General features: G+C 39.2%; 3 protein-coding genes across 7 annotated transcripts; 2 read left to right on the forward strand and 1 right to left on the reverse strand.

Annotated features, from left to right (window-relative positions):
* Positions 1-15359: 15359 nt before the first annotated feature.
* GALK2 (galactokinase 2) lies at positions 15360-62086 on the reverse strand. Of its 3 annotated transcripts, XM_041469265.1 has the most exons (11): positions 61966-62086; positions 59912-60000; positions 58664-58787; positions 53641-53731; positions 50617-50763; positions 37987-38085; positions 35136-35288; positions 30083-30293; positions 22633-22834; positions 16738-16809; positions 15360-15837 (listed from the first exon to the last, which is right to left on the reverse strand). In XM_041469265.1, the coding sequence occupies exons 1-11, from the start codon at positions 62016-62018 to the stop codon at positions 15630-15632; spliced, it is 1449 nt and encodes a 482-aa protein (XP_041325199.1). In that variant the 5' UTR covers positions 62019-62086; the 3' UTR covers positions 15360-15629. The 3 variants fall into 3 exon arrangements, with proteins under 3 accessions (XP_041325199.1, XP_041325201.1, XP_041325200.1); XM_041469267.1 differs by lacking the exon at positions 35136-35288; XM_041469266.1 differs by lacking the exon at positions 16738-16809.
* Positions 62087-63859: 1773 nt separating this feature from the next.
* Positions 63860-85556, forward strand: COPS2 (COP9 signalosome subunit 2). Of its 2 annotated transcripts, none has more exons than XM_041469047.1 (13): positions 63860-64080; positions 73200-73313; positions 74364-74441; positions 75036-75161; positions 76565-76675; positions 76792-76869; positions 77703-77877; positions 78880-79058; positions 79198-79250; positions 81267-81364; positions 82787-82869; positions 83964-84022; positions 84801-85556. In XM_041469047.1, exons 1-13 carry the CDS (start codon positions 64027-64029, stop codon positions 84943-84945), a joined length of 1353 nt encoding a protein of 450 aa, XP_041324981.1. In that variant the 5' UTR covers positions 63860-64026; the 3' UTR covers positions 84946-85556. The 2 variants fall into 2 exon arrangements, with proteins under 2 accessions (XP_041324981.1, XP_041324982.1); XM_041469048.1 differs by having other exon boundaries at positions 63862-64080; positions 76586-76675.
* A 7018-nt stretch (positions 85557-92574) lies between these two features.
* On the forward strand, positions 92575-120724 carry SECISBP2L (SECIS binding protein 2 like). 2 transcript variants are annotated; one of them, XM_041468854.1, is made up of 18 exons: positions 92575-92780; positions 101934-102112; positions 102681-103005; positions 103122-103257; positions 103651-103880; positions 103967-103991; positions 104746-104861; positions 106626-106757; positions 107277-107360; positions 108168-108335; positions 108487-108628; positions 110224-110393; positions 111467-111599; positions 112572-112734; positions 113434-113654; positions 114300-114454; positions 114944-115163; positions 116147-120724. In XM_041468854.1, exons 1-18 carry the CDS (start codon positions 92763-92765, stop codon positions 116818-116820), a joined length of 3291 nt encoding a protein of 1096 aa, XP_041324788.1. In that variant the 5' UTR covers positions 92575-92762; the 3' UTR covers positions 116821-120724. The 2 variants fall into 2 exon arrangements, with proteins under 2 accessions (XP_041324788.1, XP_041324789.1); XM_041468855.1 differs by having other exon boundaries at positions 103125-103257.
* Positions 120725-128115: the final 7391 nt, after the last annotated feature.

Here is a 128115-nt window from a genome sequence, read left to right on the forward strand (position 1 = left end):
ATATACAAAAGTCTTCAGCTGTCTATGGCAAGATTTTATTTGTTACAAGAAGTCCTCTATTAATTCCCTAATTTTCAAACAAGCAAGACTACCAGAATATCAGATTAAACTAAAATAAAAGAAAAATGGGTCTTTATGCAATGTTATTAAGCACCAAAGGACACTGTAGATATTAAATTTTTAAAAGTTCCACGGATTACTGAAGTAGTTTGAAGAAACTTGTACAGAGCTGTCAAATAGAGTCACTACCTCTGGTTCCTGAGCCACAAAATGCTTGTGGCCATGAGAGATTTGTGTGGAAATATCACTGTGTGCTTGCCATGTTCTTAGTCTTCCTTAGGCATCCGATGTTGGTCAGAGCTGGAAACTGGATCTTGCGCTCTGTGTACCTTTGGTTTGACCGAGTACAGCTATTCTTGTATTCTGTTGTAACAGGAAACAACCCAGATATGTTTTATTTTTTGTTCTTCTAAGAGAAGTCAGATTTTCAAGTAGAGTAAAGCAGATGCAGCATTAAGATATCTGGTGACAGTCATACAAACTCTCAATTGGTTAATTTTGATTTTTAATGTCTTCTCATCTGCTGATAAGCAGACTTACTAATCAATAGACTCTGCATTTTAATATGAAGGAACTGATAGCAAATTTTATTGATTTTTAAATTATCTAGTTCTACTCTTACTCAGAACCTGCATGATTTGGCTCTGTAGGCTTGTTTAGAAAGCCATCTTTCTCTCTCTCTCTCTTTTTTTTTCCTTAAGGGTTTGAGAAGATTCAGAGTGGTATCCAATGGTTGACCAAGTTCTTCTTTTGCATTAGAACTGTGTTAGAATGGTGTGTTAGTTATGTTGCAAAATATCCCTCTATCACTGATCTCTTCTTGAACATCAAGTTTTGAATGTTCAGCCCATTTGATGCTTTGTAGTTTGCCTGTCTTGCACTTATCCTTCAGTACTGAACATCTTTCCTTTTAATATTCCTGGGCTCACTAGTTCTTACTTCTTTTAACAAATCATTGTTTCTCTAAGACTCATAAAGGCTGCAGTGCAAATAATTTCAAGTAGGAGAAGCAGGTGATACAATACAGTGTGTTACAGCATATATCACAGTTGAGATGGTCAGGATACACAGAGTATCACCATACAATTTCAGAAGACTTCAACCCATACAGAGTAACACCTTACCAATCCAGAAGGCTTCAAGCCTCAGCCCTTCTTGTTCTTTAGCCTGGCACAGCCCCACTGCCAATCACCAAAACTGCGTGTCTACAGCAATGTTTGCGTTATATAGAATTTTGTGTCCCTTACACAGTGAGAAAAGGTAAGTTACCCTTACATAGTGAGGATAAGCTCTTCAGCGTTTTTTGATGACAAAATAAAAGATTGTGGATCTTAATGTAGTAAAGCAGGCTCTCATCTATAGAACCTTTAACACTTGTTTAATTCTATTTATGTAAATTATTTAATTAGCCCATCAATAATGAGCCCATCAATACTACTGTTTTCAAATTAATTATTTTTCTGTGGGAAAGTAAGGAGTTAAAAAAGCCTAGTCTGACAGTAGACTATGGTGAGTTGTGATGCAGAAAACCAGATTACAATTTCATTTACAAGACTGTCATGCAAAAGAAGCCATTTGGTTTGGGATGCCAAAAGGGTGTTGATACTTCCTGTGAAAGAGTGGTTTAAAACTTCCAAAGCTGTTTTTACAGACTTTTTTTTTTTTTTAATTTGTAAGAAAAGATCTTGTGAGAAGTTGTGGCTGCCTTTGGTTCTTTTGAGTCTGTTCCATAATGGGCTGCATGAATGAGGTGTCTGTATGAGCAGTTGTTGCAGCTCACTTTAAAGCTGACCTTTAAAGTAAAGCTTTTTACTTTCTTTTCAGAATGAATTTTGTCATCCTAAAGAGGACTTTGTAACCTTTTCACCAAGCAAACCAAATTTTTCTTCTCCTTTCATTCCACTTCTTTTCCCTTGTTAGGAACTGAGTTCCGTTGAAAAGAAGGCAGTAATTCCTTACCAGTAAGGGAAAATTGGATAAAATGAAAGCCTGTGAGGCTTTTCTCTGTAGGATGACAAGTTGTAAAAATACAACTGTATGCTGAAAAGTGACTGTAGAGATGGCATCTTGGGAGTGAGTGGGGGAAGGTTATGTTTATTATCTGTTAATGACTTCCAGATCAAGTTTGCTCAGTTTGTGAGTATTAAAAAAACTCACCCTTTTTTAGCAGCCTTTTCTGCAGCCTCAATTTGGGATTTAAAAATCATGCTGTGCTAATTTTAATCCAAGTATTACTGTCAGTAATAAAAAGGTTCTTCAGGGTATATTGTGCCTTTAGTTAAACTGTCCATCACTGTACTGTAAGTGAATGTTAATGCTGTTGATGAGAAGCTTATCAAAATCAGGATTTATCTTGTCCTGATTAAGTCTTCCTTAATTAAGTCTTATTAACCTTTTTAAACACATGTCTGTTCTATTGGTTTCTGAGCTTGTCTACTGTGGAGGAATGTAAAAAGAAGAGGAATGTAAAAAGAAGAGGAATAAACCTCAGAGCTATTTTGCATTGCACGTAAAGATTGTTGGGTGAGGTCATAGGAGTTATAAAATAAGTCCCATTGACATGCTGGCCATCTTGTTAAGTTTAAATTTCTCAAGGATTTGAGTATCTAGTGCTCATATATAGCACAAATGAGAAATTCGTGGGAAGAGTCAGTATTTAAATAAATCAAATTATGTAATTTGAAAAATGTCAGCTTTCAGACATGTAGGTCCTTCTTTAAATCCAATTGGAATCATAATAATCATAATTGGAATAATGTTATCAGGTAAAGAGCCAGCAATCTGGAAAATGTTGGGGTGCATTTAAGTGTGGCTTTGAGGGTGCTTTGATGGCAGCACCACTGAGCTTGGTGGTTACAGTAAAGGAAAAAAAGGATACCAGTGGTGATCTTGAACTCCTTCCTCTCTCTGACAGATATTCAGGGATCCAAATTGTACCCAAATCTTGTCAACAAAGACCTTGTAACTGACTTGTGAGGCTGCAGGGCTCAGCCATGCTCTGAGATGTGACTTTTCCAGTGCTCTGCTTGCTATAGTGGCAAACTGGGCTGGATTCTGCCTCTGTTTGTCTCTCTTAGCCTGGTACACTGGGATTCTCTCAGGATCAAGGGAGGAGGAGAAAGTGTTCATCTTCTTTGTCATGCTTTTCTCGGTTTGCTTCTGTCAGATCATCTTGCACTCTTTGATGGCAGTGGCTTTTCTTTAGCCTCCTGTTGGTACTGATCCTGTTCTAGTCTGTCCACTTTTTTCTTTCCAGGGAAAACACTGCTGCACAGCAGGAGAGCACTGCAAGGATTTGAGATCACTCCTGGCTTTAAGAGGCAGTAAAACTTCTGTCCTCAGCACTCTGTCAAAGGGTTCTGGTAGGAGGGTGTTTGTCCTGAGCTGAACCCTGCACCTATAACTTCTCCATTTGTTCCTCCTGTTGATCAGCCTTTCAGGCCCTTGTCTGCATGCTTGCTGCTGCACCTTTCCATGCAATTGTGTATTTTGTGCATGTCACTTCTGCACGCAGTGGGAGATTTTCATGGAGCACACAGATTCCAGATAGTGTGTCTCCAAACCCCAAATTGTAAGGTTAGATTGTAATTCAGTTTAAATCAGGACATTACTTTATCCCTTTTCTTTCCTAAGCTCTCATTTTGGAGCTAAAGAGTTTCTATGCTTATGGGTTTCAAAAAGTCCTGGGCTAGATCTGGAAACTCAGGCCTTTTCTAAGATATTTTTAAGAATTCAAATTAACTGATTTGGAAGTGCTTGGTACCTCCTTCCCCCTCTTGCTAATTTTCAGCAATCTGGAACATTGTTCTCACACGTATTCTTCTTGTGAATATATAAATTGTTTTGAAGCCCTATGGGATAATTGTCATTGCTGGAAAACTTTTATTGAATGGTGTTTGTCTGCCAGCATCAGAACTTGAGGAGGTTATTTCATCTTGGCTTTCATTTCAGTTCTATTTTAGCAGTTCTTTGTCTTCAACTCCATCATCTTCTCTGTGCACTGAGCTGCTGTGTTCAAAGACATTTTTTGAAATAAAATTCTTCATTTTGTGGTTCTTTTTCAATGATGTTATTTCTCATTTTAGGAGCTTTTGTATTTCTTTAAGGCAAATGAGACATGTTAGTGGTTATTTGTAATTCTTTTTTGTTCAGTGGATTTCCTGTTATGCAAAAATGTAAAGCTTTTCTCACTGTTCTTCCAAACTTTTGTTTTCTTGTCTTGATAGTTTTGTACATCTGTATCTGCTTTATAACCTGTGGCTAAGATGTATTTGCCCATTTAAGATCTGGCTTTGTCCTCATGGATGTCTGACAACTTACTGTAAAACTGCAAGTTAGAACTCCTGCTTGCTTGTTTCAAGATCTTCAAGAAGTGAACAACTCTGCTTTTCTTTAACAGCTTTTCTGAATGGACATGAGGGCACGGAAGATCTACATAAAATTATCAGCATGTTGTGTTTGCATACCATAGTTCCAGTAATAATTTTATTCCTTTGTTACTGTAAAAAGAATCCCAGGGGAAGCTTTAAAGCATAAGGCTTGCACCGCACAAAGTGCCACGTTTGTTTGTGGAGCACAGGACAAATCACAGTCACTGAATGGTTTGGGTGGGAAGCAACCTGAAAGGTCATCCAGTCCCAGCGCCCTGCCATGGGCAGGAACACCTCCCACCTGCTCAAAGCCCCATCCAGCCTGGCCTTGAACACTTCTGGGATGGGGCATCCACAACCTCTCTGGGCAGCCTGTTCCAGTGCCTCACCACCCTCACAGGAAAGAATTTATGCCTGTCATCTAATCTAAACCTGCCCTCTCTCAGTTTTAAGCCATTGCCCCTTGTCCTGTCACTTTGTTTCTTTCTAAAAGGTTCATCCCCCGCTCTCCTGGAACCCCTTTGGGTACTGAAAGGCTTTGCACACACCTCTGCTTTACAGTTATTTTTCCCTTCATGGACAGATGGGGTGGGGACAGACAGACAGAAAGACATGCACCTTGTGAGACTGGATAAATACTCCCCTTTACCACCACAGAAATCCAGGATTATTAATGCCAGTCTGTCCAGACACAGTCTTTAAAAAACATCTGAGACAGATCTAAGTATTTGTATTTTATTGCTAGTGTTTTAGTGGATCAAATAACCTTCTTAGCACCATTTTTCATTAACCAATTCATTATCTGTAGAGAAATCTCTTTGCATAGCATTTTGTCTGGGAAGAAAAAAAGTGTGGAAAATGTACTAAGGAGAAATTTAGTCTATTAACAGTTCACTGGAAGGTTGATGTGCATCCTAAAGTACCAAGAAAATGCTATGTATGATTTTTATATTTTTGTTAGAAGAGGATTCAATTTGGAAAAATCTGCCTAAAGATAGGAAATATATGGCAGATGAAGAAATAAGTGAATATTGTGAACATATAAATATTGTGCCAAAGGAATCCAAAGCCATAACAGAGGTTTGCTTTACATACTTCTGATTTTAAAAGGATCGTGCCATGGGTAACATGCTAACAAAAGCCATGATTCTGTCAATATTTATAAACTATAAGTTATATAATTATATTCTGTCAAGTTATAAAATGCTTGACAGAATACAGAGGATTATGGGGGGAAAACAACAATGCATGTATCTGAAGAAAAACTCAGTGATGAAGTGTTTCTTTTCTCTACTGATCTGGCAGTTGCAGTAATATTAGGTGTGATATATTAAAAAAACTAGGCAGAAACGCCAGAGGTGAACATCATCGTAAAGTTTGTTGTGTAGGTTAAACCATCAGAGGCTTTGAACAGTGCTGCATGTATGTTGGACTTATCCTTTTATAACTGGTATTTGTACTGTTTTGGTTTTTTTTAACGTGTTTTTTCCCCCAGTCCTCCTTTCTAACATATTTTAATGCTTTCAATGTTCACAAAAGGAAAATGCTTTTGCCAGAGATAAGAATCAATTGGATTAAGGTAAGGGCATGATTGTAGTAAACGGCAGCTTAAAATGTGATACACTAGTTTAATTCTTGATAAAACTTTATCACACACCTTGATTCTTCTTAAATAGAACACAAGTCAGCATTAATTTTTAAAATAACTCAGGCTTGCAGGTGTTTATGTTCCATGCCTATTGTCATCTGCAGTTTTTCTGCTTGAAATGGAGAATGGTCTCCTGTAGCATACTAGATCAGTGCCATCAATCTTTACCAGAAATTCTGACCCCTTCATATACTGGTACCACCATTAAGTAGTACAGTACTTCATTTTGGTGAAAAACAAAAATCTTAGTTTAAAAAAAAAAATCTCAGTAGAAATATTTTGTAATATGAGTGTAAAATTTCTTAGTCCCTTCTGCTAGTCTTCTCAGTTTGATAATATCCTTTATTGAGATTTCTCCCATTTTTACAGCCCTCTTGTATCGGCTCAGAGTTGAATGCACCTCTGTGCTCCTCAGAATTCAGTGGCCAAAGTCCTTTATTTCCTCCTTTCTTCATGCCCACAGTACTGATAATGCTGTGTCATACCCCTGGACTTGAAGAGTCATTGTCCTCTAGTTTACAAACAGCGATATCCTTTTGGACTCCCCAACCAACCTGTATTGTGTTTAAAAACCTTTCTTCAGAAGTTCTTGCCAAGGTGGTTTAAACCAGCTGGGGCAGGGAGGAGAAGAATGCATTACTCAAGTCTCACCCATTTATTTTGTTTCCTTTTTCTGCTATGATCCACAATAGCTGGGACAGTTTTCTCTTTTCTAGACTGAGACAGACCACAGTAATGCAGACAATCTCAGCAAGTGGTTTGCCTAAAAGACAGAAACTTAAAAATACAGAAAAAAGGTTTGGTTCCTCATCTTGTTTTCCTTTAACCTAACATATGATTTTAAATGTCTGAAGTGAGACTGCACTTCAGCTTGGTTACTTTATTTCTGTTAGATTTTGGGGAATAAGGCTGAATGAGAAACATAAATCAAACCTCCCAGATTGTAATGAAGCTCTTCTCATATCTGGATTCTAGCTTTATATATGGACTTGGTTCTATTATGGCCCTGAATTGTACCCTTTGGATCCAAATCTCTATAAATTTTGAGGAGGCTTAGAGTAATTTCTGAATTTGGACATATTTCTATCTGGCACGTATCCTTCTGAATAAAGAAAGGACATATCTGTTGTGTTGTATAGATATTCAGAGCCCTTTGTTCTTTTTATCTTAAAACAAAGAGGTTTCACAAGCAAAGATTTACTAATTAATTAAATTCTTTCCCTGACACACATAGAACTTCTTTAATTACAATGTTTTTGGAGGATTTAATGAAGACTTACTTGAGTTTCTATGAAACCTTTTCTCAGGGGATTCTTAGCATTTCAGTTTTCTGTATATTGAAGAATTTGCACTCAACACATTAAAGGAAAACCAGTTTGCCATGGCTTTTCAGCATATTCAGCATAGGGACGCCTCAGCTTGCTTGTAAAACCTCAGCAGCTTCTGTTACAGCAGGCCAGCCCTTATTCAGTGAATTCAGAGGTCAGTTTGTGTTATGGTACTTTAACTGCACTGACTTCAACAAATTTCGCAACATCATATAGAAGAGTGGAAAACTTTTTTTTTCTCAACTTTCAGTGTGGCATTTTTATATTTGTCATTGTTTTTATGAACTTCACAAGGACAAATTGTAAAACTTGTTATTAGGCTGACTAATGGGATGAAAAGAAAATTTTAGACTTCTTGTGAAACTGATTATGTTTTTCTCAGCAGATTTTAGGTGACTATTCACATTATAAGCACAATTCTGTCTAAAAATAAGTTCTATCCACTTTTTTATGGGTTTATTGAGAACAGAAATTTCCACACCATTCTCCCTTTAATGTGACCACAATGGGCAGTCATAATTTGTCCATTTATAAAAAAGAATAAAGTAGCAAATTGGCCACCATAAACTGTTAGTATATCCACTTTTGCTGACATGTTTATTGTAGTTTGCAATATGCATGATGTTGATTTTCAAAAATGTTCCATTTTCTTTTTTGAGAGTATTAATTATAAATTCATGAATCACAAAAATCAAGACTGTAATACAGCTCAGGAGTTGGAAACACTACATAGCACTCATCTAGGTCATCCTCAAAAAATGGGAATGTTGAAATTTTTTATAGTTTGAATAAAAGCCTAAAACCTTCTATTCATCATACAGCTGAAGCTGAGCAGGTCAGATAGTTTTTTATGCATTTATGTAATGAGCAAAAGGCAGCTAATGAACACATCAGAAAATGTTAGAGAAAACCTAGAAAGGGACAAATATGTGAATTTCAGTGCCCCGCCTGAAACTTATATAGCATAGAATCTCATAAAATAAACATAAAACTTTGCCTAAAGTCTGAAAATATTTTTAACGGTTTTTGTCATGGTATGTTTCAAAGGAAATGAACTTGATTCCAAAAAACACATCTAGGAATTAAAGATGGCCCCTAATGAACAGACAAAGAAATGAAAAAAGCAGAAGACTTTGCAGCCTTAAAAGTAGAGTTCAAAATATCATCCCTCTTACAAAATATTTCCTGAAAATAGGCTTGTGGAGCACAAAAGTCAATTCTGGAAACGCGAGAACTATGAAAGCAAGTCCAGTAGTCGGCACTTTCAAAAATAAATAAAACCATCAGGCAACAACTGTATGTTAATTGCATTTAAGAAATAAAAGACCACCTACATAGAAATAGAATAAATCTCATTAGTGGAGCTAAAACAGATAGTTGAGATTCAAACTCTGAAAACCAAAACCTTTAGGCTCACCAGAAGGAGCTTGTGAAGTCCCTACCATTTTTCTTGGGATGGGGAGAGCCCTGCAAGCCCCTGTGTGCCCCTCTGTCAGCTCTGGAGGCTGGTGTGCATTTCACGGCTGTGTCCTCGCTTCCAGAGCAGCCAGGCTGCTTGTTCTTGCTGGATGAGCACAGCTGAGGCAGGGAGAAAGGGCATCCAGGGCAGTCATGGGCCAGGGGCTGATAGCTGAGGGTGGTACTAAGAAATCCCACAAGTCTTGACAGTGTTGTTCTGCCCAAAAATTTTTATTTATTTAACCATTTAATTTGTTTTAGGAAAAATCAGCTTAGGAAGGCATACCACTGCAATCATATAATCAAGAAAGTTAAACATTTTATGACTTTTAGGCAGCACAATAAATTTTGAAGGTTTTCAGTAACAATAGCAAGAGGCCTGTAGGTCCAGCTCCTGAAGCAGCTCCCAGAAACCATCCTATTCCCTCTAGAGGAAGTATTGAAAATCATTTGCAGCCAGTGACCCCTCTCTCCCCGCTGGCCATCATCGGGTTATAGATCTTCAGAAACAAAAGCTACCCAGGCCTTCACTCACTCTCTCAAATGGTCTTCTGAAAATAAATGAAAAAAAACAAAATAATTTTTAAAATCAAGGCTATTCAGAGCTCCTCATCTATTTTGCTGCTGACATAGTTAGATTGGCTGTGGAAAGATTGCAGAGGAATTTGACAGGATATATTTGTAGAGCCAAGGCTTGACCATAACCAACTTGGAAAAAAGCCCAATAGGTACTTTTTCCTTGACCTTTAACCCTTTGTTCCCAAATTTTTTCATTCACAGATACTATTTGGCTCTGACTAAGTTTATGATTCAGCTGTGGAGCTTTAACTTAATCTGACAGAAGTTCTGTAAATCCTTGCTAGATGTTTTTGGTTCTGGTTTTAGCTTCTGGTTTCAGTTAGACTTTTTAATTCAGCTATGAAAGTTAGAGCTTTATGTTCCTAAATAAAATTAGGTTCAGCCCTTCATAAAAAGCTTCTTACTCTTGGAGCTGCTATAGATGTTTAAAAGTGGTGCTCTGATTTTTAAATTTTTTCCCCTCATATACAGGATCTTGTCTGAATTCTTTTCTAGATAGAAGGCTGAAAAGGAAAAAGAGAGGAAAAAATGTCCCCAGGGAGAAAGTCAGTAGAAAGTGCCTCACCATTTAATCAGAACAATTTAATTCTGTTGATAATTGATCAGTAGAACACAATTTAAAAATCCTGCTCAATGTCAAAACAGCTCAGCCAAAAAAAACCCAAAAAGCATGTATTTGTCACATGAGGGACAGATAAGAAACCAGAAAACGTAGAACAGCATGAATAAAACCTTCCACCACATGGAATTTGGCAAAAAAATAAGGTATTTAATAATATTCCTGAGGAATTGCTGTAAGAGCTTCATACAAACCTGCTTCAGTATCCCTTGAAAAATTAATTTGTGTTTTAAAAAAAGAACCCCACACATCTGGCTTGATCATTGACTGATATTTTTATTCCCACCTCAAATCACACACAGCTTGGCTGGAAAGAAGACAGCTGCTTGGGCACTAGTTGTGTTTCAATCTGAAGTACATCTAATCTTTACTGATTTATTTGATTCTCATGTGCCAAGAGCAGAAAGTTGTGCTTCAGTGGGAAGAGAATTTTTTCTTTTAATATTAATGTGTAATTTTGGCCAACAAAAAAAAAATGTTTAGAAGATGATAGCAGTTCTCAAAATGTATTAGACTTAAAATCCAATAAGTATAGCCAGTGCTTTTGTATGAATCTTCCTCAGTTTGTTGCTTGTAGAGGAAGCATTGCTATTGGAAATCAATCTCAAGCATTTTAGTGATCAATTAATTCTGAAAGCTCCTTAATGTCTTCTCATCTGAAGCTTAAACATTTTTTACTTGTCTACAGTTTTTCCATTGTTAGGTCTGACACCTATGATGAATTTGGTCTGAGTGCCTTAAATTACTCGTGAGATTTGGGCACATTAGCTCTATGTGCAAACTCTCACTGTTATTGTATTGCTTGAGCTGTTTGCAGGGAGTATGGGATGGGTAAATCCTCCTTATGCTGAAATCAGTGACCAAACCTGCAGAGGCCTCAGGAGCTCCAGAAAACATTCACACACAGGTTTGACTGGTCAAACAGTCGTAGGTGACCAGAGGAAAAACACGTGCTGAAGGAGCAGTGGCTGCAGTGTAGCAGCTCCAGCCGTGCAAGGCAGGGCAGCACTGCAGTCCGGGGCACTGGCTGGGCACTGCCCGCCCTGGGCACAGTGACAGCTGTCTCTGTGAACCCAGAGCTGTCACGGGAGGCTGTGGTCTGTCGTGTCTAAGAGAATCTCAATTACTTGTGACACAAGTCCAAAAACACAGGGCAGAGTATGAGAGATAAGATCAGTACCAGAATTAATCTCTTGTCTCTATTTTATGAGATATTGAATCTCAGAAGAGCATTTGATGAAAGAACTGGCTGAACTGCAGAGCTGAGAGAGGACAGATGTGTCGGCAGCATTGCTTGGCAGTGCTTCCTCTGCCAGTTCTCTGTGCACTGGGAAAATCTGTCAAACAGGGCTGTATCACAGCGAGCAATTTGCAGTTAGTTTTACATTCCCCACTGTAGTCCTTTCTGCATTGTAAACTAGTCTCTTATCAATACCTAGTCCTCAATCTCAATTCAATGTGCTGCATGATTCACAGCACAGGTTTCATGACATTGTCTTACCAGTCCAGTTTTCATGCTACTGGTACTTTTTAGTATAAGTTCTTTTAGAGAGGTCATTTTATGTTGATGAACCTTATAATGACAAGAATCGGGGAGCACTATGTCAGTCCTGCCCAGAACAGCTATAATTTGCAAGGCATCTTTTTTTAGAACAGGATACTCTTGTGAATGTTGTGTATCTTTAACTAGATCTAGTTGGGATTTAGCACACAAATAAGCTTCGTAGTTAGCTGAAAATACAAATCTTTCACTTGACTGAAGCTGTAGTGAAACAGTTGCTCCAACATATCAAGATGTTATTAAAGAGACACATGGACTCGGAGAGGAATTTCAGAAGGATTATACTAAATAAGTACTCAGCAGTTGCTAAAATAAAAGTTGGCATTCAGATCATATTAACTAGAAACCAATATTCCCGAAAATGTTATGTAAGTAATTATTATATATTAGGTTGCCATATGTCTGTGTGTGTGCTGTGTCCAAGACAGCAAACATCAAATGCACTGTTGTGATCCCCTCCCATTGAGTGAATGGTAAAATTGCTCTCGTGCTATTTCAGAGGATGAGCGTGTTCCTGTGTAAGAGACACAGTCAGCAAATGCAGTGATGAAGACATACATGTCAGTGGGATTACCCTAATACAGGGTATTAATATGGCACCAGGCAATGATGCTGCACCCGGATGTCTAACAGTGTCTCCATTCCAGATCCTTTTTGGAAATGTTTAGAGCCCATTTACTGCACGCTAAGATTAAACTCCTGATTGAATGAATTACAGTCAGGCCTTAAGATAAAATTACACTCCCTGGATAATCATAGCTTGTGCTAACCTTTATTGGGTACAGGGACATAGAGACAAAGGATGAGGAAATGCCAGAGGCACTTAAAGACTGAGGCAGAGAAGGCATTAATAGTAAGAGCAGTTGTTCTCTGGGTACCAAACCCCCTGAGCTGGAGGAGAGGGCCAGGGATCAGAATGAAACACCTGTAATCCAAGGGGAGATTGTCAGTGATTTCACTGCCACTTGACTTCAACACTCACAAGTGTCTGGGGCCGGATGGATCCACTCAAGAGAACCAAGAGACCTGGCGGAAGTGCTCACTGAGCCATTCCATCATTGATCAGCAGTTTCACCAGAGGGGGTTTAGACTGGATATTCAGAAAAAGTTCCTCATGGCAAGGATTGTAAAGCACTGGAACAGCCTGCCCAGGGCAGTGGTGGTGATCCCTGGAGGGATTTAAAAGATGTGTAGATGTGGCACTTGGGTTTGTGGTGCACTTCTCAGTGCTGGCTCAGTGGTTGGACTTGATGGTCTTAGAGGTCTTTTCCAGCCTAAACAATTCTGTGATCTGATTTACCAATCAGCGTTACTCTAGCTATAGAAGAGATTTTTAAAAGGTAGTCAGGAAAAGCTACTAAAAATACAGACCTGGAAAGTCTTGCTTAGGCAATATGCTCGTGGGCTTCTGCTCTAGACTTAGACATTTTCATCAAAATTTTCTTCCTTTATTGTTAGAGATACTTCTAATATCTTTGCCCCTTATCATTCTCATGATCTGATCATTGGGGAGTTTTACTATTATGTAGAAACATGTCTTTAAAGGTTTAAAAAACAAGCAAAAAAACCCCCCAAAACATATTTTTTGTCTGTTTAAAAAGAAATATTTACTTCCTATATATAGTCAGAAAATAAAAATGCCTGAGTGCCCTTTTTATGTAAATAGTTTGAATTCTGTAGGTTTTTCCATGGAAGTTAGGTCTAAATTTTACTGGGAAAGAGATTAATCAGAAGTTTAGAACTTTTGGTTTTATTCTTTTGTGCTGTTTTCTTTTATATTTGGTTTCCTTTTCTTTGTTTATGAGAATATAATTTATAAGATTCATTGTCAGAAGATTTTTTAAATTTACTGCAGCCTGTGTGTTGTGGGGAAGATTCTATGACCATGTGTGTCATGCTCGACTTAAAAAAGAAGGAAAAAACCCCATAATATATTTTTATTCTGCTCATATGCTGATTACTGTTTCCATTAATCCAGCTGAACTAAAGTTCTATGCAAATATCTTAATGAAAGGCCTAGTATTTACTGTATTCTACTCCATTTTTATGACAGGCTAATAAATTGGAATTCACTGGAGTAAGCTCCGGATTGTATTTCATTAGGAAGTTGGTAACAAAGCAATAGAAATATTTTCTTAAAAATATCTGTGGTTATCTTACATATTATTGAAGATACTTACCTGATTTTTTTACTTTTTGGGGTCCTATAATTACAGGTTTATTTGAATGCACAGTATATCTACTACATTAGAAATGGGTTACAAGATATTAAGTTTCAAAGATGGCAATAGGGAATGTTGTAAGATTAGCCCATTCTGTAATTCTGCAAATTGTTCAGAACTCTTTTCCCTCGCCCTTGCTTTCCTCTTCTCACATGCATCCTTGTAACTGTCCTCCCTCCAAACTGTCTTTTCATCTCCCCCTTGTGCCTAGAGCCCATCCTTTTCCTCTTGAGTGTTTGATTTACTTGACCCAAGCACTCTGTTCCACTTTTCCTGGTTGTCAGAAGTAAGAGATCTTCTCTACTGATATTACTGCTATGACATTCCCCTCTGAGGTTCCTGAAAAGATCTGGTAGTTTGCATTGGCTGTTGTTCATCTGCTGTGCTCAGGTTTGGCAGAGTCTTCTCACAGAATTAGGAGCTTCTGAGAATTTGGGTTTGGCCTGGTTTAGCAGGAGTAATGTACAGAAAATCTGAGAGATCTCTAATTTGATGCAGACTTCTGGACATTAACTTGTGCTTAGCATCACAAAAACGTGCCCAGGGCCAACTCTTGCTGTGTCTTTTATGGCTGCAAGGGCTGTGACACAACCAAATCTTCTCTTTGGTTTTCTTTGGAGAGAGCAGAGAAGTGGAAGTTTGTGCAAGAGAGAGGCCACAGGAGCCTGACTTTCCCTTTGGGAGCAGGGTTAGGACATCTTTGGGGGATCCTGATGTACAGTCCCCTTTCTGCAATCACAACTATTTCTCCTGCTGAGGAGGCAGGTTATGAACTGTAGGTCTGTACTGCCAGAGCAGTTAAAGGAGATGGCAGGAGCAGACATGGTAGCAAGGTCAGAATTTGTCAGTAATGTCAATGACATTTTCCCTTGGTCCTACTTAGAACTTACTTTTGCTTAGTACAGCTCAGTAAAGTCATTAATTATTTCTTCTACATTTTAATTGTTCTTTTACATGGTCAGCAGATCATATTTAGTCCTTTATAATAGTTTTGCATAAAATGCAAATGTTCTGTGATGTACATGCACAGCTGGGACTCAAGTATGAGAGTATGGTGTTTGGATAACTCAAAATCCATTTACTTCATTATTTGCTCATTCACTTAAGTTGTCACATCATACAGCTCATGAACAGCATTCATTTTTGTTGAAACTTTCATACCTCCACAAAGATACCTAAGAAATATCACTCGGAGAAAAGTTGTCCTACTTAACATAATGTATTCCTAATGCTTTACTTGGCCTGCAGGTGCTCCTCCGATATTATAATTAATTACAACAGTAATTAACCTACTTGTGGAGAATAGAAAACTTCAAATGTCTAGCAAGTTTTTGAATGCTTCAGTTTAATCTTCCTTTTTCACAGAACACTCCAAACAAAACAATGTCCAGGACCCGAAGAGGAAAAGCACTGAACAGCCCTGCAAACACTGCAAGGTGCCCTCCCTCTGCTGAGGCAGCTCATTGCACACCTCATCTTTCTTTTAATACAGTAAAGGGAAGAGAGAGACACTGTAACAAATCATCACCTTTATTTCAATTGCAGTTTTCCCTGTCAGTAGGTTTTAGTAAATCAGTATTTATACTGAAAGGTGTATTTAATATGGGGAAAAAAAGACTTTTATAATCAAAGTGCTTTCTTTTAATTGCTTCTTCAGAAATACATTTTGATAATAGCAACTGCTCATTACAATACAAACCAAAAAAAGCATTCATGTACTGTGGCACGGGAAGTACTGCCAGTTCTACATGCCCTGCATAGTTTCTTTAAAATTTTTATGTTCTTTAGGCCTCAACAAAAACCAAAGCTCCTCTTCCAGGTTTGGTAGCAAACAGACTGTTATTATCCACTGCTAACCTTTGGCCATCCGTTTGGTAATAAGCTTTTTTTACATTTTTTAGGAAAGCGTTCAGCTTGTCAGTAGGCACCATTGACACAGTGCAGCCACCCCATCCAGCTCCAGTCAGACGTGACCCAATGGCCCCAAATTGCCTAAAAGAAAATAACAGGGGAAAAAATAATGTAAAATAAACCAAAAAGAGATACTCTGTCATATATAAAATTTTTATAGAAAACTCAGATGTGTTTTGAGTATTCCCACGTCATCAAGCTTTTCTGATGTTCACTTGCTTGTATGTAACACTACAGGAATTTGCAGTTACCCTTTTGGACCAAAGAAAAGTGCTGATGCCTTAAACTGCAATATAGTAATTTTTGTCAATTCCAAAAGTCCCCCTGTTTTCTAAAGCTTCAGTATCAGCTGTTTTTAGGATCACAGCACAGCTGAGATGAAGAAAGCAGGAGAAGAAAGGAATTGTGTTAGCAAGATTCATAAGACATCAGAAGTGAAAACAGAAATACATGACAAAAATAACAAAAGAGGGTTCATAAACTAATTGCACAGGATGTAGGCATGCAAGCCATTTTCTAATGTGGCAAAGACAAATAGCTCTATTCTTCCAGGACAGATCTAAACCATGCTGAAGATTCACAGGCTTCTGCAGGACTGCTGAGCGTGCCAGTCAAGAAAAGGAGAGTTCAGAGACTCTCAAAAAGTCATAGAGTCACTGCACTCTGTATAAATAAACTCACATAACTTCTGTTTATACTGAATGGACATAGTTGGGTATCTCTCTTTAGAGGAACCTCATGAACTTAAGACTGACAGTAGAGGTAAAGTATGAATGTAGTCCCAAAAGAAAAAAATGCTTTTAATAAGGAGCGTGAACAGAAAGAACAATGACAAATAAATGACATGCAAAATATAAACCATTCCCAGCCTCAAGATACTGGCCTGCTAGAAATGTCCTAGAGCAAATCCCATGCTGTTACACAGCAAGACTCAGATGCCATCTCATTAGAATTTAGAATTGTTTTCAATAGTTTGCTTACCTGTGTTCCTGATCTCTACTTGGAAAAAGTAGGAAAAGACCATGTAATAAGTTACTCTGGGACTTTTCTAACCTAGTGAGAACAGAACGAGTCGGATTTAGAAAACTCATCTGAAATATTATTCTTGTGGGAGATCTAATCTGACTTACAAACAAATACTTTTGATGTGTTTCCACTAGCCATGCACAGAGAGATTCACCAGCCCTAGAATATGTTAGAGGGAGAGACAACATCATGTGAATAGCATTGGAAAATGACAGCTCATTTGGAGTGGGCTGTTGTAATTCTTCATGTGTGCATTTTATGTTAAATGAATCTGGTGTAGTGCTGGGTTAGTAGAGGTTTAGGTCATATTTCAAGCAAGTACTTGCATATGTGTTTGATTCTAAACACACATCTCTTCTTGAACAGAAACACTTTCTTCAGTGTGTCTTGTGTGGTGCCACCCTTCATATTGACTCGATTTTATGTTCATTCTGCATTTCCTGTTGATGTTTTATTTTACTTATTGTTATTCCTGTAAGCCACTCACTCTCTGATGCAATTTTGGTAGTTTCTAGTCCATGGAGCAACCTCCTAAAATGAGCAGGATCCAATCCAGTATCAGTTGCAATCAATAAGGATATTCCCATTGACTTTATAAGGCCCAATCCACTTTTCAGACTCTGTTAAATGAACTGTCTGTACTCATTTTGTCTGTTACCTCAGACAGAACTTCGTATTTCAGATGGTGTCTGGCTTTTATTTTGGTAGGCAACCGAAATCCCTTCAGAATTGTTCTGAACCTTTTATTGATTTCATAATTCTCTGTGGTCATGCTCATGCCTCATTTTTACTGAGTCATTTTCGAATACTTAGTTGAAATAAAGCATAAAGTAGACAGAAAATATGCCTGTTGCAGAGCTGAAGTCACTGTGTTTCAAAATACTGTGGCTTAACAGTGTCAAATGTGGTGGCAGCAGCCACCTGGGGCTGCTGAGGAACTGATGGGCACTGATGCACCATCTGAAAACCAGGTACCTGGTACTACATGGATCCAGGAAGGAGCACCTAATTCTGTGTCTGCAGGAGATGTGGTGCCTGGGAGGTTCCTAGGTCAAACACAAGGAAGTTGTTTTTGGAACAGGTCTGAAACGGCCTCATTAAAGTTTTAATCAGTTCAGTACTAAGCTGGACCCCTCTGGTAAAGTGGGATTCCTGGCCAGACACTCCTCTTGTGCACTGGGATCTTTTTGGAGAGGAGTCTGAGCAGACAATCTTGTGGATGGGGAGCTGACCCACGCCGTGGGAGGTGTGGATTTCATGTGTGGGAAGGCCCCGCGTGCTGCTGGGCTGTGCTGCAGCGCGGGGCCAGGGAAGGCAGGGAGCAGGATCATGTGTCTGGAGTCCAGGGCTGGGGCACTCAGCTCCCAGCCCCAGGTTCTGGCCTTTGCTTCTGCACATGTTTATGGATCTTGTTCCAGCCTTCACTGGACACTAAGAGAATTAGCTTATGGGGGTGTAAATGAGTAAAAATATGAACAGTGCAGCAAAGGAAAGAAGAATAAAAGAATAAAAGGAGGGAGTAAAAATGGAAATCTCATAGTTTGGTATATGAAAACAGTAGGCAAGACATGGTAGTAGTCCATTTTAAAAATAACTGTGCTTTTAAGACGTAAAAAAACCCCAGAGCAATATTGTTAATTTGAAATACTTAAAATTATGAAGTTGCTTTTCAGAAAGCATGGAGTTAACATGGTAATATTTAAATATATAAATGGGGAGGATTGTGCTTATTCAGCTTTGTAATTTAGCTTGCATTGAATAGCATCTTTAACTGTTTCTGGCTTTGCTGAAATTTCAAATTATGCCATGATTGCAGGCTCTGCAGCTTTAAGAAAATCATCAGTGGAAATGGTAAGAGTCTTGATAAAATGCAGAATTGTGCTGGCTACTGTAATGAGCTGGATGCAAGGTACAATCTGTATCTTTTTAAAGTGGTCAGAGAGGATTCATCTGTCTGTCATGTAAGAGGCATGGCTGGGAACACAAAAATTACCAGGATTTATAGCACCAAAAGATGGAGAATAAGAAAATGAAAGTAAGTTATGTGCAACACTAAGGACTGAGAGATTTTCAACAGTACCTAACTTACTCAGGCGCTCACATCCTATTTTCTTCCTCTTAATTGTTTAGTAAATCTGCTGTGTTACCTGCTTTAGAAGACTAACAGGTAAACCAGCTACTAAGAGCATGAGGAGGGTTAGAGAAAGCACAAGTCTTCAATCTTTGCAAAATGAAAAAAACAACTGACCAACTCGTGGTTACTGTTTTCAGCACTACAAACCACAGCAAGTATGGATCCCTTTCTTTCTTGGCAGTGGTTATACAGTAAAGCATAAAGATCTAGGCAAAAGAGAAAACATCTGGATATGCAGATTATTCTTCACAGTTTAAACCTTGTAAGGAGAGAGCAGCAGTAGACTCAGGCAATTCTGTGGAATGTATTTTTGGAAAAGCTTTTGAAAGTTACAGGGCGGCTGTATATCATCGTGAGTAAAGAATGTAATTTATGTAGTTCCTGACCATTTCTATAATCACATCAGCCAAGTCTTCCTGGAGTGACTAGTGATTTTATGTTCTTTAGGTTTTTTAATGTACAACTTAAGAAAAGTTAACACTTTTTTTCCAAAAATTAGATGCTGGCTTAAGCTGCATTCATCTAGAGGAGCTATACACTTTTAGAAATCTAATTACTGAATTAGAAAAAGATTTAATATTAAACTTCTAGAGAAGAAAGATGCATTTCTTAGGAAATATTCTTCATGGGACAAGACTGTAAAGAATAATGAAAAAACAATTTACTTTTTTCTGTGCAAACAATATGATTTAAAAAAAAACAGATGAAATAATTTTAATACATAAATTTGAAATCATTCCATGTGAATGACACTCCACTGTGGTACTTAGCTCTGCCCATCATATACTGTGGGCTCTTCTGCTGGTAGATCAGAAATCTGATGTAACATGGGCACACACATCACTTTTTTCCTTTATATTTTATATTTTGCTCCCTGGAACTGAAATGCTCCGATGAATTTTAATTTAATTTAGAAAAAATCCTAACTGCTGCTTTCCTTTTGGTGCTGTGGCTGTGCTCCTGCCTGCCAGCCAGTGTCCCCCTGCCTGAGCTGGCTGGAGCTGTGTCACCATGGAAGCACAGAGCTCAGCACAAATGGGGAACACAATTTCCATTCCCCTGCTGAGCTTCCTGCTGCCAGAGGCTGTCACTGCCATGCTTGCTGCTTTACTGGAATGTGGCACAGGTAACTCTGTGTTCACTGGAACGTGGCACAGATAACTCCACACTGCAGAGCACATCTGGCTAGGCTTGTATTCCTAAGCATACACCTGCTTGTATTCCCCTGCCCAGGGCAGGACAGTTTCCTCCCAGCTTTTCTGAGAACAGGCCCTGTCAGAATGAGTTCCTCAGGTCTGCCAAGTGCATTCATTGGATGGCACTGACCAGCTCTGGGCAGTACAAAGCAATGCAGATGTCAATATAAAGCTCCTGCCCTGCCAGTGGTGCCTCAGAAGAGGCAGTGCCAATGCCTTGCACGGGATCAAGACTTCATTGCCCAAGATCTTTGATAAATCAGTAGAGCTCAGTCTCTGTCTTCAGCTGACCCTGGAGATGGTTCTCCCCTCTCACACTCAGATCAGCAGTTCCCTTTGAGCAGCTGGGATAACTCTGGTGGAACTGCCCTGCTGAGTGACTGTCACAGCTTATTGTATGATGTGGTCACTATGTGATACAATAAACTGAACACAACCTCAGAGTTACACCCTGGACTGGGTCCCAAGAGAAGAATCAAAACTTGTTCTGCTCAGTTGCTGTCAGTCTGTCCAGTGGCTATCAGGCTGCTTTGTGTTTTAGCAAAAAAGTGCACGTGTATGCCACATGCAAAAGAATCTGTCAATGTCCAGAAATCTTCTGTTCAGTTTTGAGCTTTGTAGCTTTTTGCCTCAGAGGCCATTCCATCTTGTCTGCAAAAGAAATCAGACCCACCTAAATAATCACGTTTTGTACTCTACTGATTTACAAACCTGATAAATGGGTACTGCAACTTAAAAAATCCATGAGTGCAGAAGAAAGTGCGCATGGTAAATTGCATGCTTGGAAAATTCGTATTTTCATTCTAAGACAGACTAATTTCTCAGTTAATTAAAAAAAAAAAAAGCTGCTAAAGGTGGTAAGGTATTAATTATTAAATTTTTTAAACTTCAAATTGAAACTTCAAGACTGAAAAGACGTAGGGAGAGTATGGAATATCTGCTTCTAAAAGACAGTGAAACAACATTTCTTGACCCAGGCCTGCACACCTTTGTGTCACCCCACATTTCCCTTCTAGCAGGCCAGTAATGTTCTGGCTTAGGGCAGTTTCCCAAACTAAGCACACCCTTCTCCAAGGAGAAGAAGGAACAATTAGGGGCACAAGTTAGGAGGGTGGCATCACCACGGAGCCGTTGTGGGACTGTGGGGAGCAGGAGGGACAGGGTGGCTGAGGCAGAGACAGGGATGGAGTAGAGGTAGGACAGCCCAGCTGGGCAACTGTTTATTTCCCCCAGCCATTGTTAAAATGGTCACCAACCACTAAATTCCTTCTATAGGCACTGGATTTAGATGAAAAGTAGCATCAGGTGTCTGTTCTGTGATTAAATATACCAGAAAAAGAGAAATAAGGAAGGACTGAAATATGTCCATTGTTTGATGGTGACACTGTGGGAGGGATGAAATGCTGTGTAGGATGTGAGTACTGAGTGCTTGTTTTCACTTTGTGGATTAACACTCGATTGTACCAGGTCCCATTGTCCCCTGTAGCTGAGCCATGGAAACAACAGCCTGATACCACAACAACCTATATGTGAGACAAGAGAAGGGACAAAATGGCACTCAGAGAATGTGCTTTGAATTGAAACTTCCTCATGACCAAACTGAGTTGGGAAGGGATCACAGCTGAAAGATTAATGCTGGGGCAGAGATGGGGACTTAATTATATGTGGAAAGCTCAGACAGCACAGAGAGAAGCAGAGTGTCAACCCCTGTAACAGCACACTTATTTCTTAAACAGTGAAATGCTGTCCAACCTATCTAATACTCTGGACAACTTATTTCTTAATTGAAAAAATGCAAATGGCATTTCAATATATTTCATTATACTTTCAAGACAACCTAAGATTGTAGAACAGCTTGTTTATGCCCTGGAACTCCTGTGGCAGCAGTACTGAAATGGTCAAGAAACATGAAAAAGGTAGATTTAGATTAGATATTGGAAAGTAATTCTTTCATATGAGAGTTGTGAGGCACTGGAATAGGTTGCCCAGAGAAACTGTGGATGCCCCATCCCTGGAAGTGTTCAAGGCCAGTTTGGATGGCTCTGAGCAGCCTGGTCTGGTGCAAGGTGTCCCTGCCCATGGCAGGGGAGCTGGAACACAATGATCTTTAATGTCCCTGCCAACCCAAATCATTCTATGGCACTATAATTCTAAGAAACAAAGAAAAAGTAACAGTTCAGATAGAACAAGTAAGATGATGTTTTAAGAAAACCACTTATGACTTCTTCTGCAACTTAAAAAAAAGTAGCAAACAGTCTAACATAACACTTGTGACGATGAGTCAGTCCAAAAGCAAAATCTGTAATAAAGCCATAAACCGTAGCTTTCATCTGAAAGTATTACACAGATGTCAGCAGGGAAACAATTGACCGTGTAATGTCCCTGCAGGAGATTAATTTTGTAAGAAGAGACAAGAATACTTTCATTTTAAGATTGCAATAGCCAAGGATGTCATGTTTTCTCCTCAATTCGAACCGTATTCTCCACAGACGATTACTCTTCCTTGTGGTCAGAACTTACAGGCAGATGTCGACCAGGCGGTCCAGTTCAGGACAGCTGCACTCATACATCTCCCTGCAGCTGATATGGCTCTGCTTCATTAATTCTCCCAGCAGCTGGAGTGCGTTGGCAGGTGCTTCACAGCAAATCTTCTGAAATTCCAGCACTCTGGCAGCTTCACTGTACACATGCTTTGCACGCTGGTATAACTTAAAGGTGGAAACTACACAAAAAGAAAACTGCATTATTATTTACTACAAAAGCAAAATACAAAAATACAACAGAATTGTGGTTTTTTAGCAATTTATCCTTTATATGAGAACTCTCTAGGCTGAAAGTCTTCTGCAAAAGTTCACCTACATCTTCTTTAAAAGCCCTAATAAAACATAATGTTTAGAGGTTATCAAAATGCAATGTACACATCCTTTTTCATTTTGACAGCTTCACACACATGCTCTGGTTATTTCCTGTACCACTGAACAGGCTCAGTCTGTCTTAGTTTGCAGAGGCAAGGCAGAAGCTTAAGGGTTGGCAGTGACAGCATTAGGGCATTAATCTAAAGCTTTCAGGTTTTCAAATAGCAGCAGAACAGAGGCAGAACAGCAGCAGAACACCTGGAGGGTCCCCAGTGCCCTGCAGGCAGCTGTCAGCCAGCACCTGCTGGCCCAGGGCCTTGTGTGTGGCTGCTCCAGGCCAAATCTGCAGCAATTATGGAACTGTGCAGATGGACCTTTCCTTGAAAAAAAACAACCACCAAACCACAAAAAACACCACCCAATTTTTTTTTTCTTTTCTTAACAATGCAGGCTCACTGTGACTATAGTTAATACTGGATTAAAGGTACAGTGAAGAGAACAGGTGCTTTCACTTTGGTTTTCAGGATTTCTTTTTGGTACAGGTTACTTGTCAAAGTGTTAGTGCTGCCTGTGTGAATGTGCAGAGATGCCAAGCCCAGACAGGTTAGTACTGACCTACTAAGATCAAAGACTAGTGCAAGGATTTTGGCTAAACTTTTTTATTGTGCCATAAAAAAGCAGTTCTGCTGGGAATGGTCAGGGGCGTGTCCAAACCTGTGTGGCCATTAGTGTAGAGACCTCCATCAAGCCTGAATAATGGGGCATAAAAAGGAAGGAGATGGCTGTGGTTAAAGACACCACAAGCCACCCATATTCACAGGAAGGTTTGGTTTGCAACTAATATCTGAGAATTGATCTGCTGTTCCCAAGCTTGTGCTGCAGTTCATTGTTTTCCTCTCCCAATATAGTTCTGTTTGCTTTAATACCATGGCTACTATTTAGGAAGTATTGTTCACCAGAAGCATGCATGACATAATTTAATTTATGACTAAATTGGTTTGTGTGAGCTGTTTGGGTGGTAAATATTAATGGACTTTAACTTCCATATGGAGCACCTACTGCACTGTTTCCTTATTTTAGCACAGCAAAGCCTTGCTAGACCACTTCAGAATATCCTTCATCTTCTTTTTTTTCTACATGTAAATTCTTCTTTAGAAGAAGTTTCTCTCTCAATTCAACTCCCGGTCTCTCTTGCTTTCTAAAATGGCTGATAAAACACTCAAATAGAGGTAAAAGGAGAAGCAAGACCAGCTCTGTATTTAAAATAGAACTTGCTGTCTGACCCAGTCCCACAGAGTTTCTACTTGGCTGTTCTGTGGAGACTGCCAACTTCTGGAACCACTTCTGACACTTTCAGTAATCTCGATTTGCAAATACATGTAGAAATCTTCCTTGAAAGACTGGAAATAAAATTAGGTCCAGTATGAAGTCTCTCGTGTTGTACACTCCAGGCAGCAACCCTCACAGACTAAAACTCATCAGCACCTCTATAATGCCTTTTTTTTTTCCTCCAGAGTATTTCACAACTGTAAATGCTGAAAATAGTGCTGAGACACAACTAGTCTAAAATGAGACAGAAACATTAAACATAGCAGTGTTCTGCTACTGCTGATATTGCTTCTGCTCCTATTTATTTTGTAATTCAATACAGCCTGCTACTGAGAAACCCTGTGCTGTTTGTCTTGTGAACAGGCCTTCTGAAAGCGTTTCAAACTAGGACAGAAATGAGAAAATTGAGTGCCCCCCAGAACCATGAACTTGAGAGTATCACACAGGAAGAGCATATTTTAGTTTCTGATTTTGTTGCTGCTGGAGTTAGTTGCACTGTGTTTTGCAAAGTGGTGCCTCTATTTTTGAATGCTGAAGAAAGGCAGCTTGGCCTATTTTTAAGGATGGTTTCTCTTTAAATATTCTTTTCTTATGAGGCATTGTTTTAGAGCAAGGAGATTTCTAAATGTGCATTCGTTTAGGGAATATCTAAAGTTGCGTGAGAGATTGCCATAGCTCACACTCTCTTGTAAATCACCATCGAACAGTAGTAACCCAAAGAATGAACTGAAAACATGTCTGGTTTCAATTGTCAGGCCACAGACTTGCCAAAGGCTGTGATTGATTCGGAGACCACCCTTTGGTAGAGCAATGCTCTACTGGCCAGATTACCTTAAAATCTCTGGGGCTGTGTTGTGCTCGTCATGTCAGGAATTGGCAACCACGATGGGCGCTGGGCTCTGGCTGCCAGCCAGGGGACCTGAGCTGTGTCCTGGGCAGTGCTGGCTCTGGGAGAGCCTCTCAGTGGAGGGGGAATTTGCTACCTTGACACAGCTTCCTCTGGCTGGGAACACGCTCCTTCCAGGCAGCAGAGAGTGGCTGTGTGTTATTTGCAGAGTCCTTTGCAGACGTTTACCACATGAGTACCGGTTAAAGGCTGGGATCCTGGCATTAGCTGTTGCTCTGTTACACGCAGCATTTTATTTCAGAAAAGATATGTTTGTGTTTAAAAATTTTTGTTATAGCTTGCTTTTCTTCTCAGGCAGTTTTCTTTTCAAGCAAAATTATCTTCAGGACAGCAAACAGCTCGATACTCTCTAAGCCTTATTCCAAAATAATGAAATGATTCACGTATTTTCAGCTTTCAACACCAAATGCCTCTGATAATACAGAAACCTTCTTCTATCTCTTCTGTTTGGATGGGTAGTCCAAACAAACCCTCTCTACCTAACAGAGGATAGAGTACAGATGATATTTCTAAAAGTCACATTTATACTGGAATCTGTCTGCTACATCACAGCTTGTATATTGGCTTCACTGATTTCCTGAGCCATACTCACTCATTTCCTAAGCCAGTCACAGTTAAAAGAAACAAAACCAGAGGGCCCACACCTGATTGGTTTATATCTGAGCCAAGGCTGGAGTGATTTGAAAGAGGAAAAACTGAAGCCCTCAAAGAAACCCTTGCAGGATTGCAAAGAACTGGGTTATATGGTCTCACTTTCTGTGGTGCTCAAAGGAGAGCATAAAAAGCAGGGTTAGGGAACTAATGCCAGATTCTTAAAAGCATATGGATCCTTAAGGCTACTATGATGTATGGAATAAGGTACTTAATTAGACCAAAAATGTAAATATACTTTTGTAATCCACTCAACTAATAATAAAGGCCTGGTTTCTCCCACTTCAGGTTCTGAGTTCTCTGAGATTTGCTCCTGCACAGGATTTCTGTCAGGTCACTCATGAGCAGGTAAATTCAGTTCACTTACAAACCACCAAATGCCCTTGAAAGAATGGTGCCATTTTCCAGGGCACTAACAGATAACACTGCAGCAAGAACCTTCCAAGTTGCTGTGACCCAGCAGACTAATGTTAATGAAAGCTTGTCCAAAATCCATATAAAATCCCTTAACAGACAAAAATCTGGGCTATTAGACCCAAATAATTGTGGGTTAACTAAATATAACAGAAATGTTTACTGTGGATTTTCAACTGTATGGTCATATTTATAATTTTAGCTTTACAAAAATTGTGCAAACCTGTCCAGTTCATTTAAAGGAATTTTTTTTTTATTGTATAAGTAAATGTTGTGGCTTCTCAGCAACTCATATTATTTGTTACAACTTCAACTTCAGCAGATTCCTTTCTTTAGAGGCTTCCTGTACAATTCTATCTGACCTTTAGCTAAAGACCAACCTCTCCAGGCTATATGTTTTTTTCTAGTTGCTTTGGCAGCTTCTAAAGATACATTTCACTGGAGATTAATGAGCTACACATGGCTGATGGGACTGTCAGAGATTTACAACCGGAAAAACTCACGGACACGCAGTTGTGTAGGGGACAGTTTCTAGCACCATTACTCACGTGGAATTGTACCCTTCTCTGTTAGGCATCCTGCTGATTGAACATGATGAGGGTGAAGGTTTCTGGCTCATAATGTATATAAGAAAATGCTGCCAGATGGCTTTAATTTGAGCCAGATTGTGAACCCCCTACTTGAAGTGGGGAACAGTTACTCTCCTGGGACTGCTCAAGTAACTGTTTGCAATCCAGCTTTCTGAAAATAAACCAGGGGCAAGTCATTGCTGGATTCGGTGACACATTTAGCAGACACCTGTTTTGAGATTATGATAACTACTGGTTTAAAGTGATTTTTCCTCCAGAGGAATGATGGCTTTACAAGGCTTTTGCAACTAACCTGGACTATTCAGTTCCTGTGCCTAACCTGTGGCACACCCCAAAAGCTCCATCCTCTAGGTAGGGGATCTGCCTGAAGCAGCCACATCTCTGTTTCTGTAGTATGTCCAAAATTTCTCCATGACATGGATCAGGGTGAGGCTGAACTAGGCACCTGGACCCTTAAACTGGAAAGTGCTCTGAAGTCCGTCAGTTTGGAGGTGTAACTTCTGGTGATGCAGGACATCTGATGCACAGAGAGAGCTTTTTGTGCCCCGAGCTGCCTGAGAGAACACTCGAGACCCCCTCACCTACACCCATCAGTGCAGGGAGTGTGAAACTGTTCCTGCACTCAGGTCACCATCAATGCCCAGGAATGGCTGTTCAAGCACCAGTGGAATTTACAGCACAGATTTAGAATTGTCTTTCCAGGGGACAAATAAGAGTTAAACAATCAAATCCACACAGCAAATGGATGCCTACTCCTCCCATGGTGTTTTCATTCTCTGGTTTAAATGTCAGAATTAGATTAATTTTTTTTTTAATATGAAAAGGAAAAATGGGTTTAAAAAATACCTCATTTAAGAAGAAAAAACATTTCATGGTTAAAGGAATACAGTGTTTTACAGGAGAATATCCTTTTGTGGCGAAGCTTATAAATACTTAATGTCCCACAATCACCACACACTATGTGTTCTGTAAACCAGTCGAGTCCAAGCCAAAATTATGGCACAGTGCACCTTAGAAAGTAATAAATATTATTTTTCTAGAGATGTTCAGAAGCCACAAGTGCAATCCATGTGTAAACATTTGCAAGGGAGCTTTAAACTCAGGATTTTGAGTTGACCAAAGAACAACTGCAAGAAGTTTAGAGAGGCTTTATACACCATCTGTACTTCTCCAAACGTGGGGAACGAATGGGCTGTACAGTGGGGAACTGTAGAAATCCTTGAATACTTGCTGTAAAAGAGATGCAGAGTTGCTGTGGGCTTCCAGACCTGGCCTGGGACTTGACCAAAGCCAGTCCATAGAATGTTCCTTTGAGATGTGGAGTTTTTATCTGGTCACCCTTACATAGTGATAAAACTGTATGTAAGTATACAGTACTGTCACTGGAGGAGTAGAGGAAGGGAAGCGGGACTTAAGGCTAAGTTAGTATGTACAGAGCACTTTTATATCCTTAAACATGAGACATAATGCCAATACAAAACAGTACTTGTAACAATCCCTGGGCATGAAAAGATCCCCTAAATGTTATGGTTTGTTCTTCATGTTGAAAAAAGAAATTCAATGACACTCTGAAATCCTCTGAAGAGGTTACTTATTTGACAATATGCTTTCTCTCTCACATGAAGAAGCCAGGCATTGTCATTAAAATAGAGTGGGAAAGTGGACAGGAAGTAAGAAAAATGTTTTCTTCAAACAGCCTCTGGTGTTCCAAAGCCAACATAATGTGTAATCTGTACAGTGTGTAACAAACACAGCAGATTTAGATTCTTTCTAGGTCTGTCTTGTTTCTTCTGCATGTTTTACAGAAATCTGTTATTTAATTTTATATTGTGCATGCAAAAACACTTTCAGCATAATCCTTTTTAACTGGTCTTATCAAATGAAATCATGGTCATGCAAGTTTAAGAGATTCTGTTCAGCAAACATCTGCAAATGGTATTCAGAGCTACAGTATAAAATTTCCTTTGAGTTTCTTCTATGGCTTTTATGTCTAAATTTTTCATCTAGACTCTGTTTTTTGAAAAAAAATCAAGAAAATTTGTATAAGCAACTCAATTTTGTAGAACTGTAGAATTTTGTTTTATAAACCAGGTATAAGGAGTATAAACATCTGTAAGTGAATAGTCTTGCATTGCTTCATAAAGGGGAGAGTGCAAGGACAGTGTAAGATTTACAACCTTGCAGTTTCCCAGGCAAATGCTGCAGAGTGCAGGTACATGGTTCATATATTCCTCATGAACAGACAGCACAAAGTTATCCAAACTCTTTCTATGGAGATAAAGAGCTGGCTTAAGATATCTTATTCCATCCTGGTGTCTTCTGGCAGTGTAATTAGACAATAAGATAGTCTCATGCTGTCTGATACCACTGGGGTGCCAAAGAGGTTGAAGATTCAGGACCTGGTCCTCGGTTAATATATAAAATTTACAATCACTCCAGATGAACGGATTATTTAAGCAAGTGTCAGTATAGATAGGTATTTTACAGATCTATATACATCCAATGTACATATTCCTGAAAGCAGTCTTGGGAAGGACTGATAAGGATGTAATTTGACTCCAAAAGAATACAGGTATTAATGCTACAGAATGGAAACAAGGAAGAAGGATTCTGTATAGTTCTTACAGAAAGATTATGATCTCAATTGGAAACCTGTTATGAAAATCAACAAATATTTCATAAATTCTCTATTATTGGTATTATTAGCAACCCTACTGTATGAATCCAGGATACATTTAATGTATGACACTGCTCATGACTGCGTGGTATAATCCTAAACAATAACACATGGGAAACACTTTAGATAGTAAATTGTTCATCTCCACCAAATCTTCCTGGAAGAAAAAGAAATAGTAATAGTGACAGAAACTTTCTCAGGAAAGATTGAGACTTGCTGCCCAGTGACTGTTTTAGGAAGTGATCATGTATTTATCAGTTAAGAACAGAAGCACAAGCCTACCCATGCTGGCCTTGAACACCAGTTAAATGATCTGCTTTTTTCATCACTTTGTGAACAGTTCAATCAAAATCAAAGTTTGCTCTATTTTAAGTTAGAAGTTAGAATGAAAATATCAGTAAAAAATGGTATCAATTCTTTCACTTCCCAACCAAGATTCCAGCCAAGTATTCTGGCAAGACTTCCACTCGAACTACTTATTAATGCATAAAACTTTTATATAATACAAACATTGTGCAGTAAACCCCACCATTTCATATATGCTTACCATCTTGCATGTTTTGACTAAGGATCTGAGAGTGGAGTTCCTCCAGGCTAATTCCCAGGCATTTACAAATTTCCTCTGCGCTGTAAGGCTCAGGATGTAATACCTCCTCCACAATGGTCAGCATTTCCTCTAGGCTAACTCCTAGCTTGGTTTGCACATCATGGAGTCTCAACATTTTTCTCCACTCCAAGCCTTTTGACTTTGAGAGAAGCTAAAATTAAAAAAAAAAAAAAAAACAAAGAAAAGAGAAAAACATCGTGCTTTCCTGTTTAAAACTTTTAGTTGTCCATAAATATCTTTAAGGCCCATTTTCTGTTTTCACTTCTTAATTGAGAACCATCAGAACCTACTTACTATCAGTACAGAGTAGTCAATACATATATTTAATATTAAAGGTCTGTGAATGACAGGTATTCTTCCCACAAATCAGATACTGTCTGTAAAGCCCTACTGGCATTATTTGTGTGACATCACATCAGTGATTTATCCTCTTCCATGGACTTTGTTACTTCAAGCACTTACTAACCTTTTAAAATCCCATCTGGACAACTGTTTATACAAATGCTATGATGTTATATCACTAGAAGTCCTTAAAAAGTTTATTTCCATACTATTAGTATTTGCTCTAACATTTTAGTTTGACATTTCCAATACGCTCCTGGAATTTTCTGATGAACTTTTGAGATTGTCATTACAACCTTTTCTCATAATAGCCTTAAAAATATGAAAGTGGTCATAAGATTTGTGGGGAGAATAACCATAACCTTTCTCAATCTCTGGAGTTTTAAGTTAAATTTAAGTACCTTCTTAAACATCCAATTTAAAGGAATTTTTGAGCCATTACAGGAATGGTACAATGTAGGACTGAATATGTTCCATTCCTACATGGTTGCTGTGATATTCATTAATTATAGATGGATCTGCTTTCCCCACTCCTGGCAATGATGCCATGCTTTGTGTATCTTTGTGATGTTTTGGAAGTTGACAGTCGTTACTACAACACACCAGAATCCTGAAAGACAGAATGTCCAACAGGCTTTTCTCTGGAAGGCTGAAATATGTGTCGATGCTTCCATGTGTCTAATGAAAATGGTAAAGCAGCTTTCCTCATAAGGTGAAATATTTTGATGATATGAATTATAGAAGAATAGTCAGTGGTCATTGACATAGCACCTGCAATTTCAACAGATTACAAAGTAAAACCAAGATTAGCAGGTACACAGCATTGTTATTTTACTGTGTTCATAGGCACATGGTGTATGTCCAGTGCTGCACCATTTAAATTGAGTTTAAAACTTCTAGATCAGATCAAGCTGTATGTCAGGAAAGAGTTTAAACCAGTACAGAAAAGGCAGGGAATGAAATCCTTTTTCTATACAAATCAGCATTCAAACCTTTTATCAACAAGGCCAGGATTTCACCCAGCGTGTTTTATTCTTTTCAATAAGCACGGGTTTGGACTGAGATTGGTTTGAAATCATTTGTCTTGATTCAGCTAAGCCATTTAATTTTCTGGGTTAAAAAAGTCGTAGGATTTACATACATATCTGAAAAATATTTGATTTACTTTCTGCAAAGTTACAGCATGACATTGAAGCAGATCTGCTGCCCAGCTATCTGGTGTAGATTCTTACTGTCCCCCAACAGTGCTTTTTTTGCAGGGGCTCTTCCAGTTTTGCTTTATTACAGTATCTAAAAATTAACTACTTTTGGTGCCATCTAGTGACTTGCTGAGATTTATGTGAGGCTCAGCAGAGCAAAACAAACAAAATCCTAATCATATAACTTTGTTTCCATTAAAACACAATTTTACAAGTTCAGTGGTAGAGAAAGAAACAGAACTGTTTAGTGCCTAATGCAGAAATCAGCGTGAGACAATTTTTTCTGTAAAAGACTGGTTAAGTCACTTCTGGCCTCCTTTTTAAAGGCTCTGAATACCTAGAACTCTACAGTCTTTATGTAATTTGTATTTTAGCTTACTTACTGTTAAGTTAGAATAAAAATTACTGCTTCATTTTACTTAAATATATGTTAGTGCATATGCATCTTCTTCAAAGTGCTAAATGAATGGAAATTATTTTCCTGATGCTTTAATCCCAATATTCAGAATCCCGTGGACTTTATTACAAGGAGTTAAACAGAATTTACAAACAATAGTATTCTATAAGGCTATAAAATTTTTTGTACTTCCTTTTCTAATAAATAATCCCCTGCAGAAATATGCCACATGCATTGTCACATCTGTTCCCATTTCTTCAAGGGAGATGCTGTATTTCAGGCAAGCCAGCTACAGTGGGGTTTTACAGGTCAAATGTTCCAAAAGGAAACTGACCCCGTTGGGCCAGCGGGCACAGCTTTGCTGGAAAAGTCTGTCCTGCTTATAGCAAAGTTTTGATTCTAACAGCACTGGGAAAAGTATTATGGGCAAACAGAAATGGTTTTTGAAAACAGTCTAGCTGCAGCAGCATGAATTGTAATGGACATGGAACAGAAATGGGAAAAAAATGCCATCTCTTTAATGTACAAAAACTAATCCAAATATTTCTCCCACAGCTGGATATTTTCTTGATGTTCTCTGACTGGACTGATTAAAGATACGGACATCAAGCAGCTCTTAACTGCCTGGATGTAGAATATTTGGGCTTTGTTGTTCTTTATTGTTCAACATAGGCACACTGGAGAACTCTAAGTAACTGAGAGGAAAACATACTTGGTAAATGATGGGACAAATATAAATACAAGAAAGTCTGACTAGGAGTAATTCCAGGAATACTTTTATAGCAGCATCACTTCCTTAGACATAAGATTTCTATAACAGCACCTGAGCACTGTGCCCAGGAGCTGAAGGTGGCTGTGCAGACACTGCTGGCCCCACACCACGCTGAGGGCGAAGCAGGGGGAGCGCGGCGTCCCAGCCCTGCTCTCGCCAGCCGGGGAGGGACAGGAAACGTCTTTAAACTGGAAACTCACTGTGACAGAGTGCAGGAGAGCACTCAGGGCCTGCTACAAGAACTGAGAAAGGGGAAGAGAAAGGCAAAAGAACGATCCTCTAGAGGGAAGGGAAAGAAACAGCATCTAAGAAAGATAATTTGCCAGAATGATCAAGAACTTGCTGTAGAACAGACTGATAGCAAAGTGTTCTACACTAATGCTAGGAGGGATATGTCCTGTTGGCATCTTTACCTATGCAGTAAAGCAGGATGAAATTCTAGAATGACCTAAAGCAGAAAAGGGGGAAAGAACCTATCCTAAGGCACTTAGAATGAGAATTTCTTTTAAAGCATGATTGCAAGGCCCAGCACGTTAGTTCATAGTTCCATTAGCTTAATGGTGCTTAAAAGACTTCGCTGTTTCCACTTACATACCTGTCCTCCTTCACCCCACTGTGACCTCTTCCCTAAAGACAGACTTTTCCTGGCTCAATGTATTTTTATAGTGTGTGCAGCTTTCCATCTGGGTAGCATATGTTTAAAAACAGACAGGTGTATGTTGTTAGTCTCCTTACAATTGAGCATCTGCTAAAAGTACATTTTTAGAGATTGCATCATAGCTAACAGGAATGTAAAAGAAAAGATGTTTCCTTACTACCTCTTCAGTATACTGTACAGGACTAATAATTTAAAGCCATTTAGAAAACTGTGATTCAATTCACAAAGTCTGGTATATGGAACAATAACTTCAAAAGCTCACACAGCTTAATGCACTCATTGTACAGTGCCTTTTAGAATAGATTATCTGTGAAGGCTCTCTATTGCTTATGCAAAAAAAAAAAGAATTTACAAAAGAAATAAGCTCCTCTTAAAAACGTATATTTTGTCCATTAGCAATCCCAAATTAGAGATTTATCTGTTATAACAGAACTTAAAAATAGACAGGTCCTTATCTTCATTTTCTTAATGGCTTAAAAACCTTATTAACTTCAGTGACAACATCTTTAACCATGGTCATTGGTGCTATTTCTTTTACCATGTCTTAGATACAACTGAAATGCAACTATTCCTTTGATACTTGAGTTTAAAGCCCATTTAAAAAGTCATCTGAAGTCTAGCTTCCCTCCTCAGAAAATATCTCAGCACATTATTTTATAATACATTTTGTCAATGTCTGATCAGATCTTCAACTGTTTTTTTAGCACTAACTAAAACTTGTAAAAAAAAAATTTTTAATGGAATCATGATGCCAACAGATGTTCAAAGTACTTTTGAATAATGGTCAGATATTGGTCTAATGTTCTGTGGCAAGGAGTTCCACACTGCATTTTTCAAAGCTTTCTTCTAGACTTTGTGACCCACATTCTGTTCTTTCCCACCCTGTATTGGGTACAACTGCAGTGAATCTTTATGCTTACTCCTCATTTACTCTTATCAAAGAAAAATGTACCGTCTTCCCATGAAGAACTCAAATCAAACCCTATATCTACATACTCCTAAACATACAAAATCCAGAATTAAAGCAGATTTCCCCTGTTCAATTTCCACACATTTTAGAGATCATTTCAAGCTGTAAACTGGCAGTACATCCTAAATGTTGGGGTTTCATTCAAGCCTGTTTTTAAACTTTACACTGAGATACATGCTGCTATTCAGCATTTCTAATATTACTTCCAGGCCTTCAACTATTAGCTTGGATGCTCTCTAAATCCTAGAAAATACACATCTATTGCCATATATACATATAAACATATAAACACATGACCATACTGGTTGCTTTCCATTATTTGTCATTAATTACCTTTAATTAGAACCAGTCTATCTTATTAACTGGGAATATTTTTTTTTCTGAAAAAGAGCCTTATTTCCTCCACTGAAATATAATAAAAATGAATTTAATACAACTAAATCACATAATTTTCTATATAAGGACACAATCCTTGCACTTCCATTAAGCTCAGCAGGAGTTCTGCTCCTGCATATGGAAGTGTCTGGTTCTGGAAAGAAAAATTATACTAAGAGTAGCACCTAGCCAGGTGTGAAAGACACAACTGGTCAGAATTGGAAAAAAGCACATATTTAGATGAAGGTTTCATTAGAGTTTGACATAAGCCATGTGTTACCTTTGTAGCCAGCCGACACTCCATTACCCTAATATTGTAATGAGAAGTTGCTGCTTTATTCATTTCAACACAACTGTTAGCAATAACAAACGTTGCTCCACTTGGAAGTCTAACATCAGTTGCCCTCAGTGGACTGAACTCTATCAACTTGGCCTATTGAAAGAAAAATGAATGGTTAGTTTTAATTTACTACTGGCTAACAGTGCACTTAGTTCTATAAATCAAATGCAAATTTGCATGTTTTTTCTCTTGAAAATCCAGGCACAGTTGAGGAAAGAAAACTGACATGAAACAGCCAGAAAAGAGATTTAACCTCATTGGTCAAGTTACACATACATTTCAAACCCTTCCCTGTAGCTGGATTTTAAAATGTTTCCATTAAGTCTTTGGGTTTTTTCAGCATTTTACAGAACCCCACCCAACCTATTTTTCTTGCCTGTTTAAGACAACAGTTTCACTTTGATCTGCAGAGAAGTACCAGGCCTGGCTGAAGCTAATGTGCATGCCACTAGAAATAAGGGTCTTTGCATTCCCTGCCCCTTCATCAATGTCCATCTCCCCCTCAGTCTTCTCATTTTGCACCACAGTGACATTAGTACAGAGGTACAATGTGGTACCAGCATTTTAGGATCATGGTACATACAGACAATCAAACCAAGCAACTAAATAAAACTATATGTAAGAATGTAGTTACTGTTTCTTCCTTTCTGACATAAGAGACTGCCTTGCCTCACACATGCTTACACAAGCTGTGTAAGATGTTCCCAACATTTGTGACCTTTTCATGGAATAAGTTAGGCATCCATTAATTAAATAATTCAGGATGTAATGTAATCAAGAGATTAAATTCACATCTGGTTTTTCACTGGGTTAAGTTGTAAATCATGTGCCCTGTTTTGGCTTAGAATAGACTGTAACTGTGCAAGCAGGGACATCTTACTGGTTTTGGCATTGTTCACTCCCAGAGAGTCCCTTGAGCAGCTAGAGTGCTAAATAAACAATGACAAATCTGCTTGTACATTATGTACAGCATATGTGTTACTCCCTGCCATTGAGATTCTGGACCCCATCACAGAATTACTATCAAGACAGACAGACTTGCTTACATTTAAATATACCCTTTAAGATCTGCTACATTAGAGCAGAATGTGCCACTAAGCTGGTCTAGTGTCCTGATTCTGACAGTAGCCATAAATGGCTACTTAGGGGGAATATAAAAATAGAACATATACAAAGCAATCTTTTCTAGGGACATGTTTTTCCAGATTCCCATAAGCAAAGATTACAATGGTTATACTTACACTGGAAGAAATATCTGAGTATTATGTTAAATAGCTGCATATAGTTTAATACTCTCTTAGTGTATCCACAAAGGTCTTTACTGAATCCTTTTAAAACTTTTGCCTTCCACAATGTATGGTATTTCTCAATTTAACATGAATGTTTTGGAAAAAAACCCTAACTTCCTTGTTTGTTTCTTACAAGCTGCTTGCTAATGTCACTGTGTTTCTATTAGTTCTTCAGTGATGAAAAACATTGAATCCTCCATTTACCTTCTCTTTACTTGTTTAAGGAATTTACAAAGTATCACCCTCAAAGCTTCTTCTTTTCCAAGCTGAAAAGTTTTTAATTGCTCAGTCAATGCTCATGTTTAAAAAAACAACTTTGATAATCCTCAGTGTCCTTTACTGTACTTTTCTTGGTTTTTTAAGATGGGAGGCTAAAGCTGCATTCAGCTGCAAGTACACTGAAGCAAGAATATTTTTCTGGTTTGTTCACAATTCTTTTCTCATCCGTTCTAACGTTTTCTTTGTCTTTTTGGTCGCCACTGCTATATATCAGAAAAGCTTCCACTTACATAATCATCTCTGTGTATGGCAGGATAATATGCTGCTTCCTTCTTTCATTATTCATGTCCTGTGTTTTTAGCACTAACAGTAAAAACATGAAGGAAAGGTGTAGAGTAGGTACAGGTGATGTGAAATTGAAAATACATGTGTCTCATGATGGCATTAAATGTTTGGTGTAATTCTAGGAAATAGGTTTTTTTCTGTGTAAGCCCATCCAAGACATGTCATTAAGGAACAAAAGCTGTAGAGATATAATGCCACAATCATAAGGAAAGTAAAGAATGTAATGAAACACTACATTAATTCCAATAAAAGTATTCTGACAGGTCTGAGGTTTGAACAGTTGCAGTCATGTGCACCTTCTGGGACAGCAGATGAACCTCACTGTAAATTCCACTGCAAGCACTCATGCATAACTTGGCAGGTCCTGTTTATCACAGCTAGTTCACCTTCTGTCACCACATTTAAGACTGCTGAATGCCTTCTGCTTCAAAATCCAGCCACAGAATTGTCTGGAATTAGCAAAACTGGTGAAAAAAAAGTCTCCATTGTCTTTGTAACTGAACCTGGCAAAACTTCCTAGAACTGTTTGGTTATAAGAAGTTTCAAGAAAGCATTTTTGTAATAATTATCCCATTTGCACTGAATACAAGGCATGCCGACCATTCAGATTTCATTATATGGGAAACATTCTAAGTTCAGCATGAATTAGCCAAATAGTGGAACCTGGTGCCCTTCTAGAGTAGATCTTTCCCCACATCTTTTCCTTCCTCCTTGCCATTTCTGATTTTCCTCATCATATTAATTCAAACTTGTCGTACTCGATTGTACCCAAGTTTTTGAGTTTAATTCCTGATTCATTGTATACCAATGGTGCTTATACTGCTTATTAGGGTATTCCAGTTTCTAGTCTTGTCTTTCTTCATGACACTAATGAAGGTTTATTTTGCTTACATAAATTAATATTACATTGTTAGTTTAGATTACAAAGGTAGACATACAGTTCCTTCTTCTGCCAGAAAAGAGATTGACTGGTCCATCCCTCCACCTTCTGTGCCGATGTAACGTTCACTCTTCGTGCAAATTTCTGCGAGTTCCACCTGAAAAAATATTAACAAATGAACCTTCAGCCACAGTTAAGGATGACACTTTTATTCTGCTTACATATTAATTAGTGAGAAAACAAAGGAAACAATGTCAGAGTTCTGAAACTATTATCTCTTACAAGTCAAATAACATAAGCTGCTATCAACCAGGATGCCACATGGCCCCTTTTCCCTTTTTATTCTGAAGCAAAAAAGAAGCAACTACTCAGCCTCCAGAAGACCACCATAGCCAAATGCTTTTCAGAGTATCCTTGTTTAGACACTTAGCTCTTGTAGGTGTCCTCCTCCCACCTTCCTTGTGCACTTCAAATCCTTCCATCCCAACAGCCAATGTTTTGTTGATTTAATTAGATTAATCCATCTACATGTGAATCTCAGCTTAGCAAAAAATTGCAAGTTATTACTTCATATTGTTTTAATGTACTGACTCCATAATCAGAAATTACTCCAAAACTGTTTCTCATGCAGATATTCAAGTCAGTGATGCTTGTTGTGTCTCCTTGAGATACTGTACTCTACTTATCTGAACTAATTCGTAACTATATGTGATGTGCATTCCTTTCCTTTGTGACATTTTAGGCATATCTTTGTGCATTCTAATACCTGCTGGTCAGAGGATACTATGGGAGGGTGGAATATCAATGTCGTAACTGTCAAAAATAATAATTAACAGTAAAGCTTTCAGACATCAGGCTAAGTCACATCGAAACACAAGAGAAACCTTGGGAAATGGTCAAAGAACACAGAGTAGTCAAAAATAAGTGGGTTAAAAGGAAAGGATTTGTGTCCACCTATTATGACCCCTACCAGTTTGTTTTCTAAGCACAAGGAAGATGGAAAAAGAACTTTAGAAAAGCCACAGGCCGTTTTCCAGTGGCAAAGTCAGATTCAGATTCCACAGTAAGGATGTAGCATTACAGGACTGAAAAAAGCTAAGCAGCAAGACAGGGACACTAGCCAGCACACAGCTGTAAAAGGCAGCAGATAGAGGCAGTAAATCACGATGCTGAGAGAGGTATGTGCAGGGTGCCTGCCTGCTTGCTTGCTCAAGTCCTCTAATGGCCCCACTGACACAGCTGTAAAATTGGTGCTTAGATGAATGTAATCAGGCTGAACTGTTTGCAAATGCACTAACAACCAATTTACTCAGCTCACAATGCAGTTATGGCCAATAAGCCTTAGGCTGATAAGCAGAAGTTATCAAAAAAACATTAATGAAGTTATTCTAAAACTATGCAGAGTGGATCTCTTTGAATCCAACACGGTAAACGACCTCTTATGAGAAAAAGACCATTAACAAGAGAACACTGAAAGTACAATCAGTAAAAATACTCTCCTTTTTGGCACTGCCTTTCCTTTGTGTATTTTAAAGATGAGCTGAAACAATGTTTCTTTTACTTTTCTTGAGAAACTATAGAAACTTTGTGCGTTGTGGTGCTCTTTCTTTTTAACGAAAACCATTTCCCAGGTTCATGAAAATTCATTTTTCCTCCCTGTCCCATGTTCACTCAAGTCCCATTTCCAGTTTGAACCTCAGATCTCTTCATCCCATCAATGAAAGTTTAACATCTAGTTACCATATCTCCCTGCTCCACTATGAGCTGAAAATAATTCTGAATGAAATGCTAATGAAGGCAATAATGCTTTTCCCCATTTTTTAATGCTAAAATACTCAGCAACAGCTGCACAGAAAATAACAAACCTACACACACAGCATCTCTACATGCTCCCTCCTTTCTACATATGACAGCGTACTTATTTACAAACAACTGTTGCTGTGACTTAGGAATACCTGCATGTTTCAGTCAGTTCTGCTGAATCTGCCTTTTTGTCTCCCTGAGACCACAGCAATACCACATCCCTAATTTTTGTTGCCACTGGCAGGAGCTTTCAGGCTGGAGCTTATCAGTATTACTCACTGTGTGAGAAGAACCACGCTGGCAGACGGGCCGTGCGCACTCAAGTAGGAGCTGTGGCTTGCAAACCTGGCCTGAAGTACAGCTCCTGAGGTACTCCCAGCATAAATTCTGTTCTTGGGCACAGCTGCCTGAGCTATTACTTCATCTGCAACTGCCAGATAAAGCTTGGCAAAGTCAGAAATTAGGCATTTCACTCTTCGCTTAGTCTGGCTGCATCTCTATCTCCACATACACATCAGCTACCACTTGATTGCCTAAATTGTTTAGACTTCATGAGCCTAGGCTTATTAAATGAGTATCGGGAGAAGTCTTGCAGAGGAGGAATGTTAACAATTAGGACAGTGCCACTCCCCTGTCCCTTTACAAGGTCTGGTGAACTGTGCCTGGTTGAGCACCAGGCCTCACTGGGTCCCGGCTCTCCAGCTGTCCAGCTGCGTATGCCGGGCAAGCAGCGCTGCTCCAGCTTGAGCAACTTCTGTTTTGAAACTTAGCAAGGATTGGCAGGACCACCAAGTAGTAACTGGCAAGGGTTGCAAAGAACCCTCTCCACAAGACAGCCCAAGGCATCCCTGCAATATTATTTGGTTTCTAATTTAAACAGGCCGTTGCTGACACAGGCTGGCTTTAATATGAGGATGAGAAGCATGTGAATGGAGAGGAAATTGTCATCTCTATAGAGAGCAGTTTCTACTTACTATTGAGAAAAATGGGCAAATGTTTGCCTTTTTGGTGAAATGAGTGAAAGGGCAAAGTTTCATTGGAAACTAATGTGAAGACTAAACTGGAGAGCCTTGTGTACATATTTGATACTTGGAAAAGGATGGTCATATGACTGAAACAGTGAACTGAATTTCAGGAGGTCTGGGCTCAATTTCTAGCTCCACATTAAGTTTCTTGTGAGTCAGGGAAAGTCCCTTTAATTCATCACGGCTCCATTTCCTCAATAAAATGAGGAGTATCTTCCCCCTCTTTCTAATTAGTAATGGTTACTTGGGATTCTTACATGATAATGCTATAAATATGTGTGACTTCATTACTAGAAAGTGAAAAAATCCCCATTTTACTACACAAGTTCTTAGAGTTTAGGCTTCCACGGAAAATATCTCTAAGGAAAAAAGTCTGTGAGAGCCATGTAATAAAAGGAAATAGCTTTTGCCTATCTTACAGCAATGCCTTATTTCCATTCAACTTGCAACACCCAGAAGCTCTTTAGGGCAGGAACTGTTTGGATCATCTGCTATTTATATCTTTTCAGTGTACGTCTGATCTGTAAAAATACAGAGCTTCTCAGATCCCAGATTTCACTGAACTTGGCAACATCTCAAATGAATACCTGGGCACAGAACTTCCCTCTTGGATGTGCTGCAGTTTCTGCAGAGAAGTAACTCAGAGCATTCTCACAGTCACATTTAGGGGAAGTACAACCCAGGCTGCACCACAGCATCACCTGTCAGGCTGGTAGGTTAGAGGGGGCCTGGCACACCTTGGTAGACTTCCAGATACAATTGTTATGTGTATAAAATAAACAATGTTAGCATATGGAGTTCTGCAGAAGTCCTAGAACAGGCTTTCTCACTGAACTAGATGAAGGCAGATATTTGTTCCTCATGAGCACCATGAGAAATACAGAGAACGAATAAACCCCATCTGCACATAGACTCCACTTGCATCCCACACATTCTGATTCATATGACAGACCACTTTGAGCCAGCCATAAAACATAACTTGTTCTATGCACTCAAGGTTCATTAGCATGCTTTTCCATCCCTAAAACAGTATTTCAAAAATACTAGTAAATCACAATTAAATCTTCATAGAATTTTACATAGTTTACTTTAAAAGCATTCCTATAAGGCTGCTGTTATCTTCAACTTAGAGACAGCACAGATACTTACATGATTTGTTCAAAGTCATGTGAATCAGTCTCAAAGCTGAAATGAGAATTCAAAAACCTCCCTATTTCCAGCACTGTGGCTTATTCTGTAAAGAATATAGTCTCATGGAAACAGTTTCAGGGTAGATTTAAAATCTTATTCATATGATGGTAATGAGAAGTGGAACAGAGAGATACTAAAATCGTAGTTAAAATGGGTCTGAATAGTAACATTATGACTCTGCAAAAAAACTACTTAGATAAATTAAAAATTTCCTTAGCTCACCTATTGTGAGGTCTACATATGTTACTGCCCTCTGAATTTCTGTAGTATTGTTTCAGGAAGTTGTTCCTGCAGGACTAACTAGACCATGTAAACTACATCATGCAGACACTAAGTCCTAAGCTGTCATCTAACAAGCAACGTGATATATTTAATATAGTAATTCAAAAAGCTCAAACATCAGGAGATGTTTCCTTTGATCTCACCCCTCTGCAAAAGCCCCCAAAGAACCCAACAACCTAGCCAAGAAGGGAAGTGCATATAAGCACAGAATATCCTGATGTGGAAGGAACTTCCCAAGGATCTTCAAGTCCCTCTCCTGGCCCTGCCCAGGACAAGCCCAGAATCCCATCTTGTGCCTGAGCATGTGCCTGTAAGTAAGTAAGGGCTTGTCAGCTGGATAAAATCCATTAAAAGACTTGAGCCAGAATAAAAATAGAGAATATATGAAGACAAAAGCAGCCTCTGCAGATCAAACCAATACCACTTCTAGTCCTGTATCTTGTATCTGAAAGTGGGTTCTTAGTATGAACCAAAGGCCAAGTAAAGATCTTATTTCCCCAGGACTTGATATTTTGATCAGGAGTTCCCTAGGCTGAATGTCAGTTCTGCACCCTTAGTTACCAACAGATTTTTATATGTGAACTTATCCAGACTCCCTTTTAACTCATACATAACTTTAACATGTAGATCATCCAGGAACAAGGACTTCTACACCTTGTCAGGTGAAGAACTGTCTCCTTTTGTTAATTATTAATGTGTACCTGATTAGCTTTATTTCACACCTGCTGGCTCTAAACCCTTGAGGGAGCAACAAACAATGACTCCCATCCATTCCATGAATTATATTCATCACTTGATGAATCTCTGACCTTTCCTCCTTTAAGTGATTTTTTCCAGAGTCCTAACATGCTTTTAATGGTGGTCATTCTGTACCTTTAATTGTTCCATGTGACTTTTTCCTAAATCTTTTTCAGTTTAAGTATCTTGGTTGGTAAGAAAGGAGAAAGGCAGACTTACAGCTCTTCCTAGACACCGTAGGGAAAATGTCACTGTATCATTTGCAATTTTAATGTGACAAATGAGCCACATAAAATGTGTGTTAATTGTGTTAACATAAGCACATTGTAATGCAACCTCAAGCAGTTCAGCATTACTATTCCACCCCTTTCCCTGAGGTTGGAGTACCAGAGTCATCAGGAGGATTGTGTGACCACATCTCCCCCTCCCGTGCAAAGTCCCTTTGTTTAAACCTGGCAGTGAATTGCTGAAGCAAACTGTTCCCTTCTGCTGACTGTAGGGAGGTCGGTGAGTGGGGTAGCTGGGATGGAAACTGAAAATACCTGCAGTTATTCTAGCAGTACCCCGAGCTGTGTCACACACTGGCTCGGTTCAGCCTCTGGACACCGGGGAGGGATGCGCGTAATGTGGCAGCAGCAGTAGCTGGCAGGTGAGTAAAACCTTGAAGTCTCCCTGGTGATCTGTCAAGAAGCACTAAATATTGCAGCTTTTGAATGCCAGACCAAATATCGTCCACGCAAACACTACTTTTATAGCTGTTGGCAAGTACACGTGCCAGGTTGGCTGTGCTTCCATGGGAGATGTTTAGAATCAATGGGTTTCATGATACATTAACATCGGGGGTTTTGCTGTTTATCCAACAAAAAAAAAGATACAGCACAATAAATTTGAATATCCATAATTAAAACAATATAAAGCCACATCACTAGGAGAAGAATCTCAGTACATACAATTCACTAACAAACACTTAAGCATTAAGAAATTGATGAAAATTAATTACTTAAGGAAGTTGCTGTCAGGTTTTAGACAATGTTAGTTGGAGCACTAGGAAATATCTAAAACTAACAGTCTTCAAAATGTATTTCTTAGTCTGTTTGTTTGAGAAGCTTAATTCTAAAGTCTGTCCAGAATGTATTCTACTGCAGAAAGTAACACCCATTTGTCTAGCAGGCAACTGCCCCCACTGTGCAGACCTAGGCTAGCTTTTGATCTAAGACTCTACTAACTACCCCTGCTTTTTGTTTGAAACAATTTAAGGTTCTCCCTGATAAGGAGCAAGTCAGTCTTGGGTTACGAAGGAAGAAATTACTACCACTTAAATCCGTTTTATCTTTGAGTCACGAGATTTCCTATCCAGCATGCAGAAAGTTTCATCTGGGAAATCATATCAGTGGAGACTTAATTTAGTCTGACTAAGAAAGGTTGTGATTTTTTATTATTATTTGCCTTATGTGTAGTTACTCTAGATGGAGAGATTTCTTCTAATAAGAATTCATCAGTAGCTCTGCATCATGTTACCTTGTTTTGGATTTTTAATGGAAAAAGTGAGTTTTCAGTAAAATGACACTTTTCACTAATATGTGCTTTTCTCTACTTATATTTCAATATGAAACACCTCAAATTCAGGTTTAGATTTGCAGCTGAGTCTTTTTGGTCTTTCAAATCAAAGAACTGATAAATTATAACCCACCCCATACAGCTCACTTGATTCTCTGTTGCCCTATCATTTATTTCACTTTCTATCAGTTTGATGTTAGTGATAATGAGCATGAAGACCTAAATGGAATAATGAAAGTGAACAGATTATCACTTCATTATAAAAAAAAATTCCTAAAAATAGAAACCTAAAGAATTATCAGAATGAGGACAGATAAGGGAGTTTCGCCTTTAGTAGTCCTCTTGCTCACAAAGAGGCCAAAGGCCAACTGCTCTGATTTTGACTCATGCAATAATGGGTCTGGACAGTGTGTAAACTGTGACAGAATTTGTCCCTATATAACTGTCACTGTTAATATGTTCCAAATCAGTGATCAATCCCTTTCAATCTCCCACAGCCCTTCAAAGAAGTAAACTTGTGTAAGAGTAAACCCCTTAAAAGAGTAAGACAATTAGTGAGTAGGAGACAGGCAAATATTTGTTAGTAAAACAGAATTAGTGTTGCTTAGTATTTTTTTGGAACAGCTCACCCTACATTACACAGAAACTTGATATACACAAATCCAGAATGACAGCAGCCAAAATAAAGCAATCTTCTCCATAAAATGATAGTATTAAATTACATCTGCCTCAGTGGTTTAATGTAGTTCATTTTGGCCCAAGTTAAGTGTGCTAGATGTTGTATGTTCTACAGTGCAATAGTAATGGTAACTAATCTTTAAAATTAAAAAAAAAAAATCCATTTTTCTTCTTGTTTTAAATTTTATTGTTTGTGAATGGAAACTCCATGAAGAAAATGAATTTGTTAATATAAGTCATTTTTAGCACTGTCATTTTCAGTGCTCCAGAATTCTCTTCATCATGCAAATTTAAGTAACTGGAGTATTTAAATATCAATTCAGTCAAAAGTGCTGTGCGTATATTTACTCCTTCTATGGAAATAGAGTAATGGTCCCCCAAAGAACATTCTTTAACATTTCAGCAAGTTAATCTGGAAAGTCAGACTCAGTCCGCTGCTTTCCTTTACAACAAATAATTTTGGTAATTTAGTGGCAAATGTAGTGTAGATTTTCTATTAAATTCTACAGAGTTTGGTTCACAATACTGAAAATGAAGAAGAGACATTTATAGGTAAAGATAAGTGTTTTACAGTAAGAAGAATACATTCTCCATTATATAATATATTTCAGCTCTAGTTAGACTGTCATTTTTTTCCAATCTGTGCACATTTTATATATATGCATACAGGTATAAAAATAATTTCTGAAATATAAAATACTATGTTTCATTTAGTAAGGTATAAAATGATACTCAAATTTTTGAGGTTATTTTTACCACCAGGAATGCCTTTATTTTTAACAGCTCATTTTGACTAGGAATAGGTTGCTGAAAGTTACCATCTGCTTCCAGTTTGCACATAAAATTCCAATTAGCTGAACTTCATATATGTTTTGCAAGGTAATTATGCTTACTTTTTTTCCAGAATGGGAATATATTTGTCAGATAGTATCTGGATGTCCTCATAAGCACAGCAATCTTAGCTTGACTTTGTCTGCCCCCTAACATGCTCAAATAGAAGGTTATCAATTAGGTTGATGAGAGATTATGGCCTTTGATTACCACTGCTCTAAAGTACTCTGTTTCCCCTTGATTACATACAGTCCAGCTTAACAAGAACCCTGTTTTTCAGTTCCATGGAGAGAAAGGAACTTTAGCATTTCTCTGTATTAACAGTACTTTAAAATGCAGTATCTATGTGACATTTTTTGTGTAAACAATTTGGTTCCTCATATTATTAACCTGAACATGCATCTATCAAAGATTTTTGATAGATCAATAAAATAAATTATAAAAAGAAATCTTCTAAAAATAAAATCAATTATAATCCAATCCTAAAGAGTATTATCAGCACAAGTTATTTATCTCGAAGTCACACACTATCAGTGTGGATACTCACAGGTTTTCTTGCCAGACAGCTATGGATTAGGAATGGTAAAGGGCTCAACTGAAGCACTTTCATTATTATACAGAGGCTTCAGAAACCAAGTAGAAAGGATTCCAGATGGCCTATCTATTCTCCCACTGAAACCAGTGACAGCAGCAAGTATAGTAACTGTTGAAATACTGTTTAAAAATGGTTAACACCCACACTTAAAATTCATCTGAGCCATAGTTTGGGAAAAGTGAAACCAATGGATACTGTGCCATTACAGGTTAGGTTTAGGTCCTTTATTTACTCTGTCTGACTTAGCTTTTTCTCAGTCTAGATAAAGCCAAATATGATTCCCCTTCCTATGCTCAGCATTTCAAATTAGATAAACCCTATTCAGTTTTCATCTCTTCTGCCCAAAAAGTATGTGCACAGATACCCAGCCTTGATGTAACAGAATAAATGTTGAGGTGGCTGAACAGACCTTACTTTCACAAGACCTAACATTTGGACAACAACATTATCATCACATCTTTGAAGTAAATCTAGTTACTCAGTTCTAAGTCATTTTCTGTACTCATTAATTCCTACCACAGAACACAAAGCTGGGACAGTTTAGAGCATTATTACATTTCCTTTACAAAAAGTATCATCTCCTGATGAAAAATTATACAAAAGATTGATTTTGTAACAGTGAAATAAAAATCACTTTAAAATCAAGAACTACTACTACTGAGCATTGCTGCTGTTTGAGTGATGCCAACACAGCCTTCAACTGGTATCCTGTTTGGAGGAGAAAAATGGATTCTTTTCAAAGATCGCATTCTACATTTTCCATCTTGTTATTTGAATGCTATTGCACTGCTGCAACTGGTTAGCACTGCACATCTGGCTGAATTGTCTGAACTGGTATTTTCCTAACTATTGTGTATGTGTATGATGGTTTTTTAAAAAAATATTGTATGCACGCTGAAACAATGCCCTGTTTCAGACTGCTACACTCAATTAGTGAGAGCACGTTTTTTTCTGATTTTGTTTTCAATGTCAAAAAACTGCTATTTTTAAAGTTAGCCACCATGAAATTCTAGCCATGCTTTTACAATGTTTTTTAATTTGTGGGGTTTTGGCTCTTAATCTCCCAGGCCTGAACCTTACACTGGAAGTGTTATCTCATAAAAGCTCTGGATTTCAACGACTTCTACTCTACATCAACTATTTTAAACTTACATTTATCAGGAAAAAGAGCATATAACTAAAATATTCTCATAAAAATAGTTTCACAGAAACAAAACAGATAAATGTTCCATTCAGTAAAAGGTCATTTTTTCATAACTTTGGCTACAGAAGCCCTACGATTAAGCCAAATTTGATTCCAAAGCCAAAATTTTCCTGTCTTCCTGCTATAAACCATCATACTAAAAATTTGCAAAGTCCATCAGACTAGTATGGGGCAAAAAGTCAATCTTTTCTCATAAAATTACCATAATAACCAAATATTTTACTTATAAATACTACAATTTACGTGTTTCACAACTATAAAGCATTTGGGAAAAAAAGATGGATGGGAGGGGTAAAGTGATATTTCTTATTTAAAATAAACACATAAATATCCAGAGCCTTAAAAATGCACAGTCCTGGTTAGCTTTCTAGTAGAAAGGATCTGGAAAGCCCCTACTCGTGCTCAGCTAAGAATTTCTCTGCCACGGGGGAGCTCCCTGCTGACACAGAGCCAGCAGGACTGGATCCTGCACAGATCCCATTTGACACCAGCACAGGATGCATTAGGAGCTGGCAAGAAGTGGCCAGAGCACGTTTTATACTGCTGAGGACTCCCATGCCTAAATTGCTCTAATTTATACTCAGACTAGCCCTGCCTTTTACAAGGCAGTTCTGCAAGGCTAAGCATAAATCAGTGCAACAGAGGCTCTGGATTTAGCTACATATAAGAAGTCTATAATGGTAAATCATAAATTAACAAAAAACACTGAATGAGTTTTTACTGTCCTGTAAGATTTGGGGAAACTTAAAGCCTGGACAAAAGCAATCAGGCTTCAGAGCTGTCACCCTCTCTCCTAACCATGACAACCAGGTGCCTTGGTTTATGCAAGCATACAAAACCTTGGATATGTTCTTAACTGCTCCTATGGTGGCTATTGAGAAGCCTCATCTGTACATTAATTGCTCATTTTTCATCATAAGTGCAAAATATCTGGCTGCAAACAGCAGGGTTTCCTGACAAAAATGTGCAATTGTGTCTCTTGTGTTTGTCCAACTGTATTTCAGACACAAGCTTAACTTTCAGCACATTTTTCTACTATCAAGAAGAGGATTGAACAGGACACATGAGGAGAAGAAAAGACACTCAGTGGAGTCTCTGTCTTCCTTCTGTTCTTCCATAATTTTCTATGAAAATGACAGGAGTTTTGCGCCTTTCTTTACAACAAGTCTGGCAGAATGCCGGCTGGTACTCCCAAGCCACGTGTAAATTCAGCTCAAGACACACACTGTATCATTTATTCTCTGAAGAACACTGTGCAGAATTGGAATAATGAAAACCTGGCTCCTGGTTTTCCAGATACAGGTTTTTACTGCCTAGTAAAATGTGGGCTTTCTGACCTCTGTCCGTTTTATGCTTGTGAAGATACCCAATTTCTGAACACATGCCCTCCAGTGATTTTGATCAGCTGTTCCCAAACTTTGCTCTTGAGGTGACCACCATCAGAGACAGTCCTGACCTGAGGTAGGACCATCTCTGCAAAACCAGAAGCTTCTTGTCAGGCCAGGTACACATTCAGTCACCTCCAACCCTTTAGTTGCAGTCTCACTCATCCAAGAAGGATCCCCAATTCCATGTTTCCATCTACCGCTGCTCTACATGTCTCACCTCCCAAACCAGAGCCTCTCTTATGGTGTCCAATCCCTTACTGACCTTTGATCAGACACCAACACCAGTCAGGGTGACATTAGCCACATCCTCCTACATAAAAAGCTTCCCTGCCTCTGCAACCCTGCTCCCTTCTGCCTGAGCCCTGCCTGACGCCCCTGAAGCCAGCTGGGCAATGGAGCTGGGCAATGTGGGATTGTGGCCTCACTGCTGAGAGCATTCCTGCAACTGCAGCCTCATAGAGAAGAAAATCTCAACAGATCAGCAAAGACCTTCTGTGTGGATCTGTTCACCTCATGGCTCAGAGAAGTGCTTGTTACAAGCAGAGTTAACAGCTGCCATCATCATGTGCCACTTTCAGTTGGCTTTGTACCACAATTTGGGAATGTCTGTCTTAGACAATAGGCACAAATATGTGTAACAGTCACATTTAGATCTGTTCTTTTCTCTTCCTGACAATGTTCTAATTTAAGATCCTAGTTTCACTTAACCAGACATTTTTAATGGAGAGGATTTCATTCCCATATGGCACCTTCAAGGACCATGACTCCTCCAGAAATCTGTATTACACAAGCCAAACAGTGCTAACAGTTGTACTGCTAACAGGTCACATACTTGGGGTTTGTTTTTAGACTAATGTTTGTTTAAAAGTGAGGAATACATTTTGGATTGTAAATATGTGCTCCAAAAAAACTGTGAAGAGAATAAGGAGAGTCAGATGGAAGAATTTTACCTCTACTTTGTGCTGATTACATAATTTATCAAGAAATTGTTCCACAGGCCTCCAACAGATGCTCTGTTGTTAAAGCCATGAAAAGTCATTCAGGGAGAGAGTAAAGGCCTCGGGGGTGTGGTCCACATGCTTCAGCACATATATCCTCAGCCCTGGCCTGCAGATAGCACATCTGGTCCAGGCATGGACCTGATGGTTGGCCAAAATACAGGCTTACAATAATGCTCCTTTCTTCAGCTTTAATGTAAGCCTGTTTTCTTGCCAAATTCAAACCCTGCCAAAATTTGGCCGAAGATGTTTGCTCGATTGTGCAATATCTTAAGTTTATATCCAACAACTCTTTGCAAAAACAATTGTATCGTGTTTTTAATGTTTACAGGCATTAACAATATTTAATTTTAAGTAGAATTTTACTGCTGACACTCTCGTGTTTTACAGTAAATTACCTTAGAGAGGGTTTTTCCATTAGCTCTGAGTGTCACGAGTCCTGCACAGCACACCAAAGCACTGGAGCTAGAGAGACCAGAACTTGGAGGGATGGTTCCATCTAGCAGACAATTCATTCCAGTTGGGTTATTGAGACCAAAATGTTCCTAACAATGAAAAAATAAACAATCTCAGTTTCAAGTACAGACAGGCTCAGGCTTGCAATTATCTGATACTTAGAAAGAGAATCCTTCTGCTGAGTTGCTGGAAGCAAGGACCTGCTTCTGGTATCTCCAAAATAAAGCAAAAGCAAAATTTTCATTCTATTCCTTAAGAACAAAGCCAATGGTCGGGCTTCAGCCAAAGGTATGTCTGCAATGGCTGTACACAAACACATAACTACCCCAAGCAGAACTCAGGATGGGCTGCACGCCCAAGAATTTACCAAGCTTCGTGGGTGGGTTTTGCAGCAACTGGCTCTGCTTTGAGCTGCTGTGGGGACAGTGCGAAGTTACCAATCCTTTTGTATCCTACTTTTGTCCTTTTCTTGACAGCTCTTCATTTAGGCACCACAAAGAGCTCAAGGTCCACTTTATGCTTCACTTCCAAGGCTGGCACGTGGTATTAGGGAGCCACATGACACTGAGGGGGAACCAGTAGCCATGCAGATGTTTTCAAAGCAGATCCTCGTGTCCTGAAGCACCCACAGGACTGACACTGGGAAAACCACAATGGTACTTAAGGGTCACAAAGACACACCTACCAGTGGGGACGGTCTCTGGCATGCTATTTTTTGAATGAAGTTTAAAATATTCTAACACACATGACAGATACCACAGATAATACATTTAATCAAGAAGTCATAAATCCTCATGTGCATACTCTTTTAAATATTCTTTAGTTGTTTTGTCTTTTTATTTATAATCACTTTTATCAAATTTCTCTCTGCTATTAGTTTGAAACAAACATGCAGTACTTATTAAAAAATCATTGACTATATATGAGGGGTATATGAATAGCTAACTTCTGATGCAATTTATACGTCAATAAACTGTTACAGTGCCAATAATCAGAAAAAATAACAGTATCCTCATCAAGAAATGTCCACCTTGAAAAGATTTCTACTACTTCTCCTGAAACAGCTTCAAACATAAATACCAATGGTAGAGATCAGCAAACACAAAGAGCCTCCTTTAAAGTCTTCTACCATCACTTCAAATTATATTTTGAATTTCCTGTTTCACAAATAAAGGAAATTCATATCTAGAATACTGTCGCTGCCCATGCCCCTTCCTGAAGAACACTAGACAGGCTTGTTCATAAACAGAAAATGCCTGAGTAACCAGAAACTGATCCACAGTTTCTGGATCGTCTTGAATGTGAATCAGGCTTGCAGACTTATCACGCAATGTTTAAATAGAAAACGTACTTCAGTTTCAAAAATGAAAATGGACTTTGCCAAGTTCTGCAACAGTTCTGTCCCAAAAGGATAGCATGTTCAACCTAATATAAACAGATTATCCCGCTGGACCCCCTGAGTACTTGTATTTCAGAGTTTCTTAAGTCTGTAGCATTTATGCTTATTTTTTGCCAGTACTAGAGTCTGCAAACCTGCTTTGCAAATCAACCTTCAAATATGAAAGCTTATCCTTAGGAAACAGATCTCAGTAGCAGACTGCAAAATAAATAAAGGCAATTGGTCATGCAAGCTTTAATATAAGAAAGGATATATTGTAAAGAAACCTAATCTATATCTCTACAGTCAGTGCAATTTAAATGCCTGTATTGCTAAGCAATGCAAAATTGAAAATACTCATGTTACTGCACACATAAGTAATTTATTTGGGTCTATGCATAGGAGCAGGGGGCGGTTTAGGACCTGTGAATTGTAATAAAGTGATTTGTGGCACTGATTGTTCTGAATATTGTTATTTTGAAGCCTCCAGTGGCAGGTCTGAGGTAGGCTTTTCAGCAGTCTGCAGTCCTCATCTATTGGATCATCCTGTGGGGTGACCTAGATGGCCTATCCTGAGGCAAACTTCATGTGCTTTAAAAAGCACATTTACCCATAATTCGGGCTGGCTGTGGTGACCTGTTCCTGACTTGCCATCACTGTTTATCCCATCTGCCGTTCCAGAAATATCATCAGATTAACATCGAGCAGAGAAGACACCTTTACTTCTCCCCTCAAAGGGCCATGAATTCTGTGAATTCTGTGCCTCACCTGCAAACAGCAGGTGAGATTTGCAGGATCCTCGATGGTGAGTTGAGGCTGCCTCCCTCGCAGCACTGATGACCAGCACTTGTTTTCACAAGAGCTGGGTCTTCAGGCCAGGCTGGAGAGGGGAGCTCCCAGGGAGCTAAACCTCGAGTGGGCAGACAGGAAAAGGTCTGGGAGGTTGAGCTCCTGCCTTTTCCGTAAGTGTGCCCCCTCCTGCACAGCTGCACTTTGAACTCACGACATTCTGAAAATCCCATTCAAATTCCAAACCCTGAAAACCGGGATGAGTAATGGTTCTTAATGGATTGTTTCTTCTGTATGCTGTTTACTTGGCTTTTGCATTTTCTTTTGCCTACTGCATGAGTCAGCTTCACTCAGCTGCTGTGCACAAATTACAGGTTTTCAACTTTAATGAAGGTCCATGTTTTTTAAATGCTTCCATAGAAAGAAAAGGGTTAAGATATGATCTTCACGTCCTGAAAAAAACAAACCTCCAAACCTTTTTCAAAGCAGATTTTAATTAAATAATTCCATTGGAAAACATTCCTTTTGACTTCAAAATACAGAAATGTCATCCTGATGATGTTTGATCACGACTTTCCGAAGCAATTATTTGCTATTGTATTTTGTTTTACAGAGATGAAAATAGTGCTCTGCCAATATTTTAAAGAAAACCCACTCATATCTCCTCTTCAAGTTTTAACATAAAAATATTTCTGTTAAAAAAAAAGCTATAGAATGCAGGGCAACATTTAGAGAGTAAATAGGTGTTCTTGTATTTTCCTTCTACATTAATTTCATAAATTAAATGGATTTGACTTACCTGAATACCCTTCAGTCCACACAGGAAGTAGTTATGCCACTGAGGTTTGGTTTTGTTAATCTGAATGTTATTAACACTAGTACTGAAATCCCTGCAAAAACAGAAAAACCTTAAGGCTTTGATTTGTATTAAATTTAGTTTGAAAAAACATGGCTTGTTACTGCCACCTGCTGATGGACAAAACTGGTTTGATGGTTTTCAGTGCAATGTTCTCTGGCTTGGTTTCTTGTTTGATCTTTTTACATATCTTCTTTATTAATCATTTCTATATGGTTATTTTAGATGAAAGCATAAGAATTCTTGAGTAAGTATAAAGAATATATTAAATAAATCCAGAAATTAAGCTGCCTTTGACATCCTTAATTAAGGCAGGATGCCTTCTATCATGTATGTGTATGCTATCATGGTTTCTTAGAAGTGGAAATTCAAATAATCATATCTGTCAAACCATGACTAGAGGCAGACAAACTTCAGGCACTCTGGTAATTCCTGCTCAGGATTTCATCTTTATTACCTTTGCTTTGAATGGCACTTCACTACAACAAGCCTAATGCTCCAGAATTATATTATGTATGTTACAAGACAAAAATATTTAGTTTAAATATTTTATCTGTTCCCTCCTGGATAATTCCTACTCCATCTTTCTTTCAAGTTAATAAAAATACTAAGCTTGGATGTTCCTAAAGAACAGCCAGGTGCTGTCAAAATGGGCATGGGTGACACACAGAGGCCTCAGAGAGGTGCAAGTTGTTTGGCAGTCTGTACCCTTGAACACCCAGGAACTTCATCTGCTTGATGTTGTGACAGCAGGTGCCCAACACAGAAACAGCAAAGGCATTGAGAACAGCAAGAAATCAAATTAAAAATATTCAAAAGTTCCAAACTAAGGTGTGCTCTACAAGGCAAGGTCTGATAAAAAATATGAACAGAGGCAGCTGAATTCCTGGAAATATTTAACAGGAATAAAACCAGTTTCAAGAAATAATACTTCAGGGGACAGTCTGCAACTCCTAAAAGGATGGAATTTTTCCTTCTTACACTGGTGCTAGTAAACTACATAGATTATTGATTTCCTGGGTTTATTTTTGTCCAAAAGGACATCACTAATTAATACTTGTAATGGATATGAGTGAAAAGATGTTTTTATCAGTAAATTATCCTGTTACCTATGGAGAAAAAGTTATACAACTATAAAGCATCCATGATATAACTGTATTCAAGCAATGTCTGAAAAGCTCACTTTATTCTGGTGCACTTAGAGGCAATTTTTGTGTCATGCAACCCCCAAAGCAACAAGCAGTGTTGCAGTGGCACCAGAATTCATCTGGTCTGTTGCTTGCCCCTCTGTAGAGAGATCTCCACTTGCACTCCCAGCCTGCAGCCCATTCCCAGCTCCGTGGCACATGACACATCTGGCACTTGGACTATCAACTTAGAATTCTCATTTTGCCAGTTATACATTCAAGTTCAACCTTAACTACAGAGCAAACCCATCAGGTTGGTGTACAGTTTAATGTGTAAGCTGCTATTTTAGTGCCACAAACAGGATTTTATCAGCAGTGCAGCAGCAAAGAATTGCACAAAGCTACAGTAAGAAATTACTAGGTTTTGCTGAGGAACACAAAAGATATGAAAGGGAGTAGAGAGTACTAGGAAAGTTTGAGAATGGCTGTAAATTCTACTAATTTGAGATTCATGTGTATTTAGAATGATCTCCAAGAAAATAAAACATCAACTTGCTTATGGTTTTTGAATAAAATAAACCCCCATGAGGTATTTGTAAAATAGAAAATACTTGTCATAAGTAATGAAGATTTTTAAATTCTGTGTTTATTTATGCTTGCTTCCTAAAATAATCCTAAATTATTGTTGTAAAAAACAAGGCTGGTGGAAAGCAATGTGTGAAAGTGATTAAGAGAAAAGGAATCTTAAGTCTTCTTTGCCTCAAAGAATTCTAAAATATTTTATCTTCATAATTCATTTTACCCTCTCAGAGAAAAATTTCAATGAACAAGAAGACACATATTATGACTATATATTTGCTGGTTCTCAAGATAAATTAAAATAATGACTTCTTAAAATGCATTTTGTTATTTTTTGCAATCTTCTTACATAGAAAATGGAAGAAAAAAAATGGCTTTGATTTTGGCAGGTTTTATAAGGACATAATTCACACAAACACAGAATGTGGGACTGTCAAAATTCCCAGAATACTTAAGTCTTTTTTTGTTATCACGTTCAGTTTTTTATTAAAAACAGTTCCTAAATATCCAAGCTTTATCTTAAATCAGTAAATCATCAGGCTTGCCTTTGAACCTCCTACTGAAAATTAGGCATTTTAATATGAGAACTTTATAACAAAATAAAATAAAATATTGGGAAAAACATACCCATGAAATAAAAATACTCTGATGTCTGTTCCAGCCTTTCTGTTTGGGGAAAAAATGCCAGTTCTCCATAACCAGACATAAAAATTTCAATTTCTCTGTATAATTAGAAGAGATAGGATTTTTAAGTAGTGTGACTGAGGTGGTTTTTACTGCTTGAAAAGTAAATAATCCTCATTTTTGGGAGATCAATTTGGCTCTTTCTTACAGAACCTTATTGTCTTTGTCAGTCTGTTAGTTTATCCGTTTGAGTCTTCTGTACAAATACCCTGATTTAAAAATAAACAAACAAAACTTTCAGGTTTTGTTGTGAGATGGAAACTGATTGGTAATTACCATCCTCTGGTACTTCTGAAGGCACTTTGAGAAGTATAATGTCAGTTATTCTCGCTACACATACTTCTCAATTACAAAGATGCTTTGTGAAGGGGAGGTATTAAGAACTTCAAAAGAATGTAAGTTTTGAATACCTTTTTAGTCCCAATAACATAAAAGGCATCAGATCAGTTGAGATAATTTATGATAAAAAACAAACAGGTGTTTTTTCTATCAACCTGTTCTCTGTTCTATTTCTACTGAAAGTTAACGTGAACTATCAGGGTGGAAGAGTGCTACAGAACTGTTCCACAGTTTACCAGTTCACAAAATAAGAATGAAATAGGAAATAGTAATTCTACAGAGGATTCTGGTTAGTCCTTGTTCACCAAAGGCCTATAGATACACATTCACCACAGGCATAAATCTACCAGTGCAACAGGCAGGGAAAAAAAGACATACTGTCATCAGTTTTGTTATGTGGTGTAACATTCAAAGTGTTGAAAAAGATTTCTTTGTTATGAAATTATGGACATGTTTTAGCTTTGTTTTTAAGCAACAGTGTCTCAACAAAACCAAGATGCTTAATGCTGTGTTCTGAGATCTTTTCTTGGTTTATGGTTTAAAGCATAAGATTTTAAACTGAAACCAGGGCAGATGTAAAAATATAGTGACAGTGTGTGTGTGTGCAATTTAAATTCAAAGGTTGTATTTCTACATTTTGTGGAACTGTCCTGAGAAGGCCATTTCAATTGCAAGATAATGCAGCAAAGCTTGAAGACCAAGTGAAAATGTTTACCTTTTTATTACTGCTTTATTTAGTGTTCATTATAACAGCTTTTCCTAATCAAAACTATTGTAATTCTGAAGCTATTGTCTCTTGCAGAATGGTTCTGCAACACAGCTTAAGCCCTGGTGGGAGGTTGCTGTTGAAGAAAGGGAAAGGTCCCACACACCTTCCATTTCCCTTCCCTGTTCACCACCACTGCTTGTTCCCACTGTTAACCCCAACTCAGCTTTAGTGCTGAGTGCAACACAGTTCACTAAAATGACAGAAAATTATCCAAGCAAAAAATGGGGGAATAGTGCACTTCAGCTTAAGATCAAACAAGTACTCTACACCTGCTAAAAGGCAGAGGCTGAGCTGATCTTAGAAGCAGGTACAGGGAGATTAGGGGTAAAAGAAGCCAAGCCATTGCCTTTTGGCAATGGCAAACATCTTAATTCAGCCCAGCTGTAATGTGAAAACATACTCCACAAAGTGAAAAATCTCTGGGTATTTATACTTAGCATGGAAGTACAAATTCTTTTCAACTGTCTTAGTCACAGGCAGCAGTTCAGAATGTGTTTATAACAAACTGAGCTTTAAGCAGGAATATGTGCTCAAGTATTTCCCACTTTTGTCAGTATGTTCCTGTCCCTGTGCTGCCGCACACTGTGCTTTCAGGAACTAATTTACCAATTAAACCAATGGCTCAATAAAAATGGCTTAAACTAAGCTTTTGCTGATTCTGATTTTTGCAAAATGTCCGCAAAAGCTCATGTGGGTGAGTGACCTGATCTGAACTGCCATGCAACTACACAAATATCAGTCTTTTACAAAGAGGCAGAAAAACGTGCCTGAACTTGAAAAGAGTGGCAGGATTATTTCCCTATGTTCAGCACTTGTGAGACCATAGTGGAATATTGCATCCAGTTTTGGGGTTTCCCAATACATGAAAGACATTGGCAGGGAGTTCAGCAAAAGGCCAACAAGATTATTTACAAGGGATCTTCAAAGGTCCTTTCCAACCTAAATTGCCCTTTAATTCTGTGAACAACAGCTGTGGAAGAAGTGGAAGCAAGGGAATACAGATTTTTTTGAGCCAGGATTGTTGCTAAAGCTGTTGTGCTGTGAAAACACAGGCCCAGGTTCTCCAGAGCAGGGGAGTGTTACCTTACTTTGGCAGTAATTGATTACAAAACATTCCACTCCCTTCTCCAGGGGACATGGAGCTGCTGCCAATTATGGGGATCATATCGAGAAAGATGAGATAAAAGAAGGAAGGACAGAATTGCAGAATTTTAGGATTGAAAAATCAGAGGCCTTACAGAGTAATATGAACAAAGAGGTGGGGGACAGCAGCTGCAAAGCAATTGCTCTGAACTAACAGACATGGCATGGAGTCAGCCTGTGGGATTCCATCTGCTGATATAAATTGTTTTACACAATCAGACTCTCTATTGCAGTGGAAGTCTGTCAGATCTCTGAAAAGGTAAACTGTATTGCAATGCATGAAGAGGTTCATAAAAAATAATGAATTTAAAAAGTCATTACGTACAAGTACGAAGAATTGGTATTTGCCAGTTGCACAACTTGAGTTTGTACAGGTTCTACTGCAATCAGGATATCTTGTTCTACAGCCATTGGGAGCACAGCATAACCACAGTAATCTATGTGTTCTCCTAGCAAAGAAACAAAGAAAATACTTTGCAATAATTCTTTCTAGAATAGCAATAACATGATTTCTACAGGGCTTCAGTGTTGTTTACTGGATGAGACAATCTCTTATTGTAGTTTCAACTCTTATTACCTGAAGTTTGGGGTACGTTTCCTCCATTTCTTATTACTTCACAAAAAGTTTTTCTTTCTTTAGTGATTTTTATCTATTGCCGGTTTATAAATGGTCATATTTTAACACTGACTTACAAAAATTCTAAAAAACCTCCACCATGCTGATTACTGCCCAAGGATGAGAACTGTCATGTGCATACAATTTCTGGACCTTTTTCCAAGAAGATAACTACTATATTTAAATAATCATTAATACAGTTGCATACAACACATAAAGTAAAAATCAAATAGAAAATGTATGTAGTAAACATCCTCTCCCTTGGGAAGAATTCCCAGTTACCATATGCTATTTAGTCTATATGAGATGTTCACATAACACTGATATAAAAATTAACATGAACTGCATAATAAACTAATTGACTTTTACAGCTCTGTTTCTCAAGATCCTTTTACTACGTCTTCAAATGTGTAGGATTATTTTATGAACGTATGCAAGAAAATCAGCTCCAGGGAGAACACAATCCTAACACAGACAGAGAAGTCTAAAAAATAAGGCTGCTACAGAAATAAAAGTAAGTCCTAAACACAAAATAATTGTGACTCTCCAGTCTGCCAGTGAATCACACCCACTATTTTAAGTTCTGTGGACACATCTCTATGGAAGAGTAAACAAAAGATGGTAGAATAATTTCATGCTTTATCATGTATATTGTTGTGGGGCTAGTTATATTTGAAAACTTTAATTAATTAAAAAAAAAAGTTGGCAAGTTACTCCAATTTTCAAAACCATCACTATTGTCTATAAATGTTTTTCTCCAAAACTGATATCTATGTAGAGTTGTTTATAATAAGATACTGTAAAATCTACCAAATTATATATGATTTTCCATTTATCACAAGAAACGTCTTTGAAAATATAAAATTAAGACCAGCATTTTCATTCTTTTTTTAAACTACTAGATTTCCATTATGACAGATGAAGTACAACAACATAAGGTTAACTTTTCTCTTTTACCTATTAAGTTGACTCGTCCTGGTGCACGAGCATAAAACTTGGGAGCTGATCCAAACTTGGATATAAACATCTCCTTCAGTTTCTGCAATCTGAAAGGTAGGTTAGAAACATTTAGAAGGACTATATTTGCATAAAAGACAGGAAGCTTCAATGCTTGTTGAAGAAAATTCAATTCAGCTTCCTGAAGTATGTGGCATTTTCTCTACTACATCAGGAGTAACATTAAACTGGTTATTTCTGCTCTTCATATAACATTGAAGACTCTACTTAGATTTTTATTTTTATCAATTTTCATATTTGGCACTACCCCATCTTTGTATAAATACATACACAGAGAACTAAAATTCCAAAAGTCAGATTATCCCCATGACTTAGGACAGTATTTACTCCCCAGGATTCCAGCAAAAGTACTTCAGGTTTTCCATTTAGAGGTGCCTGATGTGCTACTGAAAGTTCAAAGCAAATAAACTTTGTCATATTGCTTTACTTCCTGCAACTGTAAAGGTACCAACCTTCTGCGTGATGTTTGCAAAGGTGGAATACTTTAGTGTGTCATGCAGAACAGCAGGAAAACAAGGGCTGAGAACAGATGAAGCCATTTATTTTAGTGAAGCATAGGAAACTTGATAGTGATTCATTTTGAAACTACCTTAAAGCAAAATTTTAGTCTACTGACAAAAATCTAGTAACAGGAACCCTGATAAGGTTTCTACATTTAATCTAAATCTAGAACTGGAAGCCTACTTAATGCAAAGTGGAAGTAAGAAGACTGCAACGAGAAACAGATGTTAGAAAATTCCACAATTACTTAGTTTTTACATCTTTGTAAAGGCTGTGTTACTGTTCAGCTACATGCATGCAAATGTTTCCTAAGGTTTTTATAAATGCAAAGCTACAAAATGCAATTTGTTGTGATATTTTTTAACAGATCTTTTAGTACCTTTCTATCTTTGTGCCCAGTTACAAAGCTGTATTAGGTCTATGATTTCTCCTTCTTATAATCACCCCTAGTATTGACTGGTATGTCGCTCATCCACCAATTAGCAAAAGCAATTTCTGCCATTTCATTGTTCAATCCCTTCTCTAGATTGCATTAATAATATTATAGTCCACGGGGGATTCTGTTGGCAGAATTCTAGGTGTTAACTTTATTCCATTTTGTGTCAGTATTTAGAATGCTGCTTTGTTTCACAGATATTTTTATAGTAGTGTTGGTACCAAGAGACAACAAACAAAGCAGTAGTGAGGGCATGTTTATCTAAGTGCTGATTGATCTCTTTTTTTAATGTGGGTTTTACAAGCAGGCGTGATGAAAGGCTATTTACAAGCTTTGGCCTTGATGTTGCAAGACACACACTGCATTTCAAGCACCTACATCAAGAAGAAAATTGTCAGGAGCCTTAAAGCAAAGGCACTCCTCACAACTTCACACTTCCAAGTCTGGAAATGTCGGACTTGTCGTTTCCGTGGGATTTGCGGTGCAATCGTACGCAGTAACCGGCGTTTTAAGAAGTGCCCCTTGTTCAGCGCTAACGCAAGCAGGAAGGTTGGTCTGTGTGCGTGTTAATTGCACACACCGAGCGCAACTCCATGGGCGAGGAGCAGGCGCTGGCACAGGACGGGCCAGGCCAGCGCTGCTCCAGGGCCTTTTACAGTAAAAAATACGAGAGAATAATCAGCATTCCCCAAAAATCTCTAGGGGAAAATGATGTAGGCGAAATGATGAATGAATAAATGAATGAATGAATGAACGATTCCTCCTGCTGCCCCAGCGCCACCCTGCGAGGGGCGCCAGGGCGGGCCGGGACGCTGTGAGCGGGAGACGCGGCCGGAGCTCGGCGCGCCCCGGGCAGCGGCCGCTTCCCCAGCAGTCTTCGCTCGTGTCAGGGAAAAACCTACGGAGTGTAGACGCTACGTGTCCACACCTCCTCGCACCTCAGCCCGGAGCATGAGGACGGGCTTTCCCACCCATCCTCCCACCTCCCCCGGCCGCCCACAGACCGCCCACCCGCCCCGGGATAAGCGGCGGCGGGGTCGGGGAACGACCCACCCACCTGGGCTGCTCCACCAGCTGCACCGGGAGGGCGCTAGGGCTGTCCCCCGCCATGGCGGCTCCACCGCGGGCCCGGGTGAGGCGGCTCCGGCGGGGCCGCGGTCACGGGGCAGGCGAACGCCGCGTCCTTCCGGGCGGCAGCGCCGGCGGCCCGGCCCCGTCCCGCCCCGCCGGCGGTGCTCGGCCCTGGGCAGCCGCGGCCCGCTCGGCCGGGGAGCCGCTCTGCCCTCGGCCCCGTGCCCGCCGCAGCCCAGGTGGGACGGGGAAGCTGCTGCGACGTGGGAAAGAAATGTTTGGGGTTTTCCGGTATTCCTGCCGATGCTCCTGCAAAATGCACGTGCAATGAAAATAATAAATTGACAGTCGCATCCCTCATGGCGTGGAGGGGTGGGTGTCTCTGTCCCCGTGTTTTTTGTGGTGTATAGTTCCTCCAGCTCCCCTCCCAACAGGCAGCCTCGTGGCTCCTGTTACCCTCGGATTAATGGGTACAGACACTTGCAAGGAGCTGAGCATTTCAAAAGTCCTCAGCCGAGGAGCTGAGCATTTCAAAAGTGATCGTAGGCTGTTCACTCAGTGTTTTGGTGTATATCTTTGTCCATTTCGGTATCTGTCTTACTGTTCTTCATCCCATTCAGGGAGCTTTAAGTGCTCAGTCTGAAGGAAGCACAGTAACAAATCTCATTGTGGATTTTCTGAGATAAAATATTTATTTCCCCCTTAGTACAGTTGCAGAATACAAACACGGCTTTTAAAAGACTTGTCAGTAGCTATAGGGGAAAAAAAAACCAAACCAAAACCCCACTGTCAGAAACCATAACAGTATAAAATGACCAATAACAGGAAAATCTGGAGACCTAGTAAATATTGCAGATGCATCTGGGCATCTGTGAGAGGCCCAGGCCTTGTGGAGATGGGAAGGCAGAGCTGGACTGTTGGGGGGTTTGCCTCACTCAGTTGAGGGCAGAAGCAGAAATTAGCATGTAAAAATCGTTATAAAATCATTGCTAACACTATACAAGGCCTGTGGATTTAAAGAGTTCAGGCCTTTAAAACTGCTTCTCTGGTAGTATTTATTTATGGGGAATGCAGCCCAGGTTCAGCGGCACTGAGTAAAGCAGCATGGAACTGAACACTGATGCTGGTCACAGAAACAGGCCGAGCTTTCACAGAATGTGTCAGGGTGGAAGGGACCACCGTGAGTCCTCCTCAGGCAGGGTCATCCCAGAGCACATGCACCAGGATTGTGTTCAGATGGTTCTGGAACATCTGCAGTCAGGGAGCCTCCACAACCTCTCTGGGCAATCTGTTCCAGTACATGGTCACTTGCACAGTAAAGTTCTTCCTCATGCTCAGGTTGGCCTTTCTGGGCATCAGTTTCCACCCATTGTTCCTTGTTCTACTGGATGGCACCACAAAGAACAGCCCAGTTCCCTCCTCTTGACACCCACATTTTACACAGGAGCCCCTCTCAGTTGCCTCTTCTTGAGGCTGAACAGGCCCAGCTCCCTTAGCCTTTCCTCATGACAGGTATGTCCAGACTCTTGGCCAACTTACTAGCTCTCTGCTGGACCTACTCTAGGAGTTCCACATCTCTTTTCTACTGTAAAAGTCATAACTAGACACAGTACTCCAAATGCGGCCTCATCGGGGCTGAGCAGAGGGGCAGGATCACTTCCCGCGACCTTCCCAGAGAAGTGCCAGTCACCAGACTCGCAGCCTCCGTGGGGGATCCGGGCTGGCAGCGCCCACGCCGGACCCACGGCAGCGGCCCCGGCGCCAGCACGGCGCACTCCGGGCGGCGGCAGCGCCCGGCCCCGGAGGTTCCGGCGCGCAGTGCCCAGGCCCCGCCCGGCCGCCGTTGCCAAGGGCCGGTCGCTACCAGAGGGAGGGAGCCGGCGACGAGGCGACGCGGATTGGGCTCCGAGCGCCCCGGGCCGGGGGCGGGAGAGGCGCGGGCGGCAGCGGGTTCCGGGCGGAGCGGAGCCACATTGGGCAGCGCCGCGCGGGCTTGTGGGAGAAGGGGCCGTCCCCGCCGCCGCCCCCCGCCCGTCCTCCGGCCAAGATGTCTGACATGGAGGATGATTTCATGTGCGATGATGAGGAGGACTACGATCTGGTAGGGCGCGGGGCGGCGCGGGGGCTCAGCGGTACAGCCGGGGGTGCCGCCGGCGCTGCGGGCCGCTGCTGGTGTGGCGCACCCGCCGCAGCGGCCGCCCCACCGGGTGCTGCCCCGGCAGGGAGCACGGACGTCCAGGATGAGTTTCCCTCCCGGGGAGGAGGATGCGGGCAGGGGCTGCGAGGGGCGGGTGCTGCTGTCGGAGCAGCCGCTCGGCCGCCTCTCCGCGGAGGAGCAGGCCAGCTCCGGGCGGGCAGGTGGATAGGCCCGGGCTGGTGCCCCGGCGCCGGGCTGGCCCCTGTGTGCCCCGCAGGGCTCACGCTGAGGGAGGGCTCCGCCGCGCTGCCTCCCCCCCGCTCCTGCCCCGGCACAAGTGTCGGGCACGAAGCGAAGCGATAAAGTTGCCCGCCTTTCTCCGCACCCGCGACTGCGAGAGGCCCTTGGGGGCAGATACCGTTCGTGTGCTTGTGTGAGCAACAAACTGAGGCAAAAGTAGGGGGAAGAGAAAGGGGAGTGAGGAGAAATGGCCTCACGGCCGGTTTCTGATCCAACGCGCCGAAGGGTGCACTTGTTTCTAACTTTTTGTCTTTATAGTCTTTGTAACCTTTCTACCGCTTCCTTTTTGTTTTTAATTGTAAGGTTTGGGGGTTTTCATGTTACATTTAGTTAAAAGTTAACATCAAGTTTTGTTCTAAGCTTTTAAAGTTAAAAAATTGCTGCTTGTCTGATTAATTATAATTATATTGCCCATACATTATTGGAGCTTGAGGTTTGCTTGTTTAGTTTTTGTTTTGGTTTTTTTTGGTGGGGGTTTTTTTTGTTGTTGTTGTTTGTTTGTTTTTGTTTTCTGAACTTTGATTGGGTTTTTAGAACTAGACACTTTTTTTTTTTTTTTTTAAAGCTATGTATGGTAGACGCTTGAGAGTCTATTTAATTCATTTCAGCTAAACCTGTGTTAGCAGTATTGCAGTTTCACTGAAAAACTCCAGACACTTGCTTCTGGAAGACTTGCTTTCTGTCACATTATTTGATAGTCAGTGCCACTTAGGAATTAACTTAAAATGTTTACCTAATTTTATTTGGAATAGTTTCTGGGCAGTTTTTGTTTGGAACTGCTTAGAATGGTTGGATGACATTAGATACAGAATAAAAGCATCTGCTTTTGGTTTTGAGGGTTTTTTCCATTCATTAAGGAGTGCTTGTTTGACAGGCATCGTCATCAAAACCTTATGAGTTGCTTGTGTCACTATTCCAAAAACTGTTTGTGTTCCCCTTTCAGTCTGTGAATGAATTCCCATACTGTAGAGACAGGGGGTTACTGAAGGAAATACACAGAAACCATTAAAAACATTTTGTTCCAAAATTGATTTCCATTCATTTTTATTAACACTGAAATTTGTGTCCTGGTTTAAAATTCTTTGTTGTTTTTTTTTTCCATGTGATACAATCAGGAATATTAAAGACAGCAGAATTCATGTTCCATATCATTCCATAACATGAGAACTGGGCATGTAGAGAAACCACTGGAATTGCATTTTTCAAGCTATACAGATAAGAATAAAAGTGCAGTTCAAACTTGCACTGCTTTATGTCAGTTTTCTCCAAGAATAATTGGTCTAGTGCTTTTTCCTGTGTTTGTTTCTTCTGAAGTACTTTATTTCTCATTGGAAAAACCTTCCTGAAACACCTTGCTTGTGGCACATTTCCACTTCTGACTGGAGTTACTTTTACTGGAACATTTTCATTCTCATTAATTACCCCTAGCTCAGACCTTTCAAAAATTTTAAAATACTGATTGTAATAATTAGGAGCACATTAGTTTTTTTCTTTTCAGTGTGTAACACCCACGTAAAGCATCAATGAGTACCCAAGCTTCAGATTTTTAAAATTTAATTTCAGCTCATAATTGATGGGGAAAAAACCCAAAAATTGAAGTGTAAAAATGTTTCAGCACTCTGGGACTAACAAACCATGATTGGCTGTTGTTTTCAAAAATGCTTGAGACTGTAATGGTAGTGTTCCACAGAACTGTTTCAGAAAAAAAAATTTAAGGGCCCTGAAGACAGGGCCTGATTTCTTCCTTTCATGTTGATAGCTCGTGAAATTAAGAGAAGACTGTGAGGGGATGCGTGATTCTCAAGTTGAACGTCACGGCTGCTGCAAGAGGCTTTGCAACAAAAGAATGAGTGCAAGACATAATACTCATATCAGTGCAGAATTGAAAGTAAAAGAGCACATGTGAGTGCTGTGAATACTCTTTTCAAGAACCAGAGGAAAGGCAGTGATTATAGAAACAGTCAATGAAAGAAGCAGCTATTTTGTCAAAATATGGTGAAACTAGGTTCAGGTCTCCCAGGATAGCTGCAATCATAACAACAGCAGTAAAGACTCCCCAAAAAATTAATTTTGTCAGCTTTTATTAGACATGATAATGGCTGTTCCTCTTTAATGTGCACTTGACCTGCTGATTATGTAGAGCCAGTCAGTTAAATTTCCTTAACTATGCAAATGTTTCACACTTGAACTGAAATGTGAACAGATATTCCAAAGTCTCAGCTCTTTCCCAGCTTCATCACGGAATTTTATATAATTAGAGTAATTACTACATGTTAAACAATTGAAGACTACCCAGGTTGTAGTGGATTGTTTCTGTTTAGTTTTTCAGTAGGTAAAAAGTCAAAGTTTTACATCTAAATGACCTCAACCACTCCTACAGAAATGGAGTTTATTCACTGGCGTCTTGGTATAAGGAAGAAATTCCATTTATATTTGTGGGTGGATGAATCTAGATTCACAATTTGCTAGTAATGTGCTGTGACAGCTTTGATTATAACGTGAATTATTCCACTTTATGCTTCAATGAACAGAATAATGTTTACTGGTCATTATGAAAGCCACTCAATTTTAATTTCTAGTTTGGTGCTGCTAGGTGCCTCACATGATATCAGTACAAGTTATTTTTACTAGATCCAGCTTGAGGGTGGAGAAGGACGAAGAGGGAAGGACCATTGTAAATTCCATTTTTGTTTTCAGTCTGGGACAAAGGACTATATTTAGAATTGACTTGGAGGCTCAACTCAGTCTTCCTCCAGAAATTGATTCTTCCAGGCACAATGACAACACATTGACAGTTGTTGTAGTACATCTACTGGTTTACTTGTTTTGTTTTAAATAAATAAGGGATCTACGGTGTTCTTAGTGAGTCATCTTACTGTGTTCTGAAATTCAACTTGAAAATTAATCTGAGGAAAGGTGGGACAAATATATTTGCCAAGCACCTTGTCTTTCTACCTTCCGAAGTTGTATTGTTCCAGTGACTTGTGGAAGATCTGTAACAATTCCAGTGAACAGCCATCAGTTTGCACCCTGGTGAGATGGCTGCAGGTTCATGAGGACTGGCATGACTCAAATACGGGGAGCATCCCTTCAGATTTCTGAGGATTTCCCGTTTCAGAATGTGATGATATCAGGACATGGCCAGCCTTACTGCTCATTTCAAACTACATGAGTTGGCTCTGTCTTTCTTTCCAACCGAGTGAAATACAGTCCATTGCAAAAGGAATTTTTGTTTGCTACCAAACTTGATAAGCAATCTCATCAGTAGACAGAGACATTATTCTGTCTTTTATTGCTGGATTTTAGTAGATACAGTTGAAATTTCATGTGGATGTTGTCCCCTCTTCCCAATTGCTCATATTTCATATTATCATCATTCTATGGAATGATGATAATATGAAATATATTATGTTATGTTGCAAACATATTATACATGTTGTTTGCAACATATTATATATGTTGCAAACAAGAACGTGGTAATGCTGCAAAAACAAGTACTTAGATCAAGGGAAGTACCAAATCAAGCATATCCACTTGGCCCTCTTCTGTTTCTTAGTGAAGTTTAATTACAGTATTACATGATTTTAAAAAAAAGTGTACTTCACAGAGGACACAGAATGTACAGTTCTCTAGTTATTGTTTCATATTTTATATGGATTCAGCATGTGTTGTGATATTTTTTATGCATTCTCTTCAGACTCGTCTTCAAACACAGAATTAATATATTTGAGGCTTATTTTGCTCATTGCCATAATGTCTCAGAAGGAAGTATTTAGGCAAAAAGCCTGAGAATAATTAGTCAGTAAATTCTTTCTATCTAAACATTGACAAGTGTTGCTAAGTTCTGGTTTTTATTGGCTTCTTTTGACAGTTATTTAGGGCTGTGTTTAGAACGGTGCTCTCCAGGATCTGATATGCAGTTGGGTGTTAAACAGACATAAATTAGATCTAAGTTATGCTGAAAACTGGACTTTCAGAAAAGGATGCACATAACTACAGGAGGGCTGCACAACAGAGGTAGAAAGAAAAGGCACTTTTTTGCTGTACTCTTTACGTGTCGTAATACCAGGTTTTCCTTTCTGCAGTCTCCTGTCTCATTTCTGTGCATCTTCCAACTGAAAAAAAAAAAATAAAACAAAGGCAGAGCGCTGTCTTTCATGGAACTCTTGTGACGCCATTGCAAATCGCTGGTTTCACAGATTTCTATTCCTGGTGTCAGCCCTGGTGTGAGCCAGCAGGCACTGGATGACTTGCAGAGTTAGGGAGTAGCAGCAGAAGAGAGACCTGGAATGTGAAGTAAAAGAAACCAGGACTCCCAGTGCATGGCTGAGCGGCTGCAGGCTTCTTACAAAAGTCGCACTCTGGTTTTTACTCTCAGGATTTGCCTCTGTTTTTTTCCTCTTTGCTCTTTTGCATTCCAGTCTGATTGCTTTCTTTATATTCATGTGCCTGGATAGCAACTGGCAAATGCCCATAGAACCTGGTAGTTGCTGCTTTTCCTGGTGCCTGCAGGTGAGGAAGAGCAAATGCAAAGAAAGTTGTGCTCAGTAGACCTCCTAATGCCATGGTTATGAAACAGAGTTAGCTGAAGCAAAATCAAATTTGTACCAGACTTCTTCTCAGAAACAATTGCACTTCATAAAAAGATTAATTGTTTGAGTCAGCCAAATGGAAGAAATTTGGTAAAATCACCAGCAATTGACAATTGACAGTAATAAGTATTTCAGCAGTGTCCTTGAAAGATAATTTTTTACAGAAATAGAACTCTTTATATTGTCTTTTTTTCTGGAAAGTTGCCCCTATATAGCTGCTTTCCCCGTACTCCTTTTTTTAAAAAAAGGTTTGCGAAGTAGGAATTCAGTTCCTGTTGTGGTGGTGAATGATAAACAGAGGAGCACAAGTTTAGGTAATCACTCCAGTTTTGGTGTAGAAATTAGGGAAGTGCTTTAGGCAAGAGAGGAGACCAGAAAATTGGTAATAACAGTAGTTTTCACAAAGTACTTGTATCTTTGTTTTTGTTCATGTAGAACTTTAGCAGGTCTGTGTACTGCTCTAATAGATAGAACGCCACACATCTACATTTAAATGTCACTGATACACTGCTAAGGTCTCCGTCCCCGTCCCTTATTCTGGCCCTGAGCACAGGGGCCGTGCTTCAGGACATGTAATCTCTGGAGGCCACATTGACAAGGCTCCTGCCACAGCTCTCAGAAACCAGCAAGGAGCCGGACAGCCCAAGCCCTGGCCTGCTGCAGGGGTGGGAAAGGGCAGGCTAGGAGCAGCCGTGGGTGGGGAGGAGCTGGGGGTGCTGGGTGCTCTTAACGTGCCTTTGCTGCTGGACAGACTGCAGATGGATCCGTGCACTAAAAAGGATGACTAAAGCTGACTCGGGTGAACTGACTTCTCTGTGTGCTCATTTTAGAAACTGAGGCTCAATGTTTTAAAGCTGTTTACTAGATAAAATTCTATGAAAACTTAATATGTAGCATAATAAAGACTTCTTAAATAAATTGGTTTCTTGATACTAATTTAACTTTTATTAAAACTATTTGAAAGAACAATGTTCCAGGAAGAGTAAACGCCATCAGAGGTTTTATCTCTGTTGCAATTGAGCCAGTGTAGTAATTTCTCTTCCTCCAAAAAGCAGTGGGATGGCTTAGGATTGAATATAACTGATTACATTTAGAACATTCAGATTTTCAACATAGCAGTGCTTAAATAATATCCTAACTTATTTAACTGCATTTCTTCAAGCTTTTACCAGGGCTTTCTAATTTCTTGAGTGATGATAAAATCCCCAATTGTTTGTTTTGATGATCCTCAGAGGAAGGAAGAATTCAGTGGGTTTCAAAGAGCAGTTCTGTGTACTCAGACTGCTCTTTTTTTTCATTTGTACTTATAATGTTGATGTCCATTTGAAAAATATTAACAGAACCTTAGTTTTAAAAATTCCTAGGCCTTTACTTTTTTACATCAGCTAGAGATAAATTATATCATCCAGCTGCTTTTATATCTCAAAGTTCTAATTAAGGATGTTCATCACTATGTAAATTGTTAGGTCTGGATGCTGTAGTGGAAATTATTTTAGAGTTATGTAGAAATCCCATTTGTAAACCATATATTTCTACCTAATTTGCAGCAAACTTCTTACCTAGAAGGTTTGAGCTGGGGAAGTTGTTCAGGCAGGAACCAGGGGTGCTGAAAATGAGGGTGAGGAAAGGCTAGGCTCTTGCAATGTGATTTTATTGTTAAAAGACTTTTCTGTTTTCAGAACTGAGAAGGAAATTCATCTTTTTCTTAATTGGAACTTTGAGGACACAGCTTTATACTTTCCTCCTTTTTTGCTTTTGGCAGAAGCTTAATGTTCTTGCATTTGTATCCTGCTGCACTAAGCCATCTCTGCATCAAAAGAAGACAGAGTGCTTGTCCTTCTGAATATCAGCACTGGCATAATTAGCATCAGTGCTTGAAATAAGATTCAGTATCTACATGGCTGATTTTAGGGTTTTTTTAACATTGTCTAAAGATTAATGGCATCAGCCGTACTTAGTTTGAGGTTTTAAAGTTTTCACAGCCATTAAGTCTAAATATGTCTTTTTTAAAATAAACCACCTTACATTTTATGGAAGTAGGAAAGCCTTATCTCCATTACAGCTTTGAGTCCATCCTAAGTCTGATGTGAGACAAATAGGCATCAATTGAAGAAAAAATATAGCCATAAAAGCATAAACCAGTACCTTTGGTGCATTTCAATGCATTTCCATTGGGGGAAGAAATATCAATAGACTTAACACTTCTTTATTATGTATTAATATTATGAAATGATCTTTATGGGATATTTAAGTAGCATTGAGAAAAATTATCTGAAAAAGAGCTTCCTACATGAATCCACATCCAGAATCATTGCCAGAGCTAAGATGAAAGTTCAGATGTTTCTGGCTTGAGGCTACTGGAGCACGTTGTCTCCTAAAAGGAATTAATTTAGTTTGCTTTCCTTTTATCTTTGCAAATAGGCACTTCTGCCAAAAATATTCCCCATTGTCCAAGTTAAGCATAAACAAGACATCAGCTGATTACACGTATCTTAAATGCTGTGTTGTGTATTTTTTGGCAGTCTGTATATATAAGGTGCCTGATACAGCTGTTGACATCGGGTGTGTGTACCCATAGCTGCTCATTGGAGTTGGATCAATAGGATAAGGAGTTTACAAAAACAAGCCAACCAAAATGAGAGCCTGCCCAATGAAATAAGACACTTGCTTCCTGTTTTCTTTGCTGTTTTCAGTATCACATTTTTATAGTTCTGTGGGAATTCAGAAAACAGGTTTGTGGAATTCACAAGACTTTTCAGTCCATTCATTCTCACTAATGATAGTACTTTGTTGGGTGAAAATAAATACATACTTGGGCAGCTTGCCTACATGTTACAAATAGAAACATTAAAAGGTAGAAGGACAAATGTCTCAAGTACCATGTTTATTGAAACTTGGTTTGACTGTGGGCTCCCATAATTAATTTTTGCTTTAGAACTTCAGCAAACTTAAACTTTGAGAGACTGCTTGCAGTGCAGGGAGGAGAGGCTAACTTAAAACCTTTCTTTTGTCTCATCTTTTTTTTTTGCTCCTTCCTATGGTTTTGGAGGAGTCCATTAATAGTAGGAATATACAAATGAACAAAAGAATAAATGTGCCTGATGAAATACGGCAAGAGTAAAATCCACCCTAAAGGAGGGGACCCGATTATGCATTCCTCATGTTGGTGCAAGGGAAAGTTACTCTGACAGCAGTAACTTTGAGATTTAAACAGATTCTGTTAGAACAGTTCATCTCCTTATAATAGCCAAAATCCTGTTCAGAGAAGTTAGCTTGAAAATGCAGAGGTGTGAAGTCGTTTTGAATCATGTAAACATCAAATGAAATTATTATTTGAGCTTTATTAGTGTTTTGTAATTTGGACATGCAGCATTGTCCTTTAGCAAAAGAAGATAAAATATACAGGGATTTTTCATCAGAAGTAGTCTCACAGTACTTCTTTAAAAAAATTAAGTAGCAATTGTTAGAAGTAAATACTTCAGTTTCTTTAGCTCTAGTGTACATGATGGATAATTATTTGATTAAATTATTGTGCCTATGCTGCACCCAACATCTTTGGCAGCGTTTTTAGCATTTTCATAATCATCTCCTGCTTCCCAGGGCAGAAGCAGCTGGTGTTATTGTCATTATTCTTTTTTTAAATTTCCTTAGACAAGGATGAATCGCTATGGCATAGAAAGGCAGATTATAGAGGGATTCATGGAAGCATTTGATACCCTCAGTAGCTGAATCATTACTTGTGTGGCAGCTCAGCCAGAGCCTTTTCTGCGGCTAGCAAAGGCCGGATCATCGAGTGCCTTCAGGAGGACCAGTGGGCAGCATGTTCTCTCCCTCCCAGAAATGACATGTGCTCTTGGGCCTCTGTGCTTAAACTCCAGCTTTGGCAGAATTTCAGTAATACAATCTGTACTTGTCATAAAGGTGAAGTTGGTGGAGCTATGAGTTCATTAATCCAGAAAGAAACCTGCTGACAGGCAAATGTTGGTGGATGGTGAGTCTGGCCTAGGAATGGGAGAGGGGGAAGATCGTTACGTGGGCCTATACTGTTATGTGCTCTAAAACCAAACACTGCCTGTTGATACACAAGCAGTCCCTGCCAGTTGGACTGATACGTTTTACTATTTTTCAGCAGATTATTAGATGTTCTGAACTTTTTTTTTCTCTTATTATTATTTTTTTCTTAAAATGTAGGAATATTCTGAGGACAGCAATTCTGAACCAAATGTGGATCTGGAAAATCAATACTACAATTCCAAAGCTTTGAAGGAAGATGACCCCAAAGCAGCATTAAGCAGTTTTCAGAAGGTTGTCTGTCTTTATATTCTATCTCTTCTTTTTTATATTAATTCACATTTTAGAATATTTGGTACCATTTGAGTTATTTTCTGAAATCTTAAGAGTAGGATTTATCTTTTAAATTACTAATGTGCTGAGTTTATTATTGAGTATCTTAAACTCCTGGCTAACTGCCTTTCAGGATCATTCTTAGGGATAATAAATAGGACATGGTATAGTCTTATCACAGATCTGACTTTTTAATCTTCAGGATTTACTAAGTTAATTAAACAGTTCTAAATGTGTTTTCATGCATCAACAATAGAAACCAGATCCATCTGGGTTTTTTAAATGAAATGGTGTTTCCCCCAGTGTCTTATATAACATTATATTTGCTTTGCTATCTGACTCCAAAGCTTTAAATGTATAACTACTAACTAACAGTTTATATTCTTCATCTCAGTTTTAAATATTCAATGTTTGCACACTGTTTCGAGGAAACAGTATGTTAGATGCAACTTTTTAAAGAAAAAATAATTTTTGCATCTCTTTGCTCATTTATAGTGTATAACAAAAGTATATACATGACTTTAAAAAAAAAACTTTCTAAAGTTTTTACTTACAAAACATTTCCTTAACTATGTTGCATTAAAACCTAGAAGCGTTTCTCCTTTGTGGAGGAACTGTAGTAGTTCAGGAGAGCTTTTTAACTTAATTTGTTCAAAATTTAGTTGGCTCAGTTTTGCAGGAGGTGTTACAACTATTTTTGTGTACGTGTTTATGGAGTGGTGTTAAAATTTAGTGTTTGGCATTAAAGTGCTTGCTGTTAGACAACAACAACAACAGCAACAATCATGTAAGGGCTCCCTATGTCAGCTAAGTTGTGAAAACTGAGGAGATACGCTCTCACTTTTTCAATAATACCAGGAAAGAATAAAATTGAAGAACAGGGCAGAGTCAAACATTACTTTGTAAGGAGCAGAGACGGGGGAAGGGCATGTGTGGGATATGTGTATTTTAAACAATTCCAGTTTGAATAAAGCTTTTATAAATATTGTTTTAAAAATTCTTCTTTTTCAGGTTTTGGAGCTCGAAGGCGAAAAGGGAGAATGGGGATTCAAAGCTCTGAAACAGATGATTAAAATAAACTTTAAATTGGTAGGAATTACAGCTATCACTTGGGAGTAAATAGCATAAATATGTATTTGATCCAGAGACCTTAAGTTAGTATTCTAATTTATGGCTATGACAACTAAGTCTACCAGAACTTGCCTTTTGCAGCCTTTAATGGCTACTACAGATATGGCAGGGAAATTATGTGGTGTTTGCAAGTCAAAGGCAAAATGGATGCAAAAATAACTACTATAGTTAGGTAGTATTCCATGGAAGTGTGAGGCTCAGTCCTTGCTGTGCTGAGGTGTCACACCACTGAAAGTGGTCATGTTTCTCTGGGTGTACTGCACCAGGACAAAACAGTGAAAAATTTATATGCCATGTATGCAGCCATTCCAAAGAATTGTCTGGCCAGCTCTGTTTTCTTTATTGAGATGAATATTTTAAATGTATGTTCTGTGCAGTCCTGAAGCTATTTCTGATTCTGCAGGTTATGAATAAAGTGGTGATATGAAAGTTTTAATAGTAACCACTACTGCATTGTCTTCATGCTTTTTTTTTTCTGTATGTAAACTTGCAAGGTATCTCAGTTTCAACAATTAAAACAAAAATGATAATGTGATTTTGTTTTTCTTTTAGACTAACTTCCCTGAAATGATGAATAGGTATAAACAGCTATTGACCTACATACGGAGTGCAGTTACAAGGAATTACTCTGAAAAATCCATCAATTCTATTCTTGATTATATCTCTACTTCCAAGCAGGTTGGATCATCAATTCTTTCATCTTCATAGTTTTCAGTTTTGCATTTTTAACTGTGGACATTTTTTATGTTTGGTTTGGGCTTTTTTGATCTTAATAGAGGAATTTTAAGTATTCATTAGCTGCCATATGTAAAAATATATTTCCCACATGTAGTTGATTCTATTAACACAGATAAATCTTCATGAACTTGTCCTTTATTGGCAACATTTACTACCTGGAATTTCTATGTTAATAAATAGGAACTTTTTTTCAGCATAGCTACGCAATATAAGTGCCCTCTCAAATATAATTTTTAATTAAATAATGTGGAAACTTGTCCTTTATTGGCAACATTTACCTGGAATTTCTATGTTAATAAATATGAACTTTTTTTCAGCATAGCTACACAATATAAGTGCCCTCTCAAATATAATTTTTAATTAAATAATGTGGAGGTTTTTTTTATTTTGGGGGGAGAGGGGAATCTTTGCAGTGAAGTGTTGGTGTGCAAAGCTGCCTGTCCAGTGCACTGTGCTAGTGAGGTGCATGTCCATAGATACACAGCCCAGCTCCTTTTGTGTTGTTGTAGAAGCTTTACAAAGAGTAGGAAGCTCCCCTCACTGACTGCCTGAAAGTAGCACCTTCATATGGGGGATCATTGGTCTTTAGTGCTGAGTCCTTGGTCATTAGCACATCCTGCCACTCTTAGAAGTGGAAGTTGAATGCTGGGTTACTCCTAAGCTCTAAAGGATTGTCTTAGACTGTCCCTTCTTGGCACAGGTCATTGTCTCTGGTTTGTAGTTGAGCCAGACCTGGAGGGACAGTCTGGAAATCTTAACTTGATATCTAGTCACAGATTTGTTACCCAAAGGAACAGTGGCCATGAACAATACTAACGCATTCTTTGTAACACTCAGCACTTTAATTTCCATTTCAGATGGGGTTTTTTTGGTTTTATGCAAAGAAATAGTTTGATGCACTCAAGAGCTTTCTTCCACTCAGCATTGGTACTCCAGAAAGAAGAAGGCATCTTTCCTTTGGCCATATTCCTCTTTTTTGTAAAGCATATTTTCTTTTTGATATGTAAATTATTTGTATTCTTTTAAGTGGGAACAATATTGCCTGTGTTTGTTACAAAACATCAGAGTTCTGTTCCTTGGTTATATAAAATGGGTTTTATAAGGTGGCTTTCATTTTTCACAGATGGGTACAAATCTTAAAATGTGAATACTTTTTAATTATATCTGTTTCATATAAGAAAAGGTAATGTAGTTAGTTTGGTTATTTTAGAAGCTGTTTGCAGTTTAAATGCAAACATTAAGTAGATGCAGATACCTTTCTTATTTTGAAGATCAAGCATGCACTTTTAGTTTGTTCAGATTGACTTTATTAACAGGTACAAATTTGCTGTTTACAATTATAGAATTCTGATTTTTTATGTCAGATGGATTTGCTTCAGGAATTCTATGAAACAACACTTGAAGCTCTGAAAGATGCTAAGAATGATAGATTGTGGTTTAAGACAAACACAAAGGTAAAATATATAACTTCATATTTTTTGCTTTTCTTTGACACCTTCAGCTAATTCTTATAAATTATAATTGTGAAATTTTAATAGACCTCAGCACTTTAACTTTCTTTTCATTACAGCTTGGCAAATTATATTTAGAACGAGAAGAATATGGAAAGTTACAAAAGATTTTGCGTCAGCTGCATCAGTCATGCCAGGTACCTTTATATTCTAAATCACTGTGGCTTAGTAAACAACACTGAAGCTTTTTTTTTTTAAATGTATCTATTCTTGGCCTTTGAGGCAGTTTGCTGAGCTTTAGTACAGAGGGAAGAAATACTATGACTGATTTTATTAGTTATCTGTTTGATAACATGAACAAAAAATGCTAAGTGCTTTAATTCCTTCCCTAAAGATGATTTTTAAAAAATTATTCCTGACTGCTTATTGGGTTTCTCTTCAGGTGCAAGGATGAGAAGCACATATCAATAATCTATAATGCATGGACATTAATTTTAAAATATAGCAAAGATTCCACGTGAGCTTTATTCAAAACTGAAAGTGCAGTTGTTATTTTCCCATCTGGAAGGGAAAAAATAAATTAGCCATGCAGTCTGCTGTGCTTGTTTCTGACACTTTTCCTCCTTCAGTATGGAAATAGGTTACAAATATCTAGGAAATGGTTCTGTTAGAGGCAGCAGAAGAGTCATATGTGTTACCTATATATATATATATATATGTGTATATATATATATATATGCGTTTGTGTCAGTCGTATTTCTATACTAAGAGTGTGGCTTAAGGAAAGCAGAAAAGAATTAAAGTTTTGAAAAAAACATTTAATGGAAAATACTGATGTTTTAAATAAAGGGCTTCAAAATGTAGCCTGTGGTAAGTTCTTTGAGTACATCAGAATTTCAGAGTTTCAGGAATATTCTTGTTTTTGAGAGGAAACTACTGAGAGTATTTGGTTATCAGTGTTTTACTAGTGTAAAACTGAAATTGCTGTTCTCTTAAAATTTCACAGTATTTATTACTTAATCTGTCCTAGACTGATGATGGGGAAGATGATCTAAAAAAAGGTACTCAACTATTGGAAATCTATGCTTTGGAAATTCAAATGTATACAGCACAGAAAAATAACAAAAAACTTAAAGCACTATATGAACAGTCATTGCACATCAAGTCAGCCATTCCTCATCCACTGATCATGGGAGTTATCAGAGGCAAGTTCATCTTGAATTTTTCATTTGTCTTCTGTTGCGGAGATTTGTTCATGAAAATCTGATAACCAGTGTTTTTTTCCAGTTCCACCTATAAAGACAGAGGCTTCTGTAGATTCAGTCTCATCATTTTCTTCTTGCAGGACTTCAGCTCTGCAGTTTTGGTGCCCAAGTACCAGAGGCACTGGTCAGAAGGGCAGGAGAGTTGGCTAAATAACTGTTAGGAGAGAAGCAATAGAAAGAGAAGAGGAAGACTTGCTGTTTGACACCATGGCAGGCAGCAAAAGATGAATGCAAAGGCATCTGCAGGGCATAAAAACAAAGGCTTGACAGGACTGCTGGCAGAAGGGACTGCTGTTCTGCAATCCTCTTTTATAAATTAGTATCTCACCTCGCTAAAACTCAGCAGGAGCCAAAGGGCTTTAAAATGTGTTTGAAAATATTATTTATGATCTGCAATAATGAACTGTAGTGGAAACAAGCCGTGTGTCTTGAAAAAAAAACCATCTTCCCTCAGAACACTGTTATGCCTTCCTCTTTTCCCTGGTGTAGATACTGCACAGACAATCAGGCAACAGTGGGTGCTTCAGAAATAAAAGGGTATAGAAAGTATTTCTCATTTTTTCTGTGAGGTTTTGCTCAACAGATAGGGAAAATTCCATAAATATACAAAGTCTGTTGCCACTGAAATGGAGATAAATTCTATCTCAGTTTTTGCAGTATTTTAACATAATGGTGATGTAATTATTGGCTATGAGGATTGGTGTTCTTCAAGTTCTATGGTGTAGGTTGGGTTTTGTTTTTTCTTCTTTGGAATGGGTTTATTCAAATGGCAGTCCTGTATGTTAAGGCCCTAATGCTTTTTTTTCCTAGTGATTTCAGAGAACCAAATGACTTCTGAAAATGTTTCAGTAATCGATTTAGAAATAGCATGGAACTTGAGTACAATTATTGTAGTCAGCAACAAGCACACAGTGTTCCTTTTCATGTGTGTTTTCTTTTCAGAATGTGGAGGCAAAATGCACTTAAGAGAAGGAGAGTTTGAAAAGGCACATACTGATTTTTTTGAAGCATTCAAGAATTATGATGAATCAGGGAGCCCCAGAAGAACCACTTGCTTAAAATATTTGGTCTTAGCAAATATGCTCATGAAGTCTGGAATAAATCCATTTGATTCTCAGGAGGTATTTTTTCTTTTTCCTTCACACGCACACCCACCACCCCATCCCCTCACCCTTTTCTGAATATATAGAGAAATTACCCAAACGATGGAAATGGAAAAAAAAATCTGAATTTGCATTTTATGCTTTCTGTTCTGTGTAGGCTAAACCATACAAAAATGATCCAGAGATTCTAGCAATGACGAATTTAGTAAGGTAAGATTTTCATTTTTCTAGAGAAGGGAACAAAATGATAAAAAGAAAAAAGATATGTTGTCCAAACTTGAAATGAAAGGGAACATTTTTAGAAATGGCTTTTCTCTGCACTGTTAACACAGTTATTCATAAATACTGGGCAAATATTCGAGGATTGTTTTTCTTTAGAAACTTACTATGAGAGACCATAGTATAGATGCCACACTGTGTAGGAGTATAGAAGCTGTGTACTTTTGCCACTTTATGGTGTGACAAAACCCTCATTTCTCCCTGTAAATAAAGTTGTCCCATCTTGTACTGCCACTGGTCTTTTCAGGCTGTGGCTGATTACATAAAATTACAGAAATGGACTTGAGTGACATCTCATACCAAAGCCAGTAGAATAATTTGCTGCATGGATATGTCATGATTTCCTAAGTTAGGAAAATGAAACTTAACTCTCAGTGATCTCCCGTATCCTTCATACACGTGAAAATCAAAAGAAAGCCTCATTACCTCTTAGGCATCTCATTACCTCTACCTCACAGGCACCTCTGAGAATTTCTAGTGTATGAAGGTCATTAGGTCAGTGAACTGAGGCAGGTTTTGTACACTGGGTTTCAGAGCTCACCTGCTGTATCCTCTCTGGCCTGCTATGCTCCTTTTCCCATCTTTTCCCTACATAACAAGTAATGTCTGCTCACATTTTGAAACACCTGATCCTGTGTTGTGCTGCTGTTGTGCTTTACCATTGTATACATACAAATTGTTTCTGAAAGTGAGGATACTCATTATTAACATGGTGATTGAATAAATTGCTTGGTGTTTTTTTCTAATTCACTGTCATAGTTTCATGTGAATTTGAGGCAGAAGGAACTCCAGATGGCCTTACCCAATCTGATTTTATTCATATTTCTAAATTAGATCTTTTATCTTGACATTTGAGTATAACTCCTTCTTTAAAATTAATATCGTAGTTAAAGCAGTATTGATAAGAAATATGCAAAGATAAAATTAATTTCAAATACTGTAATTATGTTTTTAATCCTTCCTATACTCTACAGTGGGAACTTGCATGCTTTACATATGATAAAAAGACTTGTGAAATAAACAATAAAATATACTGAATTAAAATTTCTTTTATTATAAAGTAAAATTTACTGGTTTTGTATGATACAGTCCATGCCACTCACGTAGCTATTTATGAGCTGCTCAAGTTCTGCCTTAAACTTAACAGGTCTTTTTCTTGGCCATTTTAATAACAGATTAATCTTTTTTGACCAGTTTCAAAGCAATTTTAGAATGTAGAGAATATGAAGGACAAATAGATGTTGTTATTAAAATGTTTGATGTTAGTATTAAACAGAAATTGAAAGTTTTGTTTTGAAAGAATGTTTTTCAAGAAAAAGGCCTTTCTTCAGAGGTTGTAGCTCTTGACCTTTAAATGATGCTGTGGTGGCACCTTCTTTTTGCAATGTTTTCTAAGATGACAGGATTGACTCGTGAAAGAATATATACACAAATAAGCTATAAACAAAAATCTAAAAAGTAATATTATTCCCAAATTACTGATGAATAATTCTGGAAGTCTGCATTTCTTTCTTCTTTCAGTATTTTTAGCATTCAGCTTAAGCTGGACATTGTAGAGACAGCAACGGCCTAGTAGACTCTTTTTAGCTCTTATTTATTCCATAAAGTATGACTTCATGAAGCCAAAATTCATGTAATGATACTTTTCAAAACAGGGTATTTAAGAATAGCTTCTTAAAGTACAAAAGTTTTGAAACTAGATTGCACTTGTGGAACAACTAAATGTTCATACCAAACGTCAGTAAATGTTGCTAAAATTGAAACAGGAGAAAGGTAATTTCTGTTGCATTTCATCTAGAAATCAAGTTTTTGCATATGAAGGTTCTGAATATAAATATTTTCCACCAGTGCTTAATACATGTTTTTTTAGAAATTGTGGAACATAATCTTATGAGTCTGTTTTACTTTTAAAATTAATAATTCAGTCCCTTGTTTTTTTTTCTGAAGTGCCTATCAGAATAATGACATCACTGAATTTGAGAAGATTCTGAAAACAAATCACAGCAACATCATGGACGATCCCTTCATAAGGGAGCACATTGAAGGTATTTTAAAGGCTATTATAATAATTTTTGTTTTCACTACTTAGTAAGCTCCTTTTTTTTCCTTCCCCCACCTTGGTTTATTTTTCTTTTTGGCACTAAGAGTTCCTTGTAATTACTTGTGGATTATTCCTTCACAAGTTATTTAGAAGTTGGTCAGGGCTAACTTGCGTCCAGGCATGTGGCATGACTGCAAAGACATGCAAAACTGATGGAGAAAGTTCTAGAGGAGTGGATATTGTAAGAGATCTATGGTGGTGTTAAGAAACTTGAATATTTTGAGTATTGTTTTTGGAATAGTGAAATGAGACCAACCCTCACCTGTAAAGATGGTTTGTATCAGTCTCATCCAGTTTCATGTTTGCTAGTTTATAAAGTTAATTTACTGCTTCAGATTACACAAAATACATAGACAATGTAGTGAAGGTTGCACCAATAAATATGTAGTAATATGTGAAAAGATACATGCTCTTCATTTATAACTTGTAGACAATAGTTGGAGTTATAGTACCTCTACTTAATAGAATGGGAGCACATTAACACATGCCTTTCTGCTCCATTCATGTGACAAAATAAAGTTACCTCATCCACTTTTCATGCATCTGAGAATTGAAGGGTCTCTTCACTTGAACACAGTGCTCAGTTCTTCAACTAACTACTGTTTTCAAGAGTGAGTCTGACTGTGGCAGTGCAAGATCATTTAGCTGGATAATTACATGAAACAAAAGAGTTAAATCCAGAGACCTGGTTTTCTTATGCTTGTTTGTAAAAGAGAACAGGGCAAACAGCAGGGGAAACTAAATATAACCCACTGCTGCTGTTCCATGTGGACTGCTGGTGAGCTGCAAGGTCTTGGAGGGAGACTCGGTAAGATTGAAGCTGGATGCTCATGGAGGGAGGTGTGACAGAGCTGGAGAGCAAGAGCAGGAAGATGCATCAAGGCATTGAAGGGAATTGAGTTGCACTTCTTATATGCTACTGGTGGCTCACCATGTTCACTCTGTAGTGATACACAGCATGTTCATGGTTATGTTTACATGCCTTGCCTCGTTGTTTTAATCTCCATAGTTTATTGAGACACATAATCTGGTGCTCAGTGGTATATTATTATATAAACAGTTCTTGTTTAAACAGGTAAAAATTGACCTAGGTTTTTTTTCTCTGTTAATTTATAATTATAATTTATGCTTTCATTTTATCCAACTGTCTTTAATAATGTAAAAATTTATAAAACAATGACTGCACTATTTTATCTAAGCAAAATGAGCCTCTCCACGCAGACCATTTTATAAGACTTCAATTCCTTATTGTAGTTACACCATTAGGCCCTGATCTTTGAAGGTAGCATCTTTCTGTATGGAGTGGTATTGCAGCTTTATTTCAATACTGTTGTTTTTACAGTGTTTATATTTTCTTCTCTTACAGAGCTTTTGCGAAACATCAGAACACAAGTGCTTATAAAATTAATTAAGCCTTACACAAGAATACATATTCCTTTTATTTCTAAGGTATGTGTCAGTAGCCTTGCATTTGTTTAAGTAAATGATTAACTGTGAATAAAAGCTTTTAAATAAATATAGTGCTTCCAGAAATAGAACATCTGAAATACACTTAAACCATAAAGTACTAATGATGCACTGCTGGCAGCTTTGCAGTGCAAAAATGTAAATTTCAAGTGTCATCCAACTGCTTATTATAATATGTACTATGATATACTTCTAAAATACTCAACTACCATATTCTGCTTGGTGTAGAAAAATCACATTTCTTAGGAAAAGTATAAAAAGTGAAATTTGTATAATAAAAAAATGTTATTATGAACATGCATTTAATGGACGTAAAAATTAAAATTTTAACCCCTTTTGCTCATAAGCTGTCTTCACATGTTTGTGTTGTACGAGTTACAGAACTGTGACAGTAGAACAAACCAAGTATTGCCATAGAATCCCTGACTTCACTGCTTAATCTGCAAAGAATGAAATAAAAACTCAGTGTTTTTTATTATAAAAATATAACGACTATTTCCATCTCCTGTGGGTCTGTGATTTTGCCTGCAAAAATTCACAGCATTACAAAATACATAATGAAATATTAGGGATGCCTGGTTTTTATGCTTAAATTCTCTTTAGAACTTGGTATGCTTTTTTTTTAAGCTAGACTTAACACTTGCAGAACTTGCTTGAGCCAGAAGATGCAATTATGTCTCTAAATGGTTTTGGGTGCAGATCCATTCTTTTCTGATAATTGTTGTCTTATTTTATTTCCTGGTTTTTTGTGTTTATGGTTTATTTTGTTGTTATTTGGTTTGGGATATTTTTTATCTGTTTGTTTTTTCAGTAAGTCAGCAAAGGAACTCATATCTGGAGCTTCTAAAATTTTGCTTTCGCCTCTTCAGCTTTTTCTGAGAGGTGACTGGTCTCTTGATTCTTGGCCATGAGTCCTTTGGGTGGAGGTCTTTTGCTTAATAGATCATTACTGAATTGATACTTATGAACAGTAAGAAGCAGATGTTAAACCGAATTCTGTATATGAAAATAAAGATTGAAGGGTTTTAATGTTGCAGAGCATAGTAGCAGCATAATGAGTTTTCTTTTTGTTTCAGGAGTTAAACATAGATGTAGCTGATGTGGAAAGCTTGCTTGTGCAGTGCATATTGGATAAGTATGTACCTGATTCTTGATTATTGATCTTTGATTACTTTAAAATAATCAAACTATAGAAGAAGCAACAAAAGAGTATTTTGGGGCATTGTGATAATAGTGGTTGATTGTAGAAGTGAACGGTAATGGTGTTTACTTTGGATTTGCTTGGTTTCTGAGCAGCAAAGTATGTTTGAAGGATGGGAGCCAAGAAAATTATACAGGGAGATTGAGTAGCATCATCTTATTTTAATTCTTAATTACATAATAAATTCCCTGAATTATTATGAAATTATGAAAGTTGTTGTTATTATTAGTAATTGCTGCTTACACCCATCTATATTTTTGAATGCATTTTCAAGCTGACAGATTGGTAGTCTGCTCTCTTATCTAGAAAAATTTAACTACAATTTGTAAAACCTATTTTCCTGGAGAGTAACTTGTTATAACTACTACAAATATATAATCTATACATGGGCTTGTATTGTTTGACTTCTCTTCATATAAATCTCCATTTTTCATGATTCTTTGACTTTCAAGAACTGTTTATGTCATATTGCTTCAGACTTTGTGTGGAGTCATAGCCAAGCAGATAACACATGCATTGCCCAATGAATTAGTTCATTTGATGGCAGCTTAACAGGCAGTACTGCCCAGAACAGTAATTATAAAAGTGCTGAATTCTGAAATGGACTTTGTGTCTCTCTTGTATAAGACCTCTTATTTTACCTCTGATTCATTGTTAGCTCCTATTTCCATTGTCCATTAGCAATTTATAGTTTTTATTTATTTACTCCTAGCACTATACATGGCCGAATTGATCAAGTCAACCAGCTCCTAGAACTGGACCATCAGAAGAGAGGTGGCGCACGTTATACTGCGTTAGATAAATGGACCAACCAACTAAATTCTCTCAACCAGGCTGTAGTCAGCAAGCTGGCCTAACAGAAACCAAGCTTCTACAAACCTACTTAAGGCAACAGTGCAGTGATGTAAACCTTAAAAGAACTGGGAATGGCAAAACTACTGTCGGTTGGTGTGCCCTGAAATTATTGGAGTTATGGCAGAAGTGCTTTTTTGATCAGCTGGTTTGTGTTTTGCTGCTGCATTTATCCCAAGAAAAAAACAGCTTTAATCTCCAGAAGAAAACCAAAATGCCACGGGATTTATGCTGTATTGACATCTTGCCCTAAACATACAACATCCTAGTAATTTGTCAAGGGGCAATTAATGACCAGAGAGAAGATTTTTGTCATGATTTTAAGTACACTGACACGTTACTGTTGGTTAAATTTAAACATGTTTTACCTGCAGAAATTCTCTCACAGAAATAACCTGCAATAACTTGAAATGCATACCCTTTTGAACACTTCCTTTTCTCATGTATAAATTGAAATGTTTGCTGCATTTTGCAAAATGTCAGTTCTCCAAAAATGTGTCCATATATTTCTGTACCTGCAGTGTAGTAAAGGTTTAGAAGAAACCCCATAATTATAGTGGCATACTGTCACTTAGGTTTCAAGCAGCAAAATAAACAGTGCAGTTCAGAAATTGTACAGTTTGTTTCTTGATGTGCTTTCATTATACTTGAATTTTACTTGTGGTATTTTTAAAAGAAAATAGGTATTACTTGATCTCATCACAGTTGTGAAGATTCTAAGTCTAAGATACGGAGATTCTAAGTCTGACCCCCTTGGTATGTGTGCTGTTGATTTTTCTTTTTTTTTTTCCCTTGAAATAGTGAACCATAAATACTAAAGAGCTGACATTTAGCAGTCTTGCTAACTGACTTTTAGCTTCAAGATGCCAAACTGTTATCAGTCCTGTCTTGTTATGTTGGTGGGTATTTGGCATTTCTCAGGGATATGTTTGGTTTTTATTTTGCTACTTCAAGAATAGAGATTTTCCACGCAGCTCGGTGGGAATAGAGATGCAGACCCTGATTGTTCTCTCTCTTTGCCTAATCTGTGGTATTTTTGAGCAGATTCAGTGTACACAAAATGACACTGTGTGTATGGAGTGGGGACCAAGTGCAGTGACCTTGCTGGTAATGGAGTCTGTTCTGTCCCAAACGTGTGAATGCAATCCCTTCAGAGCTGCTGTTTCCTGCCGTAGTATAGCCAATGCCTTTTGTGGCCTAAGATTGTGGGATCATCAGATCATTTTAAAATAAATGCAGTGTTGACCATAGCAGATTTTATCCCTGTAGCAGATCAGAGCTGACAGAAAAATTCTCTTGCAGGTCTCAGAAATGTAGTAAAAAGGGTCACATTTTCCATAAATGCAAGTATTCCAGTTTAAAGCAGGGAGTAGTGGGTGATGGTACACAACAGTGCCACACAAACACATTGTAACAGAAGAAGGAAAAATCTCTATGTAGAGTAATTAACAACACCTCAGAAATAATGAAAAAGTCTAATAAATCACAAATGTTCATCACATACATACAAGGCAACGTGGTAAACTCAATGTTCTAGGGCAGGATTTAAATTGGTAACAGGGTATAATTAAATAGGATAAAATTAACTTCAATCTGAGGAATAGTTATGTCCCGTAGAAAATTATTTTGCTCTGCAGTTGTCAAAGCAAGTGATTTTTTTTCCTAGTGTTTACACCATAAAACTTAATGTGTACTATGAGTAGCATGATGTTGAATCTTGGGTGAGAATTTCTTCTTCACTCATGTATTTTTTTACCAATAGGTGTTTTAGTTTATCCACTTACTTAAAATAATAGTAAAATTTAAATTTTTAAGCAAAGTTTTTTTTCTTTTGTAAAATCTGTATATAACATTTGACTAAAGCACTTTGTATTTTGTTTCCTTATAATGCTGTGATGTGTAATGTAGTTTTTACTTTGAAAAATCCAGTAATACCTGGTGATGTGAATTTGAACTTAACAACAGTGCACAGTCATTGGGACCCTTACCTACAGATCCAGAAACTTTATACTGGATAGCAAATCTTGCAGGGTTCTTCCTCCCTTGGAGACAAGGGATTGTCACAGCTCTGTCAAGGTTTTCCTTCCCATGGGGACAGGGGACAGTGTTTGAATATTTGTTTGAGTAGGTTTCCTTTCTGTGCCACTTCCCACCACCCTTGCTGTGGGAAGGAACAACTCTCTTCTAAAGGAGGGGGGAAAAGAGAACTGTCCATAAACTTAAAATCACTGAAAATAAAAGTCTTCTTGACTTTGTCTGTTGTATCTCATGTAACCTTTTCCATCCCAGCTGTGTCTGCTGGGGAGGCACTTTGGCATTCTTGGATTTTTTTCAAGAAGGAAATGGGAACACTGCAGTACATCTTGTCATGTCCATCTAGTTCCCTTGTTTTATCTTTTTCTTTGGAGGGGCTAATTGTTGTAGGACTAGTCCAAGCAGTGAAGGACTGTCAGTCTGAACAATGAGGGCTAGCAATGTTTTTAGACAGAAAAAGGGTCAGTCTACCTCTAAGAAATGGTTGTGTGTTTTGGCATACTTCAGGTCTTACTCGTGTGTACAGTGCCTTAGCATCTGTGCTCTAGGCACATAAGGAAGATTTCTATAATCCCTAAGGGATTCTACCCCTTTTCTGAGTTCTCACAATTCTTGACCTGGAAGATGAAGATATTCTCTGGGGAAATACTGAGGAGCTCTGTTGCCATACAACTGCAGCAGAAATCACCAGTAGTTGCTATAGCCCACCTACAGTCCCTGGTAGTTCTGGTTCTGATGTCGTTTCTGTCTCCTCGGGAAAAGTGAACAAGCACTTGAAGGAAGAGAGTGAATGATTTTTTTTTTTTCTCCCAAGAAACACCATTGCACTGCAGGTTGTTTGAGATGTGGCAAGCAGCCTCACTGCATTCTCAGTCTCAGGTCCAATCATTAAATGTCTGCAATTATTGTTAATTGTCAGACCCACACTTGTCACAACTTCTTGGGTGATTTTATACATCTCTTGTTGCTGCTGATACAAGACAAACTGGCATTTTAGTTACCATAACACTGTTTGCAAAAGAACATTTTAATGGCTGTTGTAATCTTATGTAAGATTACAACAGTGATTAAGCTGTGTATATATAAACCCTTTTGAGTCGCTGGCAGCTTATGCATTAAAACTGAACAACAGGCAAATCTGGGAGGATGTGGGTGCTATGTCTGCATTTTAGATTTTTACTATTATTTTTAGTCAAACATACTTTGAAGGAATTCTTTGTGCATCTCAAAGTCCTATTCTAATGGATTGGATCTGAAACCAATTTCTTTTCATTTTCCTTTTAAATAGGCCTGAAAATACATTTAACAACAACAACAACAAATGCCAGAAAAATGGCAAGGAAGATGAAATGCATGCAGCAGAATAATACAAGTTATTTGAATTTTAGTCTGTAAATAAACTCCTATTTTGTAATTACTCAGGAGTTGTCAGCTGTAAAACATTATGACTGTCACTGAAGATTGTATTTTCATATTTTTTTCTTTGAGAGGTAGTGAATGAATTTGAGTAGGAACTGTGTATGTATAGAGTAAAATTACATCACTTGGGACAGTACCCCTTGCTTTCTCAAAAATACAGCCTAAATACAGAACTAAATTTCTTTATATAGATGGTAATATGGAATTTAAATTTTAAAATGTAGCTGTTACTTTTATTATTTTCAAAGTGCCAAAAATATATTTTAGAACCAGGTTAGTGAACTAGGTAAACTACATTACAAGCTAATCAACTATTTAAATGTTAATTAAGATATTAAGAAAGGATTATCACCATCTTAAATGCCTCTAACTGTGTGGTAAGGTAGATTGCAAACTATCTGTGATAGAATAATTGCATATGTAGTGCTAAATTTGAGATGTAATAGGTGTTCGCATTACAGCCAGAGTGAAGGCTAATCCTCTCCTGGCCGTGTTGCATGGCAGCTCTGTCCTGGCTGCCTCTCTGCAGCTGCTCTGGGTGGGAGAGCTGGGCTCCCTCTGCCTGCTGCCAGGCAGTAATCGCTATTGGAATCGTGATTCTCGGCTTCCTGGAGCAGTTCCCAGCTCACCTTCCCTCTCTGGTTCCAGTTCTGTTCCCTGCTGTGGCTGCCGTGCAGGACACCACATGTCCCATCACCAGATACGGTTTTACTTGCCAAGATACACTTTGCTTTGTGGACTTGTCTTTTTTAGTAATTATGCTGATGATTTTAGTCCCAGGCCAGTAAAACTGTTATTTTGGTGTCTGCTTTGTCCCTGCTGCCTTTTCCACTTGCTCACCCTGGCAGCCTCCAGCCCCACTAGTGCTGCTGCAGTCCCTGTTCAGGTGGTGCTGCTGCCGTGGAGCTCGGTCTGAGCCTGCCGGGACGTCATGGGGAGGGTGTTACTGAGCAATACTGAGCAACCCTTCCTTCATGCTTCCATGCCAGTGCCACTAATCCTATACAAATGTTCAAGCTTTCCATATAAGAAGCTGCCTTGACTTCAGTGAGACGTGTGTAATCAGATCCTTGTGTTTCGAAGGACTTTGTACCCACTAGATGTAAACAGAGCCCATATAAGTAAGGGTGTGACTAGCCACACATGTGCTGTTAGATTTGCTTGTAATCCTATGATTTGAATTCTGAATACAGTCATTACCAAGTGCCTTTCCATTTTGCTGAGATATGTTGGTTTAGTCTCCCATTTTTTATTTTTGTGTTGACCTAGATTTTCTTAATTTGATTTGTTTCCTCCACGGTGTTCAGGAAGGGTATCTCCACTACCCTGTAGATGCAGCAATAAAATAAAAAACTTAGTAGCAAAATTACAGTCAGCACCTGCTGAGTTCAACCATTTTTGCTTATGAACTATTCACTTACTCCATGTTGCAGCAAAGAAGTAGCAAAAATTGTTTACAAACTGCCAGATTTGAGAACTGGACCCTTATGATTGAGTATGAAAAATCAGCTGCCAAGGATGTTCAAATTTAATCATGTGCAGCTACCAAGTGTTTTAAAATTCAGCAGGGTTTGTAGAATTTTTTGATGGCTTCCTTAAGAATTTTGACACTGTCGAGTTCTCTTACACAACACTCGATCAAGATGATGTTGTAACCAGATACCCTGGCATATTTGTGATAGCTGTGGATAGAGGATCTAACATAACTGGTTCTGAGTGCTTTGGTTTGTTTTTCTTTTTGGTGATAACACAGTTACATTTTATGGGAGACTTGAGTTTTTTTCTCACCTGAGTGGCCACTCAGGTCACCCAACATGATTTTCTGTATTCTGTATATTGTATAGATTTATGTAGATCTCATGTCTGTTTAATCACTGCCCAATTTAGATCTTAGACATTCCTGTTATTTGAGAGTGCATAACAGCCCTTTCAAGTGTGACCTTTCTGTTGGTATGTATCTTGGGAACAAAAGAAGAATTTCATAACGGACAGCCTTGCCATAATGAGTCATTATTTTTAAAAAACACAGCAACTATCTTAAGCAAATGTCATAATATATATTCCATGGTCAGCATCAATTTGAACAAATTAAGCTGCATTCCACACTGAAACACTGGTGTGATAATACAAGAAGCGATTGTTCTAGTTGTTTCAGTGGGATTTTTTCACTGTTTTCTGTCCAGTCAGGCAAGTTCTCCCACATTACTTGGAGATGAGAAGTGATTAAGTTTGAAGTAAATCTACCAAATTTCACACAAATAAGCAAAACACATTCAACTACTGGGAATGAAATACAATTTCTCCGTAGAGATTTGTTGTTTAAGAGAGATGAAGTTTAGGTAGCTTATGTTTCATAATTATTTATCTGTAGAGTTCCATCTCATATTTAAGTTCATCAGTTACTGATGAAATGCTGTTCCATTGCATCAGCTGAAAGCTCTGTGTACAACCAGCTTAATACCCAGTTTTACTTTCATGACTTCTTGTGTTGAAATAACAAATCTCATTGTGTAAAAGCCCCTGGGAACACAACCTCATAACCTCAAATTAGTTTGTCTTACCACCTTGAAATGGCTTCCCAGCATTATAAACACTTATGTGAGTTCTGCTGACCATTTAATCTTGTCAAGAAAAGTGCAGGGTTACAGAAGTGCATATAAAGCACACAACTGCTGCAGCTTCTCCCGTTCAGATGAGGTTTCTGTATCAGGACGCTGCAGCAGCTCTCCTCTCCACTGGTAGTAAAACACTGTGCTCACTGAAGTTAGTAGAAACCTGAAAGTTCAATTTAATTAGGATTACAACCTGGCCCACTCCCTTTCCCATATGCTCAATGGGAACTATGAATTTGTGTACTGTGACCTCATGAAAACTTAAATCACAGAACATACGTAATGTTGCAGACATCTAGGCAAAAGTTACACTTGGATGGTGATCCTGCTGATGTGGATGGAATAGCACAGAAGGCAGTGACAGTCTGCACAATTCTCTGTTCATCTCATCTGTTCACAAGATGAGATCTTGCTGTGCCATGCAATAGCCCTCTTCATAATCCCTTATGTTACATATGAAGTTATAATGGTGAAGAGCAACTCCAAAAAAAGTACAAAGAGATTATGTTGGTTTACCCAATAAATAGTATTTTTATAACACAGGAAAAATTGTTATGTGGTATCATAAATCTGGAAAGATTAATTATAAAATAAAGGTTCAATCTAGGAAGCTATAGCAAGATTAGTCTGTTAAGACATTCTTGACAGCTTCTACTGCTGTCAAATTCAGATACTGGCTTTTTTACTTGTTTCTTTAAAAAGCAAGCCATTTATTCCTCAAAAGAACCTCCTCAAGCATGAACCTGAGTCATGTATTAACATGTAATACTTTTACAATGTATTTCACCTGGAAGCGCTCGACAGTGATCTGGGATATCCTTTGTATGTTTCTTTCACAAAGGTACTTAGTCTAGTTCTGCTTTTTTTTCCCCTTGCCATGAATCAACCAAGTTGTAAATAAATCATGCCTCATTTCCATTAAAGCCAAGGCAGCAGACCTATTAGCTAATGGAACGCGGGGACTTCCCCTGCAGAACACACGTACGGGATCTCGTGTTGTTGTTATGCAGCACAGGCTCCTACGTGCGTTTCCCTTTCTCCTGGCTCGGGGTGAACACGGTCTCACGGATTTCACTCGTAATTCACACGTTAAATGAAGCAGGGCAGCAAAATGAAGGAACGTCACACAAGCTGTGCCAAACCTCGCGTCTCAGCATCTCCCCGCTCCAGTCCCTGCACACACGGGACCCGCTCCACAGCCCAGCCCTGCACTCCAGGCGCTGCTGCGACATTTTTAGATTTCTGCCTCTAAATAAATCACAGGGTTTCTTGGTTTTTTTCTTCCCTCGGTGTTCCAGATAATTTCAAGGACACCGTCGGCCTGAGCCTCCCCCGGCGCCGCCCGCGAGCATTCGGGCCCGCAGCGCACCTGCCGCCCTCGCTCGCCGCAGGGGAAACGGCCCCGGGCGGGGGCAACAACGCTCCCCGCGCTGATTCCCGCGGGTTTCCGCAACGCTCGTGTCACGGCCTCGCTTGTTTTCGGGCGGCCGCAACGCGGGAGGGGAACGCCCGCCGTGGCGGGGAGCGAAGGCGTTCCCAGCCTGAGCCCGCCCGGCTTCCGTCTCAGCTGGTCCCTCCCCGCCGCCCGTCCCGCCCCGGCCGTGGCGTAGCCGGTCCCGGTTCCCGTGATAACCGCGAGCGGGGCCGGCGCCGCTCCGGGCGTGTGCGGAGCGCGGCGGGGGAAGCAGCGCCATGGGGGAGGCGGCCCGGGCCCTCCGCCGCCCTCATTAGAGCCGCCGCCCGGCGCTGCTGGAGCCATGGACAAAGCGGACAAGGTACGAAGGGACCGCGAGCAGCCGCGGCGGGAGGGGCGGCGGTGAGGGCGGGGAGCGGAGCGGGCCCGGCCCGGCCGTGTCAGCCCCGGCAGGGCCGTCAGCAGCGGCGAGCGGCGGGCAGCGCACGGCAGGGCGGGGCGCGGCTCGCGGCCTGCGGGGCGGGGGGCGCCGGGACCGCCCGTGAGGGGCACCGGGACCGGCCCTGAGGAGCCGCCGCCCCGCCCCGGCGGAGAGCGGCCCTCGGGAGGTGCAGAAAGGGCGTTCTCCGGGCTGGAAGCGGGAGCTCGGTGTGTGTCTGCCGCCGCCGTCCCCTCCCTGGGCGGGAGGCGTCAGGCCGCGCCCGGCCCGGCTGTCCGGGGGAGCCGGGATCCCGGGAGCGGCTCCCCTGGGAATTCCGAGGGAATTCAAAACTCGGGTCTATTCTTCGCCCCCCTGTTCCTTCAGGCTTTGTTTCAAGCTTAGGGGAAGTATTGCAGTTAGTGACATTTAGTTTAAGCCTGCCTGGTCAGTAGTAGAGGCTCGGTTTCTTGAGAAAGAAACAGGTTTCTTTGAGAACTTAGCAACACAATCGAGGTGTCACTCTTGTTGATTTCTGTAAATGTCACGGTCGGGTTGAAGCTGTCAGTGGTGGGGCACAGCTGATGGTCTCATAGCTGAGTGGGTGTAGCTCACTACTTCTACAGGTCGCTATATTTTTTTCTTCCGTATTAAACTTGGCTTTGTGAGGTAATCAATTTGTATTATTCTTAAGAGCTTTTATAAGTGTGGGTATGAAGAAACAGAAGCAGGGACTTAAGAATTTGTATGATTTGTTACATATGTGCAATAAAACATTTCATCATCAGGAGGTAGTTCTAAAACATGTATCTGAAATGGATGATGTCATCTCTTAGAGCCTGATATTACGTCTAAGCTTCTGTTTCAGCAGAATGTGTTGAAAATTGGTGATTTACAGTTCTTTGTTTCCTAGTTTTCAGCTTTGGTGTCCGCAGGCGTTCTAATAGTAGGGTTAAGGAATAAAATAACACGGGTTCCTGTAGCAAAGTAGATAATGACTAATAATGTACTCTGTAAAGATAACACTGCTTTTCATTCTGTACATGTATCTAAGGAAGTTTGTGAACAGTGTGTCTTATTACAGTCTGGCTCCCACTGTGGCTTTCTGGTGTGGTAATGATTTTTATTTATTTTTTTTAATACTTTTTATTTGCCTTCATGTAGAAAACCTGATCTTATTCTGTAAAATTTACATTTGTCCAATTCGTAGTACTTTTTGCTTTAAAATTTTGGATTTTGGTGTGGTGTTTTTTTCCCCCCTTTGTTACATCTGCGATTAGTGCTGCAGTGCACTTGTGAAATATTTATTCCTTATTGCTTGAGCTCTTCTGTACTGGAGGTTCACACGTGTCCCTATCAAACCACTCTCTTTTCATCTGTCAAACAGTTCATGAAAACAGAGAGTTGTTATGTTATTTACAGGATAAAATGTTGACTCTGAGTGTTAACTAAGTGCAGTATTTCAAGTTGAAGGTGTAGGTAAGCTCTGAAGCAGGAATCATCTTGTTTATTATGTTTGCAGCATATCAGGTCCTGTTGGTTCCTTATCCCCTAGTAAGGCTTCTAGGCAGACAAATAATTAATACCTGATGAGTTTCTAAAATGATTCAACAATCTTGTTGCTTTTGTCTGCTCATTATACAGTAGCATCTTGATTAGGAGACTCCTAGATGCTTTGGGTTTGACCCTTTTGTGCTGTAAGAATTGAATGTAATCATTTGTTACCAGTGTAAGTGTTTGGTAAGGTTGCATCAGTTTTAGGAGCTGTTTCATTTTTTCTTTATTTGGGCTCCTTTCTGTGCCTTTGCTGCATGACATCTGATAAATGAGTATTGAAGCCTACAAATGTGTTAGCAGTACTCATTCTCTCCTCGTTTTCCCTCAGAATGCTCTCTCAGGCACAGTATGGTAACTGTATGTGCTTATAGGAGTAACTACCGTGGAATTGGAGTATGAGCAGCTAGGACTGTTGTGTTAGCATGGTAATTCAAGAGTAAAGGAAGATCACAAATGCTTTTGATGGGTAAACAGAGTTTTGTGGTGTTGGCTTAGTGATTCAGTATGAGATTTTTTGTTGCAAGATCATTTGGAGACCTAATTGATAAAAAATGTGTTGCTTTTGGATTGCCTTTAAGGTTTCTGTTACCTAATTTCTGATATGACTTCTTATGATATGCTCAGTGATATTTTGGCAGCTGACATAGATAAATATGGAGTAAAGCTGCTTAAACTCAATTATTTTATGATAGGAGTAGTTGTAATTTTTGTAGTGGGTGTGTGAGTTTACTTCTGTCTACACCAGAAAAAAAAATTTCCCATTAAAAAATGTATGGGTTTCAGCAGTTAAGTGTAGGTTATTTTCCTACAAGAGAGAACTCAGCAGATGATGCTCTTTCTGTTTAAGCAGAATACGACAGAAATCTGAAGAGAAACAACTTCCCCTTTCAAAGGTACTGCTGTGCTTTGATTTTTCTCAGTCTTATACTTTTGTCTTGCTCTGTGATTAAGACAGTTGGTTCCTTTCGTACAGTTGAGAAATCAGGTGAAGTTGCAAAATCAGTGCCCTGTGTTTTGTTTTAGTATTGCTTAAAGACAGCCTGTTCTGCTTACCTGTGCTATTCGTGACCACTCAACAGGTGGCTTGATAATATGATTGTCATAGGAGTAGATCTAGATCAATGCTTTGTGCTCTTTTATCCTGTCCAGTTTCCTTCAGTGCTTCTTACCTAACATGGCAGATTTTTCAGCTGAGGAAAATCGAAAATGCCTGGTTTCCTGTACATTGCTTTCTTTTGAATCTTGAAAGTGCAGAACAGTTTTGGATTTTGTGAGTTTAGTGTTGTCTTACTTTAGAATATGTTCTTTGGTGAACTTAAATGTTATTGATGTGATTCCATGAATATCTGTACTGTTCGAGAACAAAGTTATTTATCATTGACTAGTTTGTGGAGATCAGGAGACTGATTTGCATAAGTAGGTTGGATTAATCCTTTTAGTACACTGTCTACAAAGCACTCAAATATTACTACTTCATTTGGGTAGCATGAGTTTGGAAGTCTGTACTATTAAATGCTCTAAAGTAGGTAAGTGAAGAGGACCCTTTTGGTAGCTTTGTTATGTCTTTGAACAAGCTCTGTATGAGTATTAAAATTTAGTTCCCCCCCTTTTTTCTTGGAATACTCTGGCTTTGAGTTTAACCATGCCACCTTGTTGTATTGTGCCAATTGCTTGTTTTCTATATATAGGTAAAAATGTTAAATGTTTAGCTTTGTTATGTTCTGAACATGATACTTAATCCTGTGAAAGGGAAGAGAATTATGCACGATTCCCTTTTTATGAGCTGAGGGAAAAGGGAAAGACTCACTTAATAGTGTATTTGCTTTAAGTGCTGTGTTGAAATGACTATGTTAAATGTAAATAGGGAAGATTAAATTTTGTGCTTTGTTAAATGGCTTGCTGCTGGTGTTTCCAGTTGGACTGCATATTTACCATTCCCGACGTATCTGTCACTTAGAAGCAACTAATTATAGAAACAATGACTTCCATATTTGTAAAGTTTATCTTAAAATAGATGAACTGTGACTTGCCTTACTACTAACGCAGCGTTTAAATGATAAAATCCAGAATTCAGAAGCAGGATTGGTTTTTTTAAAAAAAAACCCAAAAGTTTGAGCTATGTTTTTATTTTACTTTGGGATGAGACTTCTTGCTTCCAGACTTTGAGACAGTAAAACAGCTGATTTTATTATAGCCCTCTGAGATGTGGCATCTGTGTCTATTTTCTCACCCTGTAAATAGTGAGATTGATATCTAAGCGTTCTCCTCTGAGAGCAGGATGACAGAGATCCTATTTAATGGGAAATGCTGAATGATATTAGGCTACAATGAACAAAAACTTTTCTAAGATTAAATGTACAGTGCTATAACTATAGGACAAAGTTTACCAGTCTGTTCCTGCTTGTGTCATCTTCTGTCTTTGCAGCTGTTGATGACTACAGTAGCTTTTATATAGGAAACAAAGGAGCTCTTCAGTATATGTGCTGTCTTGAAAGACTTGTAATTGTTGGACTGAAATATGTAATGAGCTACTGCAAAACGTTTTGTAAATTGAAACTAGGGGTATCTACAAAAGAGGCTTCTGTCTAAATCTTGGTTTCTTTTGAAGGGGTGTGTTTCCATTAATAGGCAGCTGATTGAAAATCTGATGTTTCAGCATGACTTAAATTTATACTTAGAATTGAGTTTGGTTATCAAAGGTTGATTTCAATAAAGCTTTGTTTGGTTTTGTGATGTGAAAGGTTGAACAAACATGAAGAAGTTGCAGTCAAAAATAAGTTTGGTGTTGCAGTGTTTTCAGTGTTTGCTTTTAGATGGTGTGATCAAGCCACGTAGTATTTTGTATTATGGTCTGATCTTGCATTTACTGATGGCAGTGGCAAAGCACTGATTTGTTTTAGAGGATGCAGACTAGAATAAATCTCAATACTGTGAGAGCAATTAAAGCATAAGCTTGTATCACAAGTGCTCTGTTGTAAGGATTAGGGAAAGTGTAGCAGCCTTCTCCCAGATCTTTTTGTGTTTGACAAATCTTTCTTGTCTGTGGTTACAAACCAGTGGCATGATCTGTCCTGTTTGTGCTGCTCGTGTGCACTTGGCACTCCATTTGTACTGTGTGGGTGAAATCTCTGAGGAATTGTGTTCACACATATTTGCATGCACTTTGTTTTGTGCATTTTCTTGTTTGCTTCTGAAACAAAAAGGAGCTTGTCTTGTGTTCTGGAGTTTACTTCATTTGTTATTGGTTGCATTTTCCCCCTGAGTCTTAAGCATGTCAGTATTTAAAAAACCAAACCCACCACCAAACTGCTTCTTTGCCATTTTTGTTTCTGTAGCTCACCAAAGGAGCCTTTCCTGTTAGAAGAAATTACAAGTTTCAGTAAGAGACACCTTCTGTTTGTCCAGTGCAATGAGAAATTAGCAGCACCTTTACTTGAGACTAAATTGCTTGATGGTTCTTCTTTTTGTTTCAATTTTTCTGCTTACACTATGAAGGAAGGAGGCCAGTTATCAAAAAGAGGAGGTACTTTGCTGTCTGTCTTCACCGACATTTCCTCCTGGCTGAGAAATCTATGGTCCTAAAAAGATCTGCTAAGATAGCTTTGGACAAATTACCTAGCGTTGCTTTTTTGTTTCCCTCACTTGTCCAGTGAAACCACTGGCCATCTGTGAAATGTGCTGAGATGTCTGGAGAATCACCCTGCAGAGCTGATTCTGTTGATGTTTTGGTTTGGTTAGCAGTCTGACCTGACTTAGTACATTTGTTTCCCCTTTTTGCTTTAAGTTTGGTAAGCTTACTGCCCTCATCTGAACACGCAGGCTGTGTAACACAGAACTCTTGAAGTATTTTTGAAAGACTGGTAAAATGCTCTAAGGAAGCAATATGCTGAAGTTAATTTAGTTTAGTTGGTGATATACCTGAGCTGCCTTTGGTTTCTACCCCAAAGTGAAAATGGGGCCTTGTTGTTTAATGAAATGTATAAGTTATGTGAGAATGCTGGCAGAATGATTTTGAAACACCTGTACTGAGGTTTCTAAGTTTTCAGTTGCTGTTTTGATGAGTTGGCATATATATGTGTGTGCATTACAGAACAAAATGCAAAATTTGAAAACAGAAGTTTGCCCTAAATTCTTTGCCAAAACAAGTTTATTGAAAGGATTAAAAAAACCCAACTGCCATAAACCAACCAAACCTGTAGGTGCGGACTAAACTGCGCAAGAGAAGTGTTTAAGGTATAATGCATGTGAGAGGTATGTGAAATACAGTTTTGATTCCTTTAAATAACAGACACTCCCCAAGTTCTGTAAGCAAAAAAGGGATTTAACTTTCAAATGCACCCATATGTGTTTATGATTACAAGATCTGCTGTATCTTTATTTTACCACTACAGGTAAGCTAAACTTGTTTTGAGCTGCACAGAAAATGATAATTAAATGTATCAGGTAATTGCTCTGTCATAGCAATAGTAATCATAACCTGTATAAGGGACTGGACAACAGGAAAGGAAGAATTAAAGTTGTCTTTCTAGTCTGGGCATCTCTGAATTGTTTGAACCTGATAAAACCAAGCAGAATAATGTGAATTATTTTCCTAAAATCATGAAATTACATGATAAGAGTGTTGAGTCTTGTGGAGGTTTTAAATAAATTTAAAACAAACAAAAACCCCAACATACCCTTTTTTTGCTGGACAGATTTAAATAGGTCAAATTTTATCCAATCCACCTTGGATGTAAAAGTGAGGTAGGGATTATCTTTGAGAATTGACAAGAAATATTTTGCTGTGGCAGCCTTGCAGGTGGGAATCACTCGCTTCCTGCTTGGATCAGTTACAGCTCCGTTTCTAATATCTGATGTGAAAGACTGTTCTCTCACAATCCTAATAATGAGTGATGATATAGCACAATATCACATAAATCGTTGTCATGTCATCATTCTGCAAGAGATTTGTCAATAAAGAATGATTTTTTTATTTTCACGTAAATCTCCCAAATAAGGGAAAGAGCAGACAGCCACATAAGAGAGATCCTTAAAATGGGAAATCTGGTCCCAATATGAATGACAAATAGAATGTTTTGAATATTTTCTGAGCCAGTACCAGCTTATTTTTAGTATCTTGGCTAAAGTTCACTTGGCATGTTGTGGTAGGATAGTGACCAGCAGGTTAGGAATAGTTGTTTGACAGTTTTCAGTGTTTCCTTAGGAATACCACATTTATAAAACACTCATCCTAGTTTTACTCCTGTGTGTTCTGTGATGAAGCACCCTTGGTGTGTTCCTTTAACGTTTTGATTGCTCTCTCGGTTAGAGCAGGGTGCTAATGACGCTGAGATTGTGAGTTCAATCCCCATATGGGCCACTCATTAAAGAGCTGGGCTCAGTGACCCTTGTGGGTCTCTTCCAATTCAGAATAATCTCTGATGTAGTTTTGTAGGCCAGCCCATAAGTGAATTTATTCTTAAGCAACTATTTTTGCCTCACAGCCTTGAAATAGCATAGAAAAAACCCTCTTAGCTTTCAGGGAGGGATTTCAGTGTTGGTATTTCTGGTACTTATTATGTGTTCACTGTACATAAACACTTTTTAAAAAAAATGATGAGAAGTTTTTCTCTTGTGTTGAGGAGAATGCCTTGGAGCTTTGCAGAGGGGTAGGCGAGTCACAAGGCAGCTGAGGGATGTGCCCGAGGCCAGAGGAAGCTCTGGGTAGAGCTGGGCTTGAGTTGTGTTGCACAAGTTCGGTGCTGCAGCTGCCCCACAGCTTTTCCTCTGAATGGAGCTTCAGGAATTAGATGAGTTACTGTAGAGGAAAGGAATGTTCACCCTCTACTAATGATAAAGAAATGCATTTAATTGATATGAAGGTAATTGTTCTGCTGTAGTGCAGATCTTGTTGTACAGCAGGAGTGATACTTCTGTGTCTGTGCTTATGGAATCAGACTGCCCTGCATTGGAATGGACCTTAAAAATTGTTTGGTTCTAAACCCCTGCCATGGGCAGGGACATCTTCCATTACACCAGGTTGCTCAAAGCCCCATCCAAGCTGGCCTTAACGCTTCTAGGGATGGGACATCCCTTCATATATTATAATCCACCTATCTATATATATATATAAAAGTCCATAGTATGGCCATAAGCATTTTCAGAAAGTTATTAAAAAATACTTTCCTGCCAAGAACAGTGTATCTTGTCGGTTTGAAAGACATTTTTCATCGGGACAACTGTATTTTCAAAAAAACTTTTGAACTTGCCCTTCCCACCTCTTCCACTCCGATGCTGCTAAACCAATATGGGATCTTATTTAAGTAGAAGTTTTGGGGGCTTGGAGATTCAGATATTGGGTGGGAAGGCTGTCTCAGGCTGGATTGTGGATGTGACACAGAGCATAGGCATGGAGTGAGAAGTGTGTGGTAGGTGTTGGGCTGCTTGCTATGATACTTCCAGAGCTCCCATTTAACTGTTTCAGCTCCTGTGGATGTTCTGGAGATGGTGGCAAGGATATAAGACTGTCCTCAGCAAACCTTTAGGATTTCATTTTTCTACTATGAGAGCATGTATTCATACAGGTTATGTGTTACCTTTGAGATTATTTTGTAGGCATATGAAAGGAAAAATGTCTGGAGTCCTTGTCTGCTTTAGAAAAAAAATCTTCTTAGGATTTGATACTCCATGAGGTACTAATCTGAAACACATATAATTAAGCTGAAATCTTTGTACAAAAAAAAACAAGATTATTTTCATCTGAAGGTAAGTTATAGTGGAATACAGAACTTCAGGGTTCTTTGGTTCTGCAGTTGTCTTATTGAATACAGCATTTTTTGTTGTTGGCGTGTAAGATGCAACTATGTTGTACAAAACCAAAAATGTGAGCAAAACCATCTTAAACTAAGGATACCTTCAGGATTGAGAGAGACCTTTTCTTTGAAGGCACAGTTTAAAACTTATGTCTAAGCCTTCTTCATGATGACCTTGAATCATAATGTTTTAAAATACATTCAAGTTGAGCGGATAGAATGTGTGGGGAGGGTTCTTCTGTGGTGCATCATCTCTTAGCACTTAAAGTGCAGCTTAATGCTGAAAAGTCTTTTTTATAATTGCCTAGAAACATGGTCAGTTTTGTAGAGCAGGCCAGTTTTGTAGAGCATTACTATGTATTCCATATGTTGGTTTCACTTCTGAAAGCCTACACAACTGTGCTCCACATACAGTGCTAATTTGGTTTCGTTCTGTGCTCCGACTCATATCCTCTGCAAGATCTGGGCTTCAGTCCCTTTTAAATTAATTAGTGTTTGCATTGCGGTTGTAAAGGTTAAAACAAATGCTAAATGTTAGTGATCTGTATTACACTCTGCATTGATTGGAAGGATGCAATAAGCACTTGCCAACTGTTTTTCAACTCTCTTGGTTTACTGCAGAAATCCTGTAGCCTTGTCATCCATTTGCCTGCTGTTCATGGTTCTTTGTGTACAACTTTATGAATCTAAATTTTCACAAGCAATTTATGATTGTAATTAATGAAGGCGTTCTTTCTTTTCTCTTAAGAATGTCAAGCTGTCAGCTGAAGTAGAACCATTTATTCCTCAGAAGAAGGGTCCAGAAACACTAATGATCCCAATGGCGCTTCCTAACGACAGTGGAGGAATTAATGGCATGGAACCAACTCCAATCCCTAGCTACCTGATCACTTGCTATCCATTTGTACAGGAAAATCAATCCAACAGGTAATAAGTGGTTGTGATCTTCATGGAAGATGATCTGGTTTTAAATGTGTTTGAACTTGTAGGCTTGAGAGGAGTCAGTGATTGTGGGCTGTATATTATGGTTTTTGTTCATCATATTTAACCCTTCATGTAGGAGGAGGAAATTTCTCTGCATTCAGTCTTTTATCTATATTCTTCCCTTTGCTTTTTTCCTGTCATATTCTTTGTTGCCTTTTTTTTTTTCTTCCTGGCTACTAAGGTCTGGTACAAATTCCTCCCAAAGTCACCTGATGTGCTCTTGGATCATCTAGGGCAGTCAGGAGGGTTTTTTGTCTGAATCTCTGAATGAAGGAAAGCTTAGGTGTCCAGCTTGGGTCCTGCCATGGTGAAACACGGCATAGTGCCATGTAGCTGATTCAGTATTGTGTGTAACTGTATCCAGTTTTCTTCACATAACTAGTGAAGAATATGTTGAGTTTAGGAACTTATTATAATAGAACTGTTATTTTTGAAGGAGGGATCAAGGCTTGAATTTTCTTTGAGTGGGGGAAGACTTACTGAGCAGTTTTCTTTCCTTTTTTTTTAATAGGCAGTTTCCATTATATAACAATGACATCAGATGGCAACAGCCAAGCCCAAATCCTGCAGGACCATACCTTGCTTATCCTATAATATCTGCACAGCCACCTGTTTCTACAGAATATACTTACTATCAGCTGATGCCAGCACCATGTGCTCAGGTCATGGGTTTCTATCATCCTTTCCCTACGCCCTATCCTGCACCCTTTCAAACAGCAAATGCTGTAAGTACAGTTACTACAGAATGCACTGAGCGTCCCAGCCCGTCAGGCCAGGTCTTTCCATTGTCCACTCAGCGGAGCAGAAGCAGTAACAGGGGACCAGTCATGCAAAAAGTAAGTCTGCTTTTGAATAGGATAAGTAGAACTGTTTAAAGAAAATGTCTTTGCAGAGGAAGCACATATCTAATTTTTTATCAACTTTATTTTTTGTGTATGGCAATGTTTGAAAGCAGCAGCAGCTACAGATGCACATAAAAAGTAAACGTCCTCCAGTGAAAAATGTTGCCACTCAGAAGGAGACCAGTTCATCAGGTCCTGAGAACAGATCAAAGATTGTTTTGTTGGTTGATGCATCACAGCAAACAGGTAATTTTATTTTTAAGTTCTGGGTGTATGAAATAACTAGAACTACGTGTCAGTTGTCATCTTTTCTAAAAGAGGGTGGACCTGATTCAGATGCAGGTTTTAAGAGAAGTCTTTGCAGCTCAAAAGGATAATGAAGAAAAGGTGCTGATGGTTGCAGATACCTTCTCAGTATGTCACCTTATAATGTTGCAGTGACATGGTACTCCTGCAGAGACTTGCCAACTCTTGAAGGAGTTTGCTATCAATAACAGTTGGACCTAGACATAATTCAAATTCAGTGCTGGTTTAATGCAAAGACTGGCTTTTATTTGTATTTGTTTTTATGATGCGTAGCTTTTTCATGTCTCTTACCAATTCCTGCACAAGTAATTTTATTTTTGTTGTTTCTTGAAGACTTTCCTTCAGATATAGCCAACAAGTCACTTTCTGAGAGTGCCTCCACGATGCTTTGGAAGTCAAAAGGCAGGCGCAGGAGAACCTCTCACCCTGCTGCAGAGTCCTCCAGTGAACAGGGTGCAAGTGAGGCAGACATTGACAGTGACAGTGGCTATTGTAGTCCTAAGCATGGCAATAACCAGGCTGCAGCTATGGCTTCAAGAAATACAGATTCATGTGCAATGAATGTATGTAAACATAACTGAGTAACTTAACTATATTTGTAGCCTACAGATGAATTAAATTTACTAAATTGGCTTTTTTTCCTTTTCAGGTTGTAGAACCATCAATAAATACAAGTAAGCATTGCCTTGACTGGTGAGCTGTTTAAAATTTGGCTGGGTCACGTTTGTATTTTTGCTTTACATACCTCTTGATCTACTTAGCATGCTGCTCTAACTAGTCAGATACTTCTGAGGATGCATCTTTAGAGATTTTGGTGATTTCCAACCACCTCCACTAAGACACCTGTTACTTGCTGAATGAACAAGTATATAGCTATCACTAATAATTTACTAACAGCTGCCTTTCTTTAATGGGTTAAAAAAAAGCTAGAGACTCCAGTGGAAGCATTCAGACAAAGCTGTGCTCCTGTTTAGTTTGTCCTCAGGCTTCCTTACCCTTTTGGGCTGCAGTTCATACCTGGTTAGTAACAGAGCCAAGGAGTTCTCAATTTCTATTTCAGAAGCACTATCAGTGCTTTTTTAGAAGCTTTACATATACCATGGACAAATAGTTGCATTAGTCTGGTGGTAGTAGGTAATGCCAGGGACTGCTATTTATGACTGAACGGAAACTGGTATGGATGTGAACCTGAGATTTCCTTTCTCAATGCTTTGTGGTGATCAGTTCTTGGCAGCTGGAATGTTCCATAAAGGTAACTGCCAATATTTGAGAATAGCTACGGAAGTCAGTGTTGTCACAGGAGAATTAGACTTTCTCCAAGAACTTTATTTGTATCAGGATTGTGTTCCTGGCTCTGGTGGCATATGAATCATTATGATATGTTCTGGATACTAATTCAGTTTTTCATATCTGGCACTTCTCTTTCAGCTGGTATAGGTTGGACTAATGTAAATTCCCAAGCAACTCAAAAAAAACCTTGGATTGAAAAAACTCCAACCTTTTCTAGAGGTGGAAGACAAGCTGAGCAAAGAAATAATCCACAGGTATGCTGCCAGTGGTTCTCAATTGAAGTATTTGGGGCTTTTTATAATATGGGAAAATAAGGAATTTGGAGGGAATTATAAAATTAGCATACAAAAAAATTTAATGAAAACAGTATAGAAACTTAACCTTAAAGTCTAGTTTCTCGTTTGCACATTTCTAACTGGTGTGTTAAGTTAGCTCTATATCATATATATATATAATCCTTGACAGTTCTGCCTGTAGCCTGTGCTTTATCAGTATCTACCTAGGAAGAACATTGCATATATAAAGCAACCTGTGAAATGACGATAGTGTGGGTGTAAAAAAGTTCAGTTTTTGACCCATTCACACTTCAGAAGAAAAAAAATTCTCAAACTTTTTAAAAGATTCTGATGTGTTGGTGAACTAGAATCCTGTGTTCTCACTCCTGTTGTCTTCAAAACTTCTTAAAATTTACATTAGCATACCATTTTTTAAACATTTTTTATTATTTCTTAATGGCTTAGAATTATTTTATGCTGAAGCTTGAATATCTTTCTGTGAGACTTCCTTCAGTTGGGACAGGGTTTCTGTTATTGGTATGTGAAGAGAAAGGAGAAGATGGCCTTCCTAATTTTGAAGATGGCCTTCCTAATTTTGAGAGGTTTTATTGGGGCAGGTGATCCAGAGAGGTACAAAGAAAGCTGAAATATTTGCCTTTGTTTAAAAGTAGGTTTTGCTTGAACGCTGTTATTGCAGACAAGAAATCTAAGCTCCAAGTGGGATCTTTGTATAAACATGCCTGTTTGTGCAAACATATGTGAGCCAGCTTGGTCTGTTTAGGTTTTTAGATGGAATTGTTAAATTGTCTCAAATCCTCCTGTTTGGTAACTGTGGGTTTATTATAGAAAGTTTGTGGATGCTTGTATCTGGCAGTGTAGCAGTTCTGAATCTTTTTATAACGTGCTGTCAAATCAGAGGCTTTGGAACCACTATTGTTAGCTTATGGCATTGGGAGAGCAGGAAGAACCAGACTTTCTTTCATCCAGTCACAGTTTAGACTCTAAATCTGGCAGTTTTTTAGATATTTAAAAACAAAGCTGGCACTGAAAGTTTTAAATGAGGTTGCCTCAGCCAAATTCACTGTACCTCAAGGCAGAATTGTCCTAGAAACTATTTTCTGTTGAAACTAAATTGGTATGAGGTCTGTAGGAAATTTTCTTGACAAATAGGTAAGTATAAATATGATATTCAAGTCATCCACTGGTTTTTGCCAACTACTCACACATGGGTTTCCACCAACCTGTCACATAATAAACAGAAGACTGCTTATACCATTATGCTGCTGTCTCTGGCCTTTAGAGAATTTTGTGCATGGGCATTGCCATAAAAAATGTGTTGAAAAGGCAGTAACTGCATACAGAATAATTATGTAGTGGGAGAAAGTTCTTTGGAGTGATCATGGTTGCAGACAGTTCCTCAGGGTTCATGGCTGTCAGTCACCAGCAGCTCCTGAGTTTCTTCGTATTTGGCCAAAAGAAACCTTCTTATTTAAGTTACAAATTTAAAGATTAACTGTCTTGAGGGGGAGGAATAATCTGGTACTGTCTATAGAATTTTTGTGCAGGTTTTAAAGAAAAAGACAACCGAAAAAACACACCAGAAAGCACCGCCCCCCCCCAAAAAAAAAACCCCAACAAAGTACAATTTATCCTGTAAAAACTGTATCTAGTTGCTAATTAGCAGGGATGAGAAGGCTTGAAATATTGAAATTTCAAAATGCCAATCACATGTGTGTTTTTCAGTCTGGTTTCAGATGCAGAGACCACAGCACATCTTCAGAAAGAATGCAGGGTTTGCAGAAACGACATGAAAAACCTTTAGCTACAAGCCAGACGAGCAGAGCAGAGCAAAGTCCTGAACCTCTGTATTTTGAGGTACTGTTGTATGAAAACTCTTTCCACATAGTAGCAGTGCCCATTGTGGGTGGAATAAGTGATGTTCTCAATGGGAAGTTACAAAACATCTGGCTCCAGGAGGTGTACAGTCAAGGTCACTAATTTATTAGATGATCCCTGCATCGTGTACAGAAAGAGACTTGTATTTGGGTGTTGTGGTAAGTGTAGTAATTTAGCACACTGTGGTTGACAATTAAATTAAATAAGCAGCCTTCAAGTAACTTTTTCTGTTCACTTGTGTTTGCTGGCTTATTCCTTCTAATTGTAATTAGATTTTTTATTTTGGTGTAAAAAAAGAAAATTTTTCTTAAAAAAATACTATTTGGATACAGAAATGCTTTCCTAATTCTTTATTTTCTGTTAGTGTCACATAATCCCTTCTAGTTTATGTGGGACTTAGAGATTCAATTTTGTTTTTTTACCTTAAGCAATTTCAGTTGATGTTTCTCAGGTGACTTGGGTTCCATCCTTTTTATTCTTAATTTCTGTATTGTTTAGGATGAAGATGAGTTTCCAGAGCTAAATAGTGACAATGGCAGCAGCAAAAGTAGTAGCATCCAGCAGAAGATTTCACCCAAAGTGGTAAGTAATTATTTTCTTTTGCAAAGCATTGTCTTTTGAGACTATTCAGTTTGTGTAATTTTTTAATGAATCCCTGCTACAAGACCTACATTGCAGTAATTGTGATGATCTTGGGGTGTTTGTGTTACCAGCCTTGGATGCTAAAAAAATGCCAATTAAAATAAGTGGTGAAGGGAACCCATCTTAAAAAAAATTTAAAAACTTGAGGATTTTTCTCTTTTAAGGAGATTGTAAGATACATGTCACAGACACTCAGTATCACAGACTGTCCCAGGCTGGACTGCTGCATCGTGATGCTTTCATGCAGGCATCTCATAGAACGGTTAAATCTGCAGATGTCAATTTTTCAAAATAATTACAGTTTGTGTAGTTTCTTTAATTTCATACAGCTTTAAGGCTGTGGGAGCAATTGTTGGAAAGGTACTGTTTTTCAGTATGTGATCTGCTTAAATATTTTGTTGCAGAACTGTGCCTGTAGACTGCTTAATCGGTTTGGCTGCTTTCCAGGAAAGTCAAATCCTATGTGAAATCTTGGGGAGGGGAAATTCTTTATTTAGTAATCAAATTGTAAAACCTTCAGAAGCCATCATTGGAGCTGAATACAATAGCTTTCCCATACAAAAATGAAATATAAAGAAGTTCTATTAACTTGCTTATTAACTTGTGTCGTCTAGCTGTAATTAACTAGGATGTCATACTGGTGATCAAAACCTTGGGTGATTTGATTTCTGAAATGCCTCATACTTGGTGGTCTGTAGAGAAAGGTCTTTTAATTGTGGATTTTTTGCATTTTGTTTAAAATTCTAGTTGGATGACTTACCAGAGAATTCTCCAATCAATATAGTCCAAACTCCAATTCCCATTACAACCTCTGTACCAAAGCGTGCAAAAAGTCAGAAGAAGAAGGCCTTGGCTGCAGCACTTGCAACAGCTCAAGAGTATTCAGAGATAAGCATGGAACAGAAAAAACTTCAAGTGTGTAGCACTCTGCCCTCCCCCAGCACTTGGTCAAGAGGAGGATTATTTACCTGTTGCTCCTCTTACTCTCTAATAGCAGTAATCCTTTGTAAAGAATGTTGCAGGCACCATTTCTTTGTATTTATTGTATGTGATGTTCCTGTTGTAGGAGGCTTTATCAAAAGCAGCTGGAAAGAAGAGCAAGACCCCTGTTCAATTAGATTTGGGTGACATGTTAGCAGCTCTTGAAAAGCAGCAGCAAGCAATGAAAGCTCGTCAGATCACCAACACCAGGCCTCTCTCATACACAGGTATTTCTAATGTGCCTGGCAATGCCTAAATACATTTTGTGCCAACATGAATGTGGTTGATCTGAGCATCTTCAATGGTTTTGTTTCTGTCAAGTTTTAGCTTTTGAATATAAGCATGGTAAAAACCTGAGAAGATTATTTTTAATACATTTCTCAATAAATTACCTGTGCTATCATCCTCTGAGCTGCAGTACACAATGGTGAAAATCCAAAGCCAAATGTCTTTTAAGAAGATCTGCTATTCAAAACTCAGTTGTGTCCTGAGACTAATTCAGTGCTGAAATAAATATGTGAAAGGAGCCTCTCTACTAAAGATGTTATAAAATACTCTATGAAAGAGAGGATACCTTTGACTGTGATATGGTGGGATATATCTCTAGGATGTTCTTCCCATTTCTGCTGTTTATAGTTCAAGGTCTCCTGACCCAAGGCTTACTCAAATCAAATGTTTCTTAAACTGTCTATTGTTTCTACCATATTTTTACCATCCATGATGTCCAGTGGCAAGGAATTGTAACCTTACTACATCCTGTGTAGAGAAGCTTTTCTTTCTGCTGTGTTTTTTGGGGATGGAGATCAGTATTGTGTTTTTTTGTGGTGCAACTCAAAATTTTGTTAGCTTTCACAGCCTTTGTATTAAAAAGACTGAGCAGTTATTCCCTTCTTTCCTCTTCTGATTCTTAGACGTCTGTCAGGTCTCTGAAGAGTCCTAGTCTGTTTAGTTATTTAATCTGGAAATACCTTTTCTGAGAATCCATATTTCTTTTTCTGTACTTTTGTGTAGCTCTACTGTATCCTTTTAAAAATAAGATCAGACATACACAGATTAGGTTATAGTTCCATCATTAATGTATACAGTGGCTTAATTATGCTTTTTTGCTATGTCTGTATCAACACAACATTAAATTAGCTTTTTTAATACTTGCTGCCAAATGCAGAATTGACATTTTTGTAATTACTTATTATAACCCTGCCAATCTGATTCCTAAGCTCTTGTATGTAGCCTGGAGTCCATCATTATGCACATAGTTACCATTTTCTTTCTGGTGTGTTGGTTCCTTTACCTGCTTTGAGTTTCAGCAGTGTTCAAACATTAATTCAAGTTGGCAAGGTTATATCAAACAAAGCTCAGCAAAGAACTGTTGGCATTTCCATTGGAGACAGCACTTGTTTTATTCTTCCTGGCAAAAGATCCACTTAACTACATGCTGCACTCTCTCATCTGTTTTGTCCTGTCAGCTATTCAAGTCTTTTACAACTGAAAATCAACATTTGGATAAATATTTGCAATTTATCTTACCATAGTCATCTAACTAATAAAGCTGAATGTAGTCTTTTGAGAGAGACCCCTTACCATTTATTAAAATAATTCCTGGAATCCACAGTTTCCCAAAACATGAGGCAAAGTTGAAGAAAGCTTAAAACCATCTGGAAGCAACAATGTCTGATGATGTAATTTTCCTGTCATTATGAACTGCTTTTTTTTCCAAGGAAGGAAAATCTGCTTAGAGAATTCATCAGTGGAAATTCTGAAAACAGTGTTGAAATAAAGCTGACATGTCTTTTGGTGAAACTAATATCTATCTTGTATTTAGTTGGCAGTGCTGCTCCCTTTCATACCAAAGAATCTGCCAGCAGAAAGTCCTTAACAAAGGGACAGCCCTCTATGGGTTGCCTTAATCCTTTGGATTCGACTGCCCCAAAAGTGAAAAGAGGAAAAGAGAGAGAGATTGCAAAACTGAAACGCCCTACAGCACTTAAAAAGGTAAACGTGCAACCTTGGAGTGTTTTGACCCACACTCATACTTCAAAAATAATATTAAAAAAATCTGTTATCTTCTTAGTTGAGGACTAGTTGCCATGAGCACAGGGCAAGGGAATTATGAGCTTCTGCCTCTAGTTCTGCTAATCTGATGCCCTCTCCTTTGAATCTAGACATGTAACATAACTTTTATATCCACATAATCAGTTGAAGTTAATAAAAATGTATCTCGATACAGATTGCAAGTGTTTTCTTTTTTTAACTGCAGGCAGTAGGACACATGGAAAAGCTTCCATAGTGTTTTCATGTGGCTGATTCCTAGTCTGTAGTGCAATTTAGTATGCTAACCTTAGTTTTTCTTACTCCTTTTTATAGAGATGGGAAAAGAACTTGAAGCAAACCCAAAATTTTTGAGTAAGCTTAGAAATAATTAATTGCTTGTATATATCTATATTCATGCAGTTATAAATTAGGTATGTGCAGAAGGCACAGAGTATATATGTGGAGATCAGAAGGTAAAATATTAAAAAGTGAGCCCTAAAAATGCAGGCCTTTTTCTGACCTGCCTGTCATCTGAGTTATAGGAATTTACCTGTTTCAGAAAAGTTTCTTTGTTTTCAAGGCTTTTATGTTGTTGCTATTAAAAATGATAGTAATACCAGTATATCCATGGCTACTTATCTTTGCACTTTCCTTTCTTTTATAGAAAGGGTTGTCTTTATTGAGATGCTCATAAAGATGAGCAGTATGCCTGCATAAGGTATTCTTTTACAGGCATGGGGATGAGGAATTGATCATAAGTGAATGTTATGTATCAGATAGGAAGCTGTACTATTTTAAGTACTATTTATGTAGAAGTGTGTGAGTATTGAGTATGCCATCTATAAAAATGCTGCAGTGAAATGCTCCTTGTGATCAAAAAGGAAACTGAAATGATTTCCAGGGTTTCTATCCTGGCATGATAGGAAGGTTCAAAACAACTTGCTTAAGTTTGTGTTATGTTCAGTGAAAGGGATGGTTTTATTTACAGGTAGATCTAATTTTCAGATGCTGACAGCTGTTGGTTTTGTTTCTAGATTATCTTGAAAGAGAGAGAAGAGAAGAAAGGCCGTTTATCAGCTGACCACAGCCTTCTGGGTTCTGATGAACAGAAGGAGGCTCATTTAAACTTGAGTGCTGACCAGTCTCAGGAGCTGGCCTCTCAGGAAGGTTGGTCTCTGTCTAGAGACAGCTCCCCCTGAGCTGTACTAATCTGCTTATTTTCATATTTTGTATTTCTCTTCTTATGCCACACAATTTATAGATGTTATCTCTTAGCTTTTTTTTTGACTTTATGAAATACTAGCAATTTAAACCCTCTTCTAAAATGCTTTGTCTGTCCCTCAGTTGTGGAAGGCTCAATACACTGTGGGTTCTCAGTACATGATCTCCATACAGCATTTTGATTATCATCTGAAGTGGATGTTCCCACCACATGTCAGAGTTGATAGTATTTTTGATAAGCAAGCAAAATGTGACTCTTGCCAACCATGCTATGTTGATCACAGTACTTCTTAATGATGAATACACTGAAAGTTTTCCAGATACAGAAGTTGCAAACTGTAAAGAGGGTTTTCCAGTTTGTTGAACATGTCAATCAGCTGCAATTTCTGAGTTGTCAATTTGCAGCAGCAGCCCTGTACAACTGAGGAACTCCAGAGAATTTTCAATGTCTTCAACTTGTCTGGGGAAGTGGGAGAAAGAGGTGTCTGTTAGGATTCTGCATGTACTGCTTCGTAATTTTTTCTTCTGAATGACCTGTCTGTCTAGAGTGGGAAAATCCTAGACATTCTAGGAATAAGTTAGTTGAGTGTTTTATATATATATAAATAGTAAGGAATTATTGGAAGAAGTAATGACATTTATACAGGTTTTTTCTTCTGTTTTATTAATTTCCCAAAGTAAACTCAAGATATTCAAATATTTCTTATTTATCCAGTCTGTGCTGTGAGGGGTGGATATGTGTTCAGTTTGTTTTCTCCCCTTTCCCCTACCCCTTCAGAAGGGGAGGGAAGAATCATGCTTAGTGTTTTCAAAATGGAATTTGGACATAGTAAGGGAGTGATAACACAATGTGTGGTTCTGTTTCTTTCACATAAAAAACGTATTTTTATTTTGTAATGTTTAAAAATTGCCTTTCAGAAACTGGTCTGAGTATGCCTAGTGATACTTCACTTTCTCCAGCAAGTCAGAATTCTCCGTACTGCATGACCCCAGTGTCACAGGGTTCACCTGCTAGTTCTGGAATAGGCAGTCCAATGGCATCTTCTGCAATAACCAAAATTCACAGCAAGAGATTCAGAGAGTAAGAGTTTTGCTTTATTATGAAAAATTTAAGGCTTGCATTTCAGTCACCCGTGTGTTTCAAGTGTGGGTAGATTTAGTAGACTTAAGAGCTTAATGAACATAAGCTTCCCTTTCAGAAATAGAAGGTTCTGCAAGTATTTTCTTTTTTTTCCCCTAAATGGATGGCTTGTGTTTGCACACAAATGTGTGTATATATGAACAAACACTTGAGACTTTCTTTCATTGCCACAGCAAATAAGCAAGGTGGGTGTCTTCTCTGAAAAATATTTTTTGAAGGAAGGCTGTGTATGCTTTGAATGGGAAAGGAAGGAATACTTAGGAATGCTTAAAAGACTGTAATAGTACCTCTTAATGTGTTAGGGCTTTTTTATTAATGTATCTTTGTAATGTACTAAATTAGTAGAAGAAAATTGCTTGCAGCACTTATTGCAGTATTTGTTTGTATTTTTAATATTATTTTTTGTTGGCTTTTTGAAGTAAAGGATTTTACTACAAGTAGAAATGTTTTATGGATGTGTTTTTAACTTAGTTTCCAGTCTGATTTCTAAATCCTTTTAATGACTTTAGTAAAAAAGAATAACTGTTCTGAGGAAGTAAAATTATTTTCATGTGCAAAAAGGCTGGGTGAAACATTGGTTATGCTAATATTTGTGAAGTAGCAATGCTGACACTTGTCAATGTTGTTTTGAATTGACAGATACTGTAACCAAGTTCTAAGTAAAGAAATAGATGAGTGTGTGACTCTGCTATTGCAAGAGCTTGTCAGCTTCCAGGAACGGATTTACCAAAAGGATCCCACGAGAGCTAAAGCAAGGAGGAGACTCGTTATGGGGTTACGTGAGGTTACAAAACACATGAAACTAAACAAGATCAAGTGTGTAATCATATCCCCCAACTGTGAAAAAATTCAGTCAAAAGGTATAAATGATAAAAACAAGTGGTGCACTTGGCTCTTTTCAGTTTTCTTGTGCTGATTAAATTTGTTAATTAGCGAGGTTAGAAGCATTTGTTACTATGTGTGATGTAACATTCCAGACTCCAACTGGGTAATTGCCATTCCACATTTATTCTTTTCTGCTCTGTTCTGGAAGAAACTTGTTCATGAGGGTGAAAAGTTTAAAGAAAAATAGATATTGTAGAATTGAAATTTACTGTATGTTACTTCATTCTGTGTTCAATACACCTTTCAGAGAGTCCTGAGCTCTGGGTGCTTTTTAGTAAGATTCCTTAAGAGGAATGTGAATTATTGGTTAGTCAACTAAAGCGTTTTGCCACAACCAGAAGCTTCCTGAGATGGGAGAATAGCAAAGCTCTGCTTAAGAAAAGACCTGTGAAACTCTGGTTTGTGTGCAGGACTAATAGAGAATATAGAATATCACCTTCATCTGTACTCATTCACTACCCTTGAAATGTATTGTGTGTTATCCTCTGGGACACAGGAGCTGCTGATGTCTGTATTGAAGTTTTACTGGCTAATTGCAGTTAAAGTGGATTAGAGAGTTGTATCATGCCATGTGATGACTTCAAGTGACTAGATATCTATTTAAAATTGCTTTCTTCAAGGTGGACTAGATGAGGCTCTCTATAATGTAATAGCCATGGCACGGGAGCAAGAAATTCCATTTGTCTTTGCTCTCGGCCGCAAGGCTCTTGGCCGCTGTGTGAACAAGCTGGTTCCTGTTAGTGTTGTGGGGATCTTCAACTACTCAGGTGCTGAGGTGAGTAATTCCAATCATAGAAGTGGCTTGAGTAAACAGTTATGTAGTAAAGAATTGGTTTGGCATTGGAGCACACCTCATACACCTTTGATAATAGCCCTGACCTGATCTATATTGCGGTGTCTTTTTTTTGATTTTTTTTTTTTTTATCTCAGTTTTATGGTACTGAGAGACTGTGCTGAAACACTTTGGTCACAACATCTCATTGTAGATTTTAAACAGACTTAAACTGTAATCTGAAATTCTCTGGAAAGCTTAAGAATGTAAGAAAAACAGTATCCTAAAGTATGTCCATCTCCTCAAAGTTGCATAAACCTGGAGTGGTGTTTTTTATTATTTAATACAGAGAAGAAATAATTCTTTAATAAAGTTGAGGTATTTGCTGTTAATCTTGAGGCTGATATGTAGTGTACCTTGGACTGAAAGGAGTAAGGTAAAGTGAAAGCTATTAGTAAGAATTACTGCTGATAAAACTTTGTTTGTACTTAGGATCTGTTTAATAAGCTGGTATCCCTAACTGAAGAGGCCAGGAAAGCCTACAGGGACATGGTGGCTGCAATGGAGCAGGAACAGGCAGAAGAAGCCTTGAAGAATGTCAAGAAGGCCCCGCATCACATGGGTCATTCTCGTAACCCTTCTGCAGCAAGTGCTATCTCATTCTGTAGTGTTATTTCTGAACCCATATCTGAGGTCAATGAGAAAGAATATGGTAAGTAGCTTAAAGTTACCTTTGTAAATAGAAGCTGAGGTTTTCCAGATGTTTGTTGTGAAATGTAGCTAAAGACGCAACCCTTCTTCCTAATTCACAGTATTCTACAATATCCAGGGGTAAGAAAAGATCAGTTAGTTTTCAGTTAATTTCATAAGTAATTTTTTTCCTGAAAAAATATAGAAAATAGTAATTTCTAATCCTCAGAAGTGTTATAGGTATCTAACATCAGTGGAGGGGGCTTCTCCAGTTTTATTGAAGTGTTTTAAAACTGATAGCACAGAATTGATCATGTGACTGAGGAAGATCTGATGACAGCAGGAACTAAAATATGAGGTCTCTGAAGATAGGGCATTTTTAATGTAGCTTACATTTTTAAACTTGAGATGGCAGTGAGGGATTCTACTGTGAGCAAAGGCGAGTTCATTTATCCAGTTGCTTAAGCCCAGATGAAAAGGAATATAAAAGGGAGACTACTTGTTAGAAGTCAAAAGCCTTCTCTTTTATTTTTGCTCTGAGAATGAATTAAAGAGAATGCTGTCTTTTTAGTGAATTCTTTTGTGCTATCTTAAATTGATTTCAGGAGTTAAATATTTTATATTTAAGTCCTTAAATGAGAAATCCTTAAATGAATGACTTAAGATGGTGGCAATTTTCTTTTAATTAATACTTTAGACTAATCTCTTTGACTAGTCTTAGTGCTACATTTGGTGTTTACACAGGAAACTAAGTGGCACAAACTCTCAACTTTGTAATGTCTGCTTTAGGGTACTGTAAAAACCCAAAGTTATTCACAGCTCTTTCTATTGTGTCTCCTTTTCCCTTCTTTCCCTTTTTTTCTAGTAGAAATTTTTCTAGTAAGCATAGAATAATATTAATATTAGCTCATTTTGCTGTTTAGGCTGTTGTTGCATGCTCAGGAGAAATATTTTTATGTGCAAGGAATTAATGTTTCCTACTTCAACTTCTTTCAAAATTTGTAGAAACAAACTGGAGAAATATGGTGGAAACATCTGATGGGTTAGAGACCTCTGAAAATGAGAGAGAATCTGTGTGCAAGGCTGCAGTACCAGAAAAAGTTGGTAATGGCCAAATGGAAAAAACCACTCTTAATAAACAACCACCTCTGGCTACAACTGGCACTACCTCAGCAACAAATCACGGAAAATCCACCCCAGGTGACAAAGATGAGGTGAAACCAGATGACAATCTGGAGTGGGCCTCACAGCAGAGTACAGAAACAGGATCCCTGGATGGCAGCTGCCGAGATCTTTTGAATTCCTCCATGACCAGTACCACCAGTACTCTTGTGCCAGGAATGCTGGAAGAGGAGGAGGAAGAGGAAGATGACGATGATGAGGATTACACCCATGAACCAATTTCTGTAGAAGTTCAGCTTAATAGCAGAATTGAGTCTTGGGTTTCAGAGACCCAGAGAACTATGGAGACGCTGCAGCTCGGGAAGACCCTTAGTGGTGCTGAAGAAGACAATGCTGAACAAAGTGAAGAGGAAGAAATGGAGACCTCAGAGCAGGCTGACCCCATCACTGATGGGGAGGAATGGACAAATGATAAGCACGCAAGTAACACTCAACATAAACCCACCATCTGCAGTTCTTTGAATAAAGAACACACAGATTCCATCTATATGCCCTGAAAATAAGCAGGAACTCAGGAACTTTTTAGAAACTATATTAAAACTAACTGTTGTAAAGGTTGCAGCCATTATTCCATATGCTTCATCTCAACATTTTGCACTGTTAAACATTTAATACTTGTATTTAATTCACAACAATATTTTTGTAGCTGTCTGTTACTTTTTTGATTTAAAAACTATCTTAGCTCTTAATCAGTATTGATTCCCCAGATTAGAAACTGTGTGGAAAAGTTGTCAGTAAGCATTCATTTGATGTTTTGTAAAAGGAAACATCTTGTAACTGACCAGTTCTAAGAAAAATTCCTTCAAGTTGTGACTCTTAAGCTTATTTTCAAACAGGTAACCTACATTAACACTGACCAAGTACCAACAATTCATGTTGGTGGTATAGTGTTATACTAGGCCTGTCAGTGTATTTGGCCATGACTTTCTAATTCTATCTAGAAGTAAAATGAAAATTTTGATTCTCTTTCATGAAAAGCTAGAAAAAGCCATTTGCAATCTTAATGAGAATTAAATAGTAGAGAAATTGTGTGTGATTCTTATGCTAAGATAGATGCAGCTTTTTAGTTGATCGTGGTGAATGCATCATTAAAAAGCTGCTGATAGCTGAAATGGTTACAATAAGCTATAATAACTTTGATTCCAGAAAAACTTTAAAACCAGAGGGATGTAATTAATGTTTTGCAGGTTTTCTTTACAAGGTAGAAATATTGCATTAAAAAAGAAAAAAAAAAAAAAAACAACAAACAAAACAGGAAAGAAAACAAAAATTCCCCATTCTCTCTGCAGTTGCTGTCTGCCAAACCACACTAAGTGACTCATTAACCATACTCCCTATTCAGGGCTTTTAGTAAACTGATGACTTCCTCTCTCTCCTGTCACTTACCTCAGGAATGCTGTTTGGCATTTTGTATTCTGCATAACACTGCAAAAAGCAAGAATAATCCTTTAAACAGCAAGTGTGAATGATGTGGTGGCTAGCTCTGCATTCGCCCTCATGCTGTGATCCTGGCCAGGATGTATCTTGAGAACTACTGCTGAAAACTTGACCTCTTTGTCTCTTCTTGCAGTTGTAAGAGCTTTAGGAGTTGACCTCTAGATAGAGAAGAAAGTAGTTATTCCAGGAAATGAGGAAGTGCCCTGTAGTTTGGGGAAGTATTTCAGTGGTCCTGAGGTAAAAGAAACAAAAATACTCCCTCCCTGAAATGTACGTGTTGCTAGAGAATTGTTCTGTGTTCTGTCCTGAACACTGAAGTGAAATGCATTAACTGGTGATGAATTTGTTTCAGACTGAGGATGGAGTGTGTGTCTAAACCTGGCACATCAGGAGTCTGTTTTCCATCTTTGGTATTGGCAAGGGATATACTGAAACTGCCAGCAGCAGGAGCTTCACCACAGGGGTAGCCAAAGAGTAACTCACGTGAATAACACTTTCATAGCAAACATGTTTCTTTTAATTTCACTTCGTTTTTCTTGATCACTTGTATCAAAATGCATGAAAAGCCTCTGGGTAGGCTGAAAACCACAGGAAACTGAAATTAGCTGAGTTGGGTGTTCAGTCCACACTTAGGAACATGGGACCAATGTTTATAGTAGTAGTGATGCTGGTGTTTTAAGTTGCACTGGGAAAATAAGACTCCAGGTTTAGAAGTCATCTAGCCCTGGGATTTTGGATGCTAATGACAATAATAGAAACTGTGTATTATGTAAATAATGCTTTGATAGCTATAGGCATAGCAAATGCTATGTAGATAAGCAGTGTAGAGAGCTGCTGTGATAACTGGCTGTTCTGTCATGTTCTTAGCTCCTTAGTGTAATCTTCCTAGGTGTTAGAACAGGCCTTTCCTATTTCACAGGAAAACAAGGACTAAGGAATGATGCCTCCTGAATGTTAAACCTTTCACTGCCCCCATGGCAGATTTCTACTGTCTGTATGTTTTAAGAGTTTTTGCTTTAGGACATGACAGGTGTTTGAACTGCTGACAGGCAAAACTTGCCCTTGGATGTGTAAGCACATCTCGGCACAGGTGAGATCAGTGCATACATTGAGGGCAAAACTTAGCCAGAACATCAAAAAACAAAGGTGTTTGTAGTTTCTCCTTTAGCTTTTTCAGTGCCAGTGATTCAAATAACTTTTGATCTTGAAGTATTAACATCAGAGGCGCATCTTTTTATATGTCTTTCTGAACTTGGACTGTCATTTTAAAATTTTCTGACATTTCTATCAAAGAAGTCTTGTAATATTCAGCCCACTATTTAACTGCAATTTTGCTACAACTTTAATAGAGTTCTTGAAAGTGGTACAGCACTTATAATTATCTCTCAATTTGCCAGCAAATAAGGAACTAGTTTCTTTTTAAAACGTGGCAGATCACCCTTAGGGGAGCAAACTGAAACTGAGTAAAGAAAACTGGGTTTAGTGCTTCCTTTTTGATAAGCTGGGAATAAGCAATAACTGTAAGAATGAAATTGCAATTGCTTTGGGAGTGATCCATTTGCGTCGGAAATTAGGGAAGTTCCTTGCCACTTGAAGCACTTAAGGAGAGTATCTCACTGTGGTAATTTTGGTTCTATTATCAGCAGAATTTAAGAAGAAAGCATACAAATGTTCTACAATACCATGATTTTTTAAAAAAGTAGTTGAATTTCTATTTCAGTGTAAAAGTGTGCAGTTTATACAGGTTGTTACTGTCCCCATGAAAAGATGTTTCTGTAGTTATAGGTGTATAGATATTTTTGTTGTGAAAATAATTATTCGGGAAACAAATCTACTTTTCTTAAGGCATTGTTTATAGAAATGATTTCACCACTTACTTTATCTGGTAAAATCAAAAATAATGTATCTGTGGTAGGGGTAGGGATCTTTAAAACTGATAGAGGTGGCTATGTATACAACCTATTTATATAAATACTCTTAAGTATCTCTGTCAATAATAAAACATGGATTATAAATCTGTAAAAGGGAAGAATTCTGAAGAACTTCAGTCCTTACTTGGACCAAGTAGCAATGTCTGATTAAGGCAAAGGCCCTGATCCTGCTCACACATACTTTAGAGTGTTAGCGCCACTGGCTTAAATTGGTGGCCTGTTTATCTGCTTAAGTTGTGTGCAGGCTGTTGTAGGATTGAAGCTAAACGGTGACAGAGAGTATTGACCTGTGTTTTAAAAATTCATTATAGAAAATGTTCAGTAATGCACTTGTTGGTGTTCTTCTGGTAAAGCTAAGAGGTGTCTTTATGGGTGGGTGGGAGCTTACACAATGTGGTTCTGTCCAGTTCTTTAACACAAGCTTAAATTTTAATAATGTTACTTTAAATATGTATGTAAAAAAGTATTATTGTTTGAAAAGCTGCTGTTGCTGAAACTGTCACTTAGTATTTCTTGTGAAGTTGTGCCAACTAATGAAACTGTTCAGTTGATTTCAGTGTCAGCCATTTAAAAATTGGACATGGCAATTTGTTAATAGAACAAAACCCAGCAGAAACAAGCCATAGAAACCAGGAACTGGGGGGTTCACCCTGCCACACACAAGGAAACACGAGAATGTCTAACCCAAAACTTCCTCACCAATGAATGGTAATGCTGAAAGTAGAAACCCAGTTGGCACAGCCCACGTTCTAAATGTTCATCAATAGTTCATATAATTTACTTTTAAAATAGACTCTAATAAGGAAAGCTGTTTAATCTTTAATGTCTTAAAATTTATAGTAATATTTAGGTTAAAGTAGTAGAAAAACCATTATAAAATACAATATGAAGGGGTTTGTTCCATTTCTTTTTTGCTGTATGAAGGATAACTGTTCTGTCTACCGTACTTTTTGGAGTAATAACAGCTTTTTTGCACTATGTAAATACTAGTGGGGATTCTTCCATAACTAATAAAAATGATTGTAGAAATTTATGGCTGTATTCCAGTGCTGTGTTTGTTCACGACTCTTGGATGCTGAGTTGCCTGGCAAGGGCTGCCCTGGCGCTGCAGGTGCTGGGACAGGTCTGTGTCACCCTGCGGCCACACGGTGGAGGAGCTGTGTGGTGGCACTCGGGTGACAGCCCGTGCAGAGAGCTGAGCCCCTCAGCCACAGCAGGGGAGTGGCTGAAGCAAAGAGCAGGATTAGCAGAGGCCTTTTCACATGGATCCCAGCCCTCTGTTGTCACCCACTATGTCACTGACCAGAAAAATATTAGATAGAGAAACCCACCCTTCTGCAGAGACCCTGGGACTGAAGCAAGTCCAGAATACTGAATTGGAAATAATGTTTTACTTAAGAGAAAATGAGCAAGGATAAGCACAGGTACTTCCAAAAGCTGGGCTTTCTCTCACACTCTACTGGATGAGAACTTCAGTTGACCTGCCCTTATTGGTGGAGTGATGCATGAAGTCGCATCTGGAAAATAACATGAAGTTCCTCTTGAACTTCTCACACCTCCGTGTCAGTAACAGTGACCTGTAACAGTGTCATTAACTGGTTTTGCAGTTCCCACAAGTGAAAATATCTCTAGCAGTCCAAAAAGGATAAAGCTTTGTCCTGTAATTCTGAAGTTTCTGTTTATGTACCTTAACTTCATGTTTCAGTTCTGCTATTGCAGTTGTCTTCTGGTGGAAGTGCTTCTGTTACAAACCTCACTTTGGAGGTTCTATAGCTTGCAGTCAGAATTACTTCTCCTGTCTGGGTTCAGCCTCTGTCTTCTCAACCTGATAAGAGTTTTGGAAAGTACAAGTGGGTGGCACAGTGTGACCTGTGCTATGGAAATGACAAAAAATTAGTTACCCTTATGCCTTTACAAACTGAATTTTTTTTCTCCCTTTTCATTTCTTCGCCATTTAAGAAACACTAACACTGAGCAAATTTCCTTGCCTCTGGTGAGTTTTTAAGTGGTGCTTTGCACTTCTGCACATACCAAAAGAGGCACCACAAGGAAATAATTGCTCCTGCTAAATTCCTTCAGGCAGCACTGCCCTGCCTGCGTTCCCACAGCAGCATAGGCTCTCCAATACCAGGGTTCTAGGGATGGGGCTGGAATTTTCTGAACCTGTGTGTCCACAATGTGTGGAAAGACCCCAGTCACTCAAACTGCACTAAGCAAAAATGACAGCTCCTTGGACTTCCTTGTCGATTTTTAGGATCATTGTGAATAAACACATGGCTTTATTATTTTTTTGTTTGTTCATTGTTGTGGGGTTTTTTTAAAGCGCTACTGGGCAAAACCAACCCACCCCGGAGGAGCTGATGCCAGCTGCAGGCTCTTTACCTCAGGGGCTCTTTTATGAGTTAGCAGATGCAGGGGAAGCTCAGCTGGAATGCACTTCCTGGCCCCAGCTGCAGCCCCAGTGTGCTCCGAGCTGTTAAAGGAGTTTTCCACGGAGCCTGGGGAGCTCCCACACGAGGCAGATACGTGGGGGCTCTGTCTGGGCACCCTGAGAACACCCAGCTCTGTCCTGTGGTGTTCTCCAGGGATACAGCCTCGGTGAGTGATGAGGAATTTAATCATCATGTAAGGCTGATAACAGACTTGTTCCTCTGCAAAGGGAAATGGGAGAGGGGCCATGGGATGAACTGCATGTCCCACAGTTACCTGTGTGGAGCTGTGTCTCTCTTTGGCTTCCTCTGGAGGCTGCAGCAGCACCGCTCACACCCACAGAAATTCAGTCTGTGTTTAAGAGAAAGTAAATGTGTGTCCGCACCAAATTTATAACAACTTTGTGCCTCTATAAAGCTTTGTACTGCTGTAGTAGGTTACTCATTTCTTGCAGAGTTATATAGCAATAATAAATGTTGTCACTCAAAACATTTGGGGGTTCTGTACAGTTTTCAAAAAAATTGTAGCAAAAGTCTTCCTGTTAAGTGGCATCTCTCCCCTAAACGTATGTTTAGGGCATTAAACTCCTTATAACAATTTTCCTGCAAGGGAAGGCTGCATTTTCAGATGCATTCTGCCCAAGAGTGCTGTTTCAAGCTCTTGGGGACTTCCTGCCTGCAGGTGTGACGGTAAGTGTCCCTTCTGCCACTGACTGTCTTGAGGAATAGGTAAGCACTAGAGAGGTGAGGATGTTTGGTAAAAAAAAAAAAAATAAAGCAAGAAGCAGCTCTGGGAAAGTTTTCCTTATGGAGGAATGTTGACTGTAGAGGAAGAGAGCAAATGAACAAAAAGAAGTGATTGGAAATGCCCTCATGTCAAGGTTTACTTTCTGATTTTTCCAAGTTAAAGGCAATGACCAAGTATAGAAGTGGTAGATGCTGAACAAGGGTACTACCTTCAGTGTTTCCTTGGGTTTACTCTACCCACACCTAAGGAGACACTGGGAGAAGTTCAACCCTGTTGTGGGATTTATTATTTTCTAAGATGGGCTAGTGGATTGCCTGACAAAAATACAGATTTAAAGATAATTGCAGGGAAGGATGGTTCCCTGCCTGCTACCACAAGGATACCAAGCCCTATGACACCACTAAAGCATGACTGCTCCCAACTTCCTTTGGAGTTGACAGTAGTTTGGTGATGCTCTTGCTGAAATTTGTTTCATGTGGTGGGTTATTCTGCTGAGAGGAAGCTTTAGGCTGCTTTAGGCTGCAATTTGTCTTTTTTTTCCCTCCTGCTGTGGGCTGTGCTCAGAGCTGGACCCAGTCACTGGACTCTTAATCTGCTCTTTGAGGACTCTGAGGTACACCAGATGCCAGGTGATGCTGGGTTTTGCTCATGGGCACTTGGCCTCCTTGCAAGCAGTGCTGAGGTAGAAGTGCTGCGGAATGTACCTTTGGGCTCTCAGTCTGCAGATCCTTTCAGAAAGCAGTGGTTAGGGCAGTGTGGTGTTTTCTGATGGCTTGCAGCAGCTCTCACTAGCTCTTCTGTTTTGGGTACATCCTTGTTGAATGTGCAGAGGTTGGCACCATCCACCTTGGAGATGGGACAGCTCTAGCACAGGTCCCCCAGGCCATGCTCTCCTCCCATGTTCAGCTCTCACTGTTTATATTTGATGGCTGCTTTCCCTCAGAGCTCCAAGGACTGGCTCTGTGCTGGCTCTTGAGCAACCTTTAGACTGGATTTTGGGCTTTTGCACAGGACTCTCCATCTTGTTTCTGTTCCCCTGAGCTCTGGGACTATCCTGGGGGAAAAGACAACAAAGCCCAGCAGTGTTTGAAGGAGGAGGTGCTGTTCCTGCCAGGCTAAGATACAAAAACAGAGGGCATGGAGCACATCATGCTCAGCAGGCTGGGTCCTTCCATCCATCCTGCTCAGCTGCAAGGATGTGAGCTTTGCTCAGGTGGAGCAGCCCTGCCTTCTGCTGCCCTGTCCCACTGCTGCCTTAGAGCTGCAGTTTTAGAGAGAGCAATGTTGCTGTGGCTGGTGAAACTGGGCTGAGCTAAACACAGCATGGTGCCCAAAAAGGAAAATTGCTACTTGACTTTTTCACCCTAGAACATGATTTCTGGGATTAGCTAGAATAGGAGAAAAGCACTAATAGTCTAATCTCTGATTTTTGTATCCCGGGCCCTGCCTTTGTCCTCCTCAAACCCAGTAGCTCTGATCCCTGTGTTTTCAGCCCAAGCAAACCCTCTCAGACTCTTCTGGAAAGTAGGAGGGGCTGCAGTTGTCAAATACACTTGGTTTTATCTCATTCAGAACAATGGATGGGAGATAAAATAGTGAGAACGATTCAACATGGGGAAAATAAATTTCTCAATTGAAATAAAACAGTTTGCGTTTGTGACTTTCTCTAGTGGAAATAAACTGCTTAAGTCTTCCCAGAGGTAGCTGCCACCATGTCGTTACCTGCCACGGGATTTTCCTGCCATTCTGTAACAATCTGCTGATTTCTGCCAGAATCAGCCAGGCATGTCAATGAGGAAGTAAGGCAGATCAGCTTGGTGCACCTCAGCATGAGTTAACTCTGCTGTTGCTATTTATAAAGGGAAAAAAGTCCCTTGTTTAGTCCATATTCTAACAGAAAGGCCAAGCTGCGATGTACCGGCTGCAAGCAGCACCTAACAGCTTCCTCTGAGCTCCTGCAAGAGGCAGCTGCTTTTCGGCTGCGCTCTGCAGGTGCGTGGCAGCTTTTCTGCCGCGCTGCCCCACGCTCCCGCTGAGATGCTGCGCTGCCTGCTCTCCTCTCAGCTGCTCCCCAGCTCGCCCTGAGCTCCCCTGTCCCCAGCGAGTGCTGTGTGCCCCTGTCCTGGCCCCTGCACTGAAAGAGAAGGCGGGGTGGTGCCATTAAAATGAGCCGTGATCCCGCAGCCCCAAATCTGAGACGGGGCCACTCCAAGGGTGCCTGAGGCTCCAGGCTGACACTGCTGCCTCCGGCCAGCGGCTGCCCGTGGTGACTCTGGAGATGTGGCTGCTGCTCTCTTGTCTCCTCTGCAGCTCTTTGACAGGGCTGCTAGAAGTGGCTGTAGCTGGTTAGCTGCTGGAGCTGCCCCGTCACTGTGGTTACACCACCCGAAGCTCCTGTCCCCTCTGACAATCCCTGACTGGGGGCTGCTCACAGCAGTTCCTCACGCAGCAGGTTTGAGCTGTCTGGGCTGTGAACGGGGTGTGATGGAGCCTTGGGGTGTGATGGGTGACCGTGATTGAGGGAGAGGTTTCAGCTCATGACTGCACCGTTAGGGCATTCCCATGGAGCTTGAGGAAACGTGCCCTTTGTCAGCAGCCATGTGAGGGGAAAAATGGCTTTTCCCTGTGTCCTGCTGGGGCAGCAGCAGGGGTGGGCAGGGAGCTGGGAGAGTGAGGAGCCCTGAGCACAGAGAGCAACAGGGAACTCGAGCCGTGAGCAAGAAACACAGGCTCCTTTTAGACAAGGCTGTAGGCTCAGTTTCGCCAGTGCTTAAAGGAGCTTTGTTCTCTGTGCTGGTCAGAGGCTGATTTCCCAGTATCTTAAACAGAAATCTTGTTTTAGCCTTGAGAAAAAAAAGCTTTTTAATTTATAAAGGCATGGCATTTTTCTTTTCCCTCCTCTGCCTCCCCACAATGGCTGGTATTGCTTGGACAATGCTGCTCTTTGCTGCATTGTCCAAGGGGGTTCTGCTCTTGAGCTTGTGTTTCTTGATCACTGCTGAAAACAGAGCTTGTCACAATTGCATTTTTCTCTGGAACCTGCAGTAAAACACCAGCTATTCTTCACCTCCCACACTGTGATCACACTTCCTGGTGCCTGTGAGCAGAGAAATGCTGATGAAAGTACCAGCCTCCCTTGTCTCTATGAAAAAGCCACCCTGAGCCCCAGCATGGCACCTTGAGAGGGCAACAAGGCTTTGGCCATGGGGAGCAGATGCTGGTGCCATGCAGGGCTCCAGACACAGCTCCTGGGTGATTAGTGAAGGACAGGCTGTTGCATTACTATCTCTTTTTCTTGAAAATGTCCCCTTTCACCTCACATGTTCAAAGCCTGCCCCATTAACCCTTTTCACCTGCCAGCTCCTGTTAGCTGCAGTGGGACGTGGAGGGGATGGCATCTCCTGCAGGCCCAGCAGGGACCCCGCCTGCCCATTTTCTTGCTCACACAGGTAAAGAAGGCTTAAATTGCCTCCTGAGGAAGAATCAGCAGGCAGGCAGGCTCAGGAGATGAGGACCTAAGGCATGGGAGAGTGTCCTGGTCACCAAGTCATACTTTCCTGGTGCTGTCATCTATGCCAAGGGGCTGCTGTAAGGCAAGAAGACCCTTGCTGTGTGCTCAGAGACAAGGTAGGAAGGATGGTGAGGCTGATCTTGCACAAAGGGGAAATTTGGCTTGTCTCCTTGCATGTTTTTAATGGCAGTAAAAAGAAGACAAATCTGGGAGGTTCCTCAGTATGGAAGCTTGGGGCATCAGCATCTCCCTGAATGCTGGTCCTCATTGTTCCCTCCATGGGAAGCACAGTTTGCACTCCCCTCCAGGCCCTCCTCCTCACCAGCGTGGGCCCCAATGGCCTCTCCATCCCAGTTTTCCTTCCAGCCAGGTTGATGTCATGTTCCAGCACGGTGTTGAAATGAAAGAAAAATGCTCATGCTAAGAGAGTTTCTGTGCTTTATGTACAATCAGTAGTGCTGCTAATCACTTCTGAAATTTTCTGTTCTTTTGTGCTCAAAGCCATCATTAAAGCTTCATGAGAAATTAGTCATTCTTTGTAACTTGCGGCTGGTCCAGGTTTCGCCTTTGGGATTGATTTTGTGAGCAGTCTGAGCCATCCTCACCAAAATGGGTTGATTCAACGCAGCCACTTCCTCTTCGAGCCACATTTCACTAAAACAGTTTGGACTGTTTTTTTCCCCTACCTTACTGTATCAACTATTGCATCTTTAGGATTAATACCAGCTTTCCTACACGAGGTAAAACCACGGAATGGCTGTGATGAGCTTTCTCTCTGTGGCATAGAGAAGCTGTCATTTTCTCCGCCTGTCGCAGGCAGGGCAATGGGCAGCACGGCCTCTCCTCAGGCACCAGCAGCTGATTCACAGCCCCGAGCTAGCAGAGAACGAGGCCGCAGCACTGCGAGCATGAGGCAGGTGAACTCTACATGGCAAACGCAGCGAGAGAAAACGCTCAGCTGCCGCGGGGAGCCAGGCCCTGCGCGGCTTTCCTCCCCCGGCCCGACCCCCGGTGCTGAATTTCCCTTCCCGCCACGCTACACAGGTGTCGAAGCCCCACACGGAGCCGAGGTAACTCGTGCCGAGGGCTCTGATATTTCCAGAGAGTAAAACAAACCCGTCTCGGTTCTTCGGCGGCCGGCGGTACCCGCGGTGCCTGAGGGGATCCCCGGGCTGGAGCCGAGCTGCCGGGCCGGGAGCGCCGGGACAAGCCTGCCCTTTCCTCGGGGCCAGGGAGGCATCGCAGCCCCAGGCTGGGCCCAGGCCCTTGGCTCTGCCCGTGCAGCAGCGGAGGAGGAGCGGCCGCAGAACGGGGATTTTGGGGGGTTTTGGGGGGTTTTGGGGGGTTTTGGGCACCACCCCGAGGGTCCCTCGCGCCCCCTCTCCCCCCCGCCCCCCCGCGCTGAGGGCGCGTGAGCCGGCGGCGGGCGGCGATTGGCTGCGAGGCGCCCCCCGGGGGCCGCCGGGCCGCGGCCGCGCGCCGAGCGCCATTCACGGCGCTGCCCGCCCGCACGCGCCGAGCCCATTCACAAAAAACTTCATTCATAAAAGCGGCTGCGGCGGGGGCGGCCCGGGCGCTGCGGAGCTGCTGCCCCGCGGCGCTGCGGGAAACGGCCCCGGAGCCGCAGGAATATTCCGTTGTTTCGGGATTATTATGGTGCTGAAGGACTTTCCAGGAGGAATTAGCGAGACCGACGCTACTCAGTGTTTTTCGAAAGAATCGTGGGTTTGTGCCTG

The sequence above is a fragment of the Pyrgilauda ruficollis genome, unplaced genomic scaffold, assembly GCF_017590135.1.
Source record: "Pyrgilauda ruficollis isolate IOZ18807 unplaced genomic scaffold, ASM1759013v1 scaffold23, whole genome shotgun sequence".
Classification (NCBI taxonomy): domain Eukaryota; kingdom Metazoa; phylum Chordata; class Aves; order Passeriformes; family Passeridae; genus Pyrgilauda; species Pyrgilauda ruficollis.

Coding starts and splice junctions, on each gene's coding strand:
- GALK2 (XM_041469265.1), bottom strand. CDS start 62,018: ATGGCGGGGGACAGCCCTAGCGCCCTCCCGGTGCAGCTGGTGGAGCAG. Junction 38,086..50,616: donor ATGGAAAAACCCTCTCTAAG/GTAATTTACTGT, acceptor ATATTTTTTCAG/GTGGAACTCGCAGAAATTTG. Junction 30,294..35,135: donor AGTGTCGGCTGGCTACAAAG/GTAACACATGGC, acceptor TTTTAATTTTAG/CTTCTCTCAAAGTCAAAAGG.
- COPS2 (XM_041469047.1), top strand. CDS start 64,027: ATGTCTGACATGGAGGATGATTTCATGTGCGATGATGAGGAGGACTAC. Junction 76,676..76,791: donor GGTTTAAGACAAACACAAAG/GTAAAATATATA, acceptor TTTTCATTACAG/CTTGGCAAATTATATTTAGA. Junction 79,251..81,266: donor GCAATGACGAATTTAGTAAG/GTAAGATTTTCA, acceptor TTTTTTCTGAAG/TGCCTATCAGAATAATGACA.
- SECISBP2L (XM_041468854.1), top strand. Junction 110,394..111,466: donor GCCCTACAGCACTTAAAAAG/GTAAACGTGCAA, acceptor TTTTGTTTCTAG/ATTATCTTGAAAGAGAGAGA. Junction 112,735..113,433: donor CACAGCAAGAGATTCAGAGA/GTAAGAGTTTTG, acceptor TTGAATTGACAG/ATACTGTAACCAAGTTCTAA.